The sequence below is a fragment of the Ambystoma mexicanum genome, chromosome 1p (assembly GCF_040938575.1).
Source record: "Ambystoma mexicanum isolate Mex_15411 chromosome 1p, UKY_AmexF1_1, whole genome shotgun sequence".
Classification (NCBI taxonomy): domain Eukaryota; kingdom Metazoa; phylum Chordata; class Amphibia; order Caudata; family Ambystomatidae; genus Ambystoma; species Ambystoma mexicanum.
This window is the reverse complement of record NC_090921.1, coordinates 622,612,440-622,756,618: the sequence shown is the minus strand read 5'-3', so window position 1 is coordinate 622,756,618 and position 144,179 is coordinate 622,612,440. Positions and strand designations below refer to the sequence as shown.

General features: G+C 44.7%; 1 pseudogene; it reads left to right on the top strand.

The window, feature by feature from the left end:
* Window positions 1–86,066: 86,066 nt before the first annotated feature.
* LOC138577229 (regulator of nonsense transcripts 3A pseudogene) lies at window positions 86,067–87,864 on the top strand (annotated as a pseudogene).
* Window positions 87,865–144,179: the final 56,315 nt, after the last annotated feature.

Genomic DNA, 144,179 nt, shown 5'->3' with positions numbered 1-144,179 from the left:
TAATCAAATACCCATGCTCTACAGTAGTTGCACAGACCTAGAAACTGCTGTAGTTCCCTCACTGTTTGTAGCAATGGCGTTTTCGAAATGGCCTGTGCTCTTTGTGGTGCAATCTTTCTTCCATGTTGGGATATGAGCTGACCAATATAAAGTACCTGTTCCTGACAGTACTGTAACTTTTCCATGTCTACCTTCTAACCTTTTTCAGCCAATATTGTCAACATCTTTAATGAGTCCTCTCTGCATCTTTTATCGTTTGTGCTGCAAATTATTATGTCGCCTACATACTGCAACACTGTGCTTTCTACTTCAATGTTACCCAAATCCATCTGTATTACTCTGTTGAATATTGAGGGTGACTCACAGTATCCTTGTGGCAATCTAGTGTGTTTCCACTTTGTGTTTCTGTACGTGAAGCTTGTCAAATCTTGTGAGTCTGGGTGCAATGGTATTGAGAAAAAAGCATTTTTAAGGTCGATCACTGTAAATCGTGATGCTTCTGCTGGAATGCCACACAATATTGTGGCCGGATTTGCTGCTATGGGGTACTCTGCTTCCACTATGTTGTTCAAGGGCCTGAGGTCCTGTATGAAGCGCCAAGACCCCCCTTTAGCCTTGCGCACTGGGTATACAGCTGTGTTACATGGTGATTCTGATGGGACCAGTATGCCATTATTTATGAGGGCCGTTATGGTTTCATATATGCCCTCATCTGCCTCTTTTGATAGTGGGTACTGTTTTACTCTGGGGAGTATTGCACCTTTTTTCAATTTTATCCTTACACCCCCTATACTTTTTATACATCCTACGTCATAGGGGCTAGTAGTCCATAGCGATGTGGGTACCTTTGTCATATCCTCCTCAAAGAAGGGAACTGGGGTGGATGCGGGTGCCTCAAGTGCCATTGCAATTTTTTGTGCCACTTGTTTATACGCCACTCTTAGCCATATCTCCACACTCATCATAAACACCATTTCACCTTCCTCCTTTTCTTCTGAGAAGAGCTCCTCGTCTGACACCTGGGTGAGTCTACATCCCTCTGCTAGTGCTATTACTGCTCTCCATGCTCTTCCTTCGCTGTCTTGGGCATGCACTGCAATGTAATCAGCTGTTGCTATGATGCTCTCTATGTTCACTGAAATCACCTTTCCTTCTGGTTCATTGGCTGGAGTTTCTGGTCTGAACAAATAGGCTGCTGGCCTCCTCCAGATCTTTCCCTCTATCCCTGGCATCCAGGCAAATGCCATGTCTGTCCCGTACTGGAATAGTTCACCATCAACTGGCTCAGCCCTAATCGCTGTCTGTCCGCAGTATGCTTGCATTATTTGTCGTGCTGTGAGCATGTTGATCCCTGGAGTAGAGCAAATTATGCCGTTTTCCGTAAAGGTGATCGTCATATTCAACCTGTTCATGATGTCTCTCCCCAGTAGATTTACTGGTGAGGCCCTAAAATATAAAAGTGGGACTGACATGTCGCAATCCCCTATTGATAAGGGAACGTTATCAGTAAAGGGAACCAACCCCCTAGCCCCAGAGAATCCTTGGGTGTTCATGGCTTCGCCTGACATCTTAAACTTACCTTCCCTTATGCAAGACCGGGTCGCCCCGGTATCAACAAGGAATGATAACTTTTTGTCACCTATCGTTACCTCTATGCATGGTTCCTCCGCACTATTAGGGGTTACTGACAGGATGGGACACACCAAGGCCGTTTGTGGGCTGTCCTATTGAGGGTACAACGATTGGCCATTTCCTGTGTAAGGGTTGTGTCCTAGTACTGTCACCCTACCCAGTTGTGTTTGTTGTGCTTGGGGTTGTTGTGTTGTCGCTACCTGTTGTTGTGGCAGTGAAAATCCCTGTAGCTGTTGTTGTGTTGCTAGTTGTTGCTGGTCATTTCCCTGTTGCAACGTCTGCTGTTGCTGTATCCCCTGCTGTTCCTGTGTGGGCCTTAGTTGTCCCTGCTCGTTCCATAATGGTGTCCCTGGTCTTGCTCTACACGTGCGTGACATGTGCCCTACCAAGCCACAAATCCAACACACTGGTGGTTCCCTACTCTGCCATGGAAAGCTACCTGTGTTGTCCTGGTATACTGGTTGGCCGGTGGGGTAGTAATTTCTAAGTCCTCCCACCTGTTGTTGTGTGTTATATCCGTATCCCCTCCCTCTCATTATTCCTCCTCTTCCCCTGTTATAGTTATAATACCCAGCTCCTAGCGTTGAGTATCCTCCTCCCAAGTTGGTCGTGTATGGTTGGAGTGGCGGCATCTGTTGTGTTATAGTCTGGGAGGGTCGTATTTGGGAGGGGTCTTGTGCAGCCACTACTTGTGTGGGGCTTTGGGTCATTGTTGCAGGTGTAGTTATTAGTGCCCCTTCCATTGTGTATTTAGTAAGTTTTTTCTGTACAAGTTTAGCCTCTTCCGCTTTCCTGTCCTCTTCCTTTTGTTTCATTTTACCTTGCCATGTCCTACAATGATGTACTATTGTCAGTTGTATTTCTGGCCATGCTTTTGCTTCCATTCCCACCACTTTCTTCAGTTGTTTCTGAACTCCTTCTGGGAGCCCTTGTACCAGTATATGATAAAATATTGCTGGTGTTTTGTCCCATTGTTCTCTAGTTTCCATGCTCCACTTCTCTTGAATTTCCTGGATATAATCAACAGGATCTTCGTTCTCACGCATCTTGCGTGAGGTAATTGCTCCTATGTCTGATGTGTCTGGGTACTGTACCCTTAGTGCCTGCCATAATGCATGTCTGCAGTTTGCGAATGGTGCCCCATCGTGTGATGTGTTGGTTATTGTTACCCCCAGTGAATCCCGCTCTTTTCCAAATGTCATCCGCTGCATCCCCTAATATGGATATTAGAAGGCCCTTTACATCCCCCACTGCCAATTTCTGTCCTGCGGTGTGTTTTTCCATTTCATATATCCATTTACCTGCACCTCCACTTAATGATGGGAGCCTGCACTTTATATTTTCTTTGTCTACATACTTCCAAGGGACATATTGTGGTCTCACCCCTCCCCTCTCCAGAAGTGGCATTAAGTTGGGTCTCGTTATATCCCTTGGGTTCCATAAAATTGAGTCCCCACACCCCTCCTCTTCTTCCCTCTCTCTTATATCTTCTATTCTGTCCGTAATTCCCCTGCTCGTAGCTCTTTCTTCTCTTTCTTTTCCCCTTCTTTCATCATCTCCTGTAGTTAATGTGGGCGTGTGTATTCGTCCTTCCTGCCTACGTCTAGGGAGGTCTCTAAGCCTACCTACATAAGGTGTCATTTCGTTTGTGAAAGGCGCGAGTTTAGTTGTACGTAGTGAGCGTGGGGTGGTTGTCTGAGGGTAGGATGGTGAGGGTGTGGCGTCATGTATCTGTCTGTTCGCTATTCCTCGCTCTTCCTCCTCACTTTTCTCCAGTTCATCCTTTCTCATACATATCCATGGTGAGTCTACATTGGTCCGAGTGGTGTACAGTTTATCTAGGCTTTCCCTGTCACTGTTTCTTCCTTCCTTCTCCATTCCTTCTTCTTCCTCACTACAAAAGTCATCTGTATGTGGCTGCCCCCACTCTGTCTTTCTCCCCTTGATAGTTACTGTTTTTAAGTCTATTAGGTCTGTCTCTCCCCTTTCTCCTTTACTACCCGCTCCCCCTTGTGCTGATGTTGTTGCTACTTCTTTATCTCTATATACATACCTCCTTTCTTCAATCTCTCCTCTCCTATCTTCTCTTTCCCCTCCATTTCTCTCCTCCATCTCTCTTCCAATTTCCTCCCTTTTCCTTTTTAATTCCTCCATTACTTCACTACTCATCTTTCCCAATACCCTTTCATCCTCTTCCTTCCTTTCCCTTCTCACCCTCTCCCTTTCTAATATACTCTCTATCACCCTCCCTTCTTCGTATTTCCTTGTCGTTTCTGATAGTAATCTCTTCTTCCACATTGCCATTTCTTTTTCTTTCTCTTCTTCTTCCTTTTTCCTCTCTCGTAGTACTGCTCTTGATACCCTTTCTGCTGCAGCTTTTACCCTTTCTGCTTCTCTCCTTTGCTCCTCATTTCGTTCCCTTATTCTTTCCAACTCGTTCTTACCTTCTTTCCTTTCCCTCGCTCTCTCTCTTTTCTCCCTCTCAAGCTGTTTTATTAGTTCATTCTGTTCGTCCCTTAGCTCTGCTAGCCTTTCCTCCAAAACCTCTTCCTTTCGTCTTACCAGCTCTTCTCCCCTTATTTCGCTCTCCCTGGTATTATCCTCGTCCATCTTCCTCACTACCTCCCTCTCTTCTCCTGTTAATGTACCTCGTAATTTTAATAGTATCTGTGCAGCTACCCACTCGTCATGTCCTATTTCCTCAGTTTGCTCTTCTCCAGTCCTCCCCTCCCCCTCTGGTATCTTCCTATAGGCTGATCCCATAGTACTAGTCCGCTCCCCTCCCTTGTTGACACCTGTCACTGCATATGGTGGCGGGCTGTATGTCGGGTTCGAGTACCCCTCAGCCGCCCTTAGTTGTTCTCTTCCTATTTCTCCTAGTTCTCTTAAAGGGTACAACCCCCCTCCCTCTGTTTTCACTACCTTTGCTAGGGTTATATCGTTGCTCTGTTCCTTTTTTAGTTCATTTTCTTTTGGGTTGTTATTCTTTTCTCCTCCCTCCTGTCCGTTCCCCGTGTTCTTTGGGCCTTCACTCTCCTTCTCCCCACTCTCTCCTTCCTCCTTAATCTCTTTTTCTTCCGGTGTTTCCCCCATAGTGAACATTCCATTTGGTCCTGGTCGGGACCCCTGGAACATCCGCCATAAGTTAAACATCTCCACATGGTTTGTCAATTTCTTCCCCTTGTATGTATTATGCAGATGGTTTAATAGTGAATGTTGGGTATATGGATCGAAGCTACCATTAGGCGGCCATGGTGTTGTCATTTTGTTGTCCGTCCCCTGTGTCCATTCAATGCTATACTTGATCAATTTCTCTCGATGGGGTGACAGTGTTTTGCATATGTGCTGTAGTGGGGTAGTGAGGGTGTTCCCCCACCCTCCCCATCCTGCTCCGTGTGACATAGCAGCGCTCCACTTGCTATCCTTCCCCTGTTTGGTAACTGTTATTTTACTAACACCTACAATAAACAACCTTTTACCTTTACCTGGCCCCGTGAGTTTGAGGACTTGCGATAGTCCGCTAAGGGAAATTATTAAAATATAGTATTTACATTTGCATATTCTTTTCTTCCTTGTTTTCCTTTACAGAACACCCTTACGGCCCCCTGCGGCCGAGGCGCACATAGCCCCCTACAGCTGCGTACCCCTTGTGACGTTCTTATACAGTCGTCCTATTTTCATTTGCTCCTCCTCCCTCTTGTACCCTGGCCGTGGCCTGCGCTCTCCGTGCATAGCCACGTCCCCCGTTTCGCCCTTTCCCCGATCAACTCGTTACCGTTTATCTCCGTTTCCACTCCCTTACCACAACTCTCTTCCCCACCACCCTCCGAAAGAGAGATGCCTTGTGCTCGGGATATCCTATGAAAGCCCTACTGGTGACGTCACCGATCTCTTCAAACTAGTAGTCAATTCTTAATACACTTACACTCTACCCCCGTTAACCCCACAGCTGTCGTCCTGTCACGCCTGGAACAAGGTAATCAACAATATGTGTGATACGCCCCTCGACAGGAGGGCTTAACCAGCCAATTATCTTCCATATTGGGCAACCAACTAGCTACCGCCTACAGGGAAACGTCATCTACCTATCGAGTTTCTTGCTCGATCAATAGGGATCCTCATCTACTCATTGATCTATAATCACCAAATCGTAGGAGACCGCACACACACACACCCGTACACGTAGTCGCGACCTAGGCCAATCAGTGTCTACGAGCGGCGGCACGTGATGTTTTCGTGCTCCGCCCTCCTCTTTCGCGTAGGGTAGCCGACTGCTCTCGCACTCGTTCGGCTACCATTCATTTCATAGCCAGCACTAAATTGTCAAACCTTCGCCGCGCACCTGTGCAACACCTCCCACCTCCCTTATTTAATTCCTCCCCCCTCCCTCACAATTTCACATTGCTTGTTGGGTGTGGCATACTCACCAAGTTCTCTCGATGCGGGGCCGCTCGACTGCGTGCACCCCTCCAACCGGCTCGCCACCTCCCCTCGTCTGGACCACGTCTGGACACTCGCCAACCGCGGGCGGGATACTTCTCAACCGGCTCCCGAAGGCCAATATCCGGATTGCGCTGTCCGGTCTTCTCGCAGTTCCGCGATGGTCCTGTAGTCCTCAGAAGGGGGCAGCGGCAGAGGGGGCCGCGCCGCCGGGCCTCCTCGCAGCGGGAGCACTCGGAAAAATAAAATAAAAGCAGACCTTAAACAGATCTCAGCAGTGCCTCCAACTTGTCGGGGGGAAATTCTGCCGGGGTCGGCTGGGCCGTCCGCGGACCTCCGGGCAGGGAGGATCCAACTCCTCCCGCGTATCACAAAAATGAGTATGAGACGCACACAAGAAGCAAGGTGGTTCTGCTGTTTATTATACAAACGGCAGGGATGGGTCAAGGAGCGTACGCGTCCGTCCTGACACACACACAATCGTGGGGCTCGCAGGCCCTTTTTACCTTGGTATGACGCGCTACTTGCGTCACCTCGAAAAGTTAGCAAAAAACCTATCTCCACTCTGGATTGGTTACTTGAGTGGTAGGGTTAGTATAGCATACATATAGAGAAGGGTATTAGTGGCTGAGGGTCAGTCAGGTGGTATACCTGGGTTGTCCCTGCAATTAGATACATGAGAATTGTTACATGAAGACCCCTGAGGATTGGTCAATATTAATGGCGTCAGTGATAAGAGCCCCATGTTCTAATTGGTGCGCCCGCGAGCCTCCCAGCCTGGGACCATCGCCGTTCCCAGCTCGCGGTGTACCTGTCATTTGCAACAATGTTTCACTATGGGTACGTGCAGACAATGCGAGGACTTATTCATAGGCTGGAGGGCCGACTACTCCCACTGTCGCAGATGTCCATTGAGTCTTTTATTATTTGTATCTGCCTGTGTCTTGTAACGAGGGATCCAGGCGCCCCCGTTCTCTTAGCCTTGGCATCCTTTCAGGTTTGGCTTGGTCACGTGAGGCGGGACCGTGTTTGAGGCCGAATTTCTGCACAATTAATATTGTTTTTCCCACTGTGTGCCTTGTTTAATTTGCAGGTGCGACCTTGACGTTGGTGTGCGGCTTGCGAGATTTGCAACATTGTGGCTTAGCTGTCTGGCTTTCGCCGAGCTCATTCTGCAGGATCAGCAACGGGACTCTTGTTCATTTTAATGTTCATGGAAGCTCTTGCTTGCGGCCTACTTGAATCAGGTGCATAAATGGAGTCGTTGAGTGCACAGGCGCTTTAGGTTATAGGGTTTATGTGGAGCGTAAGCAAGCCATTTAGATAAGTTCATCGTGCGTCTTGCGTTTCTGCATCTTAAAAACCTATGTGAAAAATAATAAAGATGCACGTCCGTGGATGTGTCCGTCACCTACGTCATAGCGCTGAGTATATTCTTCGTGTAGGTTGGTGTAGGAGTGTCCAGTGTGCATGGTCGTACAGGTGTGACCGTTGACTAGGTCGTCATGGCATCTCTAACGATGTGTTGGTTTAGTCGAGTTGATCCATGTTGCAGGTGTCGGCCTGGGTAGGGCGAGCTGCTGGGCAGGTAGGGCAGGTAGGTGGGCACATCCGTAGGTTCCTGTACCAAGGTATTTGGTCGTCTGGTAGATGGGCAAACTCATCTCGTGGCGGGTGTCTAGGCCGTGATCCTCTAGGCCAAGGGCGAGAGGGGATTGGCGGGAGCCTGTTGTTCCATTCTCCCACTTCAGAACCCTATCTTGCACCTTTCTGTACATGAAATGGGCAAGACAACTGTCTCCCTTCTCCATATCTCAATAGTTAGCATATAAACCTTGAAGGCCACTCATAAGTCTGACCAAAATAGACCACAGTTTGTCCTTGTTGATCGAACCAAATGCAATTTCGTGCTCATGAAATTACATGTCAACAATGTCCCCATTCACCCTCACATATTTTGCCAAGTAAGACTACTTGCATCCTTCCACTTTCTACAGAGAGTGGCGCTAAATGCAAACTGCACTGCCCGTTCACTCGTATTTACCTGAGCTAAGCTCATTGTGACAAATGGGAATGTGTTCAAGCTTATCTGCATTCATGCTGATTTCACTTGCACAGTGTTGACTCACAAGTGGATGCAATATGGCTCTCCGACTGTGGAGCAGTCATTAAAGCTGTGAATTGGAATTGTATTTTCGTATTTTATTTATAACAGAATAAAAATAAAAAGACTGATATAATAGGCAATGCAGTATGCAACTAATGTTGCATTGTAAATCAGATTTTATTTTATTTTTTATTTTTCTATACTACCAAATTCTGTCCACTATGTTGAACTTTTATGGCTTCATATGTTGGATTTTTTTTTAAATTGGATTATATTTGTTATTTTTTGTAAAGGCAGATTAATTCATAAACAGTAAGGGGAAATAGGCATCCATTACACGTCTTAATATTATGATGGTGTCCTAGGCAATAAACTACATTGGTGGCGTTTAGGGTGCCCCTTTCACATGGAGATGCTAAACTCCTGCAGAGAGCCAGTACTGTCTTCAAGATGCCTGAGCTAAGAGCATAGAGAAGTTGGGGATGTGAGCTTCACTTTTTTAATGCTCAAGCTGCCCTCCCCTCACTCACCTCCCCACCCCAACTGTTCACACCTGAGGGAATCTGTGTCCCGTAAGAAAGGGTGCAATGTGTTAACGGAAGCAGTACTGGGTAATGTTCAGGAAGCTGACATCTTCACCAAAATGGCCACCAGAAACAAAAATCTAAAGTTATTCTAAGAAATGTGAGAAATAAACATGTTATGATAAAGAGACACCATGGTGCTTATTATTATTTTATCTAAAAGCCCAAGACAATGTTGGTCGTCAAGCAGTTATGAATCCATGCTATTTGATATCTGGAGGGATTGTTTAAACCCATCCCTGGGTGCCTCAATGCATTGAGAGACTATCTTCAGCTTGTAAGTCAGTGAGCCAAGCAGCAACAGTAAATGTAGCTCCAAGCATACATAGTCATACTTGTAGCACTGTAACCTGCAACTACTCTTTTCAGTATGCTTTTGTTAATTGTTTCTTGTATTTCTATTGCTTTAAACATCCTGGGGCAAGATTCCAACACAGCTCCACTGGTATCCTGTCACTGGAGGCAAACAGTCTCACCTGTGTACCCCCAATTTTGATTTTGTGATGAGGAAGCCTGGAAATGCACAGAACATCAATCCATCCCCATATTTCACAATGTACTCTACTACACAGTGACAATCATATTGCACTATACTACAGCACACAAAGCTTATTTCCCCTAAAAGTGTATCCATTTAAGCTTCTGATTTCATTTATACTGTGACAAAACCAAGCATTGGCAAAGGAAGTTTTGGCTTGTGTTTGAGGACAGTAACAGGCAGCTCTCCTGATGTTCTGGATCAAGTCGGAATTGACTATTCATATAAGAGAGTATTGAGCAAGGTGCCAATATTGTCCAATTAAAAATGCATTAATTGATGTACCATTAAAGGTTCCTTGTTTGCTATGCAGTGATGATAAATTGCCCAATAGGTGCAAATCTGATTATCTTGTTTTGTAGTTTATACCTTTTAATGTTGTACTGTACATACATGGAAATAAAGAAATGCATCTGCTCAGAACAAATGCTGTGACGGGGTCGTCGGATTATGAGACATTCTTGTCAGATTGATGAGCCATAATGGTGGCTATCAAGTTAATACTCAGGGTTTGGAAATCGAGGAAGAAACCTAATGTAGATGAATGGCTGATGGAATTACATGTTTTGGCACAGTATGATAAGGTTTCATTTCATAATAAAGATAAGGATGAGGACTATTTGAATCTTTGGGGTCCCTTTATGGCTCTATATGATTGATGGGTAGATGGAAAAAAGGTTTTTCTTTTTTTTTTGTTTGTTTGTTTGTCCTGTCTTGTGTGGTTGTGGTTATCTTGCTGGGTATGCTTCACTAAGGTTGATTCCTTGTTTGAGCTGTATTGTCTATGATGCTCTAGTCCTTTTGTAAATTTCACTTTTTCTGCTGATTGTGAAGCATTGTTACTTTTGCTATTAATGTTTATATGAAAAACAATAAAGTGTTGTTGAAAGAAAAAAAAGAAAAAAAAGAACAAATGCTGTAACATAGTCTATAATTGATCAACATTTAATAGCTGTAAACTTTGCTGCACTGAACCTCCAGCACTAATTCTAAACCATGCCATTCATGACTACAAATGCTAGTGGAGCACAACCACGAGTTGATTGGAAACCACTGGAATCCATTAGCAACTATTGTGTCTTTACATTACTAAAAAGGGGAATTATTGAGCAGGTCACGTGTGAATAGAGCTCTGTGCTGTAACAGCAGTCAGAAGCAGAAAGGATATCAAACTCAAATGTACAGTAGAATGCATAGGTGGTATGGCAATAGACAGGGGACAATGTGTGGGTACCACATCCACAGATACGTTGCAAGTAATAATACACCAAACCAGTGATTGAGTTCTGCTTTGTGGTCACTTGGTCCATCTCAGGTAACTGTCTGAGTACCTGGGCATCTAGTGGTAATGCCCTGCAATAGTGTGAATACCTTGACTTCTTTTTTTAAACTTCTTTTTATTGAGTTTACAACATGTAAAACATTTCCCCAACTTTTCCCCCCTCTCTTCCGTGCCCCCCGAGTAGCATCTGTTCTTCCCTCTTTGGGCTGATTCTGCGTAAGCTGTTTCTTTGTGTTCACTGCAAGTCCAGGAGTTTAAGGCGCTGGGGGCACCACATCGCCCTATAATCATCTTTAAGAAAGACAGTGGGCCTCATTCCGAGTACGGCGCTAACCAATGGCGCTATTAACGCCTTGGTTGACGCCGTACCCGGACCGGCAGCGCCTTGGTGGATGGCGGAATTACCGCCCCATTCCAAGGTTGGCGGGGCGGTAATTCCCCATTCACTAAGGCTCTTCCCCATTCCCAAATGAGCCCCCATAGGGCTCAATGGGAATGGGGAAGATGCAAATAACGGTGACCGTTCATTACGGTCACCGTTATTGGCTTGGAGGCCCCTTTGCGCCCTCGACTTTAACACCTGCTCAAAGCAGGCGTTAAGGGCCGAGGGCGCAAAGGGAACTCGGAGTATGGCGGTAAGGGATTACCGCCACCGGTCTCGTTACCGGTGGCCGCTATCCCTTACCGCCATACTCGGAATGAGGCCCAGTGTCTCTCCCCAGTCCTTTGCAAATTTCTGTAGCTCCCCATTCATGGCATATGTGGCCCATTCCAAGGCTACTATGTCCCAGACCTTATGTACCCAGTCCTGGATTCCTGGTATGGCCTTGCTTTTCCATCTCTGCCCAATTAGCATTATAGCTGCCAGGGTTAGAACCACTCTTGCCTTTTCTCTGTTGGAGGGTTCCCCCGCCGCCTCCTCCTCTTTTAGGCCCAGCAGAATATGCTCTGGTGGTCTACTTCCCCCTTTCCCATATGCCTGTTCTTGTTCCTGTTGTATTTCCTCCCAAAGGGGCATTTTCCGAGCACCTCCACCATATGTGCTCCACTGTGCCCTCTTTCCTGCATCCTCTCCATTATTCCCCTGGTGCCTCTGGGTACATTTTGTGAAGGCGAGCTGGTGTGTAGTGCCATCCAAATAGTATTTTGCACCAGGCTTCCTGTAATTGAGAGGCCTTGGCCAGCTTGGGGATTTTCCTCCATAGCCTCCCCCACTCCTCCTTTTCCATGTCCCTCCCCAATACCTGTTCCCATCTTTTCATGTATGGCCATTGCTATCGTGGGATTGCGTCATCTAATATCCTGAATAGATTGTAGATCATCCCCTTGGAACCATCATTCGACATCAAACATTTCTCGAAGGGGGTTATCTCTCTGTTGGCTGCCTCTTTATTTGCCAGATGTAGCAACCAGTGGCATAGCTGTGCGTATCTAAGCCTCTCCCCTTCTCCAATTGCAAATGCTCTTTTTTACTCCTCAAAGGACTTAATCTCCCCCCTTGGAACATATCCCGCATCCTCTTGCATCCTACCTCCTGCCACTTCCTGAACGCTCCCTTCTCAGTTCCGGGTGTGAAGTCCCTGTTGTTAAACGTGGGTCTGAAAGGGGATGGGAAGATGTGATGCCCCGTGTTTTCACTAGTCTATCCCAATTTTCGGCCATTAAGCTGGTTATAGTCCTTTTGTACATATGTTTTGGCCTGTGCTGTTTCGGCAACCAGAGTACCTCACCCAGGCTATGCTTTGTCACTGCCCTGTCCATCCCAACCCACAGTTTTTCCTCTCCATCCTTTAGCCATTCCCTGATGACCCGCAGCTGGGTTGCTTCATAGTACTCCCTGTAATCTAGGAGGGCCAGCCCTCCCCCTCGATCCTAGGGGCTGCCAGCTGGTATCTGTTGATCCTTGCCCTTTTCCCTTCCCATATGAACTTGTTTGTCAGGGAGTGTAGCTCCCTGAAGAAACGTTTTGGTACTGCCTGCGGGTTGGCATGAAATAAGTATAACAGTAGCGGTAGCATGACCATCTTAACTTCAGCTAGTCTCCCCAGCCAAGAGATCGGTAGGGCCCACCATTTGTAGAGATCCCTCTTTATTCCTTCCAGCAGGCGGAGATAATCAGATGCAAACCACCTCTTAAGAGCTGAAGTAATCTGCACTCCAACGTATCTCATTCCCCCTGGTTTCCATACAAATGGGGTTTCTTTTTTTAATCTGCTGTAGTCTTCCTTTCCCATGGTTAAATTCATCAGCTCTGACTTTCCAATCTTTATTCGCAGGCATGACGCCTCCCTGAATGCTTCTAATATTTCCCTGCTTGCTCTAATGGAGTCTAATGGGTTGGTTAGCGTAAGCAACATTTCTTCTGCAAAGGCCTCGACTTTATGTTGTTTCCCTCAGAAGGGGATGCCTTGGATGCCGTCTGTCTCCTGTATTGCTTGTAGGAGAGGTTCAAGGTAAATTACGTAGAGCAATGGGGAGAGAGGGCACCCCTGTTTTCTTCCCCTTTCCAGTTTAAATGGTTGGGACATAGATCCATTTACTGTCACCCATGTCAGTGGGCCCTGATAATTGACCTGGACCATTTTTAGGAAGTTGCCTCCATGCCCGATCTTCCCCATGACCTGAAACAGAAAGGACCACTCCATATGGTCAAACACTTTTTCAGGGTCTAGTGAGAGTAGGACCGTGGGAGTGTTTGTTCTCTGTGATTTTTCCATCAAATAGGCGACTCTTCTTATGTTATCTGCCATTTGCCTGCCTCCTTTAAAACCTGCCTGGTCCTGATGGATTAGACCCGGGAGGAGTACCTCTAGCCTGTTTGCTAAAACCTTTGTGTGCATTTTCACATCTACATTAATTCATGCGATTGGCCTGTGGGAGGTGCATTCCATGGGATCCTTGCGCGGTTTCAAGATTAGAGTAATCTTGGCCTCCACCATGGAGGGGGCTGTGAGACCTGTATCTTTAAATGTGTTGTACAGGTGGGTACTAAGATTGCTGCAAATGTTTTATAGAATGCCACTGTGCAGCCCCCTGGGCATGGAGCTTTACCTACAGGCAAGGTCGCAATAACCCTTCTCACCTCCTCTTCTGTGATCTCTTGGTCCAGGGCATCCTTGGCCTCCCAGGTAATTTTATGTATGTTAACTCTCCTCAGGAATCCTTCCTGTACATAGAATCTCATAGAAATTTACTAGACTTTCTTGGATATCTTCGTCCCGCGTAATCCTTTCCCCTGTGTCTGTCCTCAGTGCTCTGATCACGTTTTTGGCCTCTGATCCTCTTAGCAGGCATGCCAGAAAGGCGCCCACCTTATTAGCCTTTGCATAGAATTTTTGCTGAACAAAGAGCAAAGTCCCTTCTGCCCTCTTAGTTCGCAGAACTCCCAGTTGTCCCATTGCCCTTCTATATTCCCTCAGAGAGGCTCTGTTGGGTGTCTCCTCCACCTTCTTCCTTTCTGCTTCCACCTACCCCTCTAGTTGTTTCTCCAGTTCTCCCAACTGTTTGTCCCTCTGGGCTTTTGCTGCTATGAGCTTGCCCCTCATTGTGGCTTTGAAAGCATCCCACCTGATATCGTTCCTTGTGTCCCCCCTTCTGTTTTTCTCCACAAATTCCCTCATTTTTCCTTCCATTTCCTCTCTAATGACAAGGTCCCTAATCAGGGTCCCCGGATATTTCCATACCCACACTCCCCTTTTCCTGCCCCCTAGTTCCATTACCATAGTGACTATTTTATGATCTGCTATTCCAATGGGCCACACTCTCACTTCCCTTACCCTTTCCAGAAGGGCTGACATCGCCCATATATAATCTATCCTAGATTGTGTGCCATGTACACTCGAGAGGAATGTGTAGCCTTCTTCATCCCCCTTTATTTCCCTCCATACATCTCTTAGGCCTAACCGTGTCATTCTTTGTCGCAGGCCCGCTGTCGCTACTCCCCCCACTTGCTTCTTTTTTCCCAGACCTATCCCGTTCCCTATCCCATGCTATACTGAAGTCTCCGATCAGAACCACTGGGCCCCTTGCACTCTCTTCTAGGAATCGCTTCAGGAATGTTTCCTGTCTCTCATTGGGTGCATACACCACTGCTATTGTGCATGTGGTTCCCCTGCAGGTTCTGCATACTATAATGTATCCCCCTCCCTTGTCTCGTATGACGCCAGCTTCGCTGAAGTTGACTAATGGCAAGCGCTACCCCCCCCTGTCTTGGCTTCCCCTGATGCTTGATAAATCTGGTCAAATCCCTGTAGCCTTAGCCGTGCCTGGTCTTTGGACAAGAGGTGTGTTTCTTTCAACCCCAGGATATCCGGCCCCTCCTTCTTTGTGAACCTTTCCAGCTTTTTCCTTTTTTAAGGGGGAGTTGAGTCCCCTAACATTGTGGGTCCCCCACTTGAAGGATGTGTCTTGGGGCTGTGGCCTGTGCAGCCACTATTGTGGGGCGTCCCCCTTCTTTGGCCCCCCCGTTCTTTTTGACTCTTGAATTCTCCTGGCCCATTCTCCCGATTCTCTTTTGATTTGTCTTGCTGCCCCCTCTGTAATGGTATCCCCCTGCCCCTGTCCTGCCCCCCTATTTCTGCTCTCCCCCTCCCCCTCTCTTCCTCTGTCAGGGGTCTTCCCCCTCCCCCTACCCATCCCCCGGTCTCTTTCACCCTTTCCAACTCCGTGATGTTTGCTCCCCTCACCCCCTTGCACCTTCTTACACCTTTCTGCCAACCACCCCTTTTTCTTGTCACCTTTTCAGGGTTCCCCTCCTTTAGCCGCCTCTCCCCTTTCTGTGTTCTTCTCTCCTCCAATGGCCCTTCCAGAAGGGCCACGTATAGTAGGTCTCCTCCTTTGATTTTCACCTACAGTCGTCCATTCCCTAGGTCTAGGCCTCGGTCGGGGCTCCGCATCAGTGATCTCTCCGGCCTGCCTGCTAGATCTCCCTGTTCCAAGTCCAATTGCATGAGATAAACCCCTTCTTGTCGGGAAGTTATCCTTCTTTGCGCTCCTGCCCATTTAAACATGAGGCCGAACTGGAAGGTCCATTTGTACCTGATTCCCCGTTCCCTAAAATATGTCAGAATTGGATTAATTTGACGTTGCTTCACCAGGGTACTGTTGGCTAAAACTTGGAATAGCTCAATTCTTTGCCCTTTCTATTGTACTGGTTCTTGCTGTCTGGCAGCCCTTAATACAGCTTCCTTCTGGTCATATCTTGTAAAGGCGGCTAAAACGTCTCTCGGTCTAGCGTTTGAGCCCTTATTGATACGGCCTACTCTGTGAACTCTGTACAGTTCCACTATGTCCGGGGTTGATTCTCCTAGTAATCCTGCAAAGATATCCTGAAGGACCCCCTTCATCTTACTGTCCATCACAGTCTCCAGGCAATAGTTTCAGTCGTATGTTGACTCTTCTGGACCTGTTTTCCATGTCCTCCATCCTCAGTTCCAGGTTTCTGGTTGCTGTGTCCAATCTTTCAATCACTTCACTGTTTGCCATTGTTTCCTTGTTCACTTCTTTCAGGCCCTTTTCTAGGAGGTCCGTTCTTTCTCCTAGCTGCCCCACCTCCTGCATCATTTCCGCCATGGCCAGGTTGATGTCTGATCTGATCAGCTGTATTTGGTCCTGAAAAGTTCTGGCCAGGTTGTTCTGCAATGTGAGCATTTCTCTGTGGAGATCCTGGTGCGACATTGGGGAGGTTGGGGCCCCTTCTTCCTGGGAGCTGTGATCTGTCGACCCTTCTTGGGAGCCCACCGGAGCCTCATGTACTTCCCTGGGCTGCCACATAGTTGTGAGTGTTCTGGGATTGTGCCCTTGTGCCTGTCCGCCTTTGTTCTGCCTGTTTTTATTTTTAGATGCCATGTTTTGGTCGCTTTATGTTGGGTGTTCCTCGGCTCTGCCCCACTTCGAGCCTCTGTGGAGATCCTGGTGCGACATTGGGGAGGTTGGGGCCCCTTCTTCCTGGGAGCTGTGATCTGTCGACCCTTCTTGGGAGCCCACCGGAGCCTCATGTACTTCCCTAGGCTGCCACATAGTTGTGAGTGTTCTGGGATTGTGCCCTTGTGCCTGTCCGCCTTTGTTCTGCCTGTTTTTATTTTTAGATGCCATGTTTTGGTCGCTTTATGTTGGGTGTCCCTCGGCTCTGCCCCACTTCGAGCCTCTGGGCCTTATCTTCCCAAGTCCTGGCGGGGTGCTTCTGCGGAGGCCTGGGGGTCCTTTTGCCCCCTAGTCCCTGCTGGCTGAGTTTGTGCTAGTTGTGTCTCCTGCTCTTCCTGTCTCAGGTGTGGTTTTCACCCCTCACTCCTCACCTATAGTCCAATGTACTCTTTGTCCCGCATGTGAGTCGGCCCGACCGCAGTGCTTGGGATCCCCTGGGAGTGCAGCCTTATCCTTCTTCAGTATTTTCCCCCTTCTCCTTGTGTTGAGCCCCCCCATCCCTCCAGACCGAGCACTGTGTTGACTCTGCCGGTCCCGCGCTTGATGCGCTTTATGTGCTCTCCTTCCCCTCTGGGTCCATGGATAGGAGGGATGGGGGGGCTGGCGGTCTCTGGTCCTCATCACCTGATCCTCACTGCTTCTGCCTGATCTCCCCTCCTCTGCCTCTTGGAACGGTTTTTGCTCTCCCACGGACGAGCCTCCAGATAGTTCGGGTGGGGAGGCTGGCTCTGCGTTTGTGTGCAGAGTTTTGTGAGGCTCTTTAGTGGTGGAGATCGACCTCTTGAGTGGGCTCCTCTCCTCTTTGGTGCTCCGCCTCGCGCCTCGTGCCAGGTGTGGCTGCAGCGTTATCGGGACCCCATCAGGGTGCCTGTTGTCAGGGTAATGTATATTGTACTTTCCCGGCACTGCTCTTGCGGTTCCTCTTGGCTGTGGCTCAGTGCTCTTTTCCTCTGGGCTGGCGGGGAAGCTCTGCCTTCCCCCCCATGCGGTTCCTGCTCTCCGGGGTCCAGAGTATCTTAGGGGTTACCCCTCTGACCCAGCCCTCGGCACCCTCGGGCACTCCGCTTTTTGGGTGTTTCGCTGGTGGGCTCTCAGCTTTTGTGGTGTCCCGGGGAGTGGCTCCATTTAAGTGCTACTCCCTTGCCGTGCACCCCTCTCTGCTGTTGGCCCGGCCACCCCGCCGCCTCAGCTCGCTTGCCTGCCCATCCTTGCCTGTTCGCCTCGATGGGGTTGGTCACTCTCCTTTCCCCAGACTGCTTCACTCCTCTGACCGGTCTACTCTACTTATCTATGTCACACGGCCCTCAATGCTTCTCTTCCCCCTCGGGCTGGCTGACCTCGGCGTGTACGTTGTAGGACTTCATGGTCCCGTTGGGGTGCCTCCTTATTACTAGGCCTCTTGTGGTCCTGAGACCCATCCAGAGGTCCGGGATGTCCTCTGTGCTCCCTCGCCCTGCGGCGCCTATCCAACCGGCTCACTGTTTGGTCGGGTGCTGGTACATCTTAAAGCCGCTCCTCCTCCCTCTTGCGGCGGCCAATGTTTCGTTCTCTCTGTTGGTCTGCATTTCTTCTGTGCTGACTCCTCTTGAACCTGCTTTGGCGGAAGGTGTTGTCGACTCCTACCCGAGCTATTCAATTGCTTCTTTTCCATGGTTCCCCACTCCTCCATCACCCTCCCTGAGTCCGCAGGTCATTTTGCTGCTCTCCACCGGGCTGGGGCTCGGGCCAGTCGCTCTGCTCCATCCTTATTGGATCTATTCCCCCAGGGGTTCTCCCTCGTTCTGGAGACACGGCTGCTTTAGCAGGGTCCTGGGGCCGCAATATTCTGCTGCGGGGCTCTGGAGCGCTGTCGACACGGTTATCTTGTGTCGGCAGCCATCTTGAAGTCCCGAATACCTTGACTCCTAATGTCAATACAATAGCTGATATCTAATAGCAATACCTCATATATGAAGTGAATAACAAAGTCATTGATGACAATGACTGGCATGTGGTGAATTCCTGGCAAATGCAATAATCGAGTTAATGATGACAATAACAGGAATGTTGTGAACTCCTATCAAATGCCTTTAAAAAGACAAAATTAGCTATGCCAATGCTTGTTTTTATCTGTTTTATGACCGTATAAATGGAAACAAAAAGTGACACATTTGGAGCACCAAAGAGTCTTACGTACTGAGGCACAGTGCAATGTCATTGGCACTTTGTAGAAGAGCCCATTATGAATGATGGGGAGGAGTTGATGCTCTTCTATTCTTTGGAACACTTGAAGCAGCAATTGCCTTTGGAGCTTATTTGGCTGAAGGTTTCTGTGCACTGCCTTGCTATATGAAGATAGACTCTCCATATGCCAAAATGCCCACAACAGGCTAAAGTAATCCATCCAGTGATCAAATAGCACAGGTTTGGACTGCTTAGTTGTTTTAGTTTTTTGGGTAAAATAATAATAATCACAATTGTGTGTCTTTAGTATGATATCTTAATTGAAGTGTGTGCTATGGTTTGGACCACCTTTCTTCATTTCCTACAGTACCTTTCTTAGAGCAGCTTTGCATTTTGGATTTTGGTGGCTATGGGGTGAGGGCTCATTACTCTTAATGAGTTGTTAAAATCCTGCAGTGCTGGATACTGCCTCGGGCCTCTTGCAAGATACAACTTTCCTCATGGGATCTTGTTGCTGTCAGGTGTGAGTGGCTGGGGAGCAAGGGGGAAAGCAGCTTTGTCGGTCTACAAAAATGAACACCTCTCACGATTAACGGCAAACGTATTTTGGTGGCCGAAGGCCAACCGTCTCATGTACATAACGATAGAAATACAGATTTCCGAGCTTGACCACTGTGTGGCCATTTTGATGTAACAAGGATCGCCATCTTGTTCTCTAACGATTGCTCATTGCTTTCTGTTTAAACTGCTTCACCGAAAGCTTATTCAGCTTATTTTGCTTATTCTGCTCAACTGTTTCATTGTTGTTCAAACGTGAAAGAGCAAGGCCGCGAGATATTCGGTGAAACACAACGTGGGCAGCCGCGGATAGGAATGCCCAGTTCCCTCCCGTATGTAGCCTTGAAGGAGAGCAGCAGGGCATTTAATCATTTCACAGATGCCAGCCAGTCTTGTTATATGGTAGAAAATGTTAGAATAAAGCAGCTAAAGGCTTGAATTATGCTCTTCTTATGGCCCCCCTTTCCCGAGCCCTGTAGAGCGTGTCGGCTCCCAGGACACGAATAGCAACTAAAAGATAGCAAGGTCTGGAATGTGACTCTTCCCCCTATGTAGCTCGCTTGCAAGAACAGAAGCACTGTGTTCTGTTCAACAAAGAAAGATGTCTCTACACTCGCAATGTTGCATATTGTTGCTAAAATAGATATTTGAAGGTGTCATATTCGTCGAAATTGTCCATCATCATACCCAGTTCAAAGAAACCACACAAAGGGCGGTGTTAAACATGTCACAACTGATTGTATGATGTGCATTTTGTATATATGTAACTAATGTATGTAATTCGCTCTCTTGCGTCCTGTGGGATGTTTTTACCCATGCATCCAAGCCCTACCATAAAACTGTGCAGTACTGGCATGGAAAACATCATGATGGCCAGAACTCCCCAGAGAGTGCACAGGGAAAACATGAAGAATAGGCTGCCACCCATTTTTGTCCTATGTTGTGAGCACAGGAGGGCACCGCCTAAAACCACCATTGAGCTACACACACAGTAGCATGAAACCATTGGGAATGGCAATGCTGATTGCCAAAAAGCAACTCAGAACTGTGGGGAATTCAGTTTCTTAATCCCAAAAATGGTTGCAATACCGTACTCACCACTATCAGAAAGCCGGCGTTTTAAAACCACCAGACTTTTGTGTAAAACTGAACAAATGAAACAAAACCAGGCCAAGGAAAGACTTGCTAAGAGGTGGATACAATGTAAAACTATATTCTGAAATGACTTGAAGGAAGTAATTATTTAATGTATATGTAAAAATTGTAAGTTTGATTTAAACTGGGAACAAAAAGTGATTTTGGGCCTGTGTTTCAAACCTCTACCTGTTTTCTTCTAAGCTTGCTGGGGGGGGAACTGCATTTCGTATTGCATTTTGTTGGGATTCTTGAAGACTGTGTGCTCTCCTTCCATTTCTTACATTGCATAGGGGGGGGGAGTGAATTGTCAAGGAAAAGTGATTACATTGTCTTTTGTTGAAGCCATATCAAGTTATCTTCTGTACTGCATTTCATTCATCATTGCGTTTCCTTGAACCATATAAAGCATTCTTTCCCACCTTATTCTTCTGTTCCTATTCATAAATTACCTCTTGCTGATTACTGCTCATGCTCATATTCACAAGTGTAATATCCATTATCAATTTATCTATAGAAGTGTGATATATATATATTGTTTAAATTTTCAAATAAACCTTTTAATTTGCAAAACAAACCTACTTCTTGGCTCAGTGGGGTCAGGAGGATTCTAAGAGGGGGGTGTTACACAAGGGTTGTCATCCAGAGTACTGAACTGGACATAAAAATACATCAATAAGGGTTTTGCTCAGCATCCCAGACTAGGCATTGACTTAGATGTAGTGTTGATTGAATATCGCTTACAGAAGTGGGGGCTTGGAGCCGGGATATTCTGGGTTAGATTTACCGCTTGTGCAGATTAATACAGTGTGCCAACTGACCAGATACACATATCCGGTTAGATCACCACACTGTTTTACACTGTGAAAGCACCCCTCAAAGGAACGCTCTAAGGAAACGGTCTGTTTTGCAAAATAAAATACTAACTTCTGTAAGTCAGGAGGGAGATCAATCTCCAGCATGACGACCTTGGTAGATATGAAAATAGCGAGGGAGCACCTCTTACATAAGCTATTTGTGAGAGGTGAGTGGACTCATCAGGACCAGGTGGTCTGGTTGCAGGCAATCGCGCAACAGGTCACTGAAACAGGGTCAGATACATGGAGAGATCAGGGTCCCCTACGTGTGGCCCTGAGCGAACTATATATGGCCCCTAAGGCAAAAGATGAACACAATAAGATTGCCAGGATAGCGGCATATTTGTATCTATATATGGAAGTCATGCAGGACAAATGTGCTGAAGGCCAAGATCTGGCAAATATGCAACAGATGGCGTTAGAAAAGGCCCAATCTGACCTGGTCTCTTCTGAGCAGAGGCTGCACGGGAGCCAGGAGTCAGAAAATGGCAGCAGACAGTACATCACTAAAATAAAGGAGGATATGGATAGGCTGCAACAGGAAAAGGCTGACCAGGATACCAGATTTCTGGCCTTGCAGAAGGAGTACCAAGAAGGTTTGGACTCCCTTCTGCAGAGGCAGAAAAAGCTGGAGCAACAACTGGACTTCAACAGGGCATGCACAGAGCAGGTAGCCACCCTGCAAATTCGATTAGACAGAGAGAAAGAGGAAAGCAATAAATTGATTCTGAAAGACCTGGATACCCAGGCAGAGTTTGATCAGGAGCGCCAGAAAGCTGGTGCCTTCCAAAGGCAAAGGGATGACCTGGCGGCACAGATGCAGGCTCTTAGTCAGGAAAGGGATACCTTAGGCCAGGAAGTCTGCCACTTAAAAAGGAAAATGGAAGAAAATCACCTGGCCCTCCAGGGGCTGGGTGACCTCCAAAAAGAGCATCAGGGCTTGCTAGATCACACCAGGAGGGTGGAGGAGGCTCTGGCAAGAAAGGAGCAGGCCAGTAGGGATGGGACTGAGGAGGTAACCCTCCTGCAGCAGAGACTGGCCCAGTACTCCAGGACCAATCAGGAGGCATAGAGAGAAAATGAGGCTCTCTGTCAGCACAATGATAGGTTCCAGCAACAGGTAGCGATGCAGGAGAGACTGATAGAGTCTAGTAAGGCCTTAACTGAGGAACTGAAAGCGCAGGCTCTTGCATTGCAACAGGGAGCAGGGGCTGATAGAGACGAGGTTCGCTGGGAAAGGGAAACGCCTGAGCATAACCTCAGGAGCCCTGGTACCAGAGGCCTTCATCTCTCCCAGTCCCTGGACTCTGCCACCCCCATGTCCCCTCGCGCACATGAGCCCAGGGCCACGGGGATGGCAGATTACTATCCAGCTAGAAGTATGGGGCTCATAGGCCAGTACCTCCCAGGAATGGATGGGCGGGCATCCGGGTATGGGCATCCAAGCACAGTGCAATTTAGTGGGGAACCCCAGGAGAGTAGGCCCATTAAGGGCATCCTGAAAACCTCTGCCCAGTTAGGTCAGTGGGGGGGTTACCCATCAAATCCTGGCAGCAAGGAGGGGTCTGAAGACTCCTCTGAGCATTACAGGACACAGGAGACCAGGTCCCCACATTCTGCCAGCCATTCCCAGGCTCCCAGAATCCGGGAAAACCTGGAAGATCAGACGGGCACCTCTGGGAGCAGTGCTTCTGAGTCAGAGGATGAATGGACCAGGGTTACCCGAACCAAAAAGGCCAATAAGGCAAAAAGGGCCTTGCTTAAGGACCCATTGAAACAAATAAAGGCAATCAGGAATGTCATCACTCCTTATCATAAGAACGCCAAGTGTTCCGTTTGGGAACACTTGGAGCTCTATGAGCAAATGATGGAGACTTTCCATTTGAATGACAGCAGTAGCTGCATCCAGTACGTCAAATGGACATTCTCCCCAGAATACTCCAGTTTCTTTGCGGGGCTGGAGGACCAAAATCATTTAAGATGGTCCAGGCCATCTTGAAACATTTTTCTGTTCACAGAAATCCTCAAGAGGCTCGCAAGGCAGCCTACAATTTGCAATGTGGGGAGGATCAGGCCCCACAAGAGTTTGTGCAAGTATTAAAGCGTGCTTTTGCGCAGACCACCAGAAGGGTGCGCACGGATAGCAGAGAATTTATCAATATGTTTTTCCATGCCTTACCCAAATACATAATGACCCAGCTCGTGAGAGATTTTCATGAGAAAAGATCTTTAGACTGGATCATTGAACAGGCTACCCGGATTTATGAGGTGCAGGAGCCCATCGAAAATAAAAAATAATGCGCAGAAAAACCCCAAAACCAACGGCACCCCTGCTGCTGCCAAGGTGACAGAGGTAAAGGTTGCCCCTGTTTTAGAGTTGGAGATGGGGGGGGCCTAAAAACCTGCCTGCACCAAATAATTCACAGCCCAGAAGGCCCTCGGGCCAGTCACAGACAGGGAGTCGAGGAGGTAGTCCCACAAACGGGGTCCCCCGCTCCCCTGACTATGTAAGTCCCCGCTACAAGGGAAACCGACCCATCCTGGGTTATGTGTGGACTCCTCCAGCCCAAGGAGGGGGATCCAGCCAAGCACCAGACCCGGGGAACTTCCCTCCTAACTTCCCCCAGGAGGGCAGAAATTCTCCAAATCCTGGGCAGAACTTTTTCCCCGGGTATCCGCCCAATTTCCAGCCCCAAAATCATCCATCCTTCTTTCCCCAATTCCCTGAGCCCAGACCACCTAATCAGGGAGAGGGGAGGCCAAGGGTGGAGGGGTACCCAAATCTTCCCAATCCGGGGTATTACCAGAGAAGGGATAGCTACCCTTCTCGGGATCAGCCCAGGGGAGAAAATAGAGCCCCGTATCAGCCTGAGCGGGTTTCACAACTTGAGCGCCAGGTCCAAAATATGGCACGGGATCTGGGTCACATACTGAGGGCTCAACAGAACCCTCAGATGAGCATGCCACCGCAGAATGCCCCAAACTCTGGACCTGGTGCTCCAGAACAATGACGGGGGCAGCATCCCGATAACCCACCGGTTCCCAGGGAGGAGGCACAAGGGGAAGGGGGGTGTAAAGCCTTGGAGGAAGCTTCCTTCCCAACTTGTAAACAGCCCCTGGAAAACCAGGAACCGTAAACAAAATCTCCTAACCCTGAAAGCCTGCCTCCCAAGGAGCAGAGGGGGGGTAGGAGAAACAAAGGACCCAAACAGACCCACTTTGTGGAGGAGGTACAGGTCTTCCAATTTGAGGGAGAGGGATCCTCAGAAGATCCTGGGAAAAGGATCTTCTCCTTCAGAGATGGGGGAACTCCTCCCAAGGAAAAATGGGTCCCAAGGGATTCCAATCCAGACTGGGGAGATGTGGAGACTGAGCTACCGCCGCCCATCATCTCATCCCAGAACCGACAATACCAAAATCCCAAGGGTCAAACCCATCCTGATGACTGCCTCCAAAAAGGGGGGGGCGGCCCAGAACCCGAAACCATTTCCAGTTGCCAACTTTTTCTTTCAGATTCCCCAGGCTCTCCACAGAATTCTGCCCAAATCTCTTCACTAGCAATGTCCAAAACAGAAAGTTAGCCCACCAGTTGTCCAAAAATGTGCATTATCTGTGCCCCCTTGAGGAGAAGGAGGGAAGATATTATGCCCCGTTACAAGTACAGGGGCAGGGTACAATTTCGGCACTGATGGACACTGGATCCCAAGCTACCCTTCTGTCCAAAACGGCCTTTGAAGAACTAAATGCAGGAAGGGGGGAGAATTACCGTATTCCTCTCACCTCTCTTCCTGGACAACTGCAGAACTTTGACGGGAAGGAAATTCCGGTCGAGGGGACTGCAGATTTGGACATCAAAATTGGGCGACACAAGGTGAAACACCCGGTCATAGTAGTGACTCCAGAGGGCACCCCTTCTTTACTAGGGAACAACCTCCTGAGAAGGTTGTCACCCCTAATAGATTGCGTAAATAAGGTCCTCTGGACCCAGACTAGCCGACCAATAAAATTAAAACAGAGTGTCAACCATGTTAGTCTAAACGGCACATGCCACATGGTTGAACAAAAATCTGACCAAGTAGAATTTCACTTCCAGAACAACCAAATTCCAGATGTGACAGTAATAGCAGTAGGACAACAGACTGGTGATGGGGGGTCCTCTCTATTTCTGAAAATCAACCTTCCTTCCAGTTAAAGGTGGTATTCCACACTGGAAGGAAACACCCTGAAATTCTTTACTAATCCACAATCAGAAACTCCCACTCCTATAGTCCAGAAAGATGTGAAATCAGCTCAGAGCCTGGCTGATATTCAGCAAATTGGAGAGCAGTTGTTCATCCCTGTTCAGTTAAATGATGGGAAGGACTCTGTTCTCGCTCGAGTGTGTGTGAACAACGGTAAGAGCTTCATCAGCGAGGCCATGTTCCGCCAACTCCCAAAAGATCCAGCCATTCCCACATTCAAACTGATAGACAAATGGGAAATGGACCTGGAAGCACCTAATTCCAAACATCTCCTGCCAAGCAGGTGTATGCTCAAAATCTCCATTGGCAACAAGAGCATAGTCCATAATTGTTGGGTCGTGCGAGACGTCACTGCTGCCTTTTACTTAGGCAGTGACATTCTCAATCGCTTTGCCATTAGTTTGGACCTAATCAACTTCAAAGCTTGGTCCTGATTAGCGGATAATCCCATTGGCTTTGATGATTCAGAAAAAGCATTTAGGTCAGCTCAGTTGCTACCTTATGCAGTTGAAATTCAGATTAAACAGGAAGTCACCATTCCAGAAAGGACCAGACAATTCTCCCTGGAAGTGATAGTTAAAAGAGGACAAAAATTGAAAAACCCTGATGCTTATATTCATCTAAATGCTTCTCTCCAACAACAAGGGTTAGGGGTAAACCCAACACCATTAGTCAACATAGAACATGACACCATTCCAATAGAGGTGGATAACAGCGACTTACAGAGTATTACTCTAGCCACAGGCACCATCATTGGAATGGCGGTTGATGACCGACATTTCTCTATTGATTTAGGAAATGAACTGTTAGGACCAATCCCCAAGGACTGTTCTGACAGTGACAGTGAGGACAATACAACACCAGACAGGATTTTCACCCGGCATGGGGGGAACTTCCTGGTGTACACTTCTTGCCCTTATGGTAAGGAAGATGTGACTTGTGACTTCAGGAGGGATGAGGTGATTTTCCAGGTCCATGAGGGCTGCCTTTCCCATCTCAAGCCTCCAGTCCAAATCAGCACTCTGACCAGGGACTTCTCCACCCAGCTGGAGGAGGCCGCTGAGATAGCCAAACCAGAAGTCTTCCCAGGCATCAGGCAGATGGTGGAAGAGAGAGTCAACCTGGCTGATGCCTGCGTGACTCTGGAACAGAAGCAAAAGTTGAAACAAGTTTTCTTGGATTTCCAAGATCTCTTTGCGGTAGACTCATATGACTGTGGTCGCACCGACATCCACACAACAACAATTCCCATGGACCCTGGAATGACTCCAGTGTTTGTGAAGCAATATCGTTTGCCTCTCGCATCTATGGAGTCCCTTACTGAAATAATTAAGAACCTTGAGTCCCGGGGGAATAATCCGTCCAGTCCACAGCACTTTCAATTATCCGGTCCTGGGAATATTGAAGCCAAACGGCCAGTGGAGACTCTTCGCCGACCTTAGGGAGCTCAACAAACGGGTCCATACGTCCCGATGGCCTCTGCCCTACATCGACCAAGGGCTGGCCCAGATTCAGGGGTCACAGGTATTCACTGCAATAGACCTGACCAATGGATACTGGACCGTGCCTGTCAGTAGGGAGGACCAATACAAACTGGCTTTTACCTTTGGGGGCCAGCAGTACACATGGACCCGGACTCCCTTTGGATACCTCAACTCCGGCAATGAATTCAACATTTTCCTATATAAGGCCATGCCCGACCTGGGTGCAAACTGGCTTATGTAGATGATGTCCTCATCAAAAGTTCATCTGTAGAAGAACACATAGCGGAGATCCGTTATGTTCTGACACAGTTGAGGGCCGCCGGAGCAAAACTTTCCTTCCAGAAAGCACAGTGGTGTAGAACCCGTGTTAATTTCTTGGGGCATGAGATTACTCCTCAGGGCCTCTGTCCCCAAGAAAAGAAAGTGGAAGCACTTCAGAAGCTGAAAGACCCCACAACTCTGCGGGAACTAAGGAGCCTCCTTGGACTGACTAATTACAGCAGAAAGTTCATTGAAGGCTACGCAGAGATCACTAGACCCCTGATTCATCTCTTGAAGGGGGGGTCAAGTGGGAATGGGGTCCAGAACAATCCGAGGCGGTAAGACAACTCAAAAGAAGCCTCTCACAAGCGCCTTGCCTAGCTTACCCTGTCAGAACAAGGAGTTCTTCCTGGAGACAGGGTTCTCTAATACGTGCTTGATGGCAGTATTATACCAAAAACATGACAAGGTCAATAAAGTAATCTCCTATGCGAGCAAAACTTTATCCTCTGTGGAGGAAAAATTCAACGATTGTGAGAAGGCACTCCTGGCAATGGTGTGGGCATTGAAGAATTACCGCCCGTTTATCCAGGGGGAACACATCATAGTGGAGACTCCACACCAGCCTCTGCAATACCTCCAAAGTGACAGAATCCGGGCTGGAAATGTGAGTAATTCCCGGATTACTTCCTGGATTCTGTCAATGCAAGGCTTTCCTGTGGAGGTCAGATATGGCCAAAACAAGAAGAGTCCCCTCGCGCAAGGTCTGGCTGACTTGCATGATTGTGCCAGAGAAAACTGTCTCGAGGACGAAAGTCTAAAAATCAAGGACAACATGGAGGCATACCTTAATTCCCCACACAAAGTCTTTGAAGAAGACAAGTGTGAGGGAATGCCCACTGTCTATGTGGATGGATGCTCGTACCATGTTGACAACAACGGGGAGAAAGAACTGGTGGCCGGCGTAGGGAATGCATGGGTGAATGAGTCCCCAGAACCCTCCGCTGGATACAAAATTGGTCCCCGAAGTAGTCAGGTGGCAGAATTGATGGCTGTGCATCAGGCCATCCTCACTGCTTTCCAACATCAACTCCACGAACTGGTCATAATCACAGATTCGGATTATGTACGGAACGGGTTCGTGGAGCACCTGGTTAACTGGAAAACCAGAGGCATGTTATGTGCTAATAACAAACCCCTCAAACATGGGAAGTTAATCCAAAATATTGATGATCTGGTCACATCGAATGGGATGACCATCTACTGGAAAAAGATCAAGGGTCATTCCAAAGTAGAGGGACCAGACAAAACTGGAAATGACTTAGCTGATCAGCTGGCCAAAACCGGGGCCATCCACGGGGATCTATTAGAAATAGAGTCCCTGTTGGGGGAAATCCAGGTCACTGCTATCACTAGGTCCCAGACAAATGCTCACAATGATCTTTCAAATGCCCAATGGAGTAAGGAGACCCCTGATGCTGATTTAATTACAGCTCAGAAGGGGGATCCAATTATTGGTAAGTTTTACCAACACCTTGAGGACCCTGAGAACTTTCCCCTGACGGATACCGATTACATTGGGAAAGAGGCCCTAAGAGTGTTGATGAAATATCCAAAAATGTTCCGAATCCAAGACGGTTTGCTGGTAAGGAAATCCAAAGCTGGCCACGATCAGTGGGTGGTTCCTACCTCATTCCGAAGCCTGATGTTAAGTCACATCCATGATGCGGCCACCGCCGGTCATAGGGGGTTTCACACAACACTGGAAATCTTAAGAGAGGTTGCATACTGGCCACACATGGGGCAGGACCTCGACCAATACTTGAAGGGGTGTCTTCTGTGTGCACAATTTCAGCCAACATCCCTCACACACTGTGCGCCTCTCCAAAAGAGGGGGATGACACTGCCATGGTCAGATTTGCAAATCGACTTTGTAGGCCCTGTAATCTGCTCGTCTAGAGGAAAAAAGTACATGTTGACCGTTACATGCTTGTTTACCAAGTGGGTGGAATGTCTCCCAGCCCCAAATTGCAAGACAGAAACAGCAGCTGCCCTGATGATTAACCACATCTTTTCCCGTTTTGATCTACCTCAACGGATTGAGTCAGACAGGGGTAGCCACTTCACCAGTGAAGTAATGACAAAGATGTGGGAGATACTGGGGGTCAAAAGGAAGCTACATATTGCTTACAGGCCAGCTTCTTCTGGAGCAGTGGGGAGATACAACCGAACCATTTTGAGCATATTAAAATAGTTTGTTTCAGATTCTGGGCCAAGTTGGGATATCCGATTACCTCTGGTCCTAATGGCCATCAGATCTACCCCTTCATCTGCAACTAAAATGTCACCATTTGAGTTGATGACTGGACACAAGATGGTGCTTCCCCAGCATTTGCTCTACAGGACTCAAGAGCAGACACTGATAAATGCCTCCACAACTCATGAGTATGTGGAAAATTTAAGGAAACACCTTCAGCATGCTTTTGCCTATGCTCAGCGGAATCTAGAAAGATCAGCTGATAGCATGAAAACCCACTACGACCTGAAAACCACCGGGAAGGAATATACTGTGGGGGACCGGGTCTATCTATACAATTTTCAAAGGAACCAGGCCAAACAGCGAAAATGTTTGCCTACATGGAAGGGACCGTTTGAAATTATAGACAAAATCTCCCCTGTGGCCTACAAGATCCGCATCCCCAAAGGCGGTTTGGCAGAGGGGGAAGACAAGTGGGTCCATATAAATCAGCTAAAGTGTTGCCATCCCAGACACACTCTGCAACAACTGGAGGAGTCCTCTGCAATACCAGAGGGGACCGCTCCAGAGTAATTCAATTCCAACCCTAAAATATCCCACATATAGTCTCTAAAATATTATGATTTGGAAAAAAAATGTCTTATAATTGTATCTTGTTTTGGTTAAAATAAGAACGCAAATGTTTTGACTATAAAATGTATATGCCACCCCACCATATCAATGGTGGGGAAGAAATGTCTAGGAATGTGTATTGCCGCTTTGCTTTATCATCCTAGGAGAGATGAAACCATGGAGACTGACCAAGGAGGACGACCGGGGACCGGGAGCAGAGACCCGAGGGGCCCGGGGTACTGCCCATTCCTCCCATCAGGACCAGCAAGGAGAACTGATTGATCGACTGGAGGGAGGAAAAGATGCTGAACTGGGCCATCTATGGAATTGGAAGAAGAGGAGGCGAACATCCCAGATCTTGCGAGTTCCATCAGTGAAAGGACAGAATGGCCATCGCAAGAGGGGGGGGGGCTTGTGGGATGTTTTTACCCATGCATCCAAGCCCTACCATAAAACTGTGCAGTACTGGCATGGAAAACATCATGATGGCCAGAACTCCCCAGAGAGTGCACAGGGAAAACATGAAGAATAGGCTGCCACCCATTGTTGCCTATGTTGTGAGCACAGGAGGGCACCGCCTAAAACCACCATTGGGCTACACACACAGTAGCCTGAAACCATTGGGAATGGCAATGCTGATTGCCAAAAAGCAACTCAGAACTGTGGGGAATTAATTTTCTTAATCCCAAAAATAGTTGCAATACCGGTACTCACCACTATCAGAAAGCCGGCGTTTTAAAACCACCAGACTTTTGTGTTAAAACTGAACAAATGAAACAAAACCAGGCCAAGGAAAGACTTGCTAAGAGGTGGATACAATATAAAACTAAATTCTGAAATTACTTGAAGGAAGTAATTATTTAATGTATATGTAAAAATTGTAAGTTTGATTTAAACTGGGAACAAAAAGTGATTTTGGGCCTGTGTTTCAAACCTCTTCCTGTTTTCCTCTAAGCTTGCTGGGGGGGAACTGCATTTCGTATTGCATTTTGTTGGGATTCTTGAAGACTGTGTGCTCTCCTTCCATTTCTTACATTGCATAGGGGGGGAGTGAATTGTCAAGGAAAAGTGATTACATTGTCTTTTGTTGAAGCCATATCAAGTTATCTTCTGTACTGCATTTCATTCATCATTGCGTTTCCTTGAACCATATAAAGCATTCTTTCCCACCTTATTCTTCTGTTCCTATTCATAAGTTACCTCTTGCTGATTACTGCTCATATTCACAAGTGTAATATCCATTATCAATTTATTTATAGAAGTGTGATATATCTATATATTGTTTACATTTTCAAATAAACCTTTTAATTTGCAAAACAAACCTACTTCTTGGCTCAGTGGGGTCAGGGGGATTCTAAGAGGGGGGTGTTATACAAGGGTTGTCATCCAGAGTACTGAACTGGACATAAAAATACATCAATACGGGTTTTGCTCAGCATCCCAGACTAGGCATTGACTTAGCTGTAGTGTTGATTGAATATCGCTTACAGCCCCTCAAGGTCTGGAGACACACATCGCGGGGCGTGATACCGAGTTGGCCAACTGAGACTATTTGCTTTGCCATAACCCTATCTTTTGGGAATACAACCTCGTGTCTGGCGTATCTATCGTGTGTGGTGATTTGCCTTGTTTCCATAACGTGAGGGACCCCTATGGGCCCCTTTCAAGATGGCGCCCGAATAGGGGCCCTGCCCCACTAGTTCCATCGTGTACGTTGTAATAGAGTAAAGGTGGAGAACGGCGAAGACGGGACGATCGAGCCGGGATCAAGAGGTGTTCGGGGTGCCCTGTAGAAGTGATGAGAGACTCCTTTGCAGATCTGCACACATCTGATCCCTGATCGACGTATCTGGCCAGAGAACAAGGAGGCGAGGGTCCCGAAATGAGGCAGAGCCAAGGAACGCAGACACAACGACTATTGGTTGCGTCTGTATACGGACGAATTGTGTCCTGGAGGACAATTTGATTTATCAGGTGAGTCATACCCCGATTCGAAATAACCCTGATATTGGTTGAGAGTTGACTTTGCAAAATCAAACACCCAGAGTAAGGTTGATTAGCCAAGGAGAAGGTTGAAACATGTCTGGGGTATTGTCCACCCTAGTGGGGTTTTTCCGCTGCGGTAGACAATCTTTGGAAAATGCCCAAATTGCACCACCTGGGGGAACGCCGGCGTATGAGATGTATGTGAAGTATGGTGTGGGAGCGATAATATTCTGTGAGACTTGGCATAGGCAAACCAGAAAGCAAGAAGACCATCAGTGGCCGATTAATGGTAGTTTTGAGATTGAGAGAATTGATAATTTGGAGACGGTGTTGATAAGAAAGAAAGTACGTCCCGCAGCATTTGATATCCTTAGGGACTGGAGAAGGGAAGCAATGCTCCGCTTTAGAAGTAGAGAGAAGCATGCGCGCAGGCATAAATCAAAAGATGAAAAAGCAGAAGAAAAGGAGGAGGAGGAGTGGATGGAGAGTCTAAGGAGGTCAGGTAGACGTGACCAGTTGAACATAGAAAAAATATACCCACAACGAGAATTGCATATAGCAGATGAATTGATGGAAAACCTATTGACCCATACAAAACGAGGGCCAAAATCAGAAGCAAGTACAAACACGCCAGTAACTATTGCTCAGGTCCCTCCCGTAGCCCAAACCCTCCCTCCCGTAGCCCAAACCCTCCCTCCCGTAGCTCAAGCCCTCCCACAGCCACAGACTGTGCGAGTAGCACCTCCTATTAGCCAGCCAGGCCCACAGCAGTCACTTCCCGTTCCTGTTGTCCCATCCGCACCTCCCGCCCTAGATACAGACTCGGTACCGTCCGTCCCTCCCGGGGTTGAAGTTGAAACCACAGGGGCGAGAGGCGGGGCTGAACAAAGTGGATGCACAAGGGTGACTCGCAGTGCGATCAGCATGGAAAGGAAACTGGAATTGCAACAACAGGCAGAAATGTACACAGACGGGAACAATGGGACGGCAGCATTGGATTCGATGTATGACTTCCGAAGAAGCAATGAAAGACAGGTAGTGTTGGAATGCATGGATGAATATTTGGTCGGAAGAAGGAAACAGTTACTTGGGAAATTAAGATTGTTAGATTTGCATGCATTAGCACGTTGTAGAGAAAGAGATGAAGAAATAAGGGAACATGTTTATGGACTTTTTGACCTTAAAAATGAACTAGATAATGAATATGCTGAAATGTTTACCCCACCTGGGTATAGAAGCAAGGACGCTGGGAAAGGGGGGACGTAAAAGGTGATTGTTGATGAGTTATTATTGTTAAAACAGGTGGGGGAGGATTTGAGAGCATGCTTATTGAAGACGAGAGTGCTACTTCAGCAAGTAGCGGGACACAATAGAGGGAGAGGGAACGCACAAGGAAGGAGTAATTCAAATATGCATGGAGGACCGTTGGGGCAGAATCGGTGTGCATACTGCAGAGAGGAAGGGCACTGGAGAGCACAATGCCCACATTTGCAAAATAGAACTGGGGGTGGTCAGAGAAGACAGCACCGGGGGCACCCAGGAGCAAATGGACCGAATAGAAATAATATGCAGCAGCACCAAAGTAACCAAGGAGGTCAGAATCAAGCTCAGCATCAGAACACTACCAACCAGATCAGGGCCAGAGTAACCAGCAACATGGGAATACCCAGAATGGGGAAGCTTAAGGAAGGGATGGGAACATTTTCGATACACAACAAAATGCGTATTACAGCAATAGCAGTGATTACACATCGGACAATGTCTTATTCCCACAATAGGACAGCCCAAGACAGGGGTCGGAACCAGTGTCTATTCCCGTGAATCAGAAAGGACCCTATGTAGAGATGAGAGTCGGGGATACAGACCACCATTTTCTTGTAGATACGGGAATGCAGAAGTGTTCAATAGATCATCACTTGGTTCCGGATATACCACTGTCAGGGCAAAAGAATATTTCCGTAGGGTTCGCAGGTACACCGGTCATTAACCCTGTGTCCCAACCAGTCTCAGTTACCATAGGACCATTCACTGAACATTGTCCATTTCTCCTAACAGAAAATTGTGGGGAGAACCTATTGGGATTAAATTTGTTCAAAAAACTAGGTGTGATTATACATTGCACACCGGACAGGGTGTTTCTGACGATTTGGCCACAAGATGCCCCCGTGTCAGAATTCCTGTCTGGAACTCTGCCAGGGGAGTTAAGTAAAGTGCCAACTTTTATATGGGCGATGCATGACAACGATGTAGGATGTTTGAAGATAGAGCCAGTAAAGATCATTTTGAAAAAAGAGTTACACTGCTGCGAATTCCACAGTATAAAATTTCGGCGGACGGAGAGAAAGGATTGAAAAGCATTGTTTCAGATTTGGTGAAATTGGGGGTGATTGAAGAAATTACAGGTAGTACATGTAACAGCCCGATTCTTCCAGTTTATAAGAAGGGAGACAAGTACCATATCTTTTCATATTTGATCTGCGCGCGTTAAACAAAGTAGTGGATCCACAATTTCCTTTGGTCCCAGACGTCACTACAATATTGACAATAATACATGCCTCAGCAGAATACTTTAGTGTAATTGACCTAAAGAATGCTTTCTTTAGCATTCCGGTGGACAAGGACAGTAGGTGTTTGTTTGCGTTCACATTAGGAGGACGATCATTCACATTCTCGCGCATTCCACAAGGATACACGGAAAGTCTGAGTATTTACAGCAGAGCACTAAAGGAGCAGCTAGACATGCTAGAATTACCAATGGGTTGTGTACTATTACAATACATAGACAATTTATTGGTCGCTGCTGATACAGAGGAGATTTGTAAAGAGAGCACCATATTACTACTGTCACACCTAGCGGCACATGGCCATAAAGCTAGCTTGAAGAAATTTCAATATAATCGAAAGGAGGTGGCCTATTTGGGCTACCTACTTTCAAAAGAAGGGAGAAGGTTAACGCCAGAGCGCATAGAAAGTATTTCTTGTATGCCTATTCCAAAGACACAGAAAGGCTGGCAGTGGATCGGTAATTTTGCATTGATTGTGAAGCCAATGGTGACATTAACCAAGAAAGATGCTGTGATGCCTTTACAATGGAATGAAGAATGTCAGAGAGCATTTGAATTGTTGAAAATTGCATTATGTTCTGCTCCAATTTGGGCACACCGAATTATGAGAAAATCTTTAGACTGTTTGTATGCGAAAGTGAAGGATGTGCATTGGCTGTTTTGACACAGGAACAAGGTGGAAGAAATAGGCAGCGCGGCTATTTTTCTTCTGCGCTGGACCCTGTAGCGCGCGCACTACCACAGTGTTTGCGATCTGTTGCAGTAGCTGCTGCGTCAGTGAAACAAACGGAAGTGATGGTCATGGGGCATACTTTAATTCTGATGGTGCAACATGCCATAGACGTTCTATTAAATAGGTCACAGACGCAACACCTGACCTCTGCTAGACTGACAAGATACAAAATCATCTGGTTCGCGGCCCATATCTAAATTATGAGGTGTGGCGCTTTGAATCCTGCAGAATTAATGCCACTGCCCACAGAAGAAACTGGTGACAAGGAATCACCCCCCCCCCATGATTGTTTACTGGTTACTGAGGAAGAAACGAAGGGGAGAGTTGATTTAAGTGACACCCCACAAAAGGAGCCAGATGGAGATTTATTTTGTGATGGCTCTTGTTTTAAATTACCTGGTGGCACGTCAACTGCCGCCTATGCTATCACTACCCTAGAGAGCGTTGTAGAAAGCAAAAGAATCCCCTACAACTCGGCGCAAGCCGCAGAAATACTAGCCTTGACCAAAGCCTGTGAGATTTCTGAGAATTTAAACGTGAACATATATACTGATAGCCAGGATGCCTTTGGCGTGGTTCATAACTTTGGCCGACTCTGGGCGGAGAGGGGTTTCTTCACATCACATGGGGCCAGAATTCAACATGGCCCTTTGATTGTATGTACAATTGCTGTCTGCACTCACGTTTCCAAAGCACCTAGCAATAGTGAAATGCGAGGCGCATAAAAGAGTGACATGTAAAGTGGGAGAGGGAAACGCATTTGCAGACAGGATTGCGAAACAAACTGCCACTGATTTAAATACCAAAATGATGACAGTCCAGTCTGAGGAAGTGCCCTGCATGATGGAAGATGGAATTGCCACTGTCAAAGAAATGCAGGCCGAAGCCACGGCCGATGAAATACAAGGGTGGGCTGAGGGCTCTGCTGAATTAGATCTGGAGGGTTGTTGGGTGGACAAGAGAACTAAAAACTGAATGTTGCCAAATTCCTATGTAAATGCAATGGTCACAATGGCCCACAGCCCCAATCACATATGTGCCAAGAAAATAATCAAGCATCTAGCCACGGTATGGGAGAATAGAAACATAAAAAAGAATGCAGAGAGGTTGGTCCAGACTGCATCACGTGCTTACAGCACAATGTGGGAAAAGGAACGGTCACTCCAACAGGAAGTTTCGGACCTCCCTCTATGCCATTCAAAGTGTTTCACTTTGACTTCATAGAAATGGAGAGATGCCAAAATTTGAAGTACGTTCTGGTGATCATATGTGCATTTAGCAAATGGGTGGATGCATATCCCTTGAAAGATTGCACAGCCATGAGCACGGCGAAAGTAATGCTAAAGGAGTATTTCTCTCGTTTTGGTCTGCCCCGTGTCATATGGTCGGACAATGGTCCGCACGAGTCTCTACCCGTAAGATATACGGGTCCGGGGCACGCGTTGGAGCCAGGAGACTGGGTGCTACTTAAAAACTTTGAGAGAAAATCATTGTTAGCACCCAGGTGGCGCGGCCCCTATCAAGTACTTCTGGCGACGCAGACGGCGATACGGGTGGTTGGAAGGAAGGCGTAGATCCATGTCACCCATGCCAAAAAGATCCCATCTTCGCTGAAAGACTTGCCTAATCTGGACGACCGGAAAGAGACAGCGGTCCCAGAAACGAAAGAAACTGTTGCCAGTCCACTGCCGCTAAATCTGCCCGAGCTAGAAGTAAAACTCGAAACAAAGCCTGAAAAGATAGCCAAAAAGCGGAAAGGGCAAAGAGTGCCCCAACATTGTCCAGCAGAACCTACATCACTGAAGGCCGACACGAAATCTGCATCGCCGAGTCCGGCAGACACTAAACGTGTACCCCTTTGGCGCCCACCAGCACTTGCCATTGCGCCACAGGCTGACTCTGAGCCTGAATCTGGAAGTGCATCGGCACTGTTTATGGATCACACAATACCAGGAGTGAGGCGGTATCATTTGCAGCCTCAAAAGACAGAGTGATCCACAGTTCTTTGGAGTTTTTGCTAACCTCTGGTTCCGATCACGGACGGAGAAGGAACTAGATGTGTAGAGGAGAGAAGCGTGAGAGTTGTGCAAATCGGACAATTCAAGACTCGCGACTCCTCGGTGTGATCATAAAAGTACATGTGTCCTGAACCAGAGCGGACAAGCTGGGTGCACATGGTACAAAGGCAATAGATAACTGTTCAGAAGTGCTCTGAGCAGTGTGAAAAAGTATAAATGATCTTGCCTAGAACGAATAAGCAATCCAGGCTGCGAAGGGCTGGCAGACTAAACTGTTAACATTTTTTGGAACTTATTTTACATTCGAACGAGTGAAACATAGAGGGATATTCACGACAAACTTTGTCAGGAAGAAGAAGAACGGTGAGAAAAATGTCGGGACCAGTTTCAGCCTCCTCCTGCACCACTGCTGAGAATGAGTTAGTTATAAAGACTGTAAACTTAGGGAAAACACAAGGTAAAAAGAATTGTATGCTGATTTTGACAATAGTTATGTGCTTCATGAGTGTGGTAGCACCAACAACGACAGCATTTATATGATGGTATGTGGAGTGTATACACCCATTGGGAATGTTCTTACCAATAGTTAATATATCCACTACTGAAACCCCGTTCATGGGAATACTTATACCATGTCCCCAATAGAAGAGAGACACCGAGAAGGGGATAACTACTCCCCTACAATTTTTGCAGCAATAAAAAAATGGCATGTCCTAACTCTGAACTCCCTACTGGAGAAGTGGGCTGGGGAATAGGGTCTTGGTTTTGGGAATACTGCTATCTTGGGGATGGAAGTTGATTGCGATATTAGTGGTAGTGTTTGGAATATTCATTACGTGCTGTTGTTGCATACAATGCCTACCGATAGTTTGCACTGAAATAACTGAGGGATGTACTAAGGGATGTATGCATATGATAAAAAAAAAAAAAAAAAACGTATGGCCGGAATGACAGACACACTAATAAAATGAAAACAGTGAAAGAGTTAATGGCTATAGATATTAATGACGATGATGATGATTATAGCAGCATGCAAAATTCAGCCTCAGGTACTTCAGACACATCGTCATCAGAGGAGGTTACAATGAATGAAGGAGATGCTTGGCATACGGCCAAAAGGAGGGTTTATCGGTCTAGAAAAATGAACACCTCTCACGATTAACGGCAAACGTATTTTGGTGGCCGAAGGCCAACCATCTCATGTACATAACGATAGAAATACAGATTTCCGAGCTTGATCAATGTGTGGCCATTTTGATGTAACAAGGATCGCCATCTTGTTCTCTAACGATTGCTCATTGCTTTCTGTTTAAACTGCTTTGCCGAAAGCTTATTCAGCTTATTTTGCTTATTCTGCTCGACTGTTACATTGTTGTTCAAACGTGAAAGAGCAAGGCCGCAAGGCTATGAGATATTCGTTGAAACACAACGTGGGCAGCCACGGAGAGGAATGCCCAGTTCCCTCCCGTATGTAGCCTTGAAGGAGAGCAGCAGGGCATTTAATCATTTCACAGATGCCAGCCAGTCTCGTTATATGGTAGAAAATGTTAGAATAAAGCAGCTAAAGGCTTGAATTATGCTCTTCTTGTGGCCCCCCTTTCCTGAGCCCTGTAGAGTGTGTTGGCTCCCAGGACACGAATAGCAACTAAAAGATAGCAAGGTCTGGAATGTGACTCTTCCCCCTATGTAGCTCGCTTGCAAGAACAGAAGCACTGTGTTTCAACAAAGAAAGATGTCTCTACACTCGCAATGTTGCATATTGTTGCTAAAAGAGATATTTGAAGGTGTCATATTCATCAAAATTGTCCATCATCATACCCAGTTCAAAGAAACCACACAAAGGGCGGTGTTAAACATGTCACAACTGATTGTATGATGTGTATTTTGTATATATGTAACTGATGTACGTAATTCGCTCTCTTGCGTCCCTCGAGGTCTGGAGACACACGTCGCGGGGAGTGAGACCGAGTTGGCCAACTGAGACTATTTGCTTTGCAATAAACCCTAGCTTTTGGGAATACAACCTCGTATCTGGCGTATCTATCGTGTGTGGTGATTTGCCTTGTTTCCATAACGCGAGGGACCCCTAGGTTCATCCAGCGCTCAACAACACTTTGGAACAGGGTGGTGGACAGTACATTATTTCTGTTTGTATTATATTGTATGTAGTACAACACAATAAAGAATGGCCAAAGCATCTAGTATATACTGTAAAAACAGAAAGGAATAAATAAAAGGAACAATTGTAAACAAGTAACACTGCACACATTATGCACCCACAATATTAGAATAGATAAAACACACACAAAAAAGCAGGAGATTAACCCTGGTCCCCAGTCTATTAGAGGTGCACCGGGTAGGCTTTCAACCTCTCTGAAAGAGAGCGTGATGGGTGTCTGAATGCTTATATGCTTGAAAAGACACCTACATCACACTCTCGCCCTTGCAGTGCACCTTTGGACAGAGCCAGCTCATGACAGTGTCGCTTCTAAGGACACATTCAGCATAAGGGCATTGTGATCTGATTCTACGCTTGGGTGGAATGTCATATCCCTGACCTTTCCCCAAATACAGACAGAAACAAAGAAGTAGTTAATTATTGTTGTCTACTTAGTGACTGACTCACATGTGGGCTTCTTTGGGAAACCAAATCGAAACACCTCATTCATCATTCTCGTCTCCAGTTACCACATTCAAATACTGATTTCTATCCCACACCTATTGAGTGTATAGCCTGTTACCTGTGTGCTTGCGATCCTCCACTCAGCTTCCTCAGTACCGTCCCATCCTGCCTGCGCTGCTGCAAGACCGAAACTGGGGTCACCATCCCTCCACTATTAAACACCCTTATCCAGAGATATCAAAGTTTCGGCCTCCATGCTTTTTCAAAGCTCCCCCATCCTAGCTGGTATCAGAGAGTCACCTTAACCAGTGACCTCTGTATTATAAATATTCACAAACTCAATGGAGGTGGCATGGAACCTTCTTACAGGTTCCAAACTGCACATTTGAACCCCAGGATCAGCTTTCCATGAGGTTGTTGGGGTGCCTCCTTATTCCCAGGCCTCCTGTGGTCCTGAGACCCATCCAGAGGTCCGGGACAACATGCACAGCGCCATTTGGGGTGTCCTTTCAACCCCTTTGCTGCTGAAACAGAGACAGACCTAAACGATGGCTTGGCAACAGGATGCAAAGACCATGCTTCTTGGAATGGAGGAATGTCCATAGCGCCTACAAAAGCCATTCAGTCCCCCTTTGCTTTACAGACTTTTTATATGCCATGAGAGACAGAAGGACACTATATAAGGCCACTTTACATTGTATTTTACTGCATTACATCATGATCATTCTTTAGCAGAGGACCAGTCTATAATATGTTCCTATACCTATCAAATAATTGGTCTGAGCCCAAGTCAATGGATACCCCTCATGGATGAAGTTAGGCAATTAGATGCTGAGGGAAGTGAAGTGCATTGCCTGGACACGCAGCAACAATGTTAGGCTGGCTGTATGGCCACATAGAGTAAGTCAGTAAAGCGGAAGGAAGGAACAATGGGAACTCTGCAGACCTCTTCAAAAGGAACACAGATGTCTGCCTGTATGCCTGGAAAGAGACTAGCATACAGCCGCACTCAAAGACCATTTGCACCCATGACAAGTAGCATCTATATGCCACCATCAGGCCCGAACAGTGGAGAGCCACTTGCTGAACCTGGCCTCTTGCCACTAAAAGATTGCCTTTATCAATGGCAGTTCCCTTGGCTGCGTCAAACCATCACCCGGCAGGTGGACATACACGATCAACAAGTTGTACAGCTCATAAGCCGCTCTAGCACAGATCGCCCAGGGGCTCTGTTCAGGCTGCATTTGTTGATAAGCCTCCTGCCAGTGGGTCAGATATTTCCCCCACCTGCAAGAGATGATGTTTCCAAACTCATTTTAGGTGGCCTGGGGATGCTCTAGTGTGGTAGATGTAGCAGGTCCATTAGGGTAGAAGGAGTAAGCTAATGCTCATTTCGGGGAAAACATTTGGATTGAAGGGCTGGTCTGATGATTGGTGCTGAGGTGATCTGCCAGCTATGACGACATGCAAGTGCCTTATGTGAACTTGGTGCTTCCTCTTTCAGAGGCTGGACCCTGATCTGCTCCCTTCTTTTTTAGATAATCCAGACTTTATGCTTTTCCATCTAGCCATGATTTATCAGAGTAAGGGTCCTTCTTACCAGCCTATCCACCCCTTCTCTTAAATTCCCTGCCGCAACACTAATCTTTGACTGCTATTGCCACCACTCCAGTCCATCAGGGATAGGCAGTAGGATAGGTGGTGGGGGCGGGGTGGTGAGTATTTAATTGGCAGCTGAGGGGTGCCTGGCCAAGAGGAGGATCAAGAGAATCCCTTAGTTGCCCACAATTGTTCGGTAGCAGCACTGGTTTTCTCACCCTTTCCCCTCACTGGCAGAATATAACTCCAAGAACTGCAGAGGAGGCTGGACTGCCACAGCCATGCTCAATACAGTGTGCATCATGCAGACGGGTGGAGAAAATGGTTGAACACAGATGAACCATACATCCCCATACTTCTCCCCCACCTCTCACCTCTCCCTCAAAATACAATGCACATGGCTGCCTAGGGCTGCAGCCAAATAGTAAAGCTGTTTAACGCTGTCGGACTGGACTCTTTCTTGTTTATTTATTTATTTAAATGCTTATACATACCGTGCACAATAGACCCGACGACATAATGGCGCATACAGACAAACAAGCCAAAATACAACATGAAACATAAAACATAAAGCAAAGTACAGCCTAACAACCAGGTAAACCACTTTGCCATGTGAATCTGGCGCATGAATGCTCTGGAGCCCCACTCCTCTGACACATTTCCTGCAAGCAGCCTCTCCAATCTCCACTCACCACAGCTCTAGACTATCAGTCTCAACGCCCTGCACCCCAAGCCCCTCCCCTCTCATTTACAGCATATGTTTGCAAGAAACATCTAATACGTATTCGGATTCCATCAGAGATTGTGGATCTGTATCTACTTCAGGACAAGAAGCTGATTTATTGTTATGCACATATAACACTTTCCAGGTCATGAATCTCTGCTGCACCACCTTGACACTTATCCACTCGGAAGGAAGGAACCACACTAGCTGGCTCCAAGAACATTGCAGTGTGACCGGCAATCCCTGGCAGACCTTGAACTCGAGTCACAGATAACGCCATTGGGCCAAAGGAGGCATAGACGGGGTCTGTCTGGATTAACACCTTTACCCTGATCCACCCAGAAGGATGAGTGAGCTGGCATTCACACCAGCCATCCCCAGGAAGTTCACGCCTTTGGCATTGCACCCCAGCAGCCATTGCCCTCGAGGCCCCAGCATGGCTAAGGGGTCACATTTGTGCACATGCCATGGTCTGCATGCTCTAAATCATCACTCTTAGTGCAATCTCAACTAATTAAAGTTAGGAAAATCAGTGCTCTTGTTGCTGTGATGTACAGAGGGGATGTAGCATTTTATGTTATTTCTGATCTGCATGCAATTTGGTTTTCTACCTCGCCATCAATATATCTTTGATCTTCTAACAGTGACTTCTTCTGCTGGGATTTCTGAGTTCTCAAACACTACACGCATCTGAAAAGGATGCGCTTGAACCTTGAACGTACGAGTGAGAAATGATGCAAGGAGTTATTTAATGTCATCTTTCACTGAGGTTATAGCTCATCATGCAAGGGTGATAGCACATCCCACACCAGCTGGACGTAATCCATTCCATTCCATTCTCTTATCATGACACACATTCAGTTCTACTCGGTCAGTGGTCTGCCACCTATGGCTCATCAAATGTTTTGGGCTACAGGAGACAGCATAGTCAATGGCAGGGGATCATGAGAGTCATAGTCAAAACATCTGGAGAGCCGCAAGTTGCAGCATTTGTGGTGCCAGCTTACATGCCTGAAGGCCACATCAAAAGGCTGTAGTACAGAATAGACATCAAAAGCAGCTGCCACTCAATATCTTGGTGCAATGTGTATTGCATGTAATGGTCAGCAGCGACGGTTGCAATATTTCATGATTGCATTGTATTTTTCATTTAGCTGGTCAAACATGCAAAAGTGCAATTCCAGAAAGAGGCAATTGTGGTCTTTAAGTTGCTCTCTATCAACCAGTGGCACACCTGCAATTAGCACAGCACATTTCTTGAATGTCTGACCCAGCTGAAGTGTAAATTGGTCTTCTGGGCAATGGCAATCATTTTCTTTTCAGGCTGGCAAAATCTGATGAAATGTATCGCTACAAGATTAAGGAAATGTAAGGTGCATGCATCGGCCATAGGGCAGCAAGGATACTAGACCCATTGTCAGAAACAACAAAGCCTAGCTGTAGGAGTCAGGTGCTTAGGTACTGTGACCCCATCTCCTCCAACTTCTCCTAGATGTCAATTTCCCTGTGGCCCCGCCATACAATCTCTGCATGCACAAAGTCGTTTGGTCCTGAACTGCATGCACCTGCTAGAAGGATTACTTTAAGCTTTGGACCCCTCTCAGCTGACTGGGGTGGTCTCCCAGACTGCAGTGACAGACCGTATTAGGAGGTGCCAACATCTCCCCTTTCAACTGAATGTAGATAAAATGATAGGAAGATCAAATAGTTCATTTTCCTATCCATGATTATAGAAATCAGGATTAGATTGCCTTTATTAAAAGTAAAACGTGCACAAAGCACTGCAGACACTTGGTTTGAGGTGACATGAGAAATTAAGGGTGCTTTAATATACACACACTCCATAAGTGCATAAGGATATATTATGAATAATGGGCACAAAGTGAGAAATAAAGACTATCACTCCCTGAAGAAAGGCACAGTGTCACACAAAAATATATTTTAAAAGGAATATTCAAATGTAAAATGTTTTCCAGTCCTAAGCCAGGAGTTGATAACTATGACCTATGCCAAGGGTTTTGAGACAAGAAAGAGGGACTGATGCATTTGGAGACAGTTTTTGGCACCCTGGCAGCCCAGGCTTTCTAGGGCCTGGGTCCAAAATACCTTCAACTATCCCCCCATAAATACCTTCGCTCCTCTACTTCTAACGCTTCAGGATCAGTCATTTTTCAAGGAAACGAGCGGGCAGTTCTCTGTCTTCAGCTGGGGCCTCCCTTTGGAACAGCCTCCCAGCCACCCTGAAACTTGAAAAGAACCATCTCCAGTTCCGGAAGCACCTCAAGACCTTCCTCTTAACTTCCGCCTTTGCCCCTCTTCTCCCCTGCTGATCTGCTTTCTCTCTTGGCACCGTGCACCTGGCCACCCTGCGCCCTTCAGGCCCAGGTACCTGCTCACCCTTCCTCCCTCCTGTACTGCCTCCAGGCCACCCCTTGCACTGGGATGTGTATCTGTACCCATACAGTCCCCCATTTTTTCTTCTGCACTTATCACATCTACTCTATCTGACTAATCATGCACTTGCCACTTGCTGGCTGCACTACCTCTTTTCACCGTGTTTTTTATTAATTGCACTTATTATTCATTCTGTTCTCTCCTCTGTTCTGCACTTTCAACTTCTCCCCCTTCCACGCACTTTACCCCTTTTCACTTTTCCATGCACTTGCACGTTCTTAATGTCACTGGGCCTAGTAAGATTGTTGTTTTTGTTTTCTCCCTTATTCCCCTCCCTTTGCTTGGTTGCGCATTGAAACACCTGTCTATTTGCGCGATATAAATAAAATATCATATCATATATTGCAGTGAGATAATGAGGTTTGGTAGGTTAAAAATGTAATCAGAAAAAATAAGATTAGGTCAGGCAATTAATAGAAGCTTAGATACATGTATCTATATTCTTATGGAAGAGGGTACACAGTGTGTCATACAAACTAATTTGAGAGACCCACTGTATAATTTCGGCACCATAAAATAAGAATATTTATATTTTACAATGATGTTAAGCACCAAATAAACTTTGGCATAACCTCAGCAAACATATAAGGACCAGACATAGATGCCTGGAGATGTTCTTGGCAGCAGTTGAGCACTGTCATAGTTGTGTCCAGCCAAGTCTAAAATAGGTATATTAATTTCATGCGTCAGAGAAAATTGTGGATGCCGGATATGCTAATGTGGATTTGTTGTGCATGTGTGATATATTATACAATGGAAATGAAGGGATGTGTGCCCTTTGACTAAAATTGGCTTATCAAAGGCATACTGTGTACAAGGTGCTCATTAGCATACAAGTCTTGCATAATCTTAGAACATCTATAAAGATGGGTTGGAGGCAGAAATGCATTTGAGTGTGTCCTGTCATTGAAGGAATAAAGACACGTTTTAAAGCTCCCAGGCCTCTGATTTTTCCTGCCTCTGCCTGAAGTAACAGGAATGTTGTGTGGATAAAGGAACGCCTAGGTAATCCGATTTCAAGGGAGATAGAAGAAGACATCTCAAATTCCAATCAGAATATTAAGTGAAAGAAAATGCACAGTAAGAACTGTGAAAGGTGACGTCTTAAACCCTGTACAGGGTAATATAATTGTAGGCGTAAGGGAGTATACCTCTTAAATAGTTTTGCAAAGCGAAGGTGATCATGTAGGTTAGTACACTGTGTTGTTAATTATGATTGCTATTTGTTAAACAAAGCTTTGAAATTTGACAAACTGTGAGCAGATTGTAGTAAATGCTTGGCGCCAGTCATATGTTAGTTGTGTGTCTATGTATATGTTTGTATAATGCTTTTGTGTGTTTAAATTAATAGAATATAAAAGATAGTGAAAATAAATAAATCAAACACCATTTTTTGTTACACCTTTTAAACCAAAGGATTGACATCAAGTATGGGGTTAAAAATAAATAAGATAAATATATACATGAAGATAAGACTCTAGAGGGAGTACAAAACCAAGAACGATATAAATCTAACTAATAGAACATGCAAACGAAGGAAGGAAAAGGACAGGAGATTTTTGAAAGCATTTGTCTGGCTAGGAAAGCGTGCAGTTCTGTGTTTTGTGCCAAATAGGAGATAAAAAGTGCTCTCAGGCAGGTTTGTGAGGTTGAAAAAAAATAACAGTGATTTTACTATTTTTTGAACAAATTAAGATGCTTAGTTTAAACATAACATGCCCTAAAGGTGAAAGGAAAATAGGAATTATATCTATTTTAAAGCACAATGTGTGTGCATTTGACAAGCACCACGCATACACTGCAGCACGAGATTTATGTTCCAAAAAGACACAGCATTTTTTTGCCTTGAAACAGACGGCTCTACAAAGGCAAGATAAGGGCTGGCATGAAGCAAGGGAGTGATTAATAGTCACAGGAAAGCAGAGCAGCTTGCATTCCTTGTGAAAAACAAGAGACAAACAAAAAAGAAAAAATTAGCTAGGTAGTTGTATTGTAAAGGCAATCATGGTTTTTCTTAACATAAATTATGTCATGATGAAGTTCTTTAACGTGTTATGAATTTGAGGCTGGTTTTTTAAGAGTGACATAATTTTATAGACACCAGCAAAAACATGGGAGGCTTAGAGAAATGACAGGTGTCTGTGATGGTAATGGTAATGGTAATGTTTATTTGTAAAGTGCCTAAACCCAAGGCAAGTGTTTCAAGGCGCTCAAGGAGGGAGGGAACAGAGGAGAAAAACAACAGTCACTCATAGCCCTTGAGTTTCTGAACGATAACTGGTCTGTCCAGGCAGAGTAAGTGCATATAATACAATTAACAGTGCAGATAACAACAAATAGGTCTGACGACGATTCTGCAGTTTTTCCAAGAGCATAGGGGTGCCACTATGCAGGAAGGGAGACAGGGGGGAAAAAGATAACCAATCTTCAAGGCATGGGACATTCATATCATGCAAGTGCGCAGACGGTGAGAAAAAGGGAAGGGAAGGGAAGGGAAGGGGGATCCAGATGCGCCCAGTTGGTCAGAAACTGGGTAAGTCCTGAGAGGATGCCATTCTCAATGGGTAATTGACTGATTGCAGTAGCAATGAGGAAAGGGCAGGCCCTGAGGGAATTGCTGGGGCACTGGCGAGAGTGCCAGGGTCCTGTGAGACTCAGAGGAACCCCGGGTGGTCAGTCAGCATTCTGTGTGGAAAAAGGTGGGAGATAGGGATAGAGAGAGAGAGAGTTCAGCAAGGTAGCGAGAGAGAGAAGGAAGAGGATGTATGAAGGAGTTTCTGGAACTTATGGAGATCACGCTCAATATGGAAAGTGGCAGGAACGCTATTCCAGAGGGAAGCCCTTGCTGAGGATGAAGATCTCCCTCCAAATCTCTTCTTAGAGAACTGGCTCACTCGCAGAAGGTTGGAGGTAGATGAGCGGAGGGCTCGGTAGGGACATTGATGGAGATAGGTGATTCCCAGGCCCCAGAAAGCCTTGTGGACAATGCAGAGGGTCTTGAACTTGATCCTTGCAACCACGGGGAGCCAGTGGAGGGATTGCAGTGCCAGAGAGATGCTGCCCCAGGGCTTGAAGCCAAGGATAAGTCTTGCGGTTATGTTCTGGATGAGTTGCAGGGGGCGCAGAGGCAAGGAGGTTTAGAAAGAGGCTATTGCAGTAGTCAAGCCTTGAGACAACCAGGGCTCTGGAGACAGTGAGCCTCAGGGGGAAGGTGAGAAAGGGAAGAGTACCTCTGAGGAGGTGCAGATGGTAGTTGAATTTTTTAGACCTGGCCGAAATGTGAGTGGAGAAGGAGAGAGTGTAGTCAAAGATGACCCCAAGGTTTTTTGCCTCGCATGTGGTTGCGGGTGCAGGGCCTAGGGAGGCCAGCCAGAGTGAGATTGGGAAAGCGGGAGCAGGAGTCCCAATGAAAACGATCTCAGTCTTATTGGCATTGAGATAGAAGTCATTAGCAGCACACCATGCCTGAATTGCAGGCATGCAGTCAGATATGAACGAGTTAGAGGAGGTGACTGAGAATAGCCGAAGGAGAGTTTCGTGTCATCCGCATAACACTGGAAATTAGAGGTGAAACTGGCAATCTCACATGCCAGGACAGCCATGTAGACACTGAAGAACCAGGGAGAAAGGTTGGAGCCCTGGTGGATGCCACAGGTTGAAAGAGTGATAGTGGAGAGAAAGGGTCCCAGTTCCACCTGGGATGGGTGGTCGGACAAGAAGGCGGTTAACCACGACAGAGCCTGTCCAGTGATTCCTAGGGTGTCACATAGACGTGCGAGCAGGATGTTGTGGTTAACCGTGTCAAAGGCAAAGGAGAGGTCAAGAAGAATGAGGAGAGAGGGAGTGTTAGTGTTAGTGTCTGTGAATTAAAAAGAAGCTTGTGGTGTCAAAGGCTCAGAAAAAATGCAGGTTGTGATGAAAACATTGGATTCTTAAATGAGGTAGGAAGTGATTGGTGTAGGTATATATGTGCATTAAACATATTTTGTGAAGAATAAGGAAGAAAACATGGTTAACATTGAAGAAAACATGATGGTGAACCTCATGTTTAAAGTGTGTGATCTGAGACAGAAAAATTAATGAATATGTGATCAAAATGAATAGGAATGATTAGTGCTAGAGCTGATATATATGTGGCCATGCATAGCATTAGTGTAGAATGTAAATAAAGACATATATTTTTAAAAAATTGCAATTTTTAATTTTTCAGAATATAATCAAATGTTTTGTATAGTAATAGAATGGGTTCCATGCGCTTTCTTCGACCGGCTTTCTAACGCCTGCCGTTTCAACGTGGAAACAATAACAAAAACGTTTGTCATCTTTTTTTTTAGGGGGTTCCAAATCCCCTGTCATCCACCCCTTTTTAACTATTCCCGACCCCCCAACCCCTTATCTGCTGTTTCCCGCCACCCTAAAAAATTATCGATTAAACGTTTTCACTACTCTTTCCACTTTGAAACAGCAGACGTTAGAAAGCCTGGTAATAAAAGAACGTTGTATGTAGCATGTAGAATGATTTTGGATCAACATTATTAATAGAGAGTATTATAATGATTGGATGGTGTATTTTGAAAATGTTATATTTTGTGTACAAAGTTTCAAGTGGCTGATCACTTTCCTTCAGGAAAAAGTAGCCTTGAACCAGAACTCATTGAACTGACTTTCGTTTTTTACAGTTTTTTGTGACACTTACATGTAATGTTTGTGTTTCTTGAGTAGGGAAGCTCAGCTTTAGGTCCATATAATGAACACCAGTTGAAGAAATTGAAAATTGAGTAGGTTTTGACGAGAGCATTTTTCTTGGTATTTGTGAATGTTATGTTGAAGCAATGTGCGGGGGGAGCACTTGATTGGAATATATGAGATTATGGGGTGGCTAAGCCCTTGGTTGTTTATTTAGTAAAGGTATATATTTTAAAGCATTTTTGTTTTACCAAGAGAGCTATACGTGATTAAACCATATTGTGATCCTACTGTTTTGCACTAGAAATTGGCCCCAGTCATTACACACATGTGAATTAAATTGGTCCCATTACATCATTTTTTAACATTTCATAAACCACTTTCCATTTTTATAAGGTTTGTTAGTTGTATTGTATTGTATTGTATTGTTTATCTATAGAGTGCTCCGGACCGTCAGACATCTGGGCGCTTGTTTAAAATTATTTTTTTTTGTTGGTACAGATACAGCATAAAACAAGAGATACAAGATAACAGAAGTATGCAAAGATACTTTACAGTAGTATATGCATGTGTAAAAAGGTACAGTGATAAATATATACATGTCATAGCTAGTCGTACAGGTTGCTAGATTAGTGGTACAATAATATATATATATACATTTATACAGGTCATGGAGTTATATGTCAGCGGGTTAAATAAAAGGGTACCTGTAAGTACCGTAGGCCCTCCAGGTAAACTTGTATATCAAGGAAATAAACAATGGACCTAGGCACAAATGAGGCTAAAGAGAGTATTTAAAAAAATATACACATTTTATAATTTTTCAAAGCAAAACCAATTGCACTTACATATACAAAAACAATTTCAAAATAATTTTACCCCAACATATTTAACATCATATATTTCTTCTCATCAGTCTCTACTCTCTCATACTTTCACACATACCGTACTGTCTCAAATGTTTGAACAAAAGTGCATAGACAAAGAAATCATTGCACAAAAAACACAAAGAACAATAAACTATCCTGTTAGTGTCAGTACTGTTTCTTAACATATATGTATTCATTTCTTGTTCATAGAACAACTATGATTGTTATCTCTATGACCTATGATCTACATATGTTTTTGTCTAGTTAGGACTATTGGGTCCATTGTTTTTTTCAACCTTCCTCAGGATCTAGGAACCACAGTTCCTGGTTCCCACAGTAACGGAAAAAGATGTCTTCTGGGATATGACTCGCTGACCAAAGCTGTGTCAATGGTAGTGTAGATGCCGGTAATCAATCCACCAGATCTCTGCTACTGATTTGCAGACACGTGAGAATTGTCTTTTCGCTGTGGAGATGATGCTTCACCTTGGCTCCAAAGGGGAGCTGCACTTTTTCTTTTCCCTTTTCTTTTTTCAGGTCCCAATGACCACCTGTATATGATTGGTAGTTTAGACCACGTAAATGCTGTGTGCCCGATATTAAATGCACTCTTATTCTGTTGATTTTATCCCACGGTTCGATTAGTCTTGCGTTTACCGTATGAATGGAAAGGCTGCATTGATCATAAGTGCATAGTTAACACAGCTCTCTTATGCATATAAGATTATGGGGTGGCTAAGCCCTCGCTTGTTTATTTAGTAAAGGTATATATTTTTAAGCATTTTTGTTTTACTAAGAGAGCTATACGTGATTAAACCATATTGTGATCCTACTGTTTTACACTAGAAATTGGCCCCAGTCATTACGCACATGTGAATTAGATTGGTCCCATTACATCACTTTTTAAAAAATTTCATAAACCACTTCCCATTTTCATAAGGTTTGTTAGTTGTATTATATTGTATTGTTTATTTAGCTATAGAGTGCTCCGGACCGTCAGGCATCTGGGCGCTTGTTTAAAATTATTTTTTATTTTGGTTACAGATACAGCATAACACGAGAGATACAAGATAACAGAAGTATGCAAAGATACTTTACAGTAGTATATGCATGTGTAAAAATGTACAGTGAAAATATATACATTTCATAGCTGGTCGTACTGGTTGTTAGATTAATGGTGCAATAATATACATACATTTATACAGGCCATGGAGTAATATGTCAGCGGTCATTAGAATGTAACCAATGTTTAGCATTGGTTTTCAATTAATGGAAGGAGGGTGAGGCTCTTAAGGTGTCTGGGATTGAGTTCCAGAGTTGTGCTGCCAAAACTGGAAAGCTGGATCCTCCGGCTTTTTTTAAGTTTAAAGTTAGGGATTTTGATAATGTTAGATTGTGTCTTTCTGATAGGACGTTCAGATGTATGCTTGGTGAATTTCTCTGTAAGGTATGCCAGTGCTTTGTTGTTGAGGCAATTGTATTTTAGGTTTAGTGTTTTAAGTTTAATTCTGTCTTTGATGGCTAGCCAGTTGGAGGATCTTCTTTGGTCGGATATGTGCTGACTTTTGCGAATGCCCAGTACTGTTTTTAGGGCATTATTTTGGAGGGTTTGAAGTTTGTTGGTATTATGTTTACTGGTGCCTAAGTAAAGTGTGTTGCAATAATCCAATTTCGATTTGATTAGTGCCCGTGCAAACGTGGTGCAACTTTCTGTGGTTAGAAATGGTTTATATGCATAGATTAATTTGCACATGCAACTTGTTGCAGAAGCTGCAGCATTTAATTGCTTGTTGAGGTTGAGAGTAGAGTCTAAGTAAAAGCCTAAGGTTTTTACTTCCTTAGCGACTTTGATCTTAATACCATCAATGGTGATGGATTTGTATTGGTGATGGAGTTTGTTTAGTTTACTGGTGGACCCTATGATTAGGAGTTTGGTCTTTTCATCATTAAGACATAGACCATGGGTGGCATTCCAGGTTTGTATGATTTGGTAAATTTTATTTATAAGGCTTGTGTCTTTGTCATGCTCTCCCTCGATCGGGATGAGGATCTGGGTGTCGTCTGCATAATTAGTGTATGAGACACCCAGTATATCAAAGAGCGGCTTTGTAAATATATTGTATAAAGTAGGGGAGACACATGACCCCTGTGGTACGCCACATGTGATAGGTACTGGGTCTGCTGCTGATGAGGGCGAACATACTCTTATGGCTCTATTAGCTAGAAAAGAGTTTATCCATGTAGTGGTCCCTGTGGAGAAGTTGGCAGCCGATTTGAGGTGGTTACATTAGACTTTGTGTTCAACCAGATCGAAAGCGGCTGACAAGTCTAGGTGAAGGAGAATGGAGATTTCTCCAATGTCTTTCTGCTCATCTAATTGATTCTTGAGATCGAGGAGGGCCAACTCAGTCCCATGTTTTTGTCTGAAACCAGATTGTCTAGTGCCTAATAAATTGTTAATCTGCAAGTAATATTGAATCTGTAGATAAGCAGCTCTACCTAAAATTTTAAGGAGAAACGGAACTGTTGTTATAGGCCTGTAATTGGTCGGGACACTGGGGTCTAGGTCCTTTGCTGGTTCTTTTGTGATGGATGCTGGGAAAGTATCCCCAAGGCATTGGGAAGGGTTGAATGAGGTAATGATACTTTCAGCTTCAGTAGTAGAGATTGACCTTAATTTGAATTGGTTGTGTGGTTTAGTTTTGTTGTTGGCGAGTTCTTGCAGGATGGCTTCTTGAGTTGGCAAGCACAATCTTGTGGAGGGAGGTTTTTTTTGGCTGATATTGTGTCTTGTAGCATGGAGATTTTATTGCATAGGGCATTTTGGATGTTTGTATACCAGATTTTAATTTTGGTGAACGTGTCTATAGGTGCAATAGGGGATTCTAATTCTCTGAGAATGGAGAACATTTCCCTGGTGCTTGAATTTGCTTTTTTAATTCTGTCATTAAAGGTTCCTTTTTTAGTTTGTGTAATTTCATTTTGGTATCTGACGGTGAGGGAGCTTGAGGAGATTTTTGTTCTGAGTCGACAGATTTATTTTCCAGCTAGTTTCTGCCTGTGTTTTTTCTCTAAGCAGAGCTTTTAGGCTAGGGGTAAACCACGTGTTGAGATGCGCAAGAGGTTTTCCTTTGCTCGATTTCAAAGGTGCGATGAAGTTATTTTGGATTTATGCCAGATACTTTCTCTGTAAAAGGATTTGATTATAGGACATTATATAGGCACATACTAGAGCACCCCGATATATGAATCATATTTTAAGCAATATAGGCATTTATTATTAGTAATAAATGGGTCATTTTGAAGGAGCATATATCATAAGCATGCATAGGGCAGTTACATAGATGAGAAAAAGGCAATGGAAATACACCATTTTAAAAAGTCTAGACACATTGATGAAAAGTAATTGGGAAAAACGGAAGGTGCCTCACTAAGAAGTTTCAGTGCACTACCAAAAGGAAGAGCAGATGAACACAGTTTATTTTCATAAAATTTGTACAAGAAGGCAATGTCAGCAGAAGGAAATGGGAAAGGGATTGAAGAAGGAGAGAAGAAGGAAATATGATGAGAAGGGGCACAGTCATAGAGAGCAAAAGTAAGATAGAGATTGCAAATGAAATCACAGGAGAATGCTATAAGTAACCAGAACAGTGAGAATATTAGTAATTAAGGACAGAGAGAGGAAGAATGGGGTATGCACCACAATATAATAGAATCAAAAGGATATTACACATGCAGATTCAAGCATATGCACCAACGCCCCATCGAATTAGGCAATCTCCAAGAGGGGGACAGCAGCTCTCCCATTGCACAGTATAGAAGCATTGCAAAAACAAATGTGTCCAAGATCACACAATTTGTGAGACATGTGCCGAGAATAACCATGTAATTATGAATGCAAATTACATTAAAAAGTAGGTTAACATAATAGCAAATGATACTAGATTAAGCATGGCAAATATTTAGGGGAACAGCAGGAATGAATACAATAAAGCACCTTTTTCAGTAACACTATTAAGAGTGCATGCATTGATGCACTTATTTGTATCTAGAATGGGGAAGCAACGTTAATGAGAGGAAGTACTCTCAAAAGCACCAGGACTAAATTATGTAAACACACAAGAAATCACACTAGTATTTGTAAGGCCTGAACATGCAAAGGAGCGTGCCATTAGTTTAAAGAAGTATCTTTATAGAGCGCACGCCCTGATTAGTATTATTTCCAAGAATACAGAGTACATTATTCAGATTTCTTATAGGGTTTGCTTAGATAAAACATATTCAAGTATGAGTGCAAGTAGGCTGGGAACTGCACTAATAAAGGAACACAATTGAAGAAAAGTATTGGCTCTTGGTAAAGAATGCAGGTATACAAATTTTAATAAACTAAGGCTTGTTTACTGGACATTTATTTAGCAGTTAAGGATCACAAGGAGAAACAAGGAGGGTTTGGTGCAAGTATTGGGCATGTTATGGATCACTATTATACATGATGAACACAAACACACAGACACACACACACACACACAAACACGCACACACACGTACATGCACACCCACCCACACACATACACAAACATACACATACAAATTCATACACATAGACACCCACACACCCACCTACACATACACACGCACGCACACAGACACAATCCCGTAGAAGCACAGGCAATCAATGGATCAAAAGCACAATTCACATAAAAACAAATGTAGGTAGTCAAAGAAGCAATTCAATACTGCAATGAGAACACACACACACATATATAGGATGTCTTCTCTTTACATTAGGAATGTCCGCCAGAAACATTAGGCCCTGCTGATATACAGTATAAGAGTGTTAAGGATTTCTACTGGCAGGGGCCTGGTAGAAGAGTGTGCATCAAACTCTCAGAAAGGGTAATAAAAAGAGAAGAGAATACATCCACTACAGCAGTGGAGAGAAAGTGTATGTAGGGGGACAAGGTGAAAGTGCACATATGTAAGGGATTATAATATGTTAAGTATAAGAGTTTGTGCTGTGTTTAGACTATTAAACATAAGATGATAATAAACAATTAAAACTAAAGCACTTAAGTAAGAAGTCCCTAAACAAAAGATTGACATCAATCCATGGGGTGAAATCAATAAATAAATACATAAATGAATATTAAAGTTTATAATACAAGTTGATAGAAGGTGTAAATAAAGGAACACAGATAACATTGTGACACAAGGTTGATGGCGGAAGGTCTGGATAAAATATTTGTATTTTCAAACAGTGAGCAGAAACAGATGCTGCCTGTTTAAATTGATCAGTGTAGTACATTTGATAAAATAAATAAAATTAATGAAAGGCCAGGAAAGTATGGACAGCCAAGATTGATCTGTCAGTATGAGAGAACTTCTATCAGAATTGCACAAACGAACATGAGAGTAAGTAACACAAACATTATTTATATGTTTATGTAAAAATGTTGGTTTATGTATTACAGATGAAAAAGGGTAATTTTTACAGTGTGTTAGGAATGTCTATATGGCCTTAGCGGAGTATAGTGATATAATAGGAAGAAACATTTTGAAAAAAGGTAAGTACTAGTGGACAAATAGAGAAACAAACGGTAAGTACCAGTGATACAACAAGTGTGTGAATCACATCCTTGATCATTCTTACGAGAAAGCGTGCTGTGCGTCAACATTTTTTGGAAAAGCCGCCATGGTGTATCAGAGGATAGTGTTGTGGTGTGTGTGCCAAGCTGCAAAGTCATTGCATGCGTGGCTCTTGTACGTAACAGTGTGCCCACTAAAATGAGTCATATCTGGCTCCGCTCTGACGTCCCATTTCCCTGTTCGCTGCATGGTCAAAGGTTTGATTGCCCTGGATTGTGCAGTGACGTGATGTGCGTCATAAGTTTTCGATAACACCGGCATGTTGTATCTGAGGACAATGCAGCGGTGAAAGGGTCTGGAAAACATACTTTACAGCATCTGGTGTTGGGAAGAAAGGATGGAGAGGGTGAGGGAGTGAGAAGTGGTTCATCTGATATATCTCACTAGAAGAAGACAGTGGTGTGCCAGCTGTATCCATGTCTACTACACCAATTTGCGGTTACCTCAACAGGCAACAACCTTGTGTGGTGAATGCAGGCAGCCTTCATTATGGCATGACAGCTCAAGCGGTGATCTTTTTCTGTGATGAGTGGTGGAAGGCAGAATTGCAGAAGGGGAGTGCTTTCCACATGACATGAACATTTAAATTTAGTGTGTACTTTGGTGTGTTGTGTCTGGTAAGACCATTGCCCCTTCAATGCATGGCTCGAGCCCGCTGCATGGAAAAGTTTGTCCACTGGTTGAAAAGGTATGGCCACTGGTTGCAAGTAGGTTTCACATTGTCGCTTTGTGTGTGTGGTTTGGCTGCATTGCATACATTATTGGTTCCATGGGTATGGTGATTGTTAGAACATCCTACAGTTGTCAGTGTATGGGTGGAGATGCTGCAGTGAGCAGTCCTGAAGTGTGTCCACTGGGTGCAGTGTTGGAATAGTGTCCATATAGAAGAGGGTACGATTGAACTGGTTCTTATATGTCCTTTGATAGTCTGCATTGGACAGATTAGTAAGTGTTGTACTGCACTTTGCTGTATTGGTTCTATGCACTTACTAGAGTGTTGGGAGCAGGACCAATGTTGTGAACATTTTGTGGTTTTGTTGCCAATAATACAATGCTTCGGGAAAGGAGGTGGGTAGCGGTGCCAAACACTGTGGTATGTTTGTGGATTATGGTAACTGGAATGTGTTTGCATGCATCACTGTGTTATGGTGTGGCGGTTGACTAGAAGTCCCGAGAGGATAGCTCAGCAGCAACGTGGTCACCATGGAAACAAGATGACATGGAGCAACACAGGATCGATCCCCGGGGCCGCGCTTAGAAACCTCTGGGTATTAAGCACCTTATAATCATGCAACTAAGACATATTCCTGCAACAGTGCCTCGATGCCTCTGGGCTGTGTGAGTGCTGTAAAAATGCAAATGAATTAAGTGGCAGTGCCTTTGTTGCCTTTGTGAATTCTGGTACATGGCTACATGGTCGCCTGCATGGCTCTGTTATGCTGTGGTGGGTGTGGGCAAGCCTTAGATTGTTGGGTGCATGGCCAAAGGCCGTAGGCCATAGGCCATGCACCCAAGAGCCTAGGCCTTCACCACGGCCACCACAACATAATGCAGCCATCCATTTGTAACTCTCATGTCTTCGAAGGTGGGGACCTTTACACAATGGTTGTGGAGGACATTGTAGGCTTGGTAGAAAAGCAGAAGTGAGCTGCTATGCATACATTAGCATATGGTGGTGGTCATTAGACGTGTTGCACATTAGGGAGTCCCATGTGACCATTTCCATTTGCTTGGGTTTGCCCTTTATAAGACCCTTCTTATGTTGCGTTGGATCGATAGCTGGAGCACTTGCACCGACAAGCATGTCCACTGGTTGCAAGTAGGTTTGACGTTGTTGGTTTGTGTGTGTGGTTTGGCTACATTGCAGTTTGATACAAAATGGTTTCGCAAAAACAAAAAGATTTTTAGGAAAAATGTTATTATTCTGTCATAAAAGGCTGTCCTCAGAATGAAATAACATTAACTTTATTCAGTTTCATTTGAGGGCAGGTTTTTTAGTTTGCAGAAGAACTTGTAGAAAATATCCTAGCCAACCCATCTATCCTAGGAACAGAACCAATACCAGAGATTGGAACCTCGAATGACGACTGGAATGAATTAGATGTCCTCAAAAAACAACTTATACGAACTGAGTTACATGGTGCAATTATGACTGAGTATCTCCGAGCACATGCAGCCCCAATGGGCCTAATCGTAAGAATAGAACCTGAAATTTTCCTTGAGCAGATACAATTTCGAAAAGACCGGTCTTATATAGCAAACAAGTGTACCAGAGACTGGCTTATCCTTATGATCAGCACTGCGAAAACTGTATCAGAAAAGATGATGAAAGAAATTGAAGAGAAACAGGAAGGCCTAAAAACAGCACATACTCTGGCTGCTTACAAAAAAAGTATGGAAGAACTGGATATAGCCATCAAAGACTTTAAAGAATTCACCTAAACAAGAAAGTCACTAAACTAAGAAAGGACCTAACTAGTTTCACACAAGAGAAGATCTACCCATACATCACTGATGCATATTGCGAGGACCACAGTCAAGCTCAAACACCAGCGGGCCAGTTCTTTAACCAATACAACAAAAAACGCATACAGAGCCCACAGGCAAGACCACAAAATTGGACCTTCTCAAATGGGAGCTCAGGTGGAAGTAATCAAAGTTTCGCAAGTATCAGTAGTGCCTTACCAACTATGTCAAACATGAATGCTCAAACTCCACAACAGTTTTTTCACAGATGACAAGGAAAGTCCAAAAACAAAAACAGAGGCCAATGGAACCAACCTTGGCAGAACCAGTCGACCAGGGTCACGAGGAGCAAAGGACAAGGAGGAACACTAAATCTGCCCTAATGAATAGTAAAAGAACAGTAACTTCTGGGAATGTGGAAACAATAGGGAGAACAGCATCCGCATCCAATACCACCCCGAATCCTTTGATTGGTGAACTAACTCAATTGCAAAATCTAGAGCAAGAAAGGTTAGATGGACCAGCAATCTCTCTAGCAATGAACCTGTCTGAATACACACTCAGCAAGGACCAACATGTGCTACTTGAAAAAGGTTTAAGCTTTGTACCAACTACACGACATGACACATTCAAAACCCGTAAAGAGGTGGCGCAGTTGGTTAGGAAGAAACGTCTGAAACAGTACTTCAACACAAGAACACAAAGGGACTATGAAAAATCTGCAACCAATTTGAAGAATAGATCCACGTTCTATCCACCCCCGAACAAAATTTCACCTGAATCCATCATTTTTGAAAAGGCCCTCATAAGAAAAATTGAGATTATGGAGAAGAAGGAACAACATACATTCAATAACTTTACCAAAAAAGACTGCCTAGCTCTAAAAAGTCTGATGGATAATGAGGAAATCACTATTAAATCGACCGGCAAGGGAGGCGCAACGGTGATTCAAAATACAGCAGACTATAACCAAATGGTACAGACACTCCTAGATGACCACACTAGTTATAGACAACTCGGCAAGGACCCCACAGAGGATATACGGAAACTAATTTTGCCCATCATAGAGGAAGCCATGATTGAAGGCCATATCAGCCTGAAAGTATATGAATATCTGAATCCAAAGACACCGAGGAAACCAGCCTTTTATGCACTCCCAAAAGTGCACAAAGGCAAAACACCAATACCTGGAAGACCTATTGTGTCTGGCATAGGATCCATCCTAGACCCCCTATCTGAATTTGTCGATTTTATTCTCAGGCCTATGATAAGCAAAATGAAATCACATCTAAAGGACACTACAGCTGTATTGAAGTTACTAAAAGATCTTCCTTTTGATCCAGGTCAGCAGATACTAGTCACTATGGATATTGAGTCCTTATATACAAAAATTCCACAAATGGCCACTCTACAAGTTGTAGAAAAGACATTGAGAAATGTACAACCACCTGTTGAAACACCTGTGACTCTGATTATGCAACTAGCAGAACTAGCTCTCACCAAAAATGTCTTCCTCTTCCAGAAAACATTCTATGAACAAATCTCAGGAACCGCAATGGGGGCAACATTTGCCCCGAGTTTAGCAAACTTATATGTAGCAGACTTCGAGGACCAAAAGATCTATCCGCCAACGAACCCATGGCTCGAAAAAATAGACCTGTGGAAAAGGTATATTGATGATATTATCATGATCTTCAAAGGAACAGATGAGGAACTTGCAGCATTTCTGATATGGCTTAATCAACAGAATCCTTATCTATCTTTCACGAAGACCCATAGCCATACATCTCTACATTTTTTGGATCTGCAACTTGAAATAGGAAAAAATGCTATATCCACTGTAGTATTCAATAAACCTACTGACAGGAACTCCCTGCTACAATCCACTAGCTACCATCCAGCAAGTCTGAGAAAAAATTTACCATTTGGACAATTTTTGAGGTTTCGTCGTAACTGCTCACAGGTAACAGATTATGACAAGCAAGCAGACCAACTGAGCCAAAGGTTGAGAAACCGGGGATACCCAAGGAGGATTATAAAACAAGCATGAAAAAGAGCAAGGAACATCCCAAGGGATGTGACTCTAGAAAAAAACACCAAAGATACAAGCTCCCCAAATGACAACATCACAGCTGTCTTTACCTACTCCCCTATAACCAACAAAATAAAAAAGAGGTACTAAGACTCTGGCCGATACTGAATGTCTGTGAATCCCAACTTCTATCCCCCAGATTTGCAATCAAAAGAGGGAAAAACCTAAAAGACTCATTGATGCATACCTATAAAGGGCCGGTTACTCCATCACAGACAACAATATGGAACCAAGAAAAACCAAGAGGGCATAGCCAATGTGGTGCATGTAGCTCCTGTGCAAGCACTACCAGAACTAAAGAGATCAACATTGGGTTGAAATACCCCTGGATGCAAAAGGACCTGACCAATTGTAACACGAAGAATGTTACCTATATCATAACCTGTCCTTGCAACCTGCACTACATAGGGATGACAACACGCCCCATTAGGACCAGGTTGGCTGAACATTGTTCATGTATTCGAACAAGAAAACTAACAGCACCGATGGTAGAACATTTTGTCAGCAAGAACCATGTTCCTGATAGTTTTACATGGTCCATCATTGAGAGAGTGAACGCTCCATCAAGAGGAGAAAACCTGCATGACCTACTATTTCGCAGTGAGCAGCAATGGATATTTAGATTAAAATCAGATGCAAGAGGCTTAAATGAACTGACATCTTGGCAAACCCTTGCAACATTATGAAAGAGTAACACAGTGAGGACATTGGATCGACTATGCCAAATTCTTTATGAAATTTGAATACAGGACATGGCATATAGATGTTATACTGGGATCTAGACTCATTTACAGCACCTAATTACCAGGCAGTGGATCGATTCAGATAGATATTAACTGGACTTTAGGCTCAGCTGTGTCCTACTATAGAGCTTATTGTAATGCAATGTGAAGAACCAGAGTTTAATTTGTCATTTGTCACTGGGAATTCATTGGGAAAGGCACATATTATCACACCCCCTAGGTCATCCCCAACCAACACCTGCACTGTGTATAACTGAATCACATCCCATCTGTGATGGTTGACTGACATCCATTTAGTTGTGCTAACGGATGCCGTTGCAAAATGTATCAAAATCAAATTCAAATTTACAAATCACTGGGTAACATTACCGAGAACTAGGTAAACTGTAGCTGAACAAAGATATACACGGGTTGAACCATACACAAAAGGACTACAATCATTACACAAAAGACGAGAAAGATGCCTTTTTCAAGCCGCAGGACACTCGCGGCTTACACAGCAGCTCGGGGAGATGAACCTCGGGGAGATGAACTGCAGACAAGCTACGTATCCCGTGCAGCACAGATCTATAAGGTAACATTCAAAATGAAAAGAACATGCCACGTTCGGCATGTTTGGCCCCAGCAGGGCTAGCAATTGCCATTTTTATGCTATTTAGCGCAACAAGGCTACATCGACCAATGGGCTCCTTATTGCTTTTTGTCTTTTTCTGTGTATCCCCTGTACCCTATACAGTGTGGTGCCGTGGCAGAGTTCGCCTGCCAGAACCCAGCCGTCAAAAATTTCGCCTGTATGACCCGCATCTAAAAGATGTTAAGGTCAACAGGTCAGTTCAACTGTATTACAGCATACATGTGTACTCTGTTCAAAAATCAAAATCTAAACCCCAATCCGGTTTCCCACAAAGGTGGTATCCTGTGTACAGACTTGTATTATGGTATTACACCCCTGTGTTTGCCACTCACCGGGTCTGGCCAATATGTACCTTATTAACATACACAACTAGAGATATTTTGAAAAATGGTTACCCTTCGGGTATAGTTATGCGCCCAATAGTCTGAATAGTCTTGAAAAAATGTTTTCTTTTCACACAATATCAGTTTTTTCAAGTAGTTTAATGCCCTATGTTGATGGCGCGTGTTTCGACGCTTACAACGTCTTTCTCAAATCAGGGCCAATGGTTGTTGTGGCATTGAAATGTCCTCACAGTCTTTTCTTGCAGTCATGGGATAATCCCTCCGTCTTGTCCGCGTTGTGCATTCCTGTCCTCGTTCTACTGTGTCCAGGAAGGCACAACGCGGACAAGACAACAACCATTGGCCCTGATTTGAGACTATTCAGACTATTCGGCGCATAACTATACCCGAAGGGTAACCATTTCAAAATTGCCCCTTCCTAATGGAGAAGAGGAATCAAGGACTCCATTGTTACCCGGTTCAATGCGACCTCATAATCCAAGTTTTCTAATCAAGATGAAGGGCGCAGAGTTCTAACTCAAAAGTCCCTTGAATAGATTCCTCACAACTAGAGATATGTTTGAACTTTTTTCGTCCATTATGTAATTTGTCTTAAGTAATCGAAGAGGTAATTAAAGCCATGTCATAAAAAATGGATACCACGATGTAGTAAATGATCCCAATCTATTTCATGGTCTATACTATCCTATGCAGAAATTGGATTAACAGTGATATCTGCAGCAGAACTGAAGTCTACACGTGAATCATCAAGGACCTTCCTAGGCAGAGAAGACACCAAGAAGGGAGGGTAAGACGCCTACCACATTAGGCAATAAATAAACACTATGTATAGCCATAACATCTCTCATGAATGTGCCTTCTCTTCTTCCCTCCTTCCCCTTCCCGCTCTGTATTCATACAGTTTGGTCCAATTGGATAAACAGAAGCTACATTCAGCCTCTACATTCCAATGGCAATACAACTGGCTAAGCTGTTACAGCCCTGATGAAAGTGGTCTTTTACCACTGAAACCGGTCGGCTTACCATAACACTGCACTGGCACACCCTAATGCAATATGCCAGAGTATAGTGTGGTCTACCCTAAAGAAGCTAAGGATTGATCTAGGATCATCACTGTGTATTATACACACAGAAACACAGAGAGCCTATGTCAGATTATCAACATCAAGAAAAAAGAAAAATCAAAATGAAAAAGAAGTAGACGTGAGGACTGTGGGTCCCAACTACATCAAGTGTTCCCACCTCCCAGAAGACAAATTCACCAGGGATGAGTGGGGGTCTTTTTCAACTAAAAAACCTGCCCTCAAATGAAACTGAATAAAGTTAATGTTATTTATTTCTGAGGACAGTCTTTTATGACAGAATAATAGAAGGTTTCCTAAAAATCTTTTTGTTTTTGCAAAACCATTTTGAATCAAACTGCCCAAATCCTATTGTGAAGACACGTCATTAAAGGGAAGATTTGGGTCTCGACCACCCTTACGGTCCAGTACGTGAATACCTTGGCTACATTGCATACATTATTGGTTCCATGGGTGTGGCGATTGTTAGAACATCTTGTTGTCAGTGTATGGCTGGAGATGCTGCAGTGAGCAGTCATGCAGCGTGTCCACTGGGTGCAGAGTTGGAATACTGTCCATATAGCAGAGGGTTCGGTTGAGGTGAATTTTATATGTGCTTGGGTAGTCTGCATTGTGCAGATTAGTAAGTGTTGTACGGCACTCTGCAGTATTGCTTGTATGCAGTTACTAGAATGTTGGGAGCAGGACCAATCTTGTGAAGATTTTGTGGTTGGGTGGCAGTAAAACAATGCTATGTGAATGGCAGCAGATAGGGGTGTCAAACAGTGTGGTATGTTTGTGTATTATGGTAACTAGAACATCTTTGCATACATCGCTGTATTATGGGGCGGCAGTTGGGTAGAAGTGCGGTGCCTATGTTGCCTTTGAGAATTCTGGAATCTGGCTACATGTTCGCCTACATGGCTCTGTTAGGTTGTGGTGGGTGTGGGCAAGGCCTAGACTGTTGGATGCATGGCCGAAAGCCTTAGAACGTAGACCATGCACCCAAGAGCCTAGGCCTTCACCACAACCACCACAGCATAATGCAGGCATGCAGTTGTAACTCTGCATGTATTTGAAGTTGGTAACTTTTACACAATGATTGTAGAGGACATTGTAGACTTGGTAGAACAGCAGAAGTGAGCTGCTATGCTTACATTAGCATATGGTGTAGATCATTGCATCTGTTGCACATTAGAGAGCAACATGTGACCATTTCTGTTTACTATGGTTAGGCCCTTATAAGACCCTTGCATTAGGAAGTGATTTAAGATATTGTGTCATGAAAGGAAGTGCTCAGCATTACACATGTAAAATATTGACAATTGACACAGCCACCTACATACCGTTCAGCACACCCAACGCAACGTTATGCAGCCATGCATGCAAATATGGGGCCAGCGGGAAAGCAGGCAGGCTCAATTGCAGAAGGGGAATGCATTACACATGACATGAGCATTTAACCATAGGGTGTACTATGGTGTATTGTGTGTGGTGAGGGCCTAGCTCCTTGGATGCATGTCTAGAGTGGAAAGGGAAGAAGGACTGCCCTGCTTTACTGGGGCATGGCCCTGGCTGTAGCTGGGAAAGTGCACGTGCCACTTCCTGCCCTTTTAAGCATGGTGGCCATGGAAATGGAACTGTGGGGATTTGCTAATCAGGTGTCGAGGGTGTGCCTCACAGGAAGGGCCACTACTATTTTCCCCCATTAGTTTGTGTAGTGAGGGTGGCAGGCAGAGATGGAGAGACGCAGAGTGCTAATAGTGGGTGATGCCTTTGTGCAAGATCTGTACAGGTATGTTGCGCAAAGAGGCATGGCTGCTAATTTTGCGTTGGAAGGAGTGGAGGCTTTCTGGGGCACTGCCTATAAGGGCAGTTTCGGTGGTATGTGTGACCTTTGCAGATGTGTGGCCTCTGTCAGTACTGTTGATGTTGTTGTGCTGCATTATAGAGCCCTACTAAAGAAGTTGAAGGAAGAACTGATGCAGATTTTTCCCACTGCCACTGCCCACTGCCAAGGTGGTTTACTCAAGCATACCACCAGGAGGAGCATGCGACCATGCCGGTGTACATTGTCCCCAGCCAGAGATTGGAAGGTGTTTCATTAGCAGAAGCATGTGTCAATTTATGTCCACTGCTGGGATGTTCTCCACCGACTATGACATCATTAATGAGCAAAAATTGCACTGTTTCCATGCAAATGGCATTTTTTTTACCAACATTGGCAATGCTATTTTGTTTTACACTGTGCAAAAATTGTTTATGACAATTCAGTAAAAATGTAAGGAGGTAAACAAAAGAGAAACTCAGATAAAGAGCAAAATCAAAAAAGGTTCCTTGTAAACACGAAAAAACAAAACAAAAAAAACACCCAAAAAATCTTTTCCGAGGGAGCACTGAAGACTCCATCCCCTAACCTGTTTCACACTTCTTCCCACCATCCCCCTTCCTAGAATGATAACGCAGTGAATTCCACAGTAGTTTCAGGATTACATGTGCCACATCTGGCCCTTTTCAGGATAGTAGCCATGCAAATGGGACTGTGCAGGCTAAGGGATTGCTCAATAAGGTTTCTGGTTGTGGTGTGTATGGAAAAAACAGTGGCAGATGGTCTCTTTGTACAGAGAAATGCAGAAGGCTATGATGGAAGTGTGCAAGGTAAGGGGCAGGCATCCTGTTCGGATGAATGCACTGTATGTACTTGTTTGAAGTTGCTAACATACACTTAGTGTTGCTTTTGTGCAATCATTTTTCATAAGTTTGTAGTAAGTGGGGTGCTGTGGAAAAATATTCTGTGAAGTGTACAAGGTAAGAGGCAGGCATCCTGTTGTTATGAATGCAATGTGATGTGTGTATGATATGATATGATATTGTATGATATGCCATTTATAGTGCGCATATACACAAGTCTTTGAAGGCGTGAAGAGGCAAGGGAGGGGGAACAGAGGGGAGACAGAGACAACAAACCTACTAGGCCAGGTGTCACTCAGATCTCCCAATTGCATGGGGAGGGTGAGGAGAAAGTGCAGTACATGGAAAAAAGAAAACATTACAATAAGTAAAAATATGGCCTGACGGTGGCAAGTGCAAGGATAAGTGCAGACATCAGATGGTGGTGGAACTGTTAGGGATACAGAAAACAGTTCCCAAGTGTGGGGTTTGCCAGAAAGCCAGTGCAGGGGTGCGACTGGTGGGGGAGGTGGCCTCGGGCCCAGATCAGAGGGTGGCCAGGTAACCAGGGCAGAATCAGTTTCAGCCAGGAAGTCAGCAGAGGAGAGGAGGAGAAAAAGCAGAAGCAAAGAGAAAGGTTTTGAGTTGCTTCCAGATCCAGCGATGGTTCTCCTCAAGTTTCAGGGAGGCAGGGAGGCTGTTGCAGAGGGAGGCCCTAGCTGAAGAAAGAGATCTACAGCCAACTATGCAAAACAAAGCCGTCAGAGTGGCTCTAAGTATCCCTAGGAGGGAGCACATCTCTCAGGCGAGAAAAGACACCCACTGGCTCCCGGTCAAAGAGCGCATAGTATTCAAGGCCCTCACGATTACACACAGATGCCTTTCTCAGACTGTCCCAGCTTACCTAGCTGAAAGAATACATCAAGGGCCCATCTACAGACCAAAACGAGACCAATACTCTCACCTACTCTCAGTCCCGGCATTCAATAGAGCCAAAGCCGGCGGCACCAGCTTCGAAGTGCTAGCCCCAAAAGCTTAGAACGCCCTCCCACTCAGCCTGAGAAAAGAAGACTCTCTCATAGCATCCAGGAAGGCACTAAAAACAAAGCTATTCAAGCAGGATTGTACTTGCTGGTGTCTAAGGTTGTTCCTCTGTAACCATGGAACACCTCTCCAAAACTGTCTTTAACATGCAATTCTGCCTCTGAAGTATCTGTCTTAAGTTGTATCTAAGTGAATTTACTGTAACAGCGCCATGATGCCTCCGTGGTGTGGGGAGCTTTATAAATCCAAATAAATTAATAAATAAATGAATAAATAAATCGCTCAAGTTAGACAGGAATCCTCTTTCCTCACCTGCATCTCACAAGGTGGTGTCAGACTCCTTCTTCCTCCTCTTCTTTCTGCCTGTAGTTCTCTTATTTTTGTAGAGATAAGGTCTACCTCGGATGGAAGCCACTATGCCTGCATATTGGACTGGCGGGCTAGTGGCCCCTTCCCCAAAGCAGCCAAGTAGGGGAAAAAGCCGTGTGAGGCATAAAAAAACCCTGTGTTTGTAGCACGATCTTGAGTGGTCTGCAGGTCTTCGTGGACGTTGGTGGAACAACAGGAATCCTGGTGAGACTCGAGACTTTGGAAGTCCAAGGTATCCAAGGTGGCGTGAAGAAACATGGGACCCAGAGGCAAATGGCTTGTGAGAGACAGGGCACTCCAGAAGTCCAATAGAGCGAAAAGCAGCAAGGGAACCAAAAGGAAATTATAGGACTTGAGCCCAGGGAAAGAGGGAAGAGACCCAGAGGGAGAATGACAGCCCAGAGCTCCTGAGCGGGCTCCTGAGAAGCACAGCACCACTGTGACAGAAGGCGGAAGAAAAGGCAGGGTCTGCCGCAGCAAGCAGAGCGAGAAACAAGAGGAAGATACGGCTAGGCAAGGCACTGAGCAAGGTAAGCAAAAACGCTCAAAGGGAGCGAAGAAACCTACTGACAGCGCCTCACCTGTAAGTCAAGCAGAAGTGATTGCAACAAGCCAGCTGCTGTACTTGAAATGCATATGTAAGAAATGGCAACAGCCATCTTTGAAAAGACTGGACCGGCACATCACATTGCAGACTAACGTGATGTGCCGATCAATGGCGCTGTAGACCCATCTACTCTAAATGCACCAAGAACAGCCGTGTGTGACAGGACCAGACATTGACGCCTGGAGATGTTCTTGGCAGGAGTTGTGCACTGCCATTGTTGTGTCCAGCCAAGTCTAAAATGGTCATATTAATTTTGTGCATCAGAGAAAATTGTGGATGCCAGATATGCTAATGTGGAATTGTTGTGCAAGTGTGATAAATTATCCAATGGAAATGAAGAGATATTTGCCCTTTGACTAAAATTGGCCTATCAAAAGCATACCCTGTACAAGGTGCTAATTAGCATACAAGTGTTGCATAATGTTAGAACATCTATAAAGATGGGTTGGAGACAAAAATGCATTTGAATGTGTCCGGTCATTGAAGGAATGAAAACATGTTTTCAAGCTCCCAGGCATCTGATTATTCCTGCCTCTGCCTGAAAGATTAGAATCCATGGATGTCTGATGGGATGGGAAGAAGCACCCCCTATACAGACCATTCAGTAAGTCCTCTGTCCACCAGTCCACATGCCTATGATACCATGGACTTTCTGGCCCTCTTACTGATCTAGGGCCCCACTGTGAAAAACACTTTGTACAACTGTTGTACAGCAGGTTTTCATGACAAGTAAAAGTGAGAGAATTTCCTGGTAGAGATTGACTTCTCCCATAAACTGGCGAAAGCCAGGGTTTCCTACAAAACAATATGGCTAGAAGTTAATAGACGCATTATCACTATGTTAGTGTACTCTCTTAGGTGACGTGCAATATTTGTGTCCATGTTCAAATAGTTCCACGACACTAACATTGGACAAGAAGGGTTCACTGTTGAGTCTGTGTACACCATGCAACTCTGGTAAAGTGGGACAGAGGTTTGGAATCCAATACAACAAGACAGCAGCAACGTGTACATGGGTGGGGATATGTACTGGGGTACTATGGTGACTGGCCGCTGGTGGGAGGGCTGCAGGTAAGTCTTCTGCATTCAGCCCAGTGCTGTGCATGGTGAAGCAGCACAAGGGACCACAAAGATGGGTTATGCAGTTTGATCCCAGCATCCCCTGATAAACAGTTTTCTTATACAGAGTGCAGGTAGCAAGATGTTGTCATTTGTTTCCGCTTTGAACAACATCCACAATTTGGATTTCCATGCTGAGCTAAACCATGTCAAATTTGTGCTCATTTGGCCACAAATCTGGAGAGGGAATTGGTGCTGTGCTGCCACCTGCTGACACTTTGTGTTTTCAGACCTGCCTTGCTGTGTTTGAGGACACTATACAGAAGGGGAGGAGTAGTTTTGTATTTCCCTTCCATCTCTGTAACTGTGGCATTGTCCTTCATGTCGCCCTCCTTGCTGCCAGTGTGTTCCATAATTATTTGTTACCGCCTGGATTCAAATTGGCAATACTCATTAACTTGCTTATCATCTTCACCTTTACACTCAGACCCAATTGATGTGGGTGGTGTTGAGGCCCAAGAGATTCCAAACTGCATGCTTATGAACACTGTTGTTTCTCCCGGCTCATTAGTAGATACAAGATGCACTGCTCTAACTTCTGCCACAGATACAGTGGACTGAACCTCCTCCTGCTCTGGCCACAACACAAGTATGTACAACATTATTGTGCACCTTAGAGTCATGTGCGGCAGAAGGTGATTCTGATGATTGATGCCTTCAATTTACAACACACAATGCTGGCATCTCTGGAGAATACAGCAGCTACTGAGGTACATGTGAAACACCCTGTAGCTTGTGTCTCAACTTCCCCTGACACATTTAGTTATTTGTATTTGTATTTTATGGCTATTTATGAAGCGCCTTCACCAAGGCGCTCTACAAAAAAGAATAACGTTGGCACAGAAAAATCACAAATTAACGAGTCCCATGACAAACCACTGTAGAAGTGTTAAGAAGAAGTAAGGGAATAGAGAAAATGGGCCTTCAGATGGACATGAAAGATGTGAAGAGAGGGAGAAGCGCAGATGTCATATGGTAGTGCATACGGGCTAGAAGAGAGAGGAAATGAAAAAGCGAAGAAGCACAAGGAGGTCGAAGGGATGAGAGAAGATGAAGATGCTGAGAGCAGAGAGAACGTGAGGGCGAGAAGAGGGAGACAGGGGAAGCAAAATAGGGAGAGGCCAAGCCATAACAACACATAAAGACAATACAAAGAAAGGGAAATGGAAGATGAGAGTCGTAGGGGAGAAAAGAGATACAAAGAAGAGACTGGGTAATAGAGGAGCGAGGAGGCAGTGAGAAAGGAAGACAAATTGCATAGTTGACGACCAATCTTAGAGAGGTGAGATGGGAGGAAGGAAGTCCGAAAAGGAGACGGGAGAGGATGAAAGAAGTAATCAAAAGTTTAGCTGCTTAAAATGATAAGTAAGGATGAATCTTGTGGATATTTAAAAGAAGGAAGCGACAAGTATGGGGAGTCAAGGAAATATGGGAGGCAAAGTTTATGGAAGAGTCAAAAATAACACCAGGGTCAAGGGCTGAAGAGGAAAAAGGAAGACGCTAAGGGGGAAAAAGAAGTACCAGAGGGAGAAGGGAGAGATTGGGGAGAAACCAGAGGGAAGTATTGATCTCGGTTTTTGAGGGATTAAGGTGGAGAAAGTAGGAATGCATCCAGCTTTGGACAGCAGAGAGGCAGGATGAGACGGAGGCATGGAGAGGGTCAGAAAAGGTAGAAACGAAAATAATGCTTGTGGGTCATCTGCATATAAGTGAGAGGAAAGATTTGAACGATTTGGGACACTGCTTCTTTCTAGCCACAAGAATATGGGATGTCTGTTGCACCCTCAGTTACAGTCACTGTGGGTAATCTCCTACTCACAACCAACTCTGGGGTTGTTTACTTCCTAGTAAGTGGCAGGAAATATCATTTACGTATAGATCATGTGAGGTGGTCACTGGGATTCCCTCATAGTGCTTGTCACAAGATGATTGTGCATGTGTTGTACACCAAGTTGCAGCCAGTGGATGTAACTTCCTGCATTGAAGCAATTTTGGGATTTTATTTTTTGTCTTTAAATATTTTTATTAACATCAATAGGCATACAAGACTTATACAGTAACGAGTAGAGTGAATACATAACAGATCTATAATCAAACCTCTAAAGAAAAACAAAAACAAATGTTATCATTGTAACTTCTTGTATGACATCACATATGTATGCAATTTAAATGTAAACTTATAGGTGTAAAGATTACTTAATATGAACTTGAAGACAGACATGACTCACAGGACAAACATACACATGAGGATGGGAAAGGGATGATGTTATTTAGGAATTATAAAATCAATTAGTTGTAAAGAGTTTTCCTATTTTTTTCACAGTATTTTCTAAATATTCTACAAATGCCTTCCATTTTAACTCATGTTTAAGTAGCAACTGTGGAGAGGTAGCATTGCATCTTTCCATTCTGTGGATGCTACAAACTGAGTTCCACCAAATCTTACTGTGTATTTCCAATTAGATGTAGTTGTTTGGAGAGCAATTGCAATTAAAAGGTCAATCAAGTAGCCATTATGTTTATGCAGCGTAGTTTGTATGTTAGTACTTCCATGGAGGAGAATGGAAAAACACAAATCTTGTTGTATATGAAAAATATCTATGAGAGTCTTCCACGCCATTTCGCAAAAACCGTTGACATAAACACATTCAAAACACCTATGTTTGAAGGAACCTTGAATACATAGCCAACTCCAGCAATTTTTAAGGATACTCTACTTTTAAGAAGAGTATGTGGAGTGACAAAGGCTCTATGGTGAAAGAAGAATATGGTTTGAAGTAAACTTGATGTCACAATACTTTTTGAAATAGAGAGCGTCATTTAGGGAACAGTCACATTTTCACTCCATTAGACAGTTGTAAGAGTTAACAGCAGCTGGATCAGATATACATGTTTTATAACACCCAGAGGTAGTAAACATTGGATCGGATAGATATCTGGCTCTGTCAGTATGATAGTCTTGTGTATTACATGTTAGCGAGGCAAAGTTATCCATTATAGTATTAATCAAATCCATATATTGGTGTACCAGCAACAATAAAACATTATATTTAGCAATTATTTCATCAAAAGTAAGAGGTGTACCCTGGGTAAACAGCTGTTTCACATATTTAATACCACAAAGGGGCCGTGGCTTTCAACATAGGTTTCTCTTATTAATCTTAATTAGGGGGTTTAAGCATATATATTGTGATATAAACTGAGATTTTTTTTTAATTAATGGAAATAGATAGGACCTTAGATACATCATGGAAACATTAATACTTGTACTATTAAAGTATTTCTTATTGTCTATAATATAGGGGCAGTCTATAAGGGAATGGGGTGAAACCATCGCTCTCTCTATATGAACCCAATTAGCTAATCCAGGATTGACAGGAAGGAACCACAGCTGTGTTTGCTTTAGAATAAAGACTATATGATATTTCCTAAAGTCTGGGAACCCCACACCTCCCTCTAACCTGTGCTTTTTAAGTTTACTTAACAAAATTCTGCATCTCTTTTTCCCCCAGAGAAATTAAGGATGCATGAGTCTAATGACTTGGAAAAAGAAACTGGAAGTGGAATAGGAAGCATATATAGAGAATAAAGTATAATCGGGCAGATCATCATTTTAATTGATTGAAGTCTACCCCACCAGGACAGATACAGGGGTGATCATGAATTAGTAAGGTCTTTAACTTTACCTAGAATATATGCCATATTTTGTTTACCCATACTCTCAATAGAGGATGCTATATGAATACCTAGATATGTGATGCCCGTAGGGCACCATTTCAATCCAGAACCTGAAATATGTTGTTTAATACAGTGTATGTTAAGCGGGAGTATGTCAGATGTATCTGTATTCAGTTTATAACCTGATGCCAATGAAAATTGTGAAACAATATGTAATAACTTGCGAAGACAAGTATCTGTTATATGCAACAGCAGTAATATATCATCAGCATACGCACCAGTTATGATTGGATTTCCTCCAAAATTAATTCCAGTTATGTTTTCATCCTGTCTAATAGCTTCAAGGAAGGGTTCTAGTGCTAAAATAAAAAGCAGGGGAGATAGGGGACATCCTTGTCGGATACCTCTATGAAGAGCGAAGTAGGATGATGTGTGACCTTTAATAAATGGGATTGGAATACAGTACTTTAATAATATTTATGAAGGGATCAGGAATGTTATGCCACTTTAACGCTTCAAACATATACTCCCACTCTACTCTGTCAAAAGCCTTTTCGGTGTCAGGAGCAATAGCAGCATAAGGAAGAGCAGATTTCGGAATAATGTTAAGAATGTTAGAGAAAAGTCTAATATTAGCTGAGGATAGTCATTCCTTAACATAACCTACTTGATCATTTTTAATTAGATTTGGAAGAAAAGGAATTAGTCTATTGGCAACTATTTTGGCAAAGATTTTGCAATCCTTGTTAATTAGGGATATTGGTCTATAATTATGTACTAGTTCAGCATCATTGTTAGGCTTAGGGAAGACAATGAGCATAGCTACAGTAAAGGACCCTTTGGCTTTTCCGCTAGAAAAAAAGGATGGATACAAATCATTAAGCTTAGGCATTAGTAAATCTTTAAAGTGGACAAATAAATCTATAGAAAAACCATCCGGATCAGGAGCTTTACCTTTTTTAAGGTCTCTAATAGCTTTATATATTTCACTTGCTGACATGGGGGCATTCAGTGTTTGTAAATCAGTATTGCTTTAAGAGTTGTGATGTATCCGTTCTAAGAAGTCAGATGCATAAGAATGATTAGATGTATTCTCGGAAGAGTATAATTTTTGATCAAAATTTGAGAAAGCCTTTAAGATGTCTTTATTGTTGAAAGTTCTATTACCATTGTGATCTCTGACTACTGTAATCTTACTATTATTTCTTTTTAGTTTAAGGTACGACACTAATGATTTACTTGATTTATTCGAGAACTGGAATATTTTAGATTTATATTTCAGGAGGTTAGTACACAAGTATTGCGTAGCCAAGTTATTATAGTGTATTCTTAGTTTAGTGATTTTTTTTGTAAAATAAAGATAGAATTAGATTGTAAGTATTCATGTTCAAGGGATTTGATCGAATTCATAATGTCATCTGTTTCTTTTTTGGATTTCTTTCTTTTATTAGCAGTATATGATATGATATGTCCTCTTAATACAGCTTTATAACAATCCCAGTTATTGTCTATGGATGTATCAATGCTAAGGTTTTCCGAAAAGAAATGAGAATGCTGCTGCTGAATACATTTGGTGAAAGCATCATCTTTCAGGAGTGTCTGATTGAATCTCCATCTGTTACATTGGTTATTGTCATGTGGATTAGATAGTTGTATATGGACCTGAGCATGATCAGACAGGGTAATAGGTTCTATTTTAGTATTCAGCAAGCAATTGGTCAAGGATGTGGATATGAAAATATAATCAATTCTTGAGAAGGAATTATGAGGTGAAGAGTAATATGTATAATCAAGATCAGAGGGATGGACTATACACCAGGCATCAATCAAGCTTAGTTCAGACACAAAATTAGCATACTGTCAATGGGATTTAGTAATCTTGAAACGTACATTTGATTTTTATCAAGGATAGGATCTATAATTTCATTGCAGCCATCACACACAATAAGATTATCAGGGCTGGAATGAAAGATATGGTTTCTTAATTGAGTCCAAAAGACATGATCAGTGATGGTGGGACCATATACATTTAGTATAGAATATTCAGTGGAATCAATAAGGAGTTTAACCAACACCCATCTTCCTTTATCATCTGAGTCCGTGGAAATTACCTTGCATTTAAGATGTTTATTAATAAGAGTAATAACTCATTTTTTCCTTCCATTAGCCACACTCAAAATGACCTGGCCTACCCATAAGTGCTTCAATTTAGCTGCTTCTTCTTGTGAAATGTAAGATTCTTGCAAACACGCAATTGCAGGTTTAACTCTATTAAGGTGAGAGACTATCTTCTGTCATTTGATAGGATAATGCAATCCCTTCACATTCCATGACAATATATAAAGGGACATTAATGGCAGTATGGGTTAAATATTCTTACTTAAGGTCAAAGTTGAGAAGTATTTCATTGATGAACATATAGGTAGAACACATAAGGGAAGGTGAGGAGACTAACAAATACAACATGGAATTGTCTAACTTTCAAAGGGAGAATTGAAAAAGAATGACAAGTACTGGCTAACAGGAAACAGCCACTCCGAACCATGTTGAAGATGTGTTGAAGAAAAAGAGGGGTGGAGAGCCAGATCTAGTGGTGCTCTCATCAGTTGACCCACCCCAGCGAGGACTTCATGTGATGTCAGAGGGTCAATAATCAATTCCAAATCAGGGATGTAGTTTTGACATATCCATTTCTTCTTTTCTGTGGTTTTGTATGAAATTACATAGGCCAATTGGGTTTTGGAAGGTAAACATATTACCATTAAGGGTAACCTTTAATGAAGCAGGGTGGATAATTCCATATCTTGCATTCAATTGCCTTAGAGCTTGTCTAAACGTTGATAGTTCCTTCCTTCTTGCCTTGCTGCAGTGGCATTAGAGACATCTTGTGAAATAAAGATTTTGTAACCTTCCCACATAAGTTGCTTTTTTTGCATAGTTTTCTCCAAAATGAGTACCACGTGCGTATAGTCAAGTAACGCAAAGATCAAGGCTCTTGGGGCATTCCGAGATGGACAATTTGATCCAACATGATGAGCTCTCTGGATATTAAGTTGTGGCGGCACTTGGAAGCCCAGAAGTGTGGGAAGCATCAAGTATAAAAACTGAATAGGATCATCTCTCTCTATTTTCTCTGGAAGGCCTATAATCCTTAGGTTATTTCTCCTACTTCCTTGATCCTAGTTTCGAAAGTAGACCATTTGTCATCAAATAGTTATAATTTCGCTGATGTGGCTTCCATAAAGGGTTTGAGTGCCTTCATCTCAAACAGAATAGCTAGCATAACTGGATCTTGTGTATCATCTTTCTGTGCAGGAGAGTCACTTTCTTGTCTTTTAGGAGACTGGTCATCGATGTGGGCGGTAGTTCCTTATTTTGGCCCTTTTTTGAAGCCATGTTTGTGGGAGAATTGCAACAGTGAATGAATTATAGGTGATGCACTTCTTATATCTTCTAAAAGTAAAGACGAGCACCTTCTTAAAAGCCTTCACTAAATGTGACCTTGAAACATGTGCGCCTATACATTTTCCTTATAGATCAACAAGTTATTCAGCTTTCCATTCTAAGCACCACCCATGTATAATTATGCTATTTCTTTCCTGTGTTAGTCAAATGTTCTTTTGAATTGTCCCACAGAAAACATAGGACTTTATTTGTGATGAGTACTTCAGAATATTTACGTGCCTCAATGGAGTATTTTTCAGTTAATTTACATGCTCAAGTTATATAGCCCAAATAAAACTTTAATATATTGCCTGATACAGTTGGTTAAAAGTTTCATGTGCTATTATTAATGTGGCAGCAGCAATATATAAATGTTGAGCTCTGAAAGTGTTAAATTGATGAAAGACAAATACAACGTTTATATATAGCATCCCTGTGTGTATGGAACACCTTGTAATCCTTGCATTCCCCCTTTGTTGTGCAGAAAACACTGTACCTCATTCTAGTGGGCTGCCCCTAAAGCGCCTGCCGTATCAGCTGACAGGACCAGTCGGCTCATTAATTACGCAACCACAGTGTTAGAAGACCGCGCTGCGGGTCCTTTCCTCGGGTCTGACGCCGCATCTCTGGCGATCACAAGAGGGGACCAAAACACTGCCGCAGGCCGCAGAAAAGCCTTGGTAGGGCAGCACATTCATAATATATATTTTATATCCCCGGAGCAGGAGCACGATCAGGCTTCCATCTACATCGGCGCTTGGCCACGCCCCCCAATTTGGGGATTTTATAACCATACGTAATGACTGAAAGACAGTATACTCTTTTACAGTGACATAATCCAATAACCTGCCTCCAATCAGCTCAGGAGTTGTATCCTCCCTAGTAGTCACTGACGAGAAATATCATGTGTGTGTATGTTATACAATGTGGTCGCTGGGATTCTCTCTTCCCTAGTACTACATGAAGATTGCACAGATATCACACATTCATGAACTTCCACTTCATTTAATTTTGTGCTTTCAACTAACTTTGAGATGTTCTCTTCCTTAATATCCTCTATTAAGTAGTCATGAAAGATGGCAAAAGTAGTTACAGTAACTGAATGGTAATCTCCAGCCTGCCTCTAATGAATTCCAGCATTAGCTCTTCCCAGGTCACTGTCAAGAAATGTCACATGGATGTATGTCATGGAAGGTGGCCTTTGGATTCTCTCCTCCTCAGAATTAAAAAAAAATGTGTCACACTCATTTACTGTCCCTGAATGATAATCTCCTCCCTGGCTCCAACAAACACTGTGATTTTCAAAAACATTACCAACCTGTCCAGTTTCAAATTTCCACCACATCGTCAACTAAATCCTAATTCAATGTTCTTCCTATCCCTCACTTAACTACATCCAATTTCAGTGTTCTACCTAACCATCAACTACACAACAACCTCCTGACTCTTGGCCTACAAAACTGATCAAGAGCCCCACCTGGATATGCCTTACATAACCCTTAACCCCGAAATAACCCAACCCACTGCACCTGAATCTCGAAGCTTGGGTTGGCCGAGTAGGTGGAAGCTCTAGTGGTTAGGAGTTTACATGAATAAGTATAACCAGAGTTAGTGAGGAGTACTATTGTGACTAGGAAGACTAGGACACCAAGTAACAAATAATGCCCATGAGTAATCAGATCATTTGTCTCTCTGACTATTTCCGTGAAAAAATTCACAAAATTGAGCAACATTCCCTTAAAACTAAAAACAGCATTTCGATCAAACAAAAAAAGGTGAGTACCTGGGGAAAGTGCGGGTAGGTATAAGTTGCCGGGGGTGGGGGCGTAGGGTAGTAAAGTGTAATAGCAAAAGAATCCCACTGGATAAAGAGAAGGAGGAGGGGCAATTTGTTAAACATTAATTTGAGAAGGAAATTCGCCCAGCATGCCAGTGGGAACAAAAGAGTTCCGGACAATTCCCATTGCCATCATCGATGACTGTCTGGCTTTAGTACTTCAGCAGCACTTAAGCACTACACATTGTTGTCCTGCATCCCAGGGGCCTAGCAGCCACCTTTGTGCTCTCCAAATACTGTTAATAACTCATGACAGAATAAATCCCCTCAATTGTGAGCAGGGCTCAACTAAATGGTAAATGTAGTTTTCCACTGAAAGCAAAGGTGGAGAACTGAATGTGACCTAGAAAATCTATACATCTAAAACAAGCCAAAATCTCGATGTACCAACATCAGTTGAAGGAGCAGTAATCTAATTACCCCAGATACATTTACTGTTCTTTTATCACATCCCAAAGGCATTTTTTCGCCTGGAACAGCCAGAATTTTAAGAAAAGTTGTCAAAAGACAAATTAACTTTAAAATAACATGATCTCCCTCGGCCGCACTAGATGGGGCTACGCTGTATTTCTCCTGGCGCGTTTTAGATCTATTTTCATGGGAACTAACAGGCTCATGTCTGCGAACTTGACTGCGGGCGCGCTTTCAACTTTCACATTTTGAAAGCATTAGCTAATGTCATGTGTAGTTTAATCAGATTGTATGTTGTCTCGCATCACGCAACACTTACCTACCAATCATAGGTTTACATTGTGGGAACCACGTCCTCTATGACGAATTGGTATCCTTGTATATCTAAGTTTCCAAATGAGATATACATATATGTGCATATACATTAAAAAAATCCATTGTAAAACCACCGCAAACGCTGCAGAAAACAAACTGCAGCCTCCATGATCTTGAATGTGGAGATTTCGTTATTATTCCAGTAGTTTAAGTGCATTCAATTTGTTGACCTTTTCAAGCCATACTATGAAATGAACTCACTGAAAATATCTATGGAAAAACATTGGCAACAATATTATCGCAGGCCACAAGAACTCCAGCAATAATTGAGATCTGGCAATATCCACACAACAAAAACACTCCTCTGCAAAATTGCAAAGAAAGACACTATTCAGCACTTGGGCCTGCATACATTGGCACCAGAGTTGCGATTATACATTAACTGAGGGCTATGATATATAGGAAGTGCTTTTGATTGTCACGGACAACATTTTTGTTGGGGGATATTTTGATCTGGGAATATTATTGCCATGTTCATAGCAATGCTATTATTGTGGATATATTATTTATGGTGTGATTTTAAAAGGAATATGTTTCATTCGGTATACTTCTTTGGGAGAATATGGGTTTGAAAACCTGTCTAAATCACGAACTATAGCCAGAATTACAAGATTACCTCCCCCCTCAGCCAATATTACAAAATACCCAAATTACTATCTCACAGGTTATCAGTGCTAGCCAAATAAAACATTTACTGATTGCCTTAGCAACAATGAGTTAAAAAATGTGCCTTATTTGGCCATCTGTGCAATTGGATTGACATGAACAACCAACACTCTTATTCTAAATTATCCACTGAAACCGCATCCGTTTCAGACCAGGATGTATGAGGAATTCCTGTGCCGTGTGGAAAACTCACAAGGGACTTCCACCATTGAGTTGCCGCACAGGATTCTGCACCATTCAGGAACGCCTGGTACACCGCGAAGAACATTGTTCTGATCCCAGCGTACCTGTATGACTCCAACAGATTGGACCTATCTTTCCTGCACACGTAAGGAGATAGACCAGAATCATTGGGAGGAATTCTGTTGTCCATGCTACCAGCGATTCTCTCTGGATCATCAAAACAAGCCGAAAAGTAGTAATCTGCTGACGTGGGCAGCATCGTACATGGTAAGGAGGAAAACAAGAGCTTTCCTTCCAGCACCAGCAGGAGCAGGGACTTCACTAAGGCCGTCCCTGGCATCAGAATGTCCTTCACTGATGCGATAATGCCTCATGTCACATGGGGACAGTGTGTGACAATCTTTACTGTACTTGTCTCAGACTGGTCTCTGCCATGCAAGCCTGCATGATCAGGACCCATCACCTGACCAAAAAGGCACCTCCTGGTGCCCCGTAGCAATCACTAAGTTGCTGCTGATTTTCTCCATCCTCCATTCTGAAGCTTCCATATCATCAAGAACAAGCGTCCTTGCAATGTGTCACTGGTAGAATTTAGAAAGGGTACTCGGCAGAGCATCCAATTGCCATGCCCAAGAAAACGATGTGTGAGGAAGGTCACAAGAGTGTCTCTAAATTTGGAATTGTTTGCAGTGAAGCATTTAGCTAAGTCACTAGCTGTGAGAGTGGAGTTGGTAGTCATAGGTTTACGAGGAGTGATGAGTGACTATAGGGTGCCCTGTAGCCAGCGAGGATGGTTGTGGAGTGAGAGTCAATTGAGGGGGAGGCAGAAATCTGATTTTCACTTTATCAAGAGAGGACTTGAGAGAGTTCAGGGTAGAGAGGAAGAGTTGCAAGTCCTCATGCAAGTGGGTACGCCTCGATTTGTGAAGCTGCCGGTGCACGTCTGTGCAGAGAGAGTAAATGAATGGGATGAACCATGGTTGAGGACACTGAGAGTTAGTGGTGAAAGATATCAGGGACTGAGAGGAGAATGAGTAATATAGCAGGGATTGAAATCTGGAGAAGGCAGTGTTAGTGGAAGAAGCATCAGGTGTGAAGGAGCAGAGTGAGAGCTGTACGTCAGAGAGAAAGAGAGGAATGGCAAAAGGTTTACATTTCCTTATAGTAATTGGCGAGGCAAGTGAAGAGGTCAGAGGGTGGAAAGGAGATGGTAGTGCAAACAATGGAGTGACCAGATTTGGATGGTGTGACAGTATCAGTGGCTGAGAGAGAGGTGGAAATCATTAAGAGATCCAAAGATGTACCCCCTGTGGGTTTATAGTTTATGAATAGAGTGGACAGTGTGGTCACTAAGAAAAGACTGAAGTTCAGATTACTGAGAAGTGGTTTGAGAGCAAAAGGTTAAAATCTCCTAAAAGAATGAGGTCATGCTTAGTGGAAAGAGAATCAAGGGGTTGCCCAAGACCATCAAAGAATGGTCCAGTGGGGCCAGGAGGGCATTAGATGGAGAGGATGTGGACCGAGTGAGGCTCATGAATATTAGAGATGTTGAACTCAAAAGAGTTAGGAGAGGATGTGGCATTGGATATTTGTGAGGCGTTGAAGCTGGAAGAGAGTCGATAACCAACACCTCCACTTCTGCCAGTCAGATGAGGAGAGTGAATGAAATATAGGCATGAAAGTAGTCAGTGATAAAGAATGCTTTGTTACGTACAGACTGAGTATTCTAGAGTGCAATGTTCATTTGATGTGGTAAGGACAAGTAGAATAGTTGAGTCTCAGAAGAAGAGAGGTGAGGTGGATAGGTGCGAGGGGAGGCATGGTTAGATCATCGGTTTTGTTTTTTTGAAATAGGAGGTGGAAGAGAGATGGGGTGGTGGGGGTTTCAAGATGTGAGTTTTATTATAGGGATAGGAAAGAAGGAAGTTGTAGTGTGATTGGAGAAAGCACAGTGAAGGTTGAGTAGGAGTAGGAGCAGCAGGAGCAAATGCATTATGGTTGAGTACCTCAGTGTGGAGAGACAGCACAGTAGATAGCAAGCTAGTGGCGCTCACAGGTGCAGCAGGTATGAAGGCAAAAGCAATAGCTCATAGGATCAGAGGCAAAGAGGCTGGTCAAAAGCTGGTCTTCACCCTTCACTGTTCTGCCCTTAACTGGGACATCTGGGTGTCACAAGCTCTCATCACCTGTTCTGCAGTCCATCAGTTGTTGGTCGCTCTAATTTTGTCCCTGATATTACTGGGATAAGGCCATTTCTTCCTGAATGAGTTCCCAGAGGAGTCTCCTGTGGCCGTCAGCTGGAGAGTGGTCCAACTCAAGATGGCCACAGGAGAAGTGATGAAGGAAACTGTAACACAAACGCATGCTCCTCTTCTGTGACTTCCCTCTCCCCCAAGGGCAAACAGCTACATTGCATCTCATCTACCAGTCACCCAAGACCAACAAATGCATCCTTGAAGACATCTTCAAACTTGTCACAATAGCAACTGCCATGCCTCAGCGACAACATCATCCTAGGAGACGTTAATCTCCCTGCAACCAAAGCAAGCAAAAAAGGAAATAAAGTTCTTTTTGATCTGCACGACACCCTCAACATCACACAGTTCATCAAAGTCCCACCCACAACAAAGGCAACACTGCCATTATGGTATTTCCTATGCCCCAGCTGTCATGTGGCTTGCAGCTCTATAACTAGACTGGACTTACCACAAGGCCATTCCCATTCAGCTCCAGCAGACAAAGCCCAGCCAATGAGGTCCACACACAAAACAACCAAGACACTCAAAACAGATTTGTCACCCTGGCATCCACCTCGATCCCATCATCCAACATCATCACCTTGGCTGAAAAGTTTGAATACATGCTTACTGACACCACTTACTGCAATGCACATTCCAAAGATGTCCACAACTTGGTATACACATGGATCATCCACAGGAAATATGCCACATTCACTGGTACTATCATTATATGGCAGGAACAGCCACATTTGGTTATGGGAATGTACAGCCATCTCTCATATCCAAATTGAAACATCATATGCCCAAAATACTGTATGCCTAAATTCAGACCAGTATGTCCACCTGTTGCTTCATATGCTGGGGTACCATTGCCCTTTCCCCAGTTACAGATTCATATGCTAGGCAGATCCTTAAATGTCCAGGCCCCTGTACAGCCATATCATGTGTCTTGATTAAACCATCATATATCCCAAAGTGGCCTCGTATGCTTATGATACAGATTCATCAGATCCCTTTGTGTGGAGTTATATGTCCAGATGTCTCATATGATTAGGAACTGCTTCAGACATCTAGACACAGCCTCACAATTCCACGTACAGTCTTCAATGCCTAGGTACCTCTTCATAATCACATGTTTTATATGCTGAGGTACTCACTTGTTTATCCAGGATCTTCCACCATATACCTCGGTTCTGCTTTCTTTGCCTGAAAATCTTCTTATGCCTGTGTACAGTTTCAAATGTTCATGATCAATCATCATGTGTCTCTTAGGAGGGCCACAAGCCCCCCTCTTTATCTACACGCAATGGCTGTGTGACTCTCAGCTTCAGTTCATACAGGGAAGTTCTGGCAGCCAGGTGCGTTTCAGTCTTCTGTGTATATACACTGTGCTGTATTTGGTGTAGGAAGCTTAGCATTAGCCCATGTTAGAAGTATCCTACTCCTGTAGTAAGGAAGTGCGACATGACTGTTCCACTTATAGAATGTGAACTCCCCCTAGGTACTTACTAGATGGAGGCTGAAGTTTGAAGTAAGCAGAGTGCCCTAATATGCACCTTATGAAATATTAAGAAAGCTTCTGCAAACCTGTTTGGTGTATGAAACGTCTTTAACCCTCTCTTTCCTCCCTCACATCTTGGACCTTGCCAAGAAGGCAAATATTCAACTGCACCTCCTCAGAGGTATCCTTCCTTTCCTCACTTTTCCCCAGAAGCTCAATGTCTCTAGAACTCTGGTACTCTCTAAAATTGACTACTGCCACAGCCTCTTCCTCAATCTACCCTCTTCCTCTCTCCGCCCCTTCCAACTTGTCCAGAATAGGGCTGCAAGACTTATCCTTGGCCTCAAGCACAGGCACCGTATCTCCCCAGCCCTAAAACCCTCCACAGGCTCCTGGTTGCTACAAGGGTCAAATTCAAATCCCTCTGCATCATCCATAAGGCTGTCTGGGCTGAACACCAATCTATCTACAATTTGCTCTCACCAAGTACTTTCCTTTCAGATCTTTACGCTCCTCTGGTTCCAACTCTCTGCGTGTCAGGCACTTTTCTAAGCAGCGAGCTGGTGGCAGATCTTTCTCCTCGACTGGCTCCCTCCTCTGGAAAAGCCTACCCCTTCCACTCTGTCTTGAACTGGATCTCCTCAAATTCTGGACGCTCCTCAAGACTTTCCTCTTCACCTCCTCCTTCCCCCTTTCAATCTGTGCTAATATCACACAGTCGCTAAGATTGGTGGCCTGGGACTTTATGTGTCCTTCTGTGTCGTGGCCTTCCGTCTGATCGCGATCAGCCCTCCACCCCAAACTCAGCACTTGCCTTCAGGCACCCACTGGCATCCATTGGCTTGTGTTTTCAAAGGCGTGCACTTATTGGCAGGTGATCACTCTGTACCAAGCAATCTCTGCCAGGCACTTACTGTTGCACACAACTGATACCTTGGCACTCCCCGTGTGGAACTCCTAGCGCTTACCCCTTCCCTGTACCTTCCCTCTCTCCCCACACTTGCACGTTCTGAATGCTCACAAGGCCTAGTAGGACCGCTGCTTTTCCTGTTCATTCGTTTATTCTATTTGCCTTTGTTCCCATGTTCCCTCTCCTTTGCCCTGTGGGTGCTTTGAAACACAATTTCTTGATGTATAAGTGCCTTACAAATGCACAATCAATAAATGAATAAACGATTGCACCGGGAGGATAGCTCAGGGGCAACGTGTTTATCTTGGAAGCAAGACAATGCATATCAACAGTGTTCGAATCCTGGTCTCGGGCTTAGAAACTGGTCTCCACAGAAGAACAATTACAACCAAAAAATGACAAATGCTTAGCCACATGGAAAGGACCTGAACCCACGTGTGCAAGGCACATTTGGGTTTGGAAGTTTTGGCTTACAAAATGCAATTTGTTCCTGGCCAACTATCTTCCTGACCACTCTGGGGCAGCCAAAAGTACTTTGGAAGGAGTGGACGATTTGTGTTGCCATTATGTCACTGCAGCGTATAGTGTAGAATGCAAAACCACGTTGCTGTTACATTGTTTGGACCACGATGTTGAGAGAATTTATGAGGGATCACCAGACCAAACTGAGGAGCAACTGGATGGAAACCTCCTAAATGACTCCAGCTGGCTATATTTAATCTTGGTTTTTACAACGAGAAAAAGAAAAGCACAATACTACAATGCTACTACTTGCATAGCTGGGCACAGGAAGCTCACACAATCTGTGGAGGAGTTTTTATTGGACTCTGGTAACTGGCATTGACATTTACATTTTAAGATAAGCACGGTGAACAAATAAGGGACCAGGTCATGGTTATAGGCACCAATAGTAAAATACAAGAAGGGTTATGGGCCAAAGTTGATCCACCGCAAAAGGTAGTGATTGATACAGCAAAAAGAGTTATCACCTGAGTGCCTGCATTATAGAACTAGAAAGGAGAGATAGGGGTAATGACAGTACCAAAGGGTGGAGAAGAGCAGGCATTGAAAATGCAGTGAAAACAAAACCAAGAACACAACACCGATAAGGACGGGGTGGAGGGAAAGAGTGCTCGGAGAGATTTCAAGAATGTGTCCATCAGATGCTACAGAGACTCCCATTACTAATAATTGTCCACCCAGGAAATTGGTGTGCAACAGGTGCAAGGTGATTATATACTTTACCTGCTTCTGCAAGATCCCCACTATGCATCAGGAGGAAGGGCGTGCAAAGTGTCTGAAAGCTGCTCCAGAGTGAAGTTAGTGAATTCCAGAGGAATGGCGTTGGAAAAGGAGGCGAAAGCACTGACGATGTAATGCTGGTGGATGTACATGCATGTAGTGCTTCCCATCCTAAAGAAAAGTGGAAACACAAGTTTTGATTTCGAGTTCTAATACCTAAAAGACACACGGTGGGCTTGGAGCGAAAGACCCATGGCAACCATGAGATCAAGAAATGGCAGAGGGATAGAACAGCGCCTCGATGTCTCTGGGTTGGGTGCGCTATTCAAATTGAAAAATAAATAAATAGATAACTCGTCCTCCCTGACTCCTTCATCTGTATCAGATTCTCACATGCTTGGGAGTGTTCAGCAAGCAATTTATAAGCAGAGTCAAGGTGTGCGGTTAAGGTGCAGAGTATATAGCATTTCTGGAACACTACAGTGCCGATGATGAGAAAAACGGCACAAATCCAGAGATTATGTTGGGAGAAATAGAAGCCAAAACAAAAGAGCATACTGCCAGAAGATCAACTCCTCTTTTGGAATTTATTAAAAGCAGAAAATTAGAAAAACAGAAAATCAGGGAAGAAAAACGTGAAGAACGCAGGCGGAGGGAATTGGAGAAAAAACGGTTGCGGGAGGATGAGAAACGAAAGCGTAAAGAAGATGAAAGACGAAAGAAAAAGGAGACCGAGAAGCAAAGAAGAATGTCCGAAAAAGATACACAAATTCAGCTCCTGAAAAAGTGCAATATGGGAGATGAGTCTACAACAGAAAAGGCAGATGAGAAAGAAGAAACTGAAATTGATGACATTAAATGGGAGAACATGCTTTTATCTGGAAATCTAAAATTCAAGCAATCAGAATGTTATGCAAAAGACCTGAAAGAAAAGTTTCAAAATGATAGCGACAAAGAGCTAAGATTTCATGAGAAAGAGCACGAAAGACAAAGATTATGGGTGGATGATGGCAGAAAACACAGGACAAGCTATGACTTGGAGAAGTTTGTGAGATGGAATGAAGAAGATTTGAAATGGGGAAAAGGATGCCTTCAAGACCGAGGGAAGAAAGGGAACCACCACTAGAGCTTCAGTGTGGAGTCATTAGACAAACTGGGATCGTCCAGCAAGGCGGCTATAGCAACCAGGAGTTTGCAATCGAGCACATACAGAATTTTCAAGTAAAGCGTGTCTCCGTCTTGAGAAATGGTCAGTGGGTGCCTGTGATTCGAAGCATGAGATAAACCAATGATTTGGAAGTGGCACTGGGAACAGTGAAGAAATGGAAAAAGCAAGGTTGCCAAAATGTGTGCTCTGTAAAATAACACATTCTATGACAAACATTTGAATTTGTCACAATATGAGAGAAGTTCTGGAGAAAAGTTCTAGCAGAATTGCCACTTTCTTACTTTATAAGAAAACTGTAATGGGTTTCCGAAAATCAACGATGGTCATAAGTGAATTTCTCTGTCACATTGGTCGAGATGAAATATGCATATAGGTTCAGTGTAACCAGTTTATGATATTTTGTTCAAATAAACATGATCTTTGCTAGACCTTTACAATTTACTGTAGAAGTTTGTAGAAATTAAATGTCATCCATTAAAGATGTTTGACACTTAGTAAAAAGACATTTTTCTTCCAGCAATTCTAATTTTTAAGCACTTTAAAATAGTCCTGTAAATTGAATAAACAAAATCATTTTCAGATGTACCTAGAACATTTTTGTTGAAATTAGTAACATATTTTTATAGTATATAATGATTCAAGGTGGGTATGTCTAGTAAAGATAGGAGATTTTAACTGTTTATAAAGTATTTATTACATCTACCGTTTTGGCTTTTTATTTCCACAATATATTTTGGAACATTTGGCTCACTGTTTTTATTCTTTTACAAATGATTATTAGTGGTTTTAGAAAACAATATATTTTGTGTTTTACAGACTAAATTGTATAGTTGTGATTGCAATAGGGCTACGATTTTGATAACAAATTCAAGTTTGGAGAATGCTTGCACACATAATTTTGACTGAAAGAGCATAAGAATTCTGAAAGCAACAATATTTTGTTTTATGTTTTTTATGATTGTTAAACTTTTGCTAGCATAACAAGTACAACCCAAAAGAACAACCTTGTCGGATGTAGACTAACTTTGGATTGCTAAATTATTTTTACATTTCTTTTCATTTTGCCAAATATAGCACACATTTGCTCTAGATCTGAAAAACATTCATTGTATTTTTCCGAAATAAATATTACATTTAACAAAAAGTGGAAAAAAAAAAGGGGCATCTCTACTCGCCTCCTGCCCACCATTCAGAGTCCACGGATCCATGGAGGTATTGTCGATCTGTAGCCACAACACACACTAGAAAAGATGTGGTGTTGTAAATGATCTATGGCTCATCTCAGCTCGCGTGTGTATTCAAGTTTTTAATGGATTTTACGTAGGTTCAGCCAGTGCCTGAACAACCCGGGACGCAGATTGTCTACCATTTTTCTAAATGTAATAGAGGTCACAGTCATCCATTTTATAATCTCTTCCAATATTAGGGCAACCTTGAAGGGCGATGGTTGACAATAAAGCTGCCCATTAACATTTAGCTCTCTCTATTTCCACTCTGGGTTCCCCCTCATGTGATCAATATGTTCTGATTTGCCACTTTATTATGTCACATGAACACCATCCATTTTTCATCTAAGTTTTTGTTGCTCCGCTTTATGTCTGTTGTTGAATATACTGTGGGATGTTTTTATCCATGCATCCAAGCCCTACCTCAAAACTGTGCAGTACTGACATGGAAAACATCATGATGACCAGAGCTTCCCAGAAAATGCACAGGGAAATGCATGAAGAATAGGCTGCCACTCATTTTTGCCGATGTTATGGGCACAGAAGGGCACTGCCTAAAACCACCATTGGACTACCCGCACAGTAGTCTGAAACCATTGGGAATGGCAATGCTGATTGCCAAAAGCAACCTAGAATTGTGGGGAATTCATTTTCTTAAATCCCAAAAATGGTTGCAGTACCAGTACTCACCACTATCAGAAAGCCGGCGGTTTAAAACAACACCAGACTTTTTTTTTTAAGTGTAAAACTGAATAGATGAACCCAAAGCAGGCCAAAGAAAGACTTACTGAGAGGTGGATACAATGTAAAGTTATATTCTGAAGTGACTTGAAGGTTTATAACAAGACTGGCTGAGCTGTGGATTTCAGCAGTTTAAGTAAATTTGGACTGAAAGACACTAAAAATCTAAATGTTTAAAAGAAATGAGTGACCTACTTTTGAGTGTCACATAGGTTGCAATTGTTTAAATGTCATAGTTTAAACTTAGAATCAGCATTTTAGCTGCATATGTAAAAATTGTTAGTTTTATTTGAATGCAGAAAACTGGGTAACTAAAAGTGACATTAGCTGGGGCCTGGCTTAAGGAACTGAATTCTGCCCACCAGCTACCCCCGACAGGAGATGAGACTTGCACAACAGCTGTGTTCCCGGGCCTATCTGCCTTTTGCTGCTCCCACCAAAAGGGATATGACACTTCTCTGATTGAATTACCAATGGACTGCTAGAGATTAAACATAGGACCCAGGCAGAGGGTTTATTGAAGTGGCCATAAATGGCTTCCTCTTGAACAATGGGCCTTCCAGGGCCCAGGCAGATGGTTTATTGCAGGGGTAATAAACCCAGATTGTAGTTTACAAGGCAAATCGGCTACATAAATTCAAACCCAAATGGTTATTTAACTATACTCCATTGGAGGTTGTGCAATAATATACTTACCTGGGTTGTGAATTTAGTGGCTCGGTCAAACCGCACCATCAAATTGATCGCATGGAGGCAAAATTGACTTCAGCAATTTCGCAATCTAAAATCATCTTGCACAAATTTGGAAAATTTACAATTCAACCAGTAATAACTTACTGGTCCATGAAAGCAACCCCTTCTATTCTGTATGGGGCTGAAACCCTATTGAATTTCAATCATGTGTATCTGGAGAGATTTGAGGGAAAGTTTTGGAGGGCTGTGCTCAACCTCCCACATTGTGTTCCAAGTGCTTGGTTGCGATATGAAGTAGGTCTTGTTTCCATACATGCGGTCTATACTTGGCGATGTTGTATGTTATTTTGTAAATGTCTTATGGCAAATCAAAAAATGAATGTGTTATCTGTAATAGGTGCCTACATGTTAACAACCGACAAGAACTTTGTAAAATTGTGGATTAATCTTTGTTTGGAAGCCTTAGCATCTGCTAACATTTCAATTTACAAGTTGATAGCCAATCCCGTAGGTTCCAAAACAGCATTTTATAATCTAGATTGGTCAACTACCATCGATAAATGCCAAAAGTATCGTCAACCATGTAAGTTTCGCTTTTGGCCCAAACCAATGAAACGCCCCGAATCTTATCTTTTAAAATTCCCTTCTGCTAAATTAAGAGCAGGCTTCTTGAGAGCACGATTCGATTTATGGCCCACTCACCAGGTTCAGGCAAGGTGAAATCTGCGATCACGAGCTCTACAAGCATGTCGATTCTGTATGTAAGATAATACAATAGAATCCTTGGAACATTTAGTTTGTTATTGTCCCAAATTGAATGCTCGAAGGTTAATACATTTTTTGAAAGTTCTGCCTTGCATAGAAACTGTCGACCAAGAAATTAGATGGACCTTCTTACTGTGCTCTAATACTTACCTAGTGCAGATTGCACTAACCAACTTTTTATTATCTTTAAGCTTAGAAAAGAGTTAAACGAGATGTAATCCAAGTCTCAAGCAGCTTGAAAACTAAAAGTTAAGGAAAGAGGATATCCCTCCTTTCTTTTCTTAATCTTATTTCTATAATGTTAGGGAAGTATTTATCTCTGAAGTGTATCTATTTTATTTTAATTTTATTATGTATTAGTTAAATGTCTGTATATTTGTTAGATGAAGGGCAACAACACTTGTGCTGCTTGAGTCTGTACACTCTATCATGAATTTTTTCTAAAATTGATGTTATTTTTATGACTATAACAAAAATCAATCAAAATATTATGCTCGTGTATTGAAAAGTTGTTTCAACAGCTAAATCAATAAAAAAAAAAAAATGGCTTCCTCTTGGCAGAAACTGGGAGGGGGAGAAACTGGAGACAGAGGCTGAGCTTGAAGAAAGTGGAAAGACTGGTTTCTGTACCATGTGACCTGAAAAGACACACCCCTGTAGCCAGAATATGGTTTTAGAAAAAGATTAATAACTCATAGTACGGACTTGTCATAATTATTTAAATGATACCATAATTTAAGCAGTTAAGAGGGTATTACTTAAAATGTATGCATGTTAAAAATCTGACACTTCATCAATTAATGTCCATACTCCTTGCGCACATGTGTGTAAATTTGGGGTAATGTCCGATATTGCGAAACCAGTTAAAAAGTGCAAATGTTGCCATTTCTGAATGCAAGCTCCCAGGAAGAGCAGATTTGGACAGGGTATACCTCCTGTGATATGTGATGGGTGCATGTAATTTTTAACAAATGTGTACCTGTGCAAATATGTCTTTTGGGTCAAAATATAGATTGTGTGTAATTTGACAGGGGTGGGTTCTCTGTACCATAAACAGACCTCATCATGATGACACTTCATTTCATTCCCCCAATCAAGGGGAAGAGGATGAAGTGGCCAATGACAAGTGGAGAGGGGTAGAGCCTATTGATGCTGCACACACACCCATTTTCAAAACACATAAAAGCAGACAGTCAGGACAGATAGGGACCTTCAAATCCATTTGCTGCGGGACGCTCTGCCGGGAAAATCCATACTTTACCTCCATCAACCTTCAGAGAGCCAACATAGAGACTTCAATCAATCCGCATCCAGAGATCCAGACTTCAAATCTATCAATATCCAGAACCAGAGGCAGAGCAGAGCTGACCCAGACCACTGTTAGCAGAACCAGAGAGCTGACCCAGATCACTGTGAAGTGCCGAGACCAGACCAGAGTCCAGTCTAAAACCTGACCAGATCCGTGGCGAGGCCCATTTGTTTAAAAAATATATTGTGAGTACCTAGCAGACTGTGCAGAACCAATCTCTTAGTTAAAATAATATAATTCAATCTATTTTAATCTAAGTAGAACTGCCTCCTAACTGTCACCTGTCATTTGTAAAGCTGTCACCTGTCATTTCTAGTTGCTAGCTGTCACTTGTCTTTTTGAACTTTAAAATTTCAAATCTGAAAAACGACCTTTATTTAATCGCTCATCTCTCCGTGACCGTTTGTCCTAGAGACTTGCAGTAACTTTCCTCTGAAAGCTAGGAATCTTGGCTTTTCGACGAACCTAGAACCGCATTCCTACCCCCTACACTTTTGCCGCAATCGCGAAAAATGCACGCGCGAATTTTATCGTGATTTGAAAATTCCTCCACGTGTGAAAACAGCAGCTTCTTGCTAGAACTGTTAGAAAGTCGTTTGAAACCTGCCAATCATTCCTAGAACATTGCTAAAGTAAGCCTGAACTAATTTAAACCAACTAATCCTCAACCTGAACCTCTAGAGGGAATTAAAAGCATTTTAGCATATTTTTCACTTCATTGCCAGCACATGTAAAAGCATTTTGGGCCTGTGTTTCAAACTTCTGCAGTCTAAGCTTGCTGGGGTGAACTGAATTACATTTGATTGCATTTCTGAGAACTGTGTGCTTTCCTTCCATTTCCTTGCATTGCATAAAGGGGGGAGGGGATTGCCAGAGAAAAGTGATTACATTGTTTGTTGAAATCATATTGAGTATTTTCTGTATTGCATTTTCATTCAACATTACATCCATCTGAACTTATATAAAGCATCCTCTACCACCTTATTCTTCTGTTCCTATTCACAAGTGTGCTAGTGCCAGACTATCCATTATTGATTACTGCTCAAATTCAGTGTGATATTCAATTATTAATTTATTATAAAGCGTGATATATATATATTGTTTAAATTATCAAATAAACCTTTTAAACTTGCAAAACAGAACTGCTTCTTGGCTCAGGTGGGTCAGTGGGATTCCAAGAGAGGGGTATTATATAGGGGTAGTCATCCAGAAAGCATGAACTGGACATAAAGATATATCAATAAGGGTTTCCATTCAGTATCCCAGACTAGGCATTGACTTAGCTGTAGTGTTGAATTGAATCCTCTTACAATACCTCGGGAGAAAACATGTCTGTTGTCCGGACACCATAACTAATATGTGACAGGCCAATGTGACAAATGAATGAGAAGAGGTGCAACATCTTCCCCGACCCTCCATGTGCTTCTGTACAGTCTCAAATGCAGCATGCATCCACTCACTCACGTGACACTGCTGAGGCTGGGCCCAGTTGTAGCAGCTTGGTTTATTCTAAACTTGTCCGTACCCTAAGTCATCCTGGGCTGGGAATGTTGGTCTGGACCACCAAGCTGATTGTAATGTAATATCTGTGTCTTCCATTTCTAACCTCTTCATGATATTCAACAAAGTACTGCTCCACTGGATTAAAATAGATACAATTAAAATAAAGACAACTAATAATATTTCCTCTGGCCACACAAAACCTGTGAGCTATAGCCCTCATAAGGATATGAAGATGACGATGGGAAAAACCTCCAAGATGGAGGAGGCACCCATATAACCGGAACAGGGGCCTCCCTCCTCATCCCTCCCCCCTCCTGGGTAAGGGGGAGGGTAGAGCTCGAAGAGTGCCAAACTCTCCAAAAACCTGCAATGGGCAAACAAAAGGAATGGGCGGAGCAAGCCCCATATAAGCGGTAGGCATCCTGCTGGAAGGGACTTGCATTTTTCAGCAGCAGGACGCCTGCCACTGGAGAAGAGGATTTTGCTTTGGCGAAGAGGATTTCGCTTTGGCGAAGATTTAATCTCGAAGTGCTGCCGGTTTTTATCTTTGTAAGGATCGAGTGAACGAGCGTGGTCCTGGTGCTCTGGGATGCGACGCATGCAGCGCAGAAAGGGAAGCAGCCGGAGAAGCACTTAATCAGGAGACGGGAAGGAAGAGCGGTGCATCTGCAGGGGAGCCCATAAGCAGGAGAGACACCAGTGGAGCCAGCGCGGAGAACAGCAGGAGCCGCAGTTCCGGAAGAAGAAGACCCAGAAGCTGCGGATGAGACGGGAAAGGAAGAGGCGAGGTTTGACGGTTGAGGAGGAACTCGGAGCGGTTCTAGGAAGGCACGGCATGTTGCTGGTCAGGCAGAAATTGGGAAACAGCGGGTTTTACTGTGGGTGCCTGACCAAATAGACATCCAGCCGCTGAGGGGTAAATTCGAAGGCCAGATGACAACAATAAGGGGTCGGACTCGCCCAGGCCCCATTAGAGGGTGAAAGACTGCATTTGAAACAGCAGTTCACAGTGTGGAACGCTACTAGCAGGCAAAGAGAGCATTTCTTAATTAAACAAGGGCTTGGAAGATAACAAGAGCTGCGCAAAGCGGGCTCTGGGAGGAAGAACAGCAAAGTAAACATACCAGAACTGTCAAGGCGGAAGATAACAAGAGCTGCGTGAAGCGGGCTCAACGGGTGAGTGGTGGACTAAAGCGAGCTGTGCCAAGTGAGCTCAGCATCAAAGGAAATGCTTCTACAAGGATCTCTGGCGACTTCTGCAAGCTGCGCAAAGCGGGCTCACCAGGGAGAAGCGCGCCAAAAGGACGCTTTTGAACTACGGAGATGGAAACACAGGGTTAGGGCAGCAGCTGTGGACGTACTTGCTCGCAGAAGCACTTGGAGGCCTTCCTAGCAATGGCGTAGATGGCTGCTGACAAACATGGCACAGGAAGGCTGGAGCTGGCGACATCCCAAATGGGGCAGAGGTTGCTGGGCGCAATCAATGGGCAGAATCACCGCTGTTGTTCCCTCCCACGGCCAATGAAGAGGCTTGGGTGGAAATACATGCCCTGAAAGAACGGGAAGAAGAGGAAGAAGAGGAAGAAGATAGCATTGAGGAAGTGGAGCCAGTCTCCAAGAGGAAGAGGGTCATGACAGAGAAAGCCAAGGCCAGCAAGCAACATGCAGAGGCTGCTAGAAGGCATAAAATGATAACCCCTAAGGAAAAGGAGAGGGCGCAGGAGGTTGTAGCTGTAACGGCACCTGCACCTGCTAAAGCTCCAAGGAATCGTGGCAGCGCTCCCAATGCTCCTGTAGCTAACACGGCGGTAGCAGCTGAGGGCCCCACCACCTTGGAGATGGTGAAAGGTATGGTCATGCAGTGTATGCAAGCATGGGGAAATGGGAGTAATGGGCAAATGTTATGTAATAATATTAATGCATTTAACCATTTGGGTAGGAACGCTGAGGTGGTGCACCTACAGGGGGAGACCATGGCAGAAAGGTAGGGGGTGCCTAGTGGGGGGTAGGCAGCACTTGCACCTGGGGCTGGTCAGGTTGTAGGAGCGGGGCAGTTGATGCAGGTGGGAACACCGGCAGCAGGCCCGCAGCCGATAGGACCTGCATGGTGGGGGCGAGGGCCAATAGTAGCGGGGGTCGCTCCTGGGATCCTCCTGCAGGGTGTGGATGGCCAAGGAAGGCAGCCAATAGCGACACCTGCAGCGAGTCAGGTGCAAGATGGAATGGCAAGCAATGTTACGGTGTACGGGAGGCCTATGCCGGGCTTTGCCGGCGGAAGGAATTCTTGGAAATCCTGGATCGGGTGGGGATGGAACCGCAGGGCGAAGGGTTAAGGGAATTAACCGAGAGAGACAGGGATAAGAAAGAGAGGGAGAAACCAAAGGTGGAGGCCACTATCCACAATTGGCTGAGGGCGTTTAGAATGTATGCTACCATCATGTTAGAGAAGTTCCCGCAGGATGGGGTGGCAATGATTGCATACGAGCAATACATTCATACGCAGTATCTAAAGCATGGAGGGGATGCCTGGCTCAACTATGATAGGGGATTTAGACTCAAATGCAGGTGTGGCCAGCTATGACCTGGGATGAAGTGGACGTGGGCGGGTACATAGATAAGATGGTTCCGGCCAGGGCACCGGGAGAAAGGGGTCTTGGGGAGAAGCCACAATACGGGAGAAACAGAGTGTTCTACCCGCACAGAGGCAGGGGGTCCTTTCGAGGGAACTCCGCCTGGAAAAACCGTTCCAGCTTCCAGGGGGAGCAGCCTGAATGCTGGGGGTTTGCTGAGGGAAAATGTGCCACGGCAACGCTTGTAGATCCAAGCACACCAAGGGCAAAGGCACAGGGGGGTGCAGCTCCGCAGCGGGGGAAGGGAAACAGCAAAGCAGTGTCAAACCCACAGAGAATCGAAGCATGATTAAAAATCAGTTACCCACACCAATAAAATTGCATGATTCCTTTTCTAGATGTGTATCATAACATGGGCGATGCTAAAATTCTATGGGAAGGCTTTAGGTGGGTGTTCAGGATTCCTTTCTCCGGGCTGGTGGTTGCCAAAGAGGCCAGCAATTTGAAGTCTGCTTTGGGGATGCCGGAAGTACTGGCTCAAAAAGTGGGTAAGGGAATCAAACTGGGAAGCGTGGCGGGCCCTTTCGCCTTCCCTCCTTTAGAGAATTTTGTGGTGTCACCTTTGGGATTGGTTCCCAAGAAGGAGGAAGGGCGGTACAAGTTGATCCAGCACTTTTCATTCTTCGAAGGTGAGTCTGTGAACGATGGCATAGCAGTGGTGCAGGGCAGGGTTAGTTATGCATTATTTGATGAAGCCGTGGAGATGGTGAAAGCCACAGGGAGAGGTGCTCTGATGGGTAAGGCGGACATAGTGTTGGCTTTCCGCTTGTTGCCAATACACAAGGAGAGCTATCATTTGCTGGGTTTCAAGGTGCAAGACGAGTATTACTATGATACATGTTTGCCAATGGGTTGTGCTATTTCATGTGCATACTTTGAAAAATTCAGCACCTTTCTGGAGTTTGCACTACGGCAAAGGTCTTCGGTGGGCGAGGTACTGCATTACCTTGATGATTTCTTGTTTATCGGTAAAGAGGGCACAGGCGAGTGTGGTCACTCATGAGAGCTTTTCAGGGTTTGATGGAGGAAATGGGGGTACCGCTCGCCAGTGGGAAGACAGTCGGTCCAGCCACAACACAGACCTTTCTGGGGATCGAGATCGACTTGGTCAGGGGGGAATGCAAACTGTCTAAGGATAAGGTGCTGAAATTGAAAGACACAATCATGGGATTGAGGTGTAAGCGGAAAGCCACCCTAAGGGAACTCCAATCTCTGGCAGGCAACCTCAATTTTGCAGGGAAGGTCATCCCAGCGGGGAAGGTGTTCGCGAGGAGCGTTGAGTTCAAAACAGTGGGGCTGCAGCACATGTGGCAACATGTCCGCCTGGGTGGGGAAGTCAAGGAAGGCCTCAAAATGTGGGATGCCTTTTTGGACAACTTTAATGGGGTGTTGCTGAGGCGGGAGGAGTTGGCCAGCAGCAATGGTCTTAAACTGTTCACTGATTCCTCGGGTTCACACGGGTTTGTGGCCATTTTAGGGAGTGAGTGGTGCGGTCAGCCATGGCCTGCAGCATGGAAGCATGAAGGGATCACTAGGGATATCACGCTGCCAGAGTTGTTTCCTATTATAGTGGTGTTCAAATTGTGGCCCAGGCAACTGAAAGACAGGAAGGTGATGATCTGGTCGGACAACTTGGCGGTGGTGCAGATCATCAATCAGGGCACGTGCAGTAATCACAGGGTGCTTAAGCTGCTTAGAGGCCTCACAAGGAGCCTGCTGCATCGGAACACAGAGGTGAGGGCTCGGCATATTCCAGGGGAGAAAAATGTGGCAGCTGATTCTCTCTCTCGTTTGCAGTGGGAGAAGTTTCGGGGGAGTTGTCCGGAAGCAAGCGGGACGTTGAATCCTTTCAAGGCACAATGGTGGGGCATGATTGAGGGGATTTGAGTTCCCTGATCAACACCGCCCTGGCACCTAACACAACAAGGAGATACAAAGGGTACTGGGAGCGGTTCTTGGCCTTTTAGAGCGAAATGTCGTCAGAGTCGCAGAGGGATTCTCCCAGTATGTGCTTTTGTGGGATGATGTTGGCGATCTGGGAGGTCCAGATCTTAGATGTCTTATCACTTGGCAGCAATAGGGCATCATTTCAAGTTGGAGGGCAGGTCCAATCCCACAAAAGAGCATTACATTGTCATGGCTATGAAGGGTTGGGCCAAGCAGGCCGAGAAGAAGCCTGATGAGAGAATGCCCATTGACATGGGGAAATTGCACAGGATGATCGGTTGTCTGGATGGAGTGTGCCGGAATGAATATGAGAAGGTCTTGTTTACAACTGCCTTCAAACTGGCGTTCTTTGGGGCGTTCAGGGTGAGCAAGTTGGTACCAGAGAATAAGGAAGGTAGGGGTTCTGGGTTCCTTAGGAAGGGGGACGTACACTTAGACAGAGGGCAGCTGAGCATATTCCTTAGAAAATCCAAGACAGATCAGAGAGGGAAAGGGAAGATGATTACACTCGGCAGCACACAGGGTAGCATGGTGTGCCCGGTAGGGTGTGTAGCGGCGTATCTACAGCTGAGAGTTCCTACAGGTGAAGGGTCCCCGTTTCTCGTTCACAGCGATGGGGGCATTGAGCCGTTTCCAATTCAGGATGGTCATACACATGGCACTGGCGAAGGCAGGGGTTACAGAAGGGGTGTTTGGGACCCATTCCTTTAGGATTGGAACAGCCACCTCGTCAGCTGGGATGGGCTTAAGCGCTGAGGCGATCAAGCAAATAGGGAGATGGAAATCGGGATGTTTTAAGAGGTACATCAGGCCTGATCAAATATAGTGCTAACAGCTTCCCTCTCATCTCCTCCTTAGTAGCTGCAGTACAAAGAAGGAGGCGGTCAGTCTGTGTAGTGTGGCATTCATTTGTGTCAAGGGCCAGGGCGAGCTAGACGGCCGATGAGGAAGAGCTGACTGCTGCCGAATACCGGATATGGTGGCACGGGGTGCCGGGCATGAGATGGGCACAGCTGCAGGGGCACGTGGGCAAATTGCTGGATAAGCAGCAAAAACGACTTGAGTCTGGGGAGAGGGAGCCTGATGAGGAAAATGATGTCTTCCTTGCAGGAGTTCGCAGCACAGCTGGGGAGACCGAGATTCTATGATTGGAAATCATTCCAAGACAGGAATGGAGGGGTGCTGAGAGTCACTCAGTTGTGGAAAATTCAAGAAGGAAGTTGAATTGCGCAATGGCCAAATTCTGCAGAGGCAGGGGTTTCCCACAAATCATGCATGGATTGATCAGCCTTAGATCCCCGGAATACTACTTGAAAGATGGAGTGCATTGTGCATGTTTTTCTGGAATGTGTGCACAAAGCTCTTGGAACTGTGAAGGAGGAAGTGGGGAGCCGTGGTGGGCTCTACCCCACCTTCGGCTTTGCAGTGTTTTGGCGACCAGTGATAAGAGACAGACTCCGAATGAGCCATTACTAAGCCGGAAGGGTCTTTGCTCTTTCGGACCAGCGCCTCTTGGGAGCCTAAATGGCGGGGGAGTCTGGTGGTAGCAATGAGGGCTCAGCTTCCCCCCAAAAACGGTGCTCTCTGAGCCCAGGAACACCTGCAGGGGCATGCATGTCTGAGGCACGAAGGGCTTGGGGGAGTTGTGCCTATTATGGACCTTGGGGAAAAGGGGGAAGCAGGTTTTGGATACGGAGCAGTCGCTGCGCCTTCAGAACTATTTTCACTATTGTTTGCTGTGTTTATTATGTGTGAAAATAAATCTGCAGCCTTTTTATGCCAAAAAGAAAATATGTCTCATTCTGCACCTTACTGGAAGGAAAAAGAAGGGGCATAAACAAATGAGCAAAGGTGATGTAAGTTGGTGTAGTAAATGGACAAATGCCCACGTTAGAAGGCACAGCATAATTAGGGCAGCAAGCAGAAAAGCTTCGGATACCTAAGAAATTAACTCCCTAGTTGCAAGGTGACATCGACATCACAAATTGAACTCACTCTCTAAAGTTGCCCTCCACCCCACATCCCAAATTCGGCTGCTGAATTCCCCGACAGTACAACTAGATTCACGTCTGAACTATTTCAAGCTGTTTGCGCAAAAACCCACTACCACTAAAGACAGCAAACGATTGTGAGACTCGCCTGGCTCCTGCACACGTGCCCTATAATGGCGTACACCTGGATTCCCCACACTGAGTATTATGTGTAGCTAGTAGTCACCCTCTGCATATCTTAAATATGTTGCATTCAGCCATTTAGTGCTAACCGCCTTGTGTTGCATTTAGCTTTCCTGTGTTAATTATATTGTGCTGGATTCCGCCATTTCGTGCTAACCACATTGTGCTGTTTTTAGCCATTTTGTGCTAACCATACTGTGCTGCATTTGCCATTTCATGCTAACTGCATTGTGTTGGATTTAGCTATCCTGTGTTAACCACATTTTGCTGGATTTAGCCATTTCGTGTTAACCACACTGTGCTGCTTTTAGCCATTTCGTGCTAACCATACTGTGCTGCATTTGCCATTTCATGCAAACTGCATTGTGCTGGATTTAGCTATCTTATGTTAACCACATTGTGCTGGATTTAGCCATTTCTTGGTAACCACACTGTAAGCTTTTAGCCATTTCGTGCTAACCATACTGTGCTGCATTTGCCATCTCGTATTAACCACATTGTGCTAGATTTAGCTTTCCTGTGTTAACTATATTGTGCTGGATTCTGCCATTTTGTGCTAACTACACTGTGCTGCATTTGCCATTTTGCCTTAAGCACATTGTTCTGGATTTAGCTATCCCGTGTTAACCACAATGTGCTGGATTTAGCCATTTTGCTCAAATCCTAATGCGCCGCATTTCGACACTATGCGAAATTCATACTGTGTCACACCAAGCTACGTTGTGTACTTCGTAAGTGCGCCAACCTAGCCATTTGTAGTAAACTGAACCTACTTAGCATACACCACATTTAACTTCCTTTCCTGCATCATGCACTGCACACACTGAGCCATTTCACAAAAATATTAAACGCTGTACTTATGTACTTAGCGAACCGGTGTAGTACATAGTAACTAGGCCCTGCTACTCTGCCATGCTCATTGCCTAACATGTGCCCTGTTTCACAGTAAGTGCTCTGATTAACTTGTGCACTTCTTAATATCCTTCACCTATTACATATATACCTAGGCCTCTATGGCTGTCGGCTCACCCTACTGTGTGATACCCTCTGCGCTCAGCCAATGGAATTGGCTAAAATCTATTGTACGGCCCTCCTCCTGATAGCCTACCACAGAACTAGACCGTGATGACATGCCAGCCCCATAGCCCATTGCATTGTCACCTGCGCACCTACCTCTTACTCTAGGTATGGCCAAAGTGCTCTCTACTTCCTGCCATCCTCATTCCTCCCTCAAATGCTGCAGTTCAAAACCTGCATTAATCTCACATTTAATACTATTACCAAAATACTCCCCAACCCCACCACCAAGCCATCCTCATGCCTAACCATGCTTAAGCATCACAACGACTCCTTAGGAACCACCACCCCTACCACTCAACAGAGAAACGAAAAACATAGGGACAAGACAAAGCACCTCCTCAGAAACCAAAACCAAATCATAGCCACGCTCTCCTTTAGCAGCCAAATTCACTCTAGAGCACCTACAACCAAGTCAGCATCACCTATTGCTACTGCCCAGCTGAGCCAGATTAAGAAAAATAAATGAACAGTGCCTATTAGAAAGCCATTCCCAACCAATACAAAGATGACACTCAACAGGGATAAAGATGGTAACACATCTACCCACATCAAGGGAGCCCTTATTAAAGACAGATCCCACCCTGCACACGCCAGCACTGACACCCAAGCCACCCCCCTGGCCAATAACATAGAAACACAAGGCTTCACCTTGCGCTCCGCAGGCCCAACACACGCTAAAGGCCACATGCTTGACTGGCTCGCGGACTATAATTGCACTACTCACATCACCAACACCAACCCATGCCCATGGTGAGACCATAACACAATACTATTCTCAATCAATACAATGATACATGCATGAACCCCAACTACTATGGCACCTGCAACCAAGACTCGCAACCACTGCAACATCACAACTGATAACATGCTACCGCTGCTCATTCCGCTCACCAGTCACCCTGGGAACACTGCTGATCCATCCTCCTTGGTAGCCACCTATAACCAGACCATGGAGGCAGCAATCAACAAAGTATCACCAATGGGTAACTGCAAAGCTAAATCTAAATCCCATATCAACCACTGATTCACCGTTGAACTGAAACGCAGCAAGTCATTGGGAAAAAACACCCTTTGACAACAATAAACAGCAATTTGCCACACTAGCCTCTGAGTATAGAGAAGCCACCTTTCTAGCAAAGAGTAACGCTTACAACATGCGTATAGAGAATGCAATTCTGGTACTAAAGAGCTCTTCTCAGTCTTGTGGGAACTAGAATCGCCTTCACAGACGCCAGACCTCTGTATCAAGGACCAAGCCTGGTGTGAAATCTCACCCCTCCAACTCAAGATTAATCCCAGAAAAGTGAAACTTACCACTCCTGCTCAACCCACTGTGGAACATAACCCAACAAAACCGTTCCCCAAATTTAAATTCTCACCTATTACCTTAGGGAGACCATCAAAATCATAAAAGGACTAAAACCCTTGAGATGTAAAAGTGACATCTGTCCAGCTACATTAATCAAATATTGTGCAGACAATCTTGCACCATTCATCATTTCACTAATGAATAACTCATTCACCTCCAATAAAGTACCGAAAACTTGAAGGAAGCCTGGGTACTCCCTTTACTGAAAAAAACAACTTTAGACCCATGCGTGCCAACAAACTACAGGCCCATCACAAAGGTCTTCTTCTTCTAAAAACACTAGACAGGGTAGCCTATGTACAAATCCAAAACTACCTAGAAACACAAAACCTTCTTGGCCTCTGCCAATCAGACTTCTACCCAGGCAATGGCACAGAAACGGCCCTGGTAGATCTAAAAATCCAAATGGACCAGATAAGAGACAGAGGCGACCTAGCCATACTTCTCTTACTAGACCTTTCGGTGGCTTTTGATCTTGTCAATCACAACCTCTTATGCCGCCACCTTGCTACTGATGCCCACTTCTCTACTGACACCATAAGATGGATCGAATCGTTCCTCTTGAACTGATCCATGAGAGTCCTCTCATCGACGGCGGCTGCATGCCCTACTCCGCTCTCCTGTGGAGTGCCTCGGGGATCATGCGTATCCCCCATGCTGTACAACACATTCACAAAACCTCTCTTTGATCGATTAGACAATTTGGGTGTCACATATACAAATTATGCTGACGACACCCAAATACTACTTTCAATCACGGGGGACTATGACACAGAATTCCAAAGCGAAACTAAAGAACCTCCCACCCTCTTACCAAACCTTCGACATGGAAATAGTATCACGGTAGCCAAAGAAGAAGGCCCTACCTTACTGTGGAGAACCGCGTCACTCTGGCTAATGCACTAATCCTCTGCAGGCTAGACTATCTCAATGGCAGCTTTGCAGGCTCCTCTACTAAAAACATCAAGAAGCTTCAAATTGTACAAAATAATGCTATCAGAGCGGCTCTTAATAGCTAGAAGTCAGACCACATAACTGCAATCAGAAGAAATATTCATTGGTTACCAGTTAGAGACCGCATTAAATTCAAAGTAATTTCTCTCACCCACAAACCTATCTAACACCGCTCCCGCTACTTGTCAAACCTGATTTCCAAATCTCAATCAACCAGACCAACCCGCTCAGCCTACGTAGGGCAACTGATCACACAAAGATACAAAAGACAAAAAGCAGGAGGATCTAGCTTCCCAATTATGCCAGCCAACTATTGGAATGCCATGCCCACGGAACTAAGGACAGACCCGTCGCTATGGTGGTTTCGCAAAAAGCTAAAAACATGGCTCTTTAACCGGGATATCAAGAATCAACCATGCCACACTAAGGAGTACGAGGCACTCCCTAGATCCACTGCCTGACTGTACACTAGACCTACACAACCTAACAAAACTGTGATACAACACTATGTATATTTTCCGATGTATGTATATGATGTATATTATGTATTGAAATTATACCTGCATTATAAATGCACTGTATAACCAAGCTTCTTAAATGTAACCGACTTCTTAAGTTCAAACGCCCAGATGCCTGAGGGTTAGGCGCGCTATAAGGAAGAAAGAAATAAAGAAAGAAAGGAAGGAAGAAAGAAAGAAAGAAAGAAAGAAAGAAAGAAAGAAAGAAAGAAAGAAAGAAAGAAAGAAAGAAAGAAAGAAAGAAAGAAATCCATTATGTGGCAGACTGGCAAGTGATAATGTTGACTGTCAATTCTCTATCCAAAGGGAGCTGATTTTCAGACTCACATTGCAGCCAGTGTTTTATCCTTACCCTGGGAGATGTAGCACACAGAAAGATGGAGAAAGGATGTAGTGGAGTGGTAATAGTGGGGGAAATCCCCACTAACACCAAGGGGACAGGGTGACCAAATATATTTCTGGATTCCTTTAATGACTCAAAATAGATGTAAGATGAAGCACTGAAAAAAACGCTGTGCAAAGCTGTAGAAAGCGGGGAGGGCACACCTACAGGACCTTTTCTACTCCCCAACATGTCACACCTACTAATATATGTCACACATGCCATCACTCCATGGATTTCTCTAACAAATAATCTGTGTTATACTTTATTAGTACCCGATGAGAGTCAACAGAATGTAACACACATTTTGATTGGTTCTCGCTGGGTTGTTACCCGGCTGAGAATCCCTAGATTCGCAGCCGGGATTCCAGCAGTTTTCTGGCAGCCCCTCAGCCAATGAGGAGGCTCGAAGTGGGGCCATCCCCGTTGCAAGCCTCCACACGGCTGGAGGCTACCATAGTCCCCCGTCGGGGATTCAGGTTTTTTTTATTTATTTATTTTAGAAAATTTGGCAAGAATGCAAACTTTCTGATGAAAATGAAACCCACCAAAAAAAAGTAGCAGAACAGGCAACAACTGCATTGCCGGTGAAACGGAATCGGTGTCACATTTAAACAATTTTGTTTCACTGTGGTAATTTCACCCACCCCATGTTCATGCCACAATGTATCTGTTATAACTTTCTTTAAATGTAGGGTGCTTGCGCTATCATGTGTGTTTGTCTCACTGGTTCTCCATGTATGAATGTAGGGTGTTAGTAAGAGTAAATGAGTAACAGCTCAGATAATGTATGTATGGATGAGTCTTAGTGTGTCAGTTGGTGCTGAGCTGTGAGTGCCTGAGGATGGACGGGTGGATATCTCCCTGTGTCACATCTGATAATACGAGTAACTGCATTTCTGCAAACTACATTTAAGTGTACCGGCCTGACTCCTGATCTAAACTATGACTGAAGAATATATACTGCTTGTTCTCTGATACCTAAACCTTAACAAATCTCATACTGCACTGGGGGAATGAAATAACTGGCATGTGTCAATTCTAGCAGCCTGCTATACAAAAGCTTACCAAAAAGTGTGTATGATGCGTGTAAAAGTGATGTGGGCTTGTAACAGGAAGGGTTGCATTTGTCCACCTTATTAAAACACGGGGATTAGTAGAGGTGGCTTCCAGATTAAAGGAACCAAATAAGTACTACACACTGCGTTAAAAGTGGCGCCTATAATGTTGTATCAATATAATTCCTTTGGGTACAGGTCTGGGCCAGGGATTTTACTGGAAACTAGTGGGCCTCGTTATGAGGTTGGCATTGTGGGTAAAAAGTGGTGGTAAATTCATTACCACCACTTTTCCTACACCACCAAATCTCATGTTTGGCAGAATTACCACCGGCGGAATTATAGAGTGTTAATGCTGCCAATTTTTTCTTCCAAACATCAGCATATATACCACTCTCTAATTCTGTTGGTGGTAATTCTGCCAAAAATCACCAATGGAGTCCTGTGGACTCCTAAAAATGGGGGTTTACATGACTTACTACCACTTGCAATCACATGGTAAACCCACAGGAAAAAGTAACGGTAACAATAATTCCATTTGCCTGTATTGCAGCATATTTACCACTGAAATGCCACCAAACGTATAATGAGGACCACTGGTAAATAATAAATTGTCTATTCTTGCAAATGCTTGTGCATGCTCCCTCTCTACATCTAAATCCCCTTTCCTGGAAAGGGCCCCAAAGTGTTTAATCGAGCCTGCTTCTTCATTATTTGCAGTTAGATCCACTACTGCCGTTTAGGTGTTGTAACTATCTGCCACCAAAGCCTAAACCGTCACATAGTCACCCACGGTGGCCTTGCATAGATAAGTTCATAGTTTATCTTTTAGGTTTGCTTTCACAATTTTAACGTACAAAATATTATCCGATTGAATATAATGCTGTTCATGAAATTATGCAAACTCAGAATGGCTTTACAATGTCAGTTAATGTTAAAAAAAAAGCAAGGCCTAATAAGCAATAAGCAGAGAAACATGTTATGTTTGTAGGGCTGGTTAGAAGAAGAATTACCATTTTAAAGGTGATTTTGCATGTTTGCTGCTATGTAAAGAGAAAATGGTTAAATTGTTCAACAGAAATTTTTAGAATTCTACAAGGAAATGATACATAGAAAATTATTAAAAATCAAAAGGATTCTAGTACAGTGTTTAAAACAACATATTTATTATTATTTATTAGTTGATTTAATCAAATTAATGATTTTTACAAAACATAGTAGAATGGAAAATGAAGTGAAGAAACAAGACGAAATGAAGAAGAGATAAACAAGTTTAAGAAGAAGAAAAGAAGAAAGTGAAGAACGTGAAGAAACGAAGAGGAAGTGGACGATGTAGAATCAGAAAACTGCGAAGAAATGAGAAATGAGAAATAGAAGAGAGAGAGGTAGTGGTGGGAAGACAAAACGTTTCAATGTGGTTGTAGTATTAACAAATAGTCCAAATTTCTGAATTTCATCAAGATAGAATAAACTTAAGAGTCTGTGTGGCAGCAATTGTCCAAGTATTTCTTTCTCCACTCATTAAGCGTGTCCGCCATAGATCCTCTTCCCTGGTGTAGGACGCTGAAAGATGTGGTAACAAAAAATTCTCGCCTATGGCTCTTGTTCCTGGGCAGTTTAAGAGCAAGTGGCGTATAGTTTCTACAGTAGTGTAATTTTTACAGAAGCGTCATGTGTTTGAATTACTCTGTCCTCTGAGTCTTAGAATCTCATTTGTCGGCAATAAATTTAGGCACGCTCTCAGAAACAGGTTTCTGGCTGCTTTGTTGGGAAACTTACTCAAGTAGTTCGGAACAATGTTCAATTTGCTTTGATAAGGTGGCAGATGACTCACTGATTTTGCTTTTGTTGCGATGTTCAGAGTTTCAATCCAATCAAGTTCACTAATTTTCCTTTTAATTTTTGACAGATTCCTAATGAGCTCTTTATCTGAAGACTGAATTTCTGCTAGTTTCGCCTTACGCGCTGTTTCCCACAATTGTAAAACAGGACAGCGACCTGTGAGAATTTCAGCACGTATGATGGCTAACACCTGCGGACATTCTGGAAGTAGCATTTTCCTAAATGCATCATGGATATTATCTCCGTAGACCCTTTCAGAGAGAGGAGGCCTAACTATCTTCGAACAAGGGGGGCCAATGTAGACTTGGGGAGACCTAGAACTATGCGCCAGAAATGTCCCTCTAACTTCAGCCACAGATGGGCCGGTGTATGGGGAAGAGCTTCTGCAGCATAAGTCAGTGAGAGGACCACCTTCATCTTGTAAAATTTGATCAGAGGTAGCAGAGAGAATTGACCAAACTTCCTGTCCATCGCCCATGCTTGAGCCACTAGTTTTTTACTTTATTCATTAAGCAACTTTGAAAATTTGCATTAACACCGGAACAGTCTAGTGTTACTCCTAAATATTTGATGCTGGAAACTTTTTCTAATGCAACCCCATCCAAGTACCAAGATAATTTCTCTTGTGGTCGTTCATGTTTTTCCATAGTCAAGATCTTGGTTTTGGATGCATTTGTGGTCAAGTCGTTTGCTCGAATATAAGCAGCTAAATTGTCGAGCTGACGCTGAAGGCCAATCGGGGTCATATCCATAGGATTAAATCATCTGCATAGAGTAGCCTTGTTGTTTTTTGGTTTCCCATCGATGGTGGAAAGGAACGGATAGATATTTCTGAGGCTTTGAAATCACCCAGATAAGCAATGAAAAGTGCCGGTGCCAGAGGGCATCCCTGTTTCACTCCTCGATCAACTGTGATTTCCTGATGAGAGTAGGCCAGCTTGATTTAATTTCACACGTATCTTTGTGTCCTGATGTAAAGCTTGGATTGGTTGAAGGAGTTCGATAGGGCATTTCCAAAGGCTTAATTTCCTCCACAAGTTCATTCTGTTTACTTGATCAAAAGCTTGCGCTAGATCTATGAAAGCAAGGAACACTCTCGGGCCTCCTCCCAAAACCTTGCTTTTAAGCGTGCTGAGAAACATAATGTTGGTCGTTGTGCCGCTATTTTTTGTAAATCCAGTTTGAAACGGATCGGCACATTCTGCCTCGCTTGCCCAACGCGGAAATTTCTGAAGTAGTAGCGAGCCGAACACCTTTCCAACTGTGTCCAATAACGCAATAGGGCGGTAATTCTTAGGATCTTCCTTCTGACCCTTTTTGAAAATTGGGACTACAATTGAAGTGGTCCAAGAAGACGGAATCTGTCTTGCCTGTTTACAGCGTTTGAAAATTTCACTGATCAACAAGGACCATTCTCTTGGATACTTCTTAAGGTCTAGATTTGTAATTCCATCCGGGCCGGGTGCTCGTGATGGTTTAAGTCCTTGAAGAATTTTGAAAATCTCTGCTTCACTACTCAGATCTATCCATGGTTCTAGTTTTGTGCTAAACATATTTTATAATTGCTATTACAAGTAAGAGTTTAATGTTACACATTTTACTGTTAAATCGGACAGAATATATTTCAAGCAGCTTAGACATTGTTTGAACCTAAGCTGTGAATTCAGCACACCTGAAACTGCATGTTTGTGCAAGCATCAGCTTTTGTGAAAACAGGAATTTCTAGACCCCATTTTTCATTCACTGTAATAAATGCTTAGTACAATAAATGGGTCCCATTGTTTGCACTTGAGACAAGATGCCTGTTTTCTAAATATAAATAAAGATGTCAAATTGAATTCCAGGAATGGGGTTTTTATGATCTTGAATTTGGAAGACCACTCTGGGAATAGATTGCTATGTGCCTGGTTGACCATTAGATACAATTTCAAAAGAAGCAAATGCTTTTAAAGACCTAACCTCTGACCTTGGCAGAGCAATAAGGCCTCATGTACAATGTGCATGTGCCCTTAAGAAGACTATTAAAATTAAATTTTGCTCAAGACAATGTCATTCAAAGCAGATGGCCTCTGTTGATAAAGGACAACCACATACAATTGAATTGTAGGTTAGTTAAAATATATAACAGAAGCCTATTTAAAAATAAAATGCATTCAGAGGACACGTGGAAAAATAATTTTAGTTACATCTGCAGAATCGTGTGTCTGATTTGAAAAATAAAGATAGATCTGAATTCAGCAGATACAAGAGAATGATATGCATTCAGAAATGCAATATTAAAATTTATGATGTACGACACATTTGCATATTTTAATACCTCAGTTAGGCATGATGTGACAATAACATAAATAATGTGTTTGGATTAAGAATATTCTTGGCAAAATGTGTATATGCCAAAAATTATAAGAGAAATAAATATTGCAGTCCTATTTTGATTCCCTATTCCTGAGCGGAGGGCTAAGTCACAGTGACACAACCCATTTTGGCACAGGTAATTCAATGGGCCAAAAAAAGCAAAGAGGAGGATCCAGGGGGTGGGAGTAAGTGAGTGGAAACTAGCACAGGCTCTGTCCATTCCAAAATTGCTGGATCAAATGATTCTGCATGTGCAGATTTTCCTGGGTTTTTAAGCTCAACACATTGGAAAAGCAGAAAAGCAAGAGATCTTATCCAAGACGAGAAAAGCTGAGTCGGATTCAAACTGGATGTAGCTGATAGAAAATCTTTGTGAAAGGGCCTTGTGCAGGTGGGACTGAATACAGAGGCCTTTCCCAAGACAGAACTACATTGCATGAAAGGTATTGTGGAAACAGGCAGACAGACTAAAAGTACGAGCTTATCTGGTGGTGGTGCCTGGTGCCGGATGATGTCCCTACCAGTACATGGCCTTTGAAAGACAAACCAAAAGCGAGTTCAATGATCCCAGAATATTTTGACAAATATGCCAATAATACATTAAATGCCAGATATCAATTAAAGGTATTTTGTGGAACCCTGTTCACAAGCTATATCACTGTAAAGGGATTACAGTGCAAGGCGTATGTGTTTTGTGTTTAGTAAGTACAAATTGAAACTCTTGGTAATTTCACCATGTTAAGGATTTTTTCCAGCAATATGGGATCTATGGAGACCTTAGATATCCTGAATTAAAATGTGAAATCACAAAACCTTATGATTGGTGGTGGCCATATACGATCATTGAAATCTATTCCTTAATTAACACTTTATACATGGGTGTTGTGACTGTGAACATGATTGCTGAGAATACTGAGAAAGCTAGGTGTCCCAAGAATTCATTAAATTGTTGAGAGGCGGATTAATACTCCATCTATAGCTTCTGCCCTTCCCCAGCTCAATACGTGAGAAATGTTACTCACTAAGACAGTCATACCACCCGTATCCCAGGCAGGTACGGCAGGAAATGGACACATTTAAGCTGAAGATGGCACGAGTAAACCAAATTAATATTGTGACATAACATGTGTATGCATTAGACATGAAGCAAATGTAAAATCAACATGAAGAATGCGAATACTTGTTAACACATGCATTTAGACATGGAAAATATTAACACAGCACCCATAACACATGAAGTATACTAACATAAGCAATGTATAAACTGAATACAACATGAACAACACGTGCATATGGCTCACTAAGATAGAAATACTATAGTAATGGGTAGCCATCTTTTCTAAAATGGAAGCCACAACATGCTGCTAATTAAACGAAAGTCCTCAAGGCTTCAAGAGAACACAAAATGCTGAAATAACAAAATACGGTTCCGCACAGAGCTCAGACAGTAGCTGGCAAACCAAGCCAAGGTTACCGTGAATACGGGTGGATGGGAAGGGCTGAGAAAAAGCACAAGATAACGATTGCCAAGAGGAAAAACCATACATTCTCAGACTAATTAAGAGTACAACCAGTAAGGCGGAAAATGGGAGGTAATCCCTCCAAAATTTATCCCTGAGGAATTACCGTTTCCACCACTTGGTCAGGCGGTATTTCCGCCTGATTACAGGTAGTGGTGCCAGTGTAATTCTCCATTTATTTTGGGTCCGTCAGATCCAATGGGGCTTTTTTTGTGAAGTTACCGTGGCAGAATTACCGCCATGGTAATTCCGCCAATTCTGCCGATTTATCAGCATTGATTGGGAAAATTTACCTCCAGGGTTTTGCTGGAGATAAATCCTCCACTCAAAACCCAAATTCATAACTTGGCATAGTGGTAGAATTGGCAGTAACTCGGGTATTGCCAATTTTACCACTTACCACCTAACTCGTAATGCGGCTGAATGTAAGGGAGGCATGGTATCACAAGTATGACACTGATAAAAAAGGTACAATGGGTAAAACCTTTATTGAAGTTTCAATGGAGTTGGAGAAACTCCTATTTTGCCTTATAGATAAAATGCGAGTAGTCTCGACCATCAAACAATAAATAAAACAGTCCTAGTTCAGTCTGTCAAATCAAAATGGCATATACGAACAAAAACCTAATGCGTGCCTTATATCTTGAACAAAAAGTGTGAAAAGGAGAATATGTATGCAAAGGAAAGTCCAGTTTCAAAATATAAAGAATAAATGAGTCTGAGTAAACACAATAGGCAGTTAGTTCAAAACGTGGATCGAGGCCGTCTGAACTTCCACATTAAAAATGTTACTTTCCAATTTCCAAAACACAGTTCACCAACAAGTTGACGCTGACCCCCCTCATTCGGGCTCAGACCTTTTAGAGTAAAAGTTCACATCAGTCACCCTCAGTCGGGTTCAGACATTTCACAGAAAAATAAAACACTTCCAGGTGTTCCATTCCCCAGGCTTAATTCACCTCCTTTAGGAGTTCCCTTCACTTAACTAATTACACCTTCGGTCTCCCTCTGTCGGCTTCGGATCGTTTCCTGATATCGAAGACTTTCAAATGTGCGTGGCATTTTTCTACAGACCTCTGCAGTACCACTTTGACTTTCCAGATTTCAACTCACACTCTTATGTTATTTGCCCCAGTGCTTCCTTGTCTGGATAGTTCACTGTATTATGCACCAAAGTTCAACCTTCACCTTTTTACTTTCCCCTTTAATCTGGGTTAATTTACATCACCTCGGTTTTACAGTTCATTCACTTATCGCTACAAACTTTTCACCTTTCACAGAGACTTCCGAGTGGGCTACTTCCTTTCCTCAGACCACACCGTTCCCCAGTATCTCGGACTTTACAAATTATTCCTTCAAGGTTCATTTGCAGGTCTGCCTTTCTTTGCATCTCATTAACACGCTTGCAGCCTTCAACTGTGCATATAATGGAGCCACCTCAATCTTTCTTTAGCACACATCGGTCTCTAATGTTGCTTGCCAACTCACCGGCAGTGTGCGTTTCTTTCTTTTCTTTATTGTCTTCTAGTTTACAAGTTAAGGTTAGTACCACAGGCTTGGCCTTGCCTCCCCAACTCTGCGGGAGAGTCACTGGTGTCATTGAAACACAATGCAGGCTTCTTGTTTGAAATTCAGCCTTCTCCAAGTGCCTTTCGCTGCCTTTTGGAATCAACAAACTCCTGCAGGGAACTCCTGGGGTTCTCCACCCGTGGCCTTTGTCCCTCGGTCCGTGGCTCTGCTCCAGTAGGTTTGCCTTTCCCCTGGAGGTTCTGCTCTTACTCGTGTTCCATCTTGCTCAGAGTGTGTCACGATGTTCCGCCTTTTTCTCGTGTGAGGAGAGAGAATTGGTATCAGATGTATGCATTTAGAGTCAAGTGCCTGACTTTGCCTGATCCAATTTGCAGCGTCATGTCCTATGTGAAGTGTTAGATTTGCATTGTTACTCTCAGCCTCCCTCTTACTCGGACCAGTGTTTGTGTAGAAAGGGGGGTTGGGACATTGGAAAACCCTATGAAATAGTAGGGATCATAGGTACGGGAAAGGGAGGAATGCCGCATCTCACCATCGTTTTCCTCACCCCCACTCACCAAAGACCCCTCACCCAGGTGATCCGCTCGCACTGGTCCACCCCAGGGGTCTGGATCCACATGCAATGGCCATGCCCTGGCCACCTGGGAGAGGAGAAATCCCTGGGGTGTAGCAGTTGAGACACCCCTTGGTTTCTCACAACAACCATAAGCTAAAAGACTCAATGAAGAATAACTCAATAGTGTTCCCTGTCGCAAGAGAAAAGATAACACCCACATTACTATTATCTAAATTCCCAATAAATGAAGGATGAAATAATTCCAAACATGCTCCCATCACACGTGACCCATATTTCAAGAACACTGTCTATTCATTAGCAACGAACACCGAAAGGACAGCTGCCTTACTTCTTGCGTGTAGCCCCAGATATGAGACAACGCACAATGCAAAATACAAAGAGATCACTGTGGCTGATGGCTTAGACATGAGGGATGGTATCTTCTTTAATTGAAAGGAAAGCAGTCTGTAGCCCTCCCTCCCCCTACTCCTGTCTGGCTTATGTCTTGACAACCTGTCAGTTGTCGAGGTTTTGGTTAGTACAAAGCCAGCATATGAAAACCCCCAATGTTATGCTGCCCACAAAGCAAGGTACCAGCCAATTATATATTATAGAAATGATGTCTTTTTATCATTATCAATTTTGAGGTGGTTCAGGAGGAGCCATCAGATAAGCGTTACCCAATTAGAAGTTTAACCCCTATAGAATGTATATGTAAAGAACACTATTATTGAATATCCGTACCGCGTAGGTTTTGGGAACTAAGATTACAGTATGATGTCAGCTATGAAAAATGTTGAATATCTAAAACATTGTTTTTTATGTAACCGGCAAGAGTGCCAAGATTGTAATGCGTGTGTGCTGTCCCTGCTTTCTTTTCATGAAAATAAAGCTGGGTTTTACCTTGTCTATTTCATTTGAGTTCATTATGAACTGGCACCAGAACCTCTGTGTAATTTGGGACTTTCCAGGCCATTTTAACAGATGGTAGCAGAGGTGATAGTTTGCTAGGAGTTGTCGGATTGTCGAGGAATCCCTGCAGGGGCCCAAAGAATACAGAGCTGGCTGTGGAGGGTGGGATTATGCATGAAAGAGAGCGGTTGACAGGAGCCCCTTTAGACAAGGTCCTTTCCGGTGCCCACAGGATGCCCCGTAGTGCAGAGGGCAGCTGGCTGTTAAGGGAGACTCGACACCAAATACCCTCAACAGATACACGGATGTAAGTACGGCATAGGTCTGGCAGAAACAGTGGAGGGGATTGTTTTTATATTGGGGGATTGTTATGAAATAAAGAGATAAATGATAAAGGAGTCAGGAAAGATCACATGTTAAACCATGTTATGGGGTAGTATAAGAAGAGATTAATACCTCACCAGGCGTTGGGAAGACGGCTATAGTGTATTCTTTTGAGTAGTGATTGCTGTCGCCAGCCTCATGTTGTAAGACAGCTTAGGCTTTGCGAAAAGTGGACTTTTTGTGTATATTGGTATATATTGTGGAGGACATGAAGTTGTGGTGTGTATCGTGGAGTGTAGTGAGGTGTGGGAAACAGTGAGGTGGGGCTGCTCGGAGCGTGAGTGACGAATGTGGTATCACTCAGAATGTTTGCACCGAACAGCAAGGTGGGGCTGTTTCGGAGCATGATTGGCATTTGTGGTGCCACTCTGAAACATTGGGTGACACAAGAGGTGTGGTCTCAGAGAGAGACACAGGAGTATTAAGTGCAAGAAAAGTATTGTTGGGAAGGGTGTGAAAGGGAGGTAAATGGAGGCAAGTGAGAATTGAAATAATATTTTGGTAAGTATTGGTAAATTAAGCAGTGACATATTATCTTGGGAGACACTCCCATCATCCACTTGTGAAAAGTATTACCCTGGTATAAGGACACAATTATTAAATACCAAACACAGTGGGCCTCATTACGACACTGGCGCTAAGGTATTACCGGTACCGGTAAGGGTACCCGTACCGGTAATCCCTTAGCGCCTGATTATGAGGTCCCTTTGCGGGTTCCCACCTTAACGACTGGTTTTACCACCGTTAAGGAATGGACACGCAAAGGGACCTTGGTGCTAATTACGGTACTGCAATTTCCGGTACCGTAATTACCGCCTTCCCCATTCCCATTATGCCCTATGGGGCAAAAATGCGAATGGGGAAGGGCCATGAAGGAAGGGGGAATTACCGCCCCGCCAACCTTGTAATGGGGTGGTAATTCCCCCTTTCTCCATGGCGGAGTCGGTAAGTTACCGGCATGGACCATGGTGCTATTAGCACCATGGTTTTCCGCCTGGGTCGTAATGAGGCCCAGTGGGTGAAGGACACAAGAAGGCACTGAGTCGAAGACAGTACTGGAACACATGGGCACATATTTACATGCAGCATATATGAAAAAACAGTTACAGAATCGATTAACCATCCTGGAACTGTGGACAATGCATGGGGACGAGATAGAGGAGCTACCCACGAAATAATGGATGCCTAATCAGCATGACGAAGAGGCCAAAGCACCCACAGCTCCTCCTCCCCAGAGCAGTGATCCATCTTCGTAAGCACAGGGATTATATCCATTACGAGCATTAAAAGCAGTGGTGGGGTATACTAATTCCACAAATTCGCCCCTGTGTACAATAGTGAAGACATTATAAGTGGAGAAAAAATAAGTATGCAAAGACCACTGTCCACACTTGAAGAATATGACGAGTGCTGTGACTTACAAGCAAAACTGATAGAAGCTGCGGAAGAGGTCCAGAAAGAAAGAGTCAAGCAGAGCAACAGGGATGAGATGGCGATTGTACCAAATTAATGGGTTGGAGGACAGATAATGCTTAAGTTTGATGGAAAGGGCATAGACGATTTTGAAAAAAAGAGAAAGGGAAGATAGAGAAAGACAAGAGCAGGAAGAAGAGAAAGGAAAGGAGAGAGAGAAAGAAAGAAAGAATGAAGGAGAAAGGGAGCGAGAAAAGAAGCATGAGGCAGATAGAAAAAGGGAGAAGAGACGAGAAGACGAAAGCAAAAATGAGAAACAAAGAAATGAGGAGAGGGAAAGTGAAAGAAAAAGAGGAAGAAAGGGAAAGGGAGACGGGGCGTGGCTTGGGCAGCCATGGAGTAGGACATGCTTCCCGTGCAGCTCCGGAGGATCCGACAGATGATCCGTGAAAACTACCTTTAAAAGTGCGCCACTGGTTCCAGAATTGATCACACAAGCACGGGAACGTATGTTCTGCTCACTGTATAAAGACTGAGAGAATCGTAAGCGGGATTCTGGAGGAATTGCTCGGCGAATGACGGCGGCTGTTCTGTCCATTGTCACACAAGATGGCCGACAACAAAGGAAATGAAACTAGAGCACCCGAAGAGGACGAATAGAGGTGGCGGCCACGGGGAAAGAACGACGATGGCGAAGTGCAGATGGAGCGAAACCCCTGTGGCGGTGGGCCTTGGGTCGCGAAGGGTTAGGTGCTGACCCGGACGGCAGGAGCCCAAGGGCAGCAGAGGTGTGAAAAGACAGGCCGCACCACGACAGGCACGAGAAGCGCTCGCTCGGCATTGATGAGCAACTAGCAGCGGTGAGAGGAGGCGGATGTCGCGACTGCTTGAAGATCACCACAACAGCCGATAAGAGTGGAAAAGACGGTTGGGGAGACACGCGGACGCTGAATCGCAATAGAGAGGCCCACCGAAGGCCAGAAAATGTCGGCGCGAGGGGCCGTGGGCAAGAATAAGAACAAACATCCCACAATGGATATTTTTGCAAAAACACAACGGTCTCCTGCGGCCATCGCACCCAAAGGCCCGATGGCACAAGCTGAGGGCACCACAGCGGCTGATGATCATCAGATTTTAGAGGCCATTACGGAGCTGAAAGACTCTTGGGGGTTGCAATGGTGGACCTGTGCACTTCCCTGGAGGCTAAAATTGAAGCAGTGGGCATTGAAGTCTCCCTGCTGAGACAAGATGTCAGGGGGCTGGCGGAACGTACAAGCAGCCTGGAAGGTGCAGTGAAAACTAGCACGGACACCAGCACCAAAAATGCACAGGAGATCCATGTCCTTATCACACAGATGGCCAACTTGGAGTCTTGAGCAGAAGAAGCGGAATGGAGAGCGAGGAGAAACAATATCCACGTGGTGGGTTTGCTGGATGGTGAGGAGGGCCAGGACCAGATTGATTACATCGAGAACTTACTCCTACAAGGAATTGGGGCTGGCACACTCTCGCAGGGATTTGTAGTGGAGCGCGCACACATAGCCCTCATGAGGAAGCCGAGACCAGGGGCCCCTCCACGAGCGATAATCGCCAAAATATTGAACTACAAAGACCACGAGAAAATACAGGAGTACTTCCGAAAAGGCGGAACAATCGAGAGGGCCTCGAGCACCATCACAGCATACCCAGATTATACTATGCTGGTCCAAAGGCAGCGGTACAGCTATGTAACCATCAAAAGGAGGCTGCGGGCGGCTGGGTTTAAATATATGCTTCTGTACCCTGCAAAATTGAAGGTGGTGCATAAGAGCGAAATGCATTTTTTTGACACTCCGGAAGAAGCAACGACATGGCTGGATCGGCAGGGCTGCCCGGAACAGGACACGGAAGAGACCCAAGATGGACACGATAAGTGACTGGGATACGGTATGCATACTGTTATGGCAGCGTGTGAACATCCTAAGGGCGCCTAGGCGAAGGCTAAGGACAATGGGCTTGGCTGTAGGAGGCTGATATTCGATAAAATACTGCTGATTGTAAGGGACTTGATGGACTGGAATATAGTGGCGGGTACATATATTTACATTGTATGGCAATGTGTAGTTATCCGATGTGCTATGGGAGCGGCAGGGCGAAAGCACCCTACCCCCCGAATTATAGTTGTAGTTGTAGTAGGTTGGCCACTAGGGTGGCCTCACCCTGCGGAGCTTCGAGTACAGGCGAGAGCCAGAAAGAGCTAGATGCGGGGGAGCCTGAGATCCAGGGATGGAGCTGGGCAACAGTTGGGGGGGGTGATGTTGGGGAAGGGACGGGAGGTGGGAGGGAGGGAGAGCGGGAAGTTTGGTGTGTTTTTGGTTAAAGGGAATCTAGAATGGGATGCGAGTCTATACAGATTGGATTGGAACTCAAAGTCAAACTGCACCTGGAGGAGAGGGAATGGGACTACAACAGGCCATGGGGGACCTTAAAATACTCACATGGAATGTGCGGGGGCTTAATAGCTATTTAAAAAGGAACAAGGTTATGTTGTATCTGCGTAGGCAGAAAATAGGTATTGCATTGCTGCAGGAAATCCACCTTACACGTGAGAGGATGGACATGATTGCGGGAAAGTGGAAGGGGGTGTTGGTTGGCTCATCGTACTCAGCCTACGCAAGAGGAGTACTTATAGGGTGGCGCCACATGTCCCGTTTCAGCGATTGCAAGTGGTGGCTGAGACAGACGGGAGGATGGTTATGCTGAGGGGACTGGTGGAGAACAGGGAGATAAGTATTGTTAACACGTAGGCCCCGAACCAGAACACAGCGGCGTACATTAGGACATTGGGCTTCATCACAACTTCAGCGGTAACCCTTAAATCCGGCGGTAGCGCTTTTACCGCCGGATTTAAGGGTCCGCCGAATCAGGGCTTCGGCGGATTTCGCCCCAGCTTTGAGCTGGGGGGAAATCCGCCGAATATTCGCGCTATTACCGCCGGCGGGAAATCCGCCAGCGGTATTAGCGCGAAGATTCCCTATTGAGGCCAATGGGGAATGGGGCATTCCCGAATGGGCTCAGTGGGGAATGGGGACTTACATTACCGCCGAACTCGTGATCCGGCGCTATTAGCGCCGGGGAGTTCGGCGGTAGGGCTAATACGGCCCGCGCTGATAGCGTTACCGTTACCGCCCAAGTCGTGATGAGGCCCATTGAGTGCGAACCTGAGCGCATGTGTAGGAAGCACAGTGATTTGGGGAGGGGACTTCAACTGCATATTGAACCCGAGGGTGGACAGATCGGATGGGAAATTGGATAGACCGGCCCCTGCAGCCAGGGCGCTACAGACATTGCTTGATGACTTTGGGTTGGAAGATGCATGGAGAGTGTGGCACCCCCAGGAAAGGCAATATTCACATTATTCTGCCCCACAGCAGTTACCAAAGAGGCTGGATTATGTCTTCGCATCACCTGAAATGATAGCAGAGATTGCACACATAGAGTATTGGGCCAGGGTCCTCTCGGACCACTCGCCCCTGATTCTTGCGTGGCAATACTGCCCCCCGAGAGAGAGGATCCCGACATGGCGCCTATGAGCAGAGGGAACCCTTCTTTGGAGAGGATTTGAGGGAGGAGATTGTACACTATTTTGAAACAAATACTGGGAGTGTGGACTCGGCGGGAACACTATGGGAGGCCTTCAAAGTTGTCATGAGGGGTGCGGCCATAGCGAAATCCAAGGGCCTACAAGGTGGGGTTTCGGCTGAACTGCGGGAGACAGAAGTAAAATTAGAAGAGGCCTTAAAGGCCGGAGACGATGCAGTGGAGAAGCTAGAATTGATACTTAGGCTACAGCAAAAATGCGCGGAATATTGGGAGAGGTTGTGTAACCTTCATTATAAAAAATACATAGAGAGACAGGATGCGGGAGGTGATAAACCGGGGAGACTTTTGGCGTGGTTATATAAGAGTCAGACCCCCAAAGCCACAATCAGAACTATAGAGAGAGAAGACGGTAGCGTAGAGGACACCCAGGAGGGAGTTAATCAAGCGTTTGTGGATTATTATAAAGTATTATGCGGAGTGAGCTGCTGAGTGACTGCAGACTTTGGCAGACCCAGAGTCTTTCTACAGTGGCCTTCGTTTTCCCAGCTCACACAAGACTTCAAAAACAGCATTCTGCCGCGGACTGGCTGCGGAGAGAGCTGCTGAGTGACTGCAGACTTTGGCAGACCGTGGCAGGGAGTGGAGGAGCCTGCCTGTCAGTCTGTTCGGTGAGTCCTTTATCTGTGAGATTTGTGACCTTCCTCGGCCGTCGCGACGGGGCGGTGATCATTTCTGAACAAACCTCTATTATAAGGACTAGGGACGAGGGGCCCAGGACTTAGCAAACTACGCTAAATACAGCATTAGGAATCGGGCAGGCATGACGCCCCCCCCCGCACCCTCCCCTCCCCTGGAGGTGGAATCTTCCTCTGGCTCCAACTTGTCTGGTCCCCCGTTTCCTGTGCTAGCCTCCCCGCCAGCCCCTGTGGCTCCTAGTCTTACCGGGCCACCCGTTCTTGAAATGGAGGTCACCCGCCGCATCTTGCGGCCACCGAAGGAAGCACCGAAGGAAGCCAGTGCTCTGAAACCGAACTCGAAGAGGAGGGGCGAGAAGTCTTCGGTGCCGAAGCGGGTACCGAAGCGGACAATCTCGTCAGACCCGCCTGACTCCTCGCCAGACTTTTCGGTGAAGACCGCGAAGACACCGAGGATGAATCTGTCGAGATGTGATGAGTCCCTTCTGGCCAACCCGTCTGAGGCGCCACCTGGCTCACAGCCACCTCGAGTGACTTATCAATTTCAGCCGGATCTCGTGTCCTCGAAACCATCTTCTTTAGTCCAGGCTGAGCAAAACTCGCAAGCCCTGTCTACCTCCTGTGTGGAGGAGGAGTCGAGCCTTTCGAGTAATTCATTAGCTCCGGAGAGACAAACCCCAAACGAAACATCTAGTCTGGAAAACAACCACTCCAGCAACAAAGTAACTGAAATCTATACTGCTATGAGTCTGAGCGGGGTCAGCAACCTGGAGTACCGCACGCAGCAAACTACGACTCCAACAATTCCTAAAAAAGGTGAAAAAGTCAGACTGACAAAGGCTACGCATTTTTCAACTGAAACTTTATGCACTGCTATAGTCCACAACGTGCAAGCGAGCGAGATCCTGGAGAGTCCAACCGAAGCCCAGATCACTGCAGAGGAGGTCCAACTAATAGACATCACCAACAGAATCATCCCAGTGTCGAGAAACCCCAAGAATGTCAATCCTTTGCACGCTCCTGTCTCTTGCAATCCTCAGGACGGAGTTGACCACGGCTGTGGGCCAGGCACTTCCAGTGTATCTGGTTCACATGCAGTGGCCGACCAAACGATGCTAAAAAAGCATGATGGGGCGGCAATTCAAGTAAAGAAAAAAAAAGATAAACAAGGACCTCAAACGGATGGTGTGTCTAAACAACTTACCCCCGCACTAACCAAAATATATTGACATAATCCTAACAGGGTGAGAAGAAGAGCGACCCTAAAACCAAAAGTACCTTTAAGTAAAAAAATGGGCCCAAAGAACGGACCTGGCATGCCTTTTACTGTCGCAGCAATTAATGATTTCTTTAAAAAGAAATTAGAAACTCGACTGAATATGCAGCAGGAGTTGTCGGACAGTGAAATTTTGGAAAGTTGCTCGCAAACAGAAACAGAAATGACATCATTAAAAAGCTGCACAGAAGAAACGATTACACCTTTAAAATTTCCGGACTCTGCTTCTACAAAGACGCTGACAAAAAGCTTGCCGGCACTGAGATGGCACTATACCAACAAAACTGTAACAGTGAGAAAAGAACAATGTTTGAACGGGGAGGCGAGGGACTGCCCATCCCCTGCGAAACTTGGAGCCAAAAGTACAAGCTCAGTCGAAAGACAAACAATTCTCCAGCTACTCCAAAGTCCTGCGAATACTTCACCAATCCAGCATCTGACATCCTCTGAGCGAGGAAATGAGACAAGCACAAGCCTACAGAGATCGGACTCCCAAACTGCACTATGCTCATCTTTGAGGTCAGGAAACATAATGCCATCAGTTGAGCCTAAGCATGATGAGTGTGTGCGGGCAAGTGCTACAAAGTCAGCAAAAACTCCAACGCTGGTATACACTCCTATACGCATGCGTAGACTGAGTGAAACACAACAACCATCGTTACAAGACCCTTTTCAACAAAAGGCTGACATAATGACCATTATGTCTACTGTAACAATTGCGATGGCACCTTTCAGTAAGCTATATGAGAGCCTAAATGATATCCTCCGCGATCAGATGTCAATTCTGGCTTCTATGCAGTCAAAATTAAACTATCTGGAAGGGTACATTGTCGGGACAGGAGGCATCCCGATACCCAGGGCAGTTGGACCGCCCATCAGGAATGATCCCAAAATAGTGCAGCCCCTTCTGGGGCTGTTCACACCGGTCAGAGAAAACGCCAAGGGAGGGCCAGACTGCAATGAAAGAAATCCGACACTAATGTCGACTGCCAATTCTGAGACAGACTTAACAGCTGCTCAACAAAAAACAAGAAAAAGTGCACCAACAATGGTACAACAGAAGGATCCTCTAGATGAGATAATTGCAATAATAGAGGAAGAGGATGAAGTCTCTCTGGCTGATCGCTCAAACGAGGTAACAGAAGGACTCACCAAACACGCACCAAATCCCTTCTCCTATACAAAGTCAGGTGAAGGGATGAGCAGGCCTGTCAAAGGCCTCCGGGATAACCCTAAGGTTTTTTCCTATGGTATATTCTCTCAGCAAAAGTCGATTGTCCATCTTACTTCCAAGAAAGACAAGAACACGCCAGCTGTGGTGTCTGGCCCACAAGCTCCGCGGCCGCGAACAAAGACAGCTGCAAGAAGAGTAACCCCTATGTTTCAACAAAAGGAGGGTATCCCTGCAGGAATTGGACCTCAACGTGGAGACACTGATCCAAAATCCCAACAAAGTATCGAAATAAAATGCTCGAAGCGGACTGGATTAACACTCAAGAAGTTGCCAATACTTATTATTATTCTCTGACAGCAAATATCCCATGTGTTCCAATGAAGTTAGACGCGGTACGAGGCTATCTTCAGAAATTCCCTGATGAGAGGTTAAGCCGTCTGTTCATGAGGTTTAAACTAAACCAACTGAAAACAAATGAAATCCTGGCTATACGCAAGCAAGCTGAAACGAATATGTGTCGCTTCTGCAAAACTGAGAACAAAATAGAAACCACAAAACACTTGATTCTCGAATGCGCAGGTCTGATGACAGAACGACATCGATTCCTTGCAGACCCACGGAAGAACTACTCTACCTTAGACATGGAAGATCTATGGGCTATGCTGTCCGGTGGTAACAACAGGCGCTTTGTCATCGGAGTGACCTTGTTCTTCAAAGCTCTGAACTAGTAACAGATCGAACAAGCGAAGGGAAGTCCAATCCCCAAAGACACACAAAAATCACATCACGTCGAAGTCCCTTTTTTTTCCTCATCTGAGAATCGGGACTGAGGTCAAGTCAAGCAAAGGAGCCAAATCAGGATGAATTCAAGGTCATAAGGACTTTCGATCTTCCTTTTTTCTTTTTTGTAAAAATTGTGATACAATTAAAACAAAAAAAAAAAAAATAAATAAAAAAAAAAATTATACGGAGAAGATGGGGAAAGTAGCCGTGCAATGATGGAAGAAACGCTTGAGGATATGGGGCTGCCCAAGATAAGCGAGGAGGAGAGAGAGGAATTGGACACCCCGATTACCCTGGAAGAATTGGGGGAGGTGGTGAGGCAGCTGCCTACTAGCAAAACCTCAGGGACAGATGGGCTCCCAAGCAAATTTTACAAGATATATATAGAAGAGGTCCTCCCCCCGCTGCTAGAGATGATAAACGAAGCGTTCGAGATGGGACGATTACCGGAGTCACTGAGAGAAGCTGTCATAGTACCTCTCCCTAAACCTAATAAACCTGGGCGCAGCTGTGGTTCCTTTAGACCCGTGTCAATGCTGAATCAAGACGGCAAGATATTAACTGCTGTTTTAGCGAATAGACTGAAGAGGGTCATTAGCAAATTAATACATCCGGATCAAACGGGTTAATTCCCCCATAGAAACATTACCAATAATCATAGGCGACTTCAGAGAATCATTGAGTTTGGCAGAGAAAGTGATGAGGAAATGGCAATCGTGTCCTTGGATGCGATCAAGGACTTCGCCTCCGTCAAGTGGCCATGGCTGCTGGCGGCCCTGAAGCACTACGGGTTAGGGCCTGGATATGTAAGGTGGGCGAAAATTTTTTATAGCGAACCGCTGGCTAGAGTTAAGACAGGATCTGTGATATCAGAGAGGTGGCAGCTCAGCAGGGGTACTATACAAGGATGCCCGTGGTCTCCTATGCTCTACATACTGGCCCTGGAACCTCTGGCGATTTATCTGAGGCAGCAATATGACACCATAGGCATTGAGGTGAAAGGGGAGCGGCATTTGATCTCCCTATATGCAGATGACATGCTGCTGTACGTGCAATTCCCAGAGGAAAACCTCCAGTACATTTTGGAAGTGCTCAGGAGATACGCTGTGCTGTCCGGCAGAAGTCTAGCTTGTTCCCATTGGGGGGGGGGGGGTACATAGGGATTCCAGCGGAGAGGTTACCGGTATTGCAGGTACCGTGGGCGGTTAGTACTTTTCGGTACCTGGGGATAGACATATATCACACCGTGGAGGAGGAGCATAGGTGTAATACAGAAGTAGCCATCAAGAAAATTGAGAAGTGCATGCAGTTTTGGGCAAAGCTGCCTTTGGCGATGATGGGGCGGGGAGCGATGCTAAAGATGGTGGTCCTGCCGAGGCTCCTACATTACTTCGAGGAATATACCGTACCTGATTCCTAAGGTGTTCTTCACCAAACTAAATAGCATGTATAGGGACTTTTTGTGGCATGGCACGCGAAACAGAGTGGCATTATGGAAGCTAAAGAACTTCCATGACAAAGGAGGAATAAAGCTGCCCAACTATGAGGCGTACTATGTGGCAAGCCAGTTGCAGTATGTTTGGCTCTCTGATGAAGAGACCTCTGAACTTAGGCTGTTTGGGCGTGATTGTGCACCTTTTTATTTGAAAGAAATGATGTGGGTACCCAGGGCGGAAATGGTGGGGCGCCCTAAAATGATGCTACTGGGGTGGAAGGTGTGGCGCAGGGCATGTCAAATGATGGGGGACCCGTCCCCATGCTCACTGCAGATAACATTGGTTGTATTGACGGCGGCAGACGCTCAGCTGCAAATGATACTCCGGACCCACTGGGAACCGGCTGGGGTGGCAACGATGGGTGATATTTGGCAGGAGGGCTCAAGTATTACTTTTGAGGGGGCTGCGGGAAGAAGCTGGGTTGCACGAAGGCCAGTACATCACGTATCACAGAGTGGTACAGAGGATTAAGAGAACATGGCCTGAAACTGTGTTGGAGGAAGAATTAGACGCCACCATAGACGTGATATATGACATAGCTGAGGGGGGTCACGAGATTTCCAGACTGTATGAGATGTTGATGTCTGAAGTGGGGAAGGAGGTCAAGCAGTTGAGACTAGACTGGCAAATGGAGGTCAGGGCCCCAATGGGAGATGGGATGTGGGAATGGGTGCAAGGGTATCATAAGAAGGTGTCCAGAAACGCGAGGCTGAAACAGATACAGCTGTACATAACACACAGAGCCTATATGACGCCTTGGAGGATATCGAGGTTTGAAAATGCAGGACAGCAAGCATGCCCCAAGTGTGATGAGGAGATCGCGGGCATGGTGCATATGTTCTGGTCATGCCCGATCATAGAGAGATTCTGGAGGGGAGTGAAAGAGAAACTAGAAGAAAGAGGGGTCAAGATAGTAGTGGATACGGTGTGGGCCTGTCTGCTGGGGGGGTTCCCCAGACCACAGAAGCTCAGGCATGTAAGTAAGCTGAGGGACCTGGTTTATGTGCTCGCAAAAAGAAGGATTGCCATGGGATGGAAGTCATACCATGTGCCGAAGATAGAGGTGTGGTGGAAAGACTTGCAAAAATGGGCAGAAGCCGAAACCATGGCATGGCAAGAAGCGTGTAGCACTGGGGGGGAGGAGGAGAATGAGTCCCTGATGGCCTGGAAATCACTGATAGCCGAACTGTTTGGGTCATTAGCTGACCCGGCTGAGCCTGTAGAGGAGGAGACCGAACCACAGGATGCGGAAACTGAAGGTTTAACACCATAGACTCGCAAGGGGGGTGGTCTAGAGGGAGTAGTGGTTAGGAATTAAGAAAAGTGTAATGACACTGTTGGAACATGCACTGTTTGTTTGGTTTATATTGTTTGATTGTTTGTAAAATTCAATAAAATCTTTTTTTTTTTTAAAAAAGGGAAAGGGAGAGGCAACGAGATATGGAGAGAAGTAGGGAAAGGCGAGAAAAAAAGTAAATAATATATTTAGGGGGTGTAATCTCCCAGACATAGAGAGGAGACAAGAACAATGAGAAAAAGAGAAGACGCTGCAAGGAAGTGGATGAGATTCTTAAAAAGCATACTCTTCCAGATGAAGGAGAGGAAGGGGCCATACGTAGGAGAATTGGCAATCTGCATAGGAACAGGAGAGATGGCACAAGCAGCTTAACAGGGATTTCATTGGGCAGATCCTGTGGAATCTACGGAGGAGGCGGAGGCTCTGCCGCCATTAACGCGCCCTCACGTCTCTCCCCAATGTGAGAGCGCATTCTAGCTTTCTTCATCCTTCGCCAACTTAAGATGGCTCTGCCCCTTTATCACCGCGTTGCACCCTCATTGCTACCTGCTCCCAGGTTGTCACGCTGTTAGGTGTTCCTTGGCTCTGCGGCTCCTCCACTTTCGCACTCTCTCCTGTGCCCTTTCTGTTCCGCTTGCTTTCTTTCTCCAATTTGCTCACGGGCGACTTAGGCCCCATTGTTCACTCAACGCCTCTGCGCCTCATTGCCTCGCAGCTCTCCCCTTCGCCATCCCTCTATCTTTCACACGGCTCCACCGCGCTGCACACCCACATTTCCTTGTGGCTTCTCTGCGCCGCCCTCCCTCAATTTATTCCCGCAGCTGCTCTGCTCTTCATCTCCTGTGGGTTCCACAGCTCGTCCGCCTCCTCTCTATCCTTCCTGGTTCCCCCTTCTCCCTGTCACCCGCTCTCCTCACTCTCTAGAGCGCAGACTAATGGCTCTTGGATTATTTTCTCCTGTTTTTCTTCCTGGCTTCTCCATACTACAGTGCATCCAGCTTTCGCTTATCTGGAACTGTTCTTCCTACAAACAGCGTTGGCTGCCTTTTTGGATCCACCAGACTCCTGACTACCTACCCAACAAAAGAAGGGTTTTTTGTTGCCTCTGGCTTTTTCCCTTCACTCGTGGCAGCTTCTGGGGGGTCAGCCAGTGGGCAGGGTGGCTATCGCCCGAGGTCAGTCATTTCTCTACAAGCAAAGGAAGACTTCCTGGAAGAAGAAATCTACTACACCATCGGATGAGGAAGTGATTTTGACATCTGAGGAAGATTCAGGTGAGGAAGGGGTTTTGCCAGAGGACAGTTTGCAATGCCAACCTACACCCGCCACCATGGCCACCGCCAAACAGGTTCAGGAAGTTATAGCAGCAGTTCAGGGCCTCTCAGTGGATCTCCAAACCATTAAGGATGAAAGCGATGTGCTTAAATAACTGGTTACCGCAAGGGACTGGTCTACAGACCTTCCACCAGTTGCTTAAAGAGGTAATCGATGCCTGCATTGTTTACTTCACGTTCAGAACAAACACATATGCTAATGACCAGTCCTGAGTGGGCTTCATGGTCTCCAATATGGTGGGCAATGCCTTGGTTTGGGTTATACCTTTGGTCACTTCGGCCAATCCTGCTGTGCTAGATTTTCAAGTGTTTTTGGACCACCAAGATGCTCAGGAAATCGAAAGGCCCCTGTCTTAGGAGGAAACCAAGACCAGGGATACATAAGTGTTTTCCTGATTTCCTGTTTGTTACACACACGAGTGAAAAGAATCTGTATTCTCGTTTGTTGGTGGTTCATCTCTGTCTCATGATTCCCCATAAGAAGATTGAGGCTCTTGCACTCATAGACAGTGGAGCCACTGGTAACTTCCTGGATGAAGTATGGGCTCTTAAAGAGGGCATCCCTTACTAAGAAAGAATGGAAAACAAAGCTGTCGAAGGAGTCGATGGTAGACCCCTTATTTCAGGTCCCATAACCCACACTTCTACCCCTAACTTCTGTTATGTATGGCCATCAGGAAACCATCAGTTTCGATCTCATCCAAAAAGCTAATTTCCCCAATATCTTGGGGATCCCCTGGTTGAGACTGCATAATCCAAACATTCATTGAAGCAAGCACACAATCCATTTCCCATCTGCTTACTGTTCCTCCCATTGCTTCCACCTTCCCAGTGCACAGTCGCCCTCTGCAGATTTCACCAAGGTCGAGATGACCGTTTTGGGAATCCATAGCATTCCAAGATGTTTTACACACTTTGAAGAGGTATTTCTGGACCAGATATCTAAGGTATTGTCCCCACATCGCCCTGAAGACTGTGGAATTGATTTGAAGCCAGACGCTTTAGTCCCTTTCGGAAGCATGTTTTCTCTTACCATCCCAGAAAAGAAAGCTCTAACGGAATACTTAGATGACAATCTGGAGAATGGACACATTCAACCTTCGAAATCCCCGCTGGGGCTTCTTTGATCTTTATCCTTAAGAAGGATTCAAAGGAACGTTGTCACTGCATCGATTACCACAGTCTCAACCGGGTTACGATACGAGACCGGTATCCCATGCCCCTCATAAGGGATATCCTGGAATCTGTATAGGGTTCATAGGTCTTCTCTAAATAGATCTCTGAGGGGCCTACCATCTATTGCAGATCAGAAAGGGCGATGAATGGAAGACCGCTTTTAGAAAACCATATGGCCATTATGAACGTTGGGTAATGCCCTATGGTCTAGTCAATGCGCCTGCAGTCTTCCAGCATTTCATGGACCGCATGTTCTACGATCTTTTGTACCAGACTGTGATAATCTTTCTTAACGACACCTTGATGTTCTCTAGTGCAGTGGAAGCACACCGAGAACATATTTCTGGGTTCTGGGTAGGTTACAGAACATCCAACTCCTCCTCAAACCAGAAAAGTGCGTGTTCGAGGTGTCCGCAGGCCATTATTTGGGTTTCATTCTATCAGAGAGGGGTATCGAGAGGGACCAACACAAGGTGTCTGCTGTAGGACAATGGCCCACTCCGTCCAATGTCAAAGACATACAAAGTTTTCTGGGACTAGTGCATTTTCATTGCAGGTTTATCCCTCACTTCTCACAGATTGTCTTGCCTATGACTAATTTACTCAAGAAAACTGTGACCTTTGTTTGGGGCCAAGAAGCTGAAAATGCTTTTCAGTTCCTCAAGGACTCCTTTGCTATGCTCCAGTGCTCAAAACAACTAGATAACACAATCCCCTTCATTGTAGAAACTCACACCTCAAAATGGGGGTGGGGCAGAGAACAAATTACCAGGGTAATGCTCTTACTCTATATACTTTTTAACACAATAAATCGGGCAAAACACATCTGTCTCATGATTTGTTACAGCCAGTTCAAATCCAGTTTACAAAAAAACCACAGTGGTAAGGGCAAAGATGCAAGAGTGACAAGGCTGTGGCGAAGGACAGAGAGGATACAAGGAAGTTATAACTATCCCTGCCTCCTATGCACACCTCCAACTAGGTAGCGCTGATGTATCGCTTATCAAATAGTGATAGAAAAAGAGACAAAACTAACCACTTCTATATGTGGTAATACATTCAGTCTTGCTTTTGCCCTAAACCACTCTCTTCCACTATGTGTGCGTATTTGGAAAACACAAGGAGCCAGTGAATAAGTTAAAAAAACAGCGCATCAGTGGTTCATATTTCAGATATCTACTAGGATGAATATAAGTTTAATAGCCTACAGATTGACTGTTGACCCTGGTGTGGTGAGGTTTAAAAAGACACAAATTACAAACAGACCATGTTTGTATGACAGAACAACATGAAGATACTACAAACTCCACTTTCCGTCTCAAGATGCTATTAGTTGTCAGAGGGAAAATGACACCTCGCCTGGTACCATTGGGGCTGTCCTTAAGCAAGGCTTTTGGAATCTGGAGCATCCCATTGCTTACTTGTCCAAGACCCTCAAGACTTCAGAGCTAAACTACTCAGTCATAGAGAAAGAACTCCTGGCCATGAAACAGGTCTGTACAGAATGGCATCATCTACAAGGCTCAGTCCACACTTTCGCGATCAGGACAGACCATCAAGGTTCTCCAACGGATGGACTGCACTAACGTACGTCAAGCCAGGTGGACTCTTTTCTTCACCCAATGAAACTTCGTCATCACCTACATCCCGGGATCAGAAAACACAGTGGCTGATGGCTAATCCCAGAGGTGGGCCATCCTTAATGCCAAAGACTAAGCTCTGAACCCCTCATCAGAAGGAATTGTTTTCTTGGAGAGGTCTCACATTTCCTTCAGAAAGTCCAGGAAGCCACAGCCAGGTTTCCATACGATCAGTGTGATCCCACTTATCGAAAAGGCCAGTGATCTCCTCTTCCACAGAGATCTGTTAGTTGTACCCACTCCGTCCTTAAAACAAAGGACACTCACCTGGTATCATCAAGGAAAGACCACAGGCCACAAGGGAATCAATGCCACCTTAGAACTCTGGTGGCCTACGTTGTACAGCAATGTCAAGACCTTTGTTCGCTCTTGCCCTTCATGTGCCCAATGTAAGAACAGCACTGGCAAACCCATCAGTTTGCTTGAACAAAGTCAGACTCTGGTCAGACCTTGGTGGCACATTTCCACCGACTTTGTGGTGGACCTACCTTCCTCTAGAGGCTGTACCGCCATATTGGGCAGTTGTTGACACCTTCAGTAAACTGGATCACTTTGTTCCCTTCTCTGGTCTCCTGCCCGCCTCTGAAACTGTCATGGTGTTTCTCAAAGAGATATTTAAATTGCATGGCTTGCCCAATTCGATCATCTCGGACCGGGGGACACAATTTACCTCCAGATTTTGGAAAACCTTGTGCAAATTGTTAGGGATCGATAGAGCTCTCTCGTCTGGCTATCACCCACAGTCTAACGGACAGACCAAACGGTTCGACTACACCATGGAGCAGTATCTCCGATGTTATATAAACAATTGACAGGATAACTGGGTAGAGCTGCTTCCCATGACAGAATTGGTTTACAACACAGTGCATACGGCCATAGGGATGAGCCCATTTATTTACACTTACGGTATCCATCCTCGGTTCCTACCCAGTTCGGCCTTTACCACATCCACAGTTCCTTCCATAGAGGCCCTTCTTAAAGGCATCACCCGAGCCTTGGAAACCCTAAAAGAGGACACACGGGAATATAGGAAGCAAGCCGATCAACACAGAAGAAAGGTGCCTGACTGGAATGCAGGAACGTCTGTTCAAATCCCAGGCCAACCCACAGCAGACAAGCGAAGCCGGTTCATTCTGCTGGGGGAAAGGAAGTGGAGTAAGCTGCAGGCCTGTCTGTGCCTGTGCGGGACTGTACGTGGTTCATCACGTTTTGCCGTCACCTGCACTAGCGCCTTAGTCGCACTGCTGAAATCCGTGGGGCTCATCTTCTAACCATAAGGTGAGGGGTGTACCCACCGCTCCATTGATGTCCAATGTCTTAAATTCAGATTCTCCCACAGTCGGACGAATACTCTCTTTGTAATCCCTGCCAAATCCACCCATCATCACCTCTATTATGCTCCCACCTATTCAAGATGCAAGCAGATTTTCAATATAGCACCCGGTGCTGTGGCTACAATCCTTGTTCGCACTCTTTCACATCTCATATACTGCTATGCTCGCATCCTGGCGTGGTGTACCCACTATTCCATACCAATCAGTAATGCTCTGTTTGACCATCCACATCATCATAAACTTCCAATCCCTTGTGAAACTTAAACTTGAGGCTCGATTATAGCCCACTTTTATAACCTAAATATTTGCTCATTGACAATGACAATCTAAAATTCACTATGCCAATATGCATGTGTACCTTCCATCTTGCCTATTGTACCTGTGCACCCACGCCAAATGTATGCATGCCTAACGTAGCTACCTGTAACATGAGCAGATGCTTTTCCAGCCTGTGCAGCTATTACTAATTTGCCTTAAGTGTGCATGCCTGACATAGCTCCCCGTAACATGAGATGCTTTCCCAGCCTGTATAACTATACCTAAATTGTCCTATGTATGCATGCCTATCGTAGCTCCCTGCAACATGAGGAGATGTTTTTCCAGACTGCATAACTATAACTAATTTGCCCTATGTATGCATGTCTGACATAGCTCCCCGCAACATGAGGAGATGCTTTACGAATTTGCACCTACTGCACATTCTTTGTTCAAAGCACTTACTGTAACTAGCACGTAGATGCCTCAGGGCTTTATGGGCTATAATAAATACAAAAATAAATAAATAAATATCAACGGCCTTGTTTCAGGCACTTCCTATTACATCAAATTACTCGCACAGCTAAGAACATTTCTTGATTCTGTCAACTGCACCACTCGTGTTCGCGCAATCTTTAGAGCTCGTCTTGATTACTGTGCCAGCATTCTGCAGAGCATTAGTAGAGGTGAAATCAATTTCTTACAGGTTGTCCAAAACAATGCAGCATGTGTGGTAATAGGTCTGCGCAGATCCAACCATGTAACTACTACTAGGAGGGCCTTACACTGGCATTCCATTGAAATACCCCTCACCTTTTGGACATTGTGTATTACACACAAATGTCTTTATGGTAAAAGCCCATGCTATCTATCAGGCAGACTGTCATGGCTTCCGAATAGGAGAACGCTCAGGTTGAACAATTCCTGCCTCCTGAAGAACCCAAAGTCCAAATGATCTCTTGTTACGAAAAGTCCTTTCCTTACGCTGCCCCCAAGATGCTGGAATGTCCTGCCTCCTGACATAAGGGCCTGCTAGTCTCTGGCCAGATTCAAGCATGGGCTGAAAATGTTCTTTTTTGGTTAATACCCTGCTCTTTCTCAGTTATTGACTGCCTTTTCTGGGGCCCTGACTCTTGTGTATTTATGTATGTCTTTGTATAGCACTATTATGCCTTCAAGCTTTCTGTCTAAGCGCTTTAAAAATAAAAAAATAAAAACAAATATATCCTGGGGTGACTGCATAGAATACTAACCATGACGAGAACCTTTTAATAATTGTCGAGATGACATTTGGAGAGCACTTACGGTTCAGTACCCAGACATGAGTGCAATTATGACATGAGAGCGGATGAAGATCCGACAGTTATATTCAGGATATTCAGGAAAAAATGGTGGTTAGAAACTAGTGAACTGGTTCCCTGGCCTCCATTGAAGCTGCTGGCTGCCCATCCTCATTGACACAGATGGATGCAACCACCGATGGACTGCTGCATCAGAACACCATGAAGTAAGCCCACTGGACATAATGCAGTAGAACTGCATGCCGACGAAAAGAATTACAGAAATCATAGAAGCAACCAAAATCTGCCTCTAAATAAGTATTACTGGTGTGCCTCATTTTCCTGCACAACCTTGCTCATTGAAATGTGCATTTGAATCTGTGCACTGCTGAGCTTATTCATTGTACCCACGCTGATATAGCTAAGAGAGTCCCTCTGAAAAATGGCTGCATGCCATCTACCTCTTCAGTGCCCTCCGCACTACTTCACTGCAGCAGGCTGCTGTTGATTGGCCACCTGCACACCATTAGCAAGCCAATCGGGAGCCGACAGGTGAATGCCGGCCCCCACCAAAGGCCCAAACTCAAGGCCTCTGTCTGTGCCTGTCCGTGTCTACCATGGGACTGTGGAACTATGTACCCCCAACCTACACATAGCTAAGGTAATCATCGTGCCCTGTGCCGTATCTTCTACACTGTGCTGCCCTTACCACTTACTCATTAGTGAACCCACACAAGCTCATGACCACGCCTCACCATCTCAAACACGGCAACTAATTATTTCAGCATCCCTCACTGCATGGACCTCTCGCTCATTCGCTCGGCCGGCCGCACACTGAGGTGCTGCCCCCTCTACTGAACTTTCACTGGAGCACATCCCTACAGCAGGAGCTACACGCACTGTAATTAACATATCTTGTTAACTATCTTTACGCCCAAGGTCAAGCCGCAGACTGCTTAACTCTCTTGTATGTGCTATACTGCCATATGTGCACTGCTCTGCTAACTTTGATCGGTGTCCAGTCAACTCGTCGAAAAAAAACTGGTCGACTGCAATTTGGTCGACGCAATTTGGTCGAAAACCAAATGGTCGAATTTTTTTTTTTATTTATATATTTATTTTTTGGGTTTTCGTTTAGTTAAAAAAGGGGTTTTTAGAGAACAAAAAGGGGGTTGGGGAGGGACCCCCCCAAAAAAAATAAAAAAGGGTTAAAATAAAAAAAAAAAAATTTCGACCATTTGGTTTTCGACCAAATTGGTTCCACCATTTGTCTGGTCGACCAATTTTTTTCGACGAAATGTCTGGCAACCCTTTGATCAACGTCCGCACGGGAAACTTACAATACATTGGCACCTTTCGCTTAATCCTATCTGACTCCTCCTACTTTCTCACCGTGCCTTTATTGTGTACTAAGCATCCATGCTATATAAAATGAGTAACTGCCTCTGTACTCTGGGGTATCCACCTTTTTAAATACGCATTGCTGCAATACAGGGTGCAGATTACATACCGAGGATACGATGTTATGCCCTCTGTTGACACTGCACCTAAGTCAAACATATATGTTCCACATTTAAACTCTGCCATCCGCCTTATTTGCACATCTAGCTACTGTGTGGTGCCCTATTTTTCATCTATGTATTGTGCCCTAGCCTAATTATGAATTTAGATATTGTACCAGATTATGCAACTATGTATTGTGCCGTAGCCTGATGTCGCATCTAGATGGTGTGCGCTAGCCTGATGTCGCATCTAGATATTATGCCCTCGCCTGATCTCACATCTAGATATTGTGCCCTTGCCTAATTTGTGCATCTTCATACTGTGCCCTAGCCTGTTTTTTGCCTCTAGTTATTGCGCCCTAGCCTAATTGTGCATCTTCATACTGTGCCCTACCCTGTTTTTTGCATCTAGTTATTGTGCCCTAGCCTGATCTCTCATCTAGATATTGTGCCTTAGCCTAATTATTGCATCTAGATATTGTACCCTTAGCCTACCATAGTCAACACAGCCTGCAAATGGCCACTGCACTCACCAATCCATACAAAATCCGCCCAGCACACTTACCCCCAAAGACACCCCCTTCTTGCCATTGCGCTCCCCTGAAGGAACCACCCTAGACCTATCCTACATGCACCACCTTGCTGAGGAATAAACAACTAGAATCCCAAACTCACCTGTACCCTAAAATGGCTCCCCCACATATCCTACACACTAAGGATAGTAAGCACCCACCCTTACGCAGACACCAGACACCTTGCACCTCAAACTACTAACAAGCTAAAGTTAGAAATGCCGGTGAGGCTACTGAAACTTCTGCAGTCCAACCCTCACACCTCCTTCTCACTGAAAAGCATGGGGCATTGCCAGAAATACATGCACCCATGATTAGCCATGCAAATGAACTGCCCATTGAATTGCTGTTGTACCGCATGCTGACCTGCTTGTTAAAGCACTTGCACCCATAGGCAATCACATGGCTTATCTACTCAATAAACCCCCCATGCCCGACCAATCACCAAAATTAGGCAAAAACCCCACACAACCACCTCAAACACATCACCTCCTCTACTGCTCATTTGCGCCCTCATCAATGCCGGGTCGCTCAGAGACCACACCTTTGACATTCAAGATCTTATCACCACCAACAATCTCGATCTCCTGGCAATCAGTGAAACATGGCTCCATGAAGCATTATCACTTGCCCTCCCGCCTGGCTACACCATCTTTAGGCAGGATTGCCATCACTCCAAAGGCAGTGGTGTCACCCTCATAGCAAGAGACTCATCTCTATCAAAGGAGACTTCAACCTTGGCCTAAATGACCAAAAAGACCCCCCAGCTAACTCTCTAGACAGAGCATTTGGAACCCTAGGGTTCAAACAAGCTATCTCAGAACCCACCCACATCAAAAATCGCACCCTTGATTGGATAGCCCACCATAACTGCCCTGTCAATATCAAGGCAAACGCGCACTTTCCCTGGACGGTCCACTACTGCATCCTCTTCGACATTACCACGACTAAGTCAGGCCACCAACCTTTGATCCCCTCGCCTGCTCTTACCAGGAGCACCCGTCAACTCTCTAAAGATAGACTCTTATCCCACCTCACAGTTTGTGCACCCAGGCCACCCTTCTTGAAAGACCCTGTAGTTCAGACATTTAACTCCATCATCGCACACGCCATAGACACCATCACCCCACTAACTCTAAGGAAAGCCAAATGCAAGAAGCACTCCAATGCCTGGTTCACCCCTGATCTCCTCAAACTTCGTACCAAAAAAAGGGAAGCATTCTCCACCTGGAAAGCCAAAACCTGTGATTCCACTAAAAGTTAGTTTAACAAAATCACAAAAGAATACAGACTAGCCATCATCAAAGCCAAAGCTACCTCATTCAATACCAGGATAGACTCAGCCAACTCCAACACCAAGGAGATCTTCTCCATCTTCAGGGAGCTAGAAACACCTACTCCTCCCCCCCCAACTCCTCACAAAAGATGAAGCCTGGTGCAACAGCATCCAAGATGCCCTACTCAGCAAACTTGACACATTACACAGCAAAATTCAAGCTAACCAACAGTCACTCAACCAACAAACGCCTCACATCCCTATTGACATGTCTGACAACTCACCCCTTTTCTCCTTGAAAGAAGTCACATAACAAGAAGTCATTGCACTCATAAACTCCATCAAACCATCAAACTGTAAAGGTGACATTTGCCCAGCTACTCTCATTAAATAATGTGCCTTTACGCTTGTGCCCTTCATCACTGCCTTTATTAATGCCTCTTTATCAACTGGCCATGTCCCAGCCTCCTTGAAGGAAGCTTGGGTCCGCCCTCTCATGAAGAAACCCACACTAGACCCAACCACACCAGGTAATTACAGACCCATTACCACTGTTCCCTTTCTCTTAAAAATTCTCGACAAAGCAACCTACCTGCAAATCAACAGTTCCTGAAGCCAACAACCGTCTCGGTCTCCGCTGGTCTGGCTTTTGCCCAGGTCACGGAACTGAAAAAGCCTTACTAGACCTTACTAGAAGAAAATAGACGATATTAGAGACGCAGGCAAACCAGCCCTACTACGCTTCCTAGACCTCTTGGTGGTCTTTGATCTCGTCACCACAAAACCCTATACCAACACCTCTCAAAGTCTGCCACTTCTCCCCCAACGATACAGCATGGATCACCTCATTCCTCCAAGGGAGAGCCATGAGAGTCTTCTCAGACCTAGCCAGAGCACACCCGAGCACCATCCAATGTGGTGTCCCCCAGGGCTCGTGCATCTCACCGGCCTTATATTACATTTTTACCAGGCCATTATTCAGCATCCTCAATGCACTAGGCATCACATATACAAATTATGCCAATGATACACAGGTCCTTCTAGCTCTTTCGGGTGACTACGAGACCGACGCCACAACTCTAAACACCGTCTACTCCCCGATCCAAACCGGGATGGCACAGAAGTGGCTCTCTCTAAATGGAGACAAGACGGAACTCCTTCTAATTAGGTCACCCAGGTCACCAGAAACACTAAAAAAACTTGACAACCAATACAATGTAGTTACCATTGACAACATACCAATCTCAGTCTCCCAGGCCGTAAAAACCCTGGGAGTCTACATAGACTCTCAATGACAAGGCAAGTAAATTCCATCGCCTCGGCTGTGGCCTACCACTCCAAACTCCTCACCACAGCTAGACCTTTCCTCACAAAGCAAAACTGCCTGACTATAGCCAGAACTATAACTGGGGCCCGACTCGATTACTGCAATGCCCTCCTGGTCAGGACCTCCACAAAGAACATTGCAAAACTACAAATTGTCCAGAATAATGTGATCCGAGGTGCCATTCCCTAGAAGGGAACACATTCCATCTGCAAGGAAACAAGCTCATTGGCTACCCGTCAAAGAACGCGTCATATTCAAAACATTATCCCTCAAACATAAATGCCTCCACCACGCAGCACCTCAATACCTGTCTCAGAGGTTCGCCAGACCACTCACAAAAAGACCAATCAGAACCCCATACACCAACTTACTCTCAAAAGCACGAGCAGGAGGCTCCAGCTTCTCCTTCATTGCTGCAACCCAGTGGAACTCCCTTACACCCAACCTCAGAGGGATCTCATCCCACCAAGCCTTCCGCAAACAAATCAAAACACAACGGTTCATCTGCAATCCCTCAGTATCCACCCATAGGGCTTTGAATGTGTTCAATTGTCCTTCATGTATCACTGTTTCCTATCCAAATGGCAGTAATGTATATACGCTTTCATCCATGTAACCTGCTACGCCTCATGTAACCAGTAGCAATGTTGTAACAACTATTTCTTAGCAGATTTTAAGTCAGCTACTTCCCGAGGAAGTGCATAGACAATTGAGAAAAATTGTGGTACTGGAAGGGAAGCCCGGGGCGAAGATACCACTGACAATTGGTCACCATTGTTGGGTTAAATCAAGATAAAGACAGAAAGAAAGTTGACAACAGGAAGATTAACAAAGCAAAGTTAGCTCCGATTTTTTTTTCGAAGGTTTCAGTGGAAGGAGCCATATTGATAAGTGGCAGAGATGGTTTTAATAAATACAGGGCCCATTATGTACAGCCAGCAGCTAACAGAAATGATGCAGGAATGGGAGAGTATAATTATTTTCCAAGAGGGTGAGGATTTGCACCCAGAGACAGAGGGTTTGATTTTCAAACTCCACAAGGAGGAAGGTTTATGGGGGGCAACCTTGATTTGGAGGACATCCACAGCAATGTTGGACAAGTGGGAAGATGGGACACATTTCATGCACCTGCAGAAGCAGGGGAGTGAGTAGGAGTGTTATTTGTGTTGGGAGTCTGTTTGCTATTTTTATTATCCAGCAGCACCTGAGTCTTCCTACAAAACCCTACTCCAGTTGCGGAGCGACACGGAGTGATAAGGAGTGTTGTGCATGTTGCTCAGGAGGCTGGGAAGCTGAAGCACCTGTGGAGAAGAACGAGTAACTGGGCAATGGAACCGGCGCTCAGATTTAGTCCGATGCCAAGAACACGACTACAAACTAAATCACAGGTGAGCGGTGGCCCAACTGCCTTCTCTAAGCCACAAAGACTGCAGAAGCTCCAACCACCACTAGTGCCACAACCAGACCTGATTGGAATCAAGAGGCACTAAATTAAAAGACACTAACAACACTAAAAACGTGGTTACAGGACATAACGGGAGGCATAGAATGCTCAGGTTTATCGGAAGCCATTAAGGGAAAGAATATACCAGAGTCTCCCTTGCAAATAGGCCTGTCTCTACCCTCTGGGCCTGCACATACAGAGAAACATAGATCCACGATCCCACAGGACCAGCGGCCCCAGAGGAAGAGCTCTGCCTTGGACCTGACCGACGCAGAGATTTTAAAAAGTGAAGAAGGTCTTTGTTTGAACCTTTGGGATCACGTCCCTCAAACATCAGAGGCCCCGGCAATTCCAGGCTTTCTGACGTGGACGCTTCCCCCAACAGAGATGAAATAAATGTTAAAGCACTGGCAGTATTGCAGGCCTTCTCCCCAGACACTGAGGCACACAAGAGTAATGTTAATGAGATGGAGAGGTGCGAAAGCCAGCCGGATCTGGGTCCCAGGACGCCAAGTAAAGGTTCCAATGTGGATGTCACCTGTCAAACTGAGGGTGCTGAAAATCCTCCACCAGATGCCTACATTCGGTACAAGAGGGGTACATGCCTACCAGATAATGGACCCAGCAAAGGGTTAATTAGTCACTCATCTTCAGTACCCACTTTCCATGACCAGCCCCCCAACGTACCAACTCAGTGGGGGGAAAAAATTCCTGACGTAAAGATTATTGATTCAGTGGCCACTGCTTATGATGGCCACTGAGGGAACAGTCGGGACAGAAGTCCCAGTTACAAGAAGCATCAACGCTTAATTTAATTTTCAACTGAACATGGGCATGCACAATCACCTCTTCAAAACCCATGGGGCTCGTCTTCTCAGACCCTGCCAGATTTTTTTGCCAAACTTTGAGGAAGAACCCGACAGAGGAGGCAATCTAACAACCTCAAATCTCTATTCTGACATGATGGCTGCCTTAACCATCACTCGTTCTCTGTTTTTGAAACTATATGAAACAAGGAGTGAAACAAGTAAAGATCAAACTACACTACTTGCGTTGATGCTTTCAAAAATCATATACATCGAATCCTTCATAACTTCAGTGCAATCTGGAGTCGACCAAGAAATGGACTGTTCAACTAGGATGCAAAGATAGATACTGGGAGCGCTGGAACTTGAAAGAGCAGACAAAAAATACCTATTGAACTCAGTATTAAATCTTCTCCATCTAAAATCAGTGGTCAAAAATAGGAAGGCTGCCGGGTCTACGACATTGGATGCAGAAGTCCTAAACATGGGCCTGAATTCTACTCCAAATAACCAACCTAGTCAGTCTGCGAAATGTACACCCATTGATAAAGACAGTGACCTTCTAAAACCAAATAATGCCAATAGAAGGGACATCATGCTCGCCCCTGATTCGACTGAGATGATTACAAATCCCTTAAAAACTGAAAACGTGGTCGATCTTACTATGAGCGAGCCTCAGCGGTCGATGTTCCAGGGGCCACAAAAGCTGCTGGCACTTTTGTCTAAGTCACCAGTCACGTAGGCGCTAAATCCTATTTCAATCTTTGGGCAAGGGAAAAAAGAAAATTGAATAGGAGGACAGACAGAGAGACACCAAAAGAAAAGAAATCAAAGATCCTTTTGTTCACTAAAAATAAATAATCAAATCCAGCCCACATGGCAATCAGAAACATTCCTGTCTTTCAATCAGACTCTTCAGTGAAAGACAGGATGACTTTGCCACCCTCCTTGAATCCAGAGTCAAAGCCCATGCTGGTTTCTACAAAGTATCCCCATGTAGAAAGAGGAAACACGATAGTTTCAGCAAAAATGAAGATGATTGCCTAAATTGTTCCACCTATACCTTTGAGGAGAATAATCTGCTTGGGGAAGAACTTACTCTCCAATCTCAGCCAGACCGGTTGACATCACCACTGATCCAAGATCCATATCCAACACTAGAACGATTGAAGATGAGACTTATGTTTCAGGATTCTAACTGGACCCTGGCTTCAAAGAATTTAATGGCTCCCCAGACGGTCCATCTAGTCCCTTTTGGACACTGGGGAAAGACAAAAGGAAACCATCTTAAAGTGTGATATTCCAGTGGGCCAGAAGAAGAGACACCAACTGAAGGGCACATCAAAAGTGGTAAGAAAGCTGAGAAGAAGGTCTCATACCCCCACAAAAAGTGGGGCCGAATACATCCATCCATATGAAAGATGGGAAAACTTTAATCGAGACGTTACACCTCCGGAACACCTAAGGTGACTTTGGAATGTTTGTTGCCTATTAGAGACAGCTTGATCCTGAGCCGCTTAAATGCTGTAAGTCTCTTGCACAACTTTCCCTTTTTAAGATTTGTCAAATCCGACGATATCCTTATTGTTGAATTTCCTAAAGAACACATAACAGACAGCATGATTCTCCACCTACACTTACAAAGAATCAAGTCATCACTGTTAGAAATGGCTCACTTATTGTTGCCCATGGGATTTAAATGCCGTGACTGCCAGGGAATGGTGCCTCCCTGCCTCCTTGAAAACAGATCCAGAAGTCGATCCTTATCACCTCTTTTTTTTTTAAACAATTTTTATTGGTTTATTCAAACAAACAAACAATACAAACCAAACTTGCAGTGCACATATCAACAGCCCAGTTATACATCGCTTAATTCTGAGCCTATTACTTATCTCATTACGTTCCTGCATCTTGTGGTAGGGTCTCCCCTTCCATGGGTTCTGCCGGGTCTTGTATTGACCCAAACAACTCCGCTATTAACAATTTCCAGTCCATCAGGGTCCCCGCCTCCTCCTCTCCCCCCACATTGCTCGCTTCTTGCCATACCATGGTTTCTGCATCCGCCCATTTCTGCAACTCTTTCGCCCACACCTCCACCCGTGGTCTGTGGCATCTCTTCCACCCCATGGCAATTCTCCCTTTTGCGAGCACATATGCTAAATCTTTCAATTTACTCACATGCTTGAGTTTCTGCGATCTGGGGAATCCTCCAACAAACAGGCCCACACTACATCCACCACAATCTTGACCCTCCTCTCTGCTAGTTTCTGCGCTACTTCACCCCAGAAGCGCTCAATAACCAGGAATGACCAAAACATGTGTACCATGCCAGACTTTTCTTCATCACATTTGGGACATGCTTGTCGTCCTGCATTTTCAAACCTAGATATCCTCTGGAGTGTCATATATGCCCTATGCGTAATATACAGTTGTATCTGTTTCAATCTCGTATTCCTCGACACCTTTTTAGGGTAGCCCTGGGCACGTTCCCACAACCCGTCCTCCATCTGGGCTCCTACTTCCGCTTCCCAGTCTAGTCTCAATTGTGTTAATTCCTTCCCAACCTCAGACATCATCATCTCGTATAGTCTAGAGATCTTGTGCCCCCCCCCTCCGTTATATCATATATTGTATCTATGGTAGCGTCTGGTTCTTCTTCCAGTACTGTTTCGGGCCATGTTCTCCTAATTCTCTGCACCATTCTGTGATACATAATATACTGGCCCGTGTTTAACCCCATTTCCTCCCCAAGTGCTTCAAAATCTATGATGGTCGCCTCTCGCCAGATATCACCCATTGTTACTAGTCCAACCGGTTCCTGATTATCATCCTTAACTGCTCTTCTCCCCCTGCCAGTGCAAATTGTGGTACCTGCGGGGAACATGGGAATGGGTTCTCCATCATCTGGCATGCCCAGCGCCACATCTTCCACCCAAGCATCATCATCTTGGGGCGCCTTTCCATTTCCGTCTTGGGCAACCAGATCATCTCTCATAAGTAAAATGGGGCACAGTCTTGTCCAAACAACCTGGATTCGAGGGTCATTTCATCTGAGAGCCATTTAGCGATATAATGCAGTTGGCTTGCTACATAATAGACCTCATAATTAGGCAGTTTTATCCCCCCTTTTCATAAAAGTTCTGTAGCTTCCATAGTGCCACTCTATTTTGCGTACCATGCCACAAGAAGTCCCTACACATACTGTTCAGTTTAATGAAGAACCTCTTGGGTATCAGGTATGGTATATTCCCAAAATAGTGCAGGAGCCTAGGTGGGACCACCATCTATAACATTGCTCCACGTCCCATCATTGCTAGGGGCAACTTCACCCAAAATCTCATGCAATTCTCAATTTTCTTCATGGCTACCTCCATGTTGTGCCTATGCTCCTCCTCCACTCTGTGGTACACGTCTATCCCAAGATAACGAAAAGCACAAACCGCCCATGGTATCTGTAACACCGGTAACCATTCCACTGGAATCCCCCTGTAACCGCCTAGTGGGAAAATTTTAGATTTCTGAGGATTCACCGCAATACCAGACAACCCTGCATATCTCTCCATCACTTCCAAAATGTATTGGAGATTTTCCTCCGGGTGCCGCAAGTACAGCAACACATTGTCCGCATATAAGGAGATCAAATGCCGTTCCCCTTCCACAGCGATACCTATGATATCATATTGTCTGAGGTATATTGCTAGGGGTTCCAGGGCCAATATATAGAGCATTGGAGACCATGGACATCTCTGTCTGGTGCCTCTACGGAGTTGCCATCTCTCTGATATCACCATTCCCATTCTAACTCTGGCCACCGGTTCACTATATAGCATCTTCGCCCATTGTATATATCCAGGCCCCATCCCATAGCCCACCAGGGCTGACAGTAGCCATGGCCACTTGACTGAGTCGAAGGCCTTTACTGTGTCCGAGGACGCAATTGCCATTTCGCCCTCGTTCTCACTCCCAAACTCAATAACCCGTTGGAGTCGTCTATGATTATTAGTTATATTCCTATGCGGGACATAGCCCGTCTGGTCGGGGTGTATTAGTTTACCTATAACCCTCCTCAGTCTATTTGCCAAAACAGCTGTCAGTATCTTGCTGTCCTGGTTCCACATCGACAAAGGTCTATACGAACCACAGCTATGCCCAGGCCTGTTGGGTTTGGGAAGCGGTATTATGATCGCTTCTCTAAGTGACTCTGGCAGTCTTCCCACCTCAAAGGCTTCATTTAACATTTTTAACATTGGGGGGAGCACCTCTTATTAATATACTTTATAAAATTCACTTG